Raw genomic sequence first — 114,332 nt, forward strand, 5'->3', positions numbered from 1 at the left:
TCCTATTGGGTAGGAGGTGGAGCTACATACAGTTCTAGGGAGAAATGACCAGGAGGGAAGAATTGGCGCGCAGTGCTGTAAAAGCGTTTTACTCCAGGCCACACCGCAGCCACTGAACTTCTGCTTCCCGGGCCGATTATGGGACAGCTTGCAAACAGATTATCTGCAAACGAACGAAGCCTATTTTTAAAGATCCCAGTGCCCCGAAGCTCTCGGCGATGATGTCAGAGAACCCTGAGTCCCACCCACGAGCCATGCCCCGCGTCCTCAAAAACTACGAATCCCAGAATGCTCCGCATCGCAGGGGCCCAGAGCTCCGCGCGCGACCCGCCCCGACGCGTCCGAAGCCGCCTTCCCTGGAACCAGGAAGACATCGGATACCCGGCCGCCACGCCGCCGGGGTCCGCGCGGCGGCTGCCGGGTCTTGTAGTCTCGCGGGCTGGGAGCGGTGCCCGCTCCGGAATCTCGGCGGCCGTCTGGGGGCAGAGGCGGCGCGGGCACGCGTGCGCAGTGCTCAGGCTAGCCGTCGTGGGCGCCGCTCCGCCAGTTGGGCGCCTGTGGTAGGCACGGTCGAGGCGGTGCGGTTGTTCCGGGCTGAGGGCCGTGGTGAAGTTCTGCGTGCGGAGCGAGGCCGCGCTGGGCGAGGTGGGCGGGGCTGGTTCTCGGGGAGCGCCGCGCCGGCTGAGGCGAGCTGGGAGGCGGCCGCGCGTCCGCCGAGGGGCCGGCGGGCGCAGGTGAGTGCGGGGCGGCGGGCGGCAGTTGGCGCGGGGTCCCGGGCTGCGCCCCCGAGGCCCCTCTCCCCACGTGTGCGCTCCGCGCGGCCGCACCTGGGCGAGGCCGCGGGCCGGCTCACCTGCGCGCGCGAGCTCGGGAACGGCGGGAGGGGGCGGTGTCCCCTTCCCGCGACTGCCTTATTGTTTTCCTGACCTCAGCCCGGCGTCCGGCCGAGAAGGGCGGGGAGGCCAGCGGCGGTGGCAGTCGCCGACGAGCCACTCAGTGGCTCTGCTAAAAAGTACAGTCGCGCCCTCCTCCTGGACGCCCCGCGCCGGCCAGCTGTCCGGGGATTCCCGGCGGGCGACGCCTGTCGGAGTGGCTCGCCTCCAGGGCTGTGCCCACGGGGGCTCCGCTGCCTTGGGCAGCGTTTGGTAATATTTTAACGCGCTTCGCCTGTAGAACCCGCCCTGCGTCGTAGAATCTCAGTGTTGAGGGTTGAGCCTCGCACCTGGATGGTGCAGACGACCCGTGCGGCAGTGGAAAGCGACTTGCCCAAGGTCACGCAGGTAGGACCGGGGAGGCGCCTAGAGCCCAGGTGGCACCGCTTTGGGGCCGTCCTGGGTTGTTTGTGGTTTAGTGCGTGTGCTTTCTATTGACCCTGCTGGACAGACCGTCAGGGGGAACGGGTTGTCATAACGAAAGCGGTCCCGGTGCCTGGAGCGTGTGCAGCCTTGGGTGGCGGTCGGGGTGAGCTGCGCCCCGGAGCAGAGCGGCCCCGTCGGCGGCGCGGATGAACGGGGAGCCTCGGCTGCGGAGTCCGGGGGCAGGTCCGCGCGGGTCCGAGGGGGAAGGGCGAGGCAGCGCGCGTCTCTTGCCTCTTCCCACCTCCCAGCCCTGCGATGCCGGTTTTCTTACTGTGCGATTGATCGTTGTCTGTTTTAATGAGATGTTCTGGGCTTTAATGAAGTCATTGCCCTTTGTGAATTAGTTTTCGAAGTAGAAAATCTTATTTCCTGTGTGTTTAACGACTGGAACAAGCGGCGCAGTATGAGGTTTAAACCATTGTCTTTTATCTTCGAACTACTGATCAGCCGGACCCCCCCCCCGCCCCCCACGCACTCAGCTCACACTTTGTGTGTGTGTTTCATGCCATTGAAACTTCACAGCCGCACTCGGATAAGCCTCATATAATTCAGAAGGAAAAGTTGAAAAAAATCACTTTGTAAAACTGGTTTTCTTCACCATCTAAAGAACGTGAACTGTTATTTCAAAATAATACGAGTCTGTGGGACGAAAATGCATGTTACATTGCATACTCAAATGTTCCTACGTACACACTTGTGGCAAAAGTATTTCCCCACGGAGAGAATAATTCTCCTTATCTTGGCCCGATCTTCCCGAGGGAAGTCGCGTTTTAGCGTGCTTGTGTATTTAAGCCCGTCTGTGCGAGCTGAGCCGAGTGCGAGTTAATGGTTACTGTCTTTGATAATGCTGTACACCCTCGCCGCCCGCGTCGAGGGAGGTGGCGGCGAGCTGGTCCTTTCGGGTGAGCAGCGGATGGCTTTGAGGTTACGCTGTGATACATGTGTTGAAACTGCTTCATACCTCATTTTCTCTTGTTAATTAGTGTTTTTATTGTTGCTCTGAGAGGGAAGTGGCAGGTTTGCATCTTTGTTTTCCAGCTTTCGCGGTGTAGCAGAGAGGAAAGGCAGTGAGCGAGCCTGCGTCGGTCGTGGACTGGGAGAGACGGTAAGACAGGATAAGTCCACAATTGTTAGGAAACGACCATGAGTTCATAGGCCGGAAGGACCTTTTTAGAAGCGTTTGAAGACATTAAGAATAGCAGGGGGGTATTTGGTTTGAAAAGTAAACCGTGGGCAGTGCTGTCCTGTTGTTCACGTGTAGGTATGATGATGGGGAAGGGCCCTGGAAAAATACTTGGGAAAGAGAGAAACATTTATATGTTTCTAGGGGCTTTTTCTCTAGAGATATTTGATGCAGCTTTTAAAAAGAAGACTTTGAAGGCCGCAAGTTCTTAGAGTCACGCTGCAAAACCCAGTTAGTTTGACTTCTTGGTAATTTGTAACCCAGAATGAAATCTATGGAGTGATTTATTAGAATAATTTAAATCAGACTTTGCCATTGAAATGTTGCTTGATGTTAAATAGTTGTTCTTGTTTAAATAACTCTGTCATTTAAGAATGGGGAAGATAGAGTTCTGAATAGATGTAGTAATTATTCAGATGTAACAATAGTTACACTCTGCTTTTATTAGAAAAATTCAAGTATTATACAGGAACTGCCTCAGCTGTGAGCTGAGGTAATACAAAAATGCTACTTTTTCCACATGTTTGAGCATTTTACTTTTGGCAATATTGGAATTTGATACTGCATTTCAAGGTGATTGTCAGTTCAGATCTGCAGCGATACAGTAAAATGAGTTCAGTAGGATGTAACTGTTAAAATTTAGTTTTAATTCCTTTGACCATTTGTAAGTACACAGCATTTGGAAGTTATTGAGGTGGTATCAAAAATGAGTTCTTCAGGTAGAAACTTTTGGTAGCTTTAGATGCTTGTCTGTAATGCGCAATTATTTTTAGAAACATAAAAATAGGGGGTGTTTTTCTTTAAAACTCAAAATTCCGGTTGACAGTTGTTACCCCAGTGAGTGATGTTAAACCATTTGATCTGTAAGTACTATTTTTTTTTCTTAGTAGCTCTGGTGTGTTAAGGAATATGTGAACTTATAATTCCTAGAAAGATATTCCAGCAAACATATTTGTTGTTTATGTTGGTAAACCTTTTCATTAATTGAATTGCTTTGATTCAGGAACGTAGTGTTTTGGGGATTTTAGAACATAAGCTTTTTTGAACTGGAATGTCTGTTGAAGGTAAAAGAAAATCAGTCATTTGGGATATTTTTAAATATATAAATAAGCCTGAGAATCCTAAATATTTTTAGACTTTTAAGTCTTAAATATCTTTTTCCTTCATGGAATCCTTATCAGACTTGTCATTCTGAAAGTTTTATTATCCAAAAGTTGTGGTTTTATCCCTTTATGTAGCTTAGACTTTTATGAGTTTAACCATTGAACTCTGGATTCTGTATTCAGTTCACCCCCTTCTGGAAGAAAGGACGCTCACAGGCACTTAGCATGGGAAGCGATCTCAGAGGACTTCTAATGTAGCATCTTATGCAGGACAGTAAATCCCCCGCCCCCCCCCCCCCGGGAATTCCCATGTCAGGTATTCTCTCTCATTAGGAAGGGCGGTAATGCTGTTCCATATGCCATCAGGTATTGAGCAGTTTGAGCTTGTTGGGAACAAACATAAAACAGTCTTTTTTTCAACATTCACTGCTTTTAAGTGTGATTTGTTGGATATTTCTCTTCCTTGTCTCTCTCTGCCTCATGACATCATGGGCAAATGATAGCTTTTCTGCATTTACAGCTATTAAAAGCTCCAGTCTAATCTATTTCAGTTTAAACCTTCAATCTCGTACTCAATTTAAAGCTCCTCTCCTCCCTCGCCCCAGTGTCAGGCCACTCACTGCACAAAGCACTTGGAGGGAGGAGGGATGGGGATGTGCCCCCAGGATACCTCTTTCTCTTCCCTCTTCTGGGATCTGCTTGGACAGGGACTAGTCAGAAGAAAAGGTGAAAGGACAAGTATTTCTTCTTACCTGGTAGTATTGACAGTGGCAAGTCACTAATGTCCACTGATAGGGGTCCAAACTGGAATTTTGGTGAGATTTTTGCAGGGAGAGCCCCCTGCGCAGAGCTCCTGAATACGAAATTTGCTACCGACACATCCACTTCCTTGTCCCTGTCCACCTTAATTTCCTGTGAGTGTGTGGGGGTGTGGTGGGTTGGGGATCTTTTCTTTAGCAGCCAGATTTTATGATTCCAGCAAGACCGCTCAAGTCCAGCTGCCTTCTGCAGCTTCCACCTAACCCACTGGAAACGCATTTCCTTGAGATGCCCAACATTGGCCTGCAGGCTGCTCAAGTCGGCCCCCTCTCTGTGCCCTGGCACTTCATCAGCAGACACTGCGCTGGAGAATGAGGTGCCAGGCTCTCTTTATAGGCACTTCTTGTCTTCGTGAATGATTCTCTCGGGTGTCCCCTGCCACTGTTTTTGAGAGACTGCCCTCTTCCTTTCCCTGTGCTTTCCCTGAAGACGTGGAAGACTTCTGATTTTTTTCTCTCTCCCTGTCAACTGCTTGTATAGTGCAGAATGATGGCAAGGCATTGGTTAGGGTGCCAGAGCCTTGGGGATGGGGGTCAATGCCGGACTCTTCAGATGTTTGAGCCTTGATGTCCGCATGTGCCCAGTCAGCGTTGTGTGTGTCAGCAACTTGGGACATTAAGGATGGTCTCAGTCAACATTTAACAAATAATAGTGAAGTCCTGTGGGCCTAGTAAGGTCTCACTGTGCAGAATTTAATTTTTCTTTTTTTCTGTCTCTTTCTGATTTTGATTTTGTTTTTATTTTTTGGTTTACGTCCTGGTTCCTGATTGATGAAGTATTAACTGTGAATTTGTTAACTGCTGATTGATTATATTATCTAACTATATATCTTAGAGCATAAGTAATACTGAGGATAAATATTGGGGAGGGTTTTTTTGCCTATTTTTAAAAAAGATATTATTTATTTATTTTTAGATAGTGGGTAAAGGAGGGAGAAGGAGAGGGAGAGAAACATCAATGTGCGATTGAGTCTTGTGTACCCCTAATGGGGACTTGGCTGGCAACCCAGGCATGTGCCCTGACCAGAAATTGAACCGGTGACCCTTTGGTTCTCAGGTCAGCACTCAATCCACTGAGCCACACCAGCCAGGGCAAATATTGGGGAGGTTTAAATAGTAAAATTTTATCTATTCTTGCCTCATACTGACTTTATTGAAAATACAAATCCAAATGCTAATAGAGTGTTTGAACCTTTTTCCTTCCATCATCTAAACAAACCAGTCAGATAAATCTGCTAAATGATCTCTTGTCTGATGAGGAAAAAGCAACTTTGTGTTTGGAAAATTAAACATTCAGATTGGTTGCAGTAATTATGGGTTTCTTAATACTTCATTCAACAAATACTAGTTACTGAGTGCCTTCCATGTGCCACCCACTGTTTTAGCCACTGGAGAAACAGTAGTAAATAGGAAGAAAAAAATCCCTGCTCTCATGGAGCCTACATTCCAGTATGAGGAAACAACAAACAGGTAAATAAGTAAAAGATATCGTTTGTTAGCAATAAATGCTAAGGAAATCTGCTAAGGAGAAGCAGGCAGGGGGTGGGAAGTGATGGGACAGTTGGGAGCATTTGCAGTTTTAGATAAGGTGTCAAGGGAAGGCTTCACTGAGAAGAGGACCTTTAGGTTAAAAGGCCTTGAGTGGGGAGCTTGTGTGATGTAGCAAGAGTCCACTGGCCAGGTGGTGAGCAAGGGGGCCGGGGGAGGGCTGGGGTAGGGGATAGGGGAGGCGTGTAGGTCTTTGGTTTTTACTGTGAGTGAGATGGATTGCATGAAATTGATGGTTTTAACCTCGGTTGAACATTGGAGTTACCTGGGGAGCTTTAAAAATGTGCTGATGCCTAGAGCTCATCTCCAGAGTTTCTGATTTAATTGCTCTGAGAGGTGGGGGCATCTAGCCTAGGCATCAGAGCTTTACAGAAACTCCCAGGTAATTGTAATAAGGAGCCAAAATTGAAGTTTTGAGTTGAGTGATAACTACATACTAGTATTGAAGACTCCCCTTGTTGGAATCTTGGGGCTGCCACTTCCTAACCACGTGACCTTGGACAAGTTATTTATAAAATCTTTTGTGTTTTTGTTTTCTCATCTGTCAAATTGTTGTTATGAGGATTAAATAAACCAGTATTTAGAATAGTGCTTGGCAAGTAGTAATATGTATGAGGATTAAATAAACATTTAAAATAGTGCTTGGCAAGTAGTAATATATATAAGTAACAGTTACAGCAGCAGTATGAATCACCACTTGAATGTATGTTTTAATGGGATTGTTCTGACTGCTGAGAATAGCGAAGTGCACGTGGGCAGAAGCAAGGAAGCCCTTGCAGTAATCCAGCCGAGAGCTGAGGTTGGCTTGAAGCAGAGTGGCAGCATTGAAGTGCTGAGAGGTGGTGGGATTCTGGATGTATCTTGAAGGAGGAGTCCACAGGATTTGCTGAAGGATTGGACATGGAATGAGAGAAAGTCTCAATAAAGGTGACTCCCAAGATATTTAGCCTGAACAACTGGAAGAAGGGAAGGGGTATTGACTGAGATGAGGAAGATGGGAATGAATTTCTGAGAGAGTGTCTGGAGCTCGATTTGTTCAGTTTGAGATGTCTGTTAGACCTGTAAGTAGATCTGTAGACTAGAGAGTTGTATACGTGACTCTAGAGTTCAGCAAAGCCTCCAGTCGGGGGGCAGGAGTTTGGAAGTTGTTAGTCCTTGGAGCTGTGGGAATGAGTGAGCTCACCAAGACGGCATATCCATAGATAGGAGAGGTCTGTGGGCCATTCCCTGGGATACTGCAACACTCAAAGCTCTGGGAGATGCAGTGTTTCTGAAGGGTTCCTACGTGCTCTAGAATGAAAGATGGCTGTACTTTTTTTTTTAAAAAAAAATTTTAACAGCTTTATTGGGATAAAATTCACCCATTTAAAGTGTACAATTCAGTGACTTTTAGTGTATTCACAGAGTTGTGCAACTGTTCCAACAGTCAATTTTAGAATATTTTTCTCACCCTAAAAAGAAACCCTCCCATCCCTAGGCTACTCCTCATTTCCTCAGCATGCTCCTAGGCAACTACTGATCTTTCTGTTTTTATGGATTTGCCCATTCTGGATATTTCATATCAATGGAATCATATAACATGTGATCTATTTAGAGGGTAGTGGTGTCCATTAGTACATACCTTCTAGATTTATTAGATACTGAATCATTTGGTAAAGGTGGGATCTATAGGAGTTCTCCATTATAAAGATACATTTTGCTCTTTGTAATTAATTTAAAAACTGTGCGGGGGTGATATGTGAGACGGAATATTTTGTCCTCTAACAACCTGTTATCCTGTGGTTTTTGTGTTCATTAAAGATCCTTGCCCTGGCTGGTGCGACTTAGTGCATTGAGAGCCAGCCTATGAACTGAAAGATCACTGGTTCAATTCCCGGTCAGAGCACAGGCCTGGGTTGCCAGCTGGGTCCTTGGTTGGGAGTGGCCAAGAGGCAACCGATCAATGTTTCTCACATTGATGTTTCTCTCCCTTTCTTTCACCCTCCCTCTCTCTCTAAAAAATAAATATAATATTTAATAAAAAAGATCCTTAAACCGGGGATTATATTGGGAATGCAAAGTGATGATCTATTTCTATTATATTTTCAAAGATCATGAGTTCATAGTATCTGTAATTCAGATGCACTGTATAGAATTTTTCTTTTGCATCTGTACACTTTTTCTGTTGCTGTGAAAATCATGGTTCCTAATCAATAGTTGTTTTATTACTTTTATTTTAAATATAATCATAACATCAATATGTTTACATTATCCTAAATGCACATAAAATACTATCATAGATAAACTCATTTTGGAATTACAAGTAGGATTGCTAGGTCGTGGGGTCAATGGTTATGTGATTGTGTTAAGTGGTGCCAGATCCACCTCTGGGGTTGTATTGGGTGGGCCAGAAAGCTCATTTGTGTTTTTCCATAAGACGGCTCTAGTAGTCTTTAACTTCATTCGAAACAATTTTGTTAGATTGTATTGTGACAGCTGTCATGTCAGCGTGCATTTAAAAAAAAAACAACTTCAAAATTGCTGATTTTCTGTGTAGCCATTTTAACATAGAAGATGGAAGAAAATGTGCAACATTTTCGGCATATTGTGCCTTATTATTTTAAGAAAGGTAAAAATGCAACTGAAATGCAAAAAAAAAAAAAAAGAGTAGTGATGTGTATGGAGAAGGTGCTGTGATTGATTGAACAAGTCAGAAGTGGTTTGCGAAGTTTCGTGCTGGAAATATCTCACTGGATGATGATCAGTGGTCCAGTAGGCTAGTTGAACTTGATAGCGATCAAATCAGGACGTTAATTGAGAGCAGTCAACATTATGCCACATGGGAGATAGCTGACATACTCAAAATACCCAAATCAGTGAAGTTCTTGGTGAAAATGAGAAATATGTCTTTTGTTTTATGGGAAAAACCATCTGGACTTTTTGGCCAACCCAGTACCATTTTGCTTTCTCAACAGAAATCTGAGTCCCTATTTTCTTAAAATTTCACTGGTACAGTCTGTTTTCACACTTTTGAGTTTTTGCCAATCTGAAAGGTGAGAAATACGATCTCTGTGTGGTATAGGATTTTTTAGCCTTTTCTACTATGAAGAATGGTGATCACCAACAACAGCAGACAGAATTCTGTAACTGCCGTGCCTTAGTCTCAACAGCCGTCAACCCAGCCCGTGCCTCCTCCATCCATTGTGTCCTTCCAGATTATTTGGATATTTTATTTTATCTCTGTATCAATAAATATGCCTAATTTTTTATTGCTACTGGATTTTTAAATCAACTTTTTGGAGTTTGTTACAGACAGTGTGCTATATCCACTTAAAGCTTACAGTTTGATGAATTTTGACCATATCGTTGCATGTAGCAGTAGTTCCTTTATGCTGTAGAGTGCTATTTCATTGTACAGACATACCACATTTTATTTATTTACCTATTGATGGACATTTGGGTTGTTTGTAGTTTGGGGCTATTATGAATAAAGCTGCTATAAATATTTGTGAACTAGTCTTAGCATGCATATATGTTTTCATTTCTCTTGAGTGAACACTAGAAATGGAATGACTACATCCTAGGGTAGTTGTATGTTCGCTTTTACTACCAGGACTTTTCCCATAGTGGTTGTACCACTTTACATTTCCAGCAGCAACACATAAATTTTGGATGCACCACATCTTTGGTAATGTCAGTCTGTTTAATTTTAGCCATTCTGGTGCGTGTGTATGGTATCTTTTGTTTTAAAAAAAAATCAGAATTATTGCCGTGGCTGGTGTGACTCAGTGGATTGGGTGCCAGCCTGCAAGCCATAAGGTTGCTGGTACAAGCCTGGGTTGTGGGCCAGGGCCCTGCTTCGTGGCGTGCAAGAGGCAACTGATTGTTTCTCTTGAACATTGATTTTTTTTCTTTCCCTCTCTTTCTCCTTTCCTTCCCCTCTTTCTAAAAATAAATAAAATTTTTTTAAAAAAATTCAGGATTATTGAGGTATAATTTACATATAGTACATTCACCTGTTTTGGCATACAGTTTTATAAGTTTTGACATATGCATATAATCTTGTAAGCTCCACCACAATCAAGATACACAACAGTGAATATTACAAAAAAAACTTTCCTCATGTTCCTTTTTTTGAAAAAAAATACTGTATTTATTTTTAGAGGAAGGGAAAGGGAGAGAGAGACAGAGAGAAACACCAGTGTGAGAGAGAAACGTGGTTGTTGCCTCTCGTATGCGCCCCGACACGGAGCCAAAGCCAAAACCTAGGCCTGTGCCCTGGACAAGAATCAAACCTGTGATCTTTCGCTTTGCGCAACGATGCCCACCCCAGCCACCATGTGCAGCGCCCTCATGTTCCTTTGTCCTCAGTCCTTCTCCCTAGTCTAAGCCCTAGCAACTCTAATCTGTTTTATCACTGAACTAAAAAAATAATTTGTATGCAGTACAGTTTACTCTTTTTTGCATATGGGCCTGTGAGTCTCGATAAATGCATAGTCACGTACCCCACCACAGCCAAGATACAGAACATGTACATCACTCCAGAAATTACCCCTTGAAGTCAGCCCCTTCCCCCACCTGCTGATCTTGTTACCTGTCCTGATAACGTTTATGGGCCTGGCGTCTTTAGCTTAGCAAAATACAATTGAGATTTACCTGTGTATCAGTAGCTTTTCCCCCTACATGGCTAAGTGGTATTCCATTGTTTTGGGTATACCACAGTATTCATTTACCACATAGAACGACATTTGGGTTGTTGCTGCTTTTTCCAGTTATGAACAGTGTTTCTGTAAACATTTCCATACAGGTTTTTTGTATGAACATAAGCTTTCAATTCATGTGGATAAACCCCTAGGAGTGGATTGCTGGGTCACATTGTAAGGATATTTAACTTTATAGGAATCTGCCAAATTGTATTCCTGTGTTGCAGTACTATTTTGCATTCCCACCAGCAATTGTATGCGAGTGTTCATTTGTTCCATATCCTTGTCAGCATTTGGTATTTTCAGGGTTTTGTTTCGTTTTGGTATTTCTTGTTTGTTTGTTTTAGCCATTATAGGAGGTATGCAGTGGTATCTCATGGTTTTTCTTTACGATACCTTCTTGAGTAATGATCATCTTTTTATGTGCTTATTTACTGTGTATATGTATTCTTCTTTGTGTGGGCTTGTCTTCATGTTTTTTGACCATTTTTCTATTTGGTTGATCATCTGGTTATTGAATTAGAATAATTTTTTGCCTGTTCTTAGACCTCAGTTATTTGATATATATGTACTGAATATTTTCTCATTCTATGGCTTGTCTTTTGATTTCTTAATGATTTCTTCCAAAGATCAGTTCTTTTAAATAAGTCCAACATATTAACTATTATAAGGTTCAGATTTTTTGTATATTATCTAAGAAATCCTGCCTACTCCCCAAGGTCACAAAGACCTCCTCTTGTATATATTTTTAGAAGCTTTATTATTGTAGCTTTTATATTAGGTCTCTGGTCCATCTTGAGTTAATTTATTTCCACATGGATAGCTAATTGTTCCAGCACCATTTGTTGAATGATTATCCTTCTGTGGAATTGCCTTGGCATCTTCGTTGAAAATCAATTGGCAGTGTGTGTATGGGTCTGTTTCTGGGTGCTGTTCTGTTTCATTGATTTATTATATCTATATTTTCACCAACGCTACACTGTTTTTATTGATGTAACTTTATTGTAATCTTTAATTCAAGTAATGCAGGTTGTTCTTTGGGAAATAGATTTGGCTTTATAAGGTAATTTTCATTTCTACGTATATAATAGAATCACCTTGTCATTCTTAAAATATCCTGCTAGAATTTTGATTGGTTAGATTGTAGATTTACTTTATTCCTTTCTGTGTCTGGAAAATACTTCATTGTATGGATATACCACATTTTTTTAACCCATTCACCTGTTGTTGGACATATAGATTGTTTCTACTTTTTTGGCTCTTGTGAATAGTGCTGCTGTAAACATTCATGTGTAAGTGTTTGAGTATCTGTTTTCAATTCTTTTGGGTATATACCTAGAAGTAGAAATGCTGAGTTGTATAGTAATTCTGTGTTTAACTTTTGAAGAACTGCTAAGCTGTTACACAGCTGTTGTACCAGTTTACATTCCCAGCAGCGATGTTAGGAGGGTCCAGTCTCTCTTCATGTTGTGGCTAAAACTTATTTTCTTCTCTTTTAACTATACCTGTCCTCGTGGGTATGGAGCAGTGTCTCATTGTGGTATTGATTTACATTTCCCTAATGACAAATAATACTGAGAATCTTTTTATGTTCTGGTTGACCATTTGTATATCTTCTTTGGGAGAAATGTCTGCCTATTTTTTAACTTTTATTGTTGTTTAGTTGTAAGAGTTAGTTCCATATTCAGATATGAGACCTTATCAGATATATAATTTGCAACATTTTCTCCTATTTTATAGATTGTTGTTTCATTTTTTTATCTCCTTTGATGCAAAATTTCAGATTTTTATGAAGTCCAGTTTATCTTATTTTTTTTGCTGGTGGTTTGTACTTTTGCTGTCATATTTAAGAATTCATCTCCACATCCGAGGCCATGAAGGTCATGAAGATAAATCCCTATACTTTCTTAAAGTTTTATTGTTTTAGCCCTTATATTGTTAATCCATTTTGAGTTATGTTTTGTGTATGGTGTGAGGTAGAGGCCCAGTTCCATTCTTTTTACCATGTGGAGAACCCACTGTCCCAGCACCAATTGTGGAAAAGGCTATTTTCTCATTGCATGATATTGGCACCTTATTGAAAATCAGTTGGCTCTCGATGTATATAAGTTTATCTCTGGGTTCTCAATTCTGTTCTTTTGGTCTATGTCTATCTTAAGGCAGTACCATGCAAGTTGGTTGTTTTTACCTGTAGATGTGTTGGTATGATATATTAATTTTTCTAGCTTTGATTACATTTTTGAGATTTTTTAAAACCTCAACCTTAGAGATTATTTTCTCTAAGTGCCAGATTTATAACTCAAACATAGGAATTTAGTGGACAGTTTGAAACTTTTTGGTATGTTTCACCATTTCTCTGACTGCATACAGAATGGTGATTGGTGATTTATATATGCAACATATCAGGGTGTATACTACCTGAATTTTCGCTGGGAGTTAAACTTTCCTTGATCCTTTACATAAAGAGCTATTATATAAATAAATTCAACCTGCTAAAAGATGTTGCCACTGGCTATACAAGTACAAGAAGAGGAGCAGTCTGAGCATTGGCGTCACATCAGGAAGGAGTCACATACCTATTTCTAGAGGAAAAAATGACTGTAAACAGTGCTTTTTTTACTCAGGTCATGGTTTTCAACTTTAATCGGCGCAATAAAATTTTCAGTACTTCAGAATCAGAATATGATATGCTTCTGAAGTCTCTTACTCTATAACCTCTCTCTTTTATTTTCCCTGTAGTAATTGATTTGCTGGAGAATCTGGGCTCTTTGTCCTATTTTTTCCCACAACTTGGCTTTTGCTTATTGAAACCCTCTTGTTTGGTTTAATATGTTCCTCTGTGTTCTTTATTTTCTGTAAATTGGTAGTTGGACATAGAGAGATGTAGATACTTGAGCAGATTCTGATAAAAACTTGGTTTTTTTGGTTATAGTGTGTTCATTTCATTGGTACTATTTGTATTTTCCATCAAGAAGCACATAGTACCTGCTTATCTTTTTTCATGGTGTTAGCTAACTTTGTTGTGATTCATTTTAGTTTTAAAATTGAAAAGGTTTTAGAGGAGCAAGATGGTATAGAGATTAAGACACAGCTTTAGCGTCCAAGAATCTGGTTCATGTTTTGATTCATTACCTACTAGTTTTCCAACTTTGGAAAGTCACTTCCCTTCCCAGGGTTAAGTTTCTGGTCTGTGAGGGGAAAGAGGGTGCCTACTCATAGGGTCGTTTCTGAGAAAGTGCATGGAAAAGAATCACCCAGAGCCTAGCATGTAGTAAGTAGCCAGTGAGTCAGCTACCGCTGTTGTTTTGTGAATTTACAAAACATTCTAAAACAGTCTGAAAAGTAGATTATCTCAATTTATAAGTGAGGAAATTAAAGTTTGGATGGCTAATTTTTTGGTTCACTTGGGTTTGTTTAGGGAAAAGTAAGTAAATGATTCAAGTGAGGTGACTTTTTGTTTTCATCAATGTGAACAATTTCATTTAGTAACCACTCCAAAGCTTAATTTTAAAAGTGATTTTTGCCAATGCTTTGTATGTGTTCATACTGAACAGCTCCCACCTAATGCTGAAAAGTAGGCTCCTTGTGGAACAATGCATACTATAGCACAGTTGTTCTCGAAGTCCACTGAGGAGTATTCACTGTTAATGTTGTTGTTTTACAGTGTAATGTTCAAGCCCAGAAATGCCTTATGTGGATCGTCAGAATCGCATTTGTGGTTTTCTGGACATTGAAGAAAATGAAAATAGTGGGAAATTTCTTCGAAGGTACTTCATACTGGATACCAGAGAAGATAGTTTTGTATGGTACATGGATAACCCACAGGTTTGTAAAATCCAGAAGGTTACCTTTCTTCAAAAGCATACAAGGGTTTTAATTGTTAAAGTATTTGACATACTACTGACGTTAGGATTTATCTTCCTAAACACCACATATTTAGGTTTATTTCTACTGGCAGCGCCCTCCCTGCCCTGCACCCCCAACTCCTAATGTCTTAATTTAAATTTCATAGGATGAAACTAAATTTGTTTGATAAAAATTTATGCATCATATGTACTTTTCCTCCCTTGGGAGAGAAGCACGATCTCTGGCAGAAAAATTTAACATCATTTAGGTTTAAGATAGTGTCTCTAAGACAGAGATGACTATTTTTTGGAAATAAGCTACTTAAACTAGTTGCCACCCTTCCATGTGTGTAGTCCTTTTCATCTTGTAGTGTGAAACTTGCCTGTCAGCCATTGTAATGCCATTCATGAGTTGAAATCCACTTTAATTGCTGCCTTGCAGATTATTAGGGGTAAATGTTGTAAACTAAAAATGAGAATCTTAGTTTTAAGATCTGTAAGAGACCTTGGCTTAGAGACCATCTGTTCTGCAGTTTTAAATTTACCTGTGATTTTTTTATTCAAATTGAGATGTATGTTGCACGGAAGCATGTGCAAAGCACAGATGAGTCCCTAGCAGACTTCTGAGCTGGCCTGGTCTAGTGGTCTGCTTGTGCAGGGGAGGGACCAGAAGGCCTGGCAAGGCAGGGACTGGTCGTAGGTTCCATCCCGTTGCACCAAATGGGAACTACATCCCCTGACAACTAGTCTAGTATTCTTTACTACCCTATACTGACTTTAGATTAGATAAAATACATATATACTGATGTATTTATATTTGTTCATCCAGAATTTGAGTTGTAAGAGACCTTGGTATTAGTTCACCCTCCTTAATGCAAGAAACCCACTTATCCCTGGTCTTTACCTTCACTCTTGTTTGAACTACACATTATTAAAAAGTACATATTATATTTGAGGCAGGTTTAATTATTATTAGTTCTGTGAGCCATATTCTAGTTACTTGTATCTTCTACCCATTAATCCTACTTTTGACCTTTGATTCTGTGTAAGTCTAGACCGTTATTCACATGGAGCCTTTAAATTTTGGAGGATAATCTGTATTTTAAGTTACTTTATATGATTTGAGTGCTGACTTTGTATGAGACTTTTTCTTTCCTTCCTTCCTTCCTTCCTTCCTTCCTTCCTTCCTCCCTCCCTCCCTCCCTCCCTCCCTCCCTCCCTCCCTCCCTCCCTCTGTTCTCTGTCCTTACTCTTAAGAGCTTTCTGACTCAGTTTTACTCCCTTATCTCTGGGTGTATCCAGCTTTCTTGGGAGGTAGTAACCTGGCTATGCACCCACATGATTAATATCTTTATTTACTTGACCAGAGTCAGTGAGAGAAGGAACAGGTCTCTGGGTGTATCCAGCTTTCTTGGGAGGTAGTAACCTGGCTATGCACCCACATGATTAATATCTTTATTTACTTGACCAGAGTCAGTGGGAGAAGGAACAGGTCAACAGAAATCAAAAGTTCATTTTTAACAACCCGCCCCCTCCTCCCTGCTTTTAAACATTAATCAGATTTCTCCCTTTTCTAACCCCATCTCTATCTGTGGCACAAGCCCCTCCCAAACTCTTTTCCCAAAGGTGGAAGGTACCTTAATACCCGTTGACTCCTTCTAATGATTGTTTACTAGATTCCATATCTGGTCCTCCTCACCCATGCAAACCATTATACTGTTCTGCCTGTTATATATCATCACTCCTGAATTTTGTTTACAAATCCTTTACTGGTTCTCTGTCTTCATATACAACAGGTTCTCCTTAGAATTTCTTCCTTTATCAGTACTTTCCATTTAAACGGAGCTAAAAGTTGATAAGTACAAAATAGAATATGTTTATTACATGGAAGGAAACAAGCTTGGAATGCAGAGGAAGGGTGTGATTATAGCTAGCAGGAGAAGTTCAAGTCTTCATGGAGGTGGTAACATTAGAAATTGACCTAGAACTATGGATATAATTATGGCCAGGAGGTGGAGAAGCGGGTATTCCAGTGCCCAGAGAACAGCATGGGCGAAGAAACCCAAGCCGGAAAGCCTGCGGCGTATTTGGAGCACTGTTTTGCTTTGGCTCTAGCAGGGAGGGCGCATGTTAAAGTTTGCGCTCCGCAAGGTCTTTTTCACATGAACTCTTTTGAAGCCAGATTTCTATGGTGTGATAAGCACGTTGGTTTTTTTAAAAATGTAGTGCAGAATTTTAAAACTATCCTTTTATTCAGTTAATTCTCAGTAATTATATCTCCTCTGTCCAACTGATGAGAATCTTTTACCATCTCAATTCTGCCAATCATTGTATTACCCCTCAATACCAGTTTGATGTCACTTTTATATGTATTAATAAAAACATATCTTTTATGAAAACTAGTAAAATATATTGCTGAGTGTTATATTAGATTGAACCTCATGAAATTGCCAGTGCACCAATATTTTCAGTTACTAAATATGGCAATTTCATATGATTCAGTCTAGTGGCTGTAACACATTATATCGGTCAGCGTAACCTTAATAATGGAAGTAAGTTAGTTTGGCTCACCTGTCCTTAGGGAACCATTCTTCCTCTGCTTTGTTTCTTTATCACTAACCATTGATTTAAAAAATCTGTACTAGTGTATTACTAGGGAGCAGGAAATACACATAGTCTTCACATTTCTTACAGTTGATTTATGTCTCTAAATATTTTTCCCATTGCTTTGAGGAGCAAAATCTGATCTCGTTAATGGCTTTTTAAGCTCATGAAAAAGAAAATAAGTTTAGCTACAATAATAAAAATAGCTTCTTAGTTATAAAATCTATTGAGATGGAACAGAGGAGACTTCAATTTTGCTAATAACCACGTTGTCAACTTGATTTCAGACCTAGTAAATACTTGAAATAGCTGATTTGTAAAATGTAGTGTTAAAAAAATCTAACTCATTGACTTTTTAAAGGTATGTAAAATTATCAAATAAATTCATAATGTTGGATATTAACTATATAATAATAACTTCTTTCTAGAACCTCCCTTCTGGATCATCTCGTGTTGGAGCCATTAAACTTACCTACATTTCAAAGGTAGTCTTTCTATATTGAATTACATTTATGCCTGAATTAAAATCTCTTAGAATGGGAGTGTGAATAAAAGGAGCATATTTCCTTTCTGTGTCATTTAATGATGATGTTCAGGTTCATGTCATGCTGGAAGTAGTACATGATTACCACGTGTAAGATGTTCTTGGTTAAAAATTAGGGAGAATATGGAATTAACTTAAGGATGTAACACACTGCAAAAGTTAACATTAACTTTTATGGTGAGGTATGTGAACATCAAAAGGGGAGAAATCCGTTAACTATTACGTTCTGTCTCTGGAAACGAAAAATATTTTTCTAAGCCTGTATTATATATTTTTAAACTGTTTACAATTTTTAAGTTCATTATCTTAACTTTTTATGTTTTATTTTGAGGAAAATATGAACCATCTTTATAATTAATTATTTTCCTCTCATTTCACTTTCGCTCTACTAATTTCTTTTGTTTGTTGATTTTTATGGCATTTTTGCAGCACTATTTTTCTTCTTAAAACTTTAGATTTGGCATTGTCAGGTAGTTTTTCTCCTGTGGGTTTTTTGTGTTTTACACCAAGTAATACGTTTGTTGATGGCATAGGATATGAGATGTGAACAGTAGCAACATAATATGATTAAGAAATACGCAAGTGCTCGCTATTATGCATATACTGGAATTTGTTAGCAGAGGTCTTCAACAGACCAGTTTACAAGTGTGTCTGTTTAAAAGATATTTTTATAAATAAAATACTTTGTTATCAATATAACAATAGAGCTATTCATTCTCATTGACCAAAAAAAAAAGTCCTTGAACAATAAAGATTAAAGAGAAACAGTTTATGTTAAAGCCATATAATGTAAATTGATGAAGACAAATACCGTTTAGGTTTTACCTTGAGTGTTCCTGTAAATTAAAACATTTAATAAATGCTTCAGGGTAGCTTGCACCTTAAATTCTGTAGAGACTAGGACGAGGAAACACTGAATTCCATGGTCACATCGTTCTAGAGCCTCCGTTTGGTTCGTTGTGTGCGGTGCACGAGCATGGGAGTGGAACCATGCTGCCGCATTTTTGACTCAGTGGAGTGATGTGGAAAGGCCTATTTTACTGAAATAGTCAGTTGATGGAGAGATGGCCCAACTGCTTGTGTCTTTTTGAAAATGGGAGCTCTTTCTATTTATTTTTTTCAAAGTGGTTTTTATTTTTTACCTCTATATTGGCACTTTATTTGTACTTGATTTTAATCAAAGCTTGCTTTCTGTTTTTTAATTTTTATTTTTTTTCAATTACAGTTAACATTCAATATTATTTTGTGTTGATTTCAGGTGAAAAAAATGGGAGCTCTTTTTAATAAAAACTATGAACTAAGCCAGCAGGCTGACTGGCCAGCTGCTTTCCTTTCCTCCATCGCTTCCCTTTTAAAATGTAACCTTCTCCGTGTAGTTCTGTTAACTTTCATCTCTGTCCACAGCTTACGGAAGTTTGAATGGTACAATTTGTACTCACTTTAGGCATGCCGCTTTTTTCCCCAGAATTTATTTCTGGAACAAATTTCAGTGTGACTCAGAGCTGTGAATTTATAGTTGGGATCAGTCAGGAACCTTAGAATTCTTTTTGAAAGTACAAACAGATGCTACAATTATAAGTTCTAACACTGGTCAGCAGCATGGCAATAGTCATGAATGAGCTTCCAAGACAGCTACTTTCCTTAAAGGGACAGCAGCAAGCAGGTACAGTTCGTTGCTTCACTCTCTAAGAGGAACTGTGTGCTCCATTTAGTAAAGAGACCCCTTTTTCTAATGTACAGCTTTGACTTCCTTGCTGTAGATTAATGCCTCCTGGATCACACGCACTCTCCTTTGCCCACCATCATTTTCTCTGAAATGCACAGCTAGTTTAGAAATATGTACTTGGGGAAGAATTCATAGTTTTGTAGACTATTCATTGAGGGCATTTTGAAAAGTGTGTTAAACTAAAAATATTTATGTGTGACATAAAACATAATAGTTTACTTTTAACTTTTTCATATTTCCTTTGGAAAAAAACAAGTTTGTTCAAAGAGAACATAGAAGTATCATTTGTTGTAAACAGCTTTCTATTGGGACCAATATCCGGTATTTAATTTGCGGTGCTTTTTCAGCTGTCTTTAAAGTTTACTTTTAGATCTCTGTGCTAGGTGTGTATGATTGTTGGGGCAGCATATGCATGGAAGTTTGCACAGTATTTAAGGCTGGTTGTTGTCTCATCTGAAGAAATGAGTGATTCATATCTCTTTCTTGTTAGGTTAGCGATGCAACTAAGCTAAGGCCAAAGGCTGAGTTCTGTTTTGGTAAGTAGCCATATTTTATATGTTAGTGATTTTAAGTTAGACTTACATAATTACATGTATTGTAAAAGAAAACAGTCGCCAAAAACCACACAACGCAAACCTAAGGGCTAATGAATTATCCTAAGGCAGATTCCCTTGAAACCTCCATCCAGGTGAAGAACTAAAACTACTGCTTACCCATGAAGCCTTTGTGTCTCACCCCAGTCAAAACCTCTGCTCTCTGCCAATGTGTAATCATTACCTAGGTCTTTATAGTGATCACATCCAGCGAGGCTTGAGGAAATGTTTTTACTTTCTACCTTGTATAGAGTAGTAGGAAGCAATTGCTGCCCTTCACACTGTCACAGGCTGGTTGTCTCACGGGCCCGTGCAGTACCAGGTAATTATTGCAAGTATCACAGTCAGCTAAAGGGGTGTACAGTCTATTCAAGATGCACGAAGGAAGAACTTCAAATCCTTACTGGGCGTCTTGGGAGCCAGGGGAGCCTCACTGAAGGAGGAAAGCCTTGAGTTGGTGGCTGGCTAACCATGATTATCCTTTACCATTGGTGAGAAAAAGGGGGAGGACCTCACTGACAGAGTTGTGCAGGGGACAGGAGCAGGGTGTGCGCGAGGAACTGAGAGCTCAGGGAAGCTGGAGGGAATGGTGCGTCGAAAACGTGGACGTGCAGGCAGAAGTCAGGGCATGCTATGCTGTTGACTGGGATTGGTTTTTTTTTTTTAAATAAGAGGTAAGACGTTAGCATCTAGAAAGTACTCATCAGGCAAAGGAAGGTTTTTATGTTTTTGTATGGATAAGAGAGTTTTGATGCAGGTAGATGAGTTAAGTGGCTTTCAAGCTGTGATCCTTATGTAGGGGTTGGAACTGGGGTGGTAGCAGTGGGGGAGAAAGGGAGGATGGAGAACTGTAGGAGGAGACGTGCAGGGACTTGTGACTGGCTGTATGGGCGTTGAGGGGACAAGAGGAATCAGGTAGATTTGCTTCAAGTAAAGAAGTGAGGGATCCAGCAGAGTGATTGATCAGTAGGGTAAAATGTTTGTTAAGGGGTTTGAAATGGTGGGAAAGAGCCAGATGGAAATGTTCTGGTGACAGTAGTTCAGGGACTGGATGGAGCTTGAGGATGAAGAATAGAGACATTTGGAATCTGTTTAAATCGTGGGTGAGAGTTGAAGCTCGGAGAATTGATGTGCTCTCCGAGAGTATGTTAGTGGATATTAGTGATGGAAGGGACAAAAATTAGGAATGGCCTGCTGGCATCAAAAGGGATTGTTTTACATTAAAGCGCAAATACTTTTTGGGATAGGATTGAGGTTAAAGTTCTCTGTTCTCTTTTGCTTGGGAAGAGCAGGTTTGTTCAGGAGACAGCATGTTAGGCAAAGCGTCTAATGGCAGTCGTATGTATCCGACAATGAAACGGGACATGAACAGGATGCAGTATAGCAGGGCAGAGGATGTTTTTATCACGACTAAGGAACTAAAAAATGGTACGTGTTTCTTACAGATGTATAATTCAGTTATTAAATAGGAAAATATGTCAGAGACTTGTGAATGAAAGGCCACTGGGAGCAAGTCAAGCAACAGAACTTTGTATTTTAGAATGTGTAATACACATACTTCTGAAGGGTCTTTTTAATGTGAAATCTCAAACCTACAGTTTGAAGGAATTGGAATATGCAGTAATAGATTTGACGTCAGTTATTGGGACATTTAAAATGGGTGATTTTAGTTGGGATCAAAGATTACTTATTTATGGGTCTGCTAGTAAAGATTCATGTATTGCTTGCCTTTGGAGAGGGAGGCCCTGGCTTCTAAAATGGAACCACAACTTCTATTAAAAATGGCAACATGAAGACTGTTCCACCACTATGTCTCTGTCCTCCCAAATTTCCCAGAATAGTCAGAACAAGAACCACTCAAACCATCTTCGATGAGACCAGCAGACATCTATAACCCGCAGTGTATGAAGATGGAGAGTGAGCGGTAAATACCTTGGCGGAGGAGAGACCAGTGAGAAGCTAGCTTTCTCAGTGTGCTGCGCACACGCCCACCTCTGGATGGCCTTGGGAAACAGCAGCAAGGAGGGGCCAGAAAAAGGATTTACAACCTCTAGTCCCCTACATCTATCTGGCTCAGTCTGGCAGCCACCCTTCCCCAACCCCAGCAAGAAATGGCGTTTGTATTATCTCCAGAAATAGGATCATTGAGGCTCAGTGCTTGAGGGTACTAGTCCCAGAGAAGGGGAGAGATGAGGTATGAAACTGAAAACAGGTTTACACAGAAGCCTGCCCACTACGTAGCTCCAGAGGGCTCGGCTGCCAGACGTGGGTGGGGTGCTCTAGAGAAGGGAGCCACGGGCACCGCCCTCTGCACGTTTCTGCTGGAAGAGCTTGTTGTCCAGCTAAGTCCACCAGCCAGCAACCCTGCGTGTATTTGGGAGAGCCTCCAGGGCCTGGTTTTGAAATATGGACAGACAGCCCAGGATTATGTGACTTTTGAGGAGGGAGAACCAACTGTCAAATAGAAAAAGGAATGCGAGACAATGCAAAACTCAGGGGAAAAGTCAGAAAAACCTGAAAGTAGAACAAAGACAAAAATAGATCATAGGAGGGAAATAAGAAAATTAGAAGTTCCATTAAGGAAGTTGACCATCTGACTAATAGGGAAAGAATGGAGGGAATAGAGAAAATTGACAACTAATACAATAAAGTGTCTCATAATTTATTTGACCCATATTTGAACCACAAGCAACTGATCCTAGATTGTGAGATGGTGGTTGTTTGCAGTCAAGCTGATATTTGTGCTTCATGTTTTATTCTTATGATATACTTACTCCCATGGCAAAGATTTGAAATGAAATAAAGAAGTGCTTGGTGAAAAGGTAGTAGAAACACAGGCCTCTGGGGTCATTATACACGATTAAACCCTTGCTTTGAAAGCCAAACAACTTAGAGGTCTCATGCAGTTGTTTTTGTTGTTGTTATTCAAAGTTTCATTTCTTCCTTTTCCTGTGCCCCTCCCCAGACATGGCTAATATGACACTTTTTGGTAATTTGCTTAAAGTGTTTCAAGATGCTTTCTTTTTTTAAAAGATTTTATTTCTTTTTAGAGAGAGGGGAAGGGAGGGAGAAAGAGAGGGAGGGAAACATCAAAGTGTGGTTGCCTCTCATGCACCCCCTGACTGGGGACCTGGTCCACAACCGAGTCTTGTGTCCTGACTGGGAATCAAACCTGCAACCCCCTGGGTCATAGGCTGGCACCCAGTCCATTGAGCCATACCAGCCAGGGCTCAAGATGCTTTCCTACTTGGAAATCTCTAGATGATGGTAATGACAAAGAAGAAGGTCTGTTTTGTCCCAAGCACTGTGCTGGCTTCTTTACATACGTCACCTCCATCCTTCAAGGAAGGGATGGGAGGTATTCCATTTCATAGAGGAGAAAAAAGGGGGTCAGAGAGATTAAATACTTTTATGAGATGATATTGCTAGTAGATGCGTGAGCTAGTCAGGTCTGACTGACTCCAAGCTCTGGTTTTCTAACCCCCCTCCTTTCACTGTGTTCCCTTCTGCCATGAAAATAATATTTAGGGCACAGAGATCTTTATTCAGACTGCAAGGTGTGCTAAGCATGTTTTTAGAGTACCATTTGCCTCTCTTCTCCCCTTAAAAGTTCTTACATAAAAGTTACTCATTCAAAAAGGTATGTATTAAGCACTTACTTTGTAGCAGGTATAGTGCTTAGAGTTTCAGGTTCTTTAGGTGTTCTGGGCAGATGCCTAAAACAGTATTTTTAAAATATATTTTAGAATATTCTATTTATTATTTTTTTAGAGAAAGGGGAAGGGAGGGAGAAAGAAAGGGAGAGAAACATCGATGTGTGAGAGAAACATCGATTGGTTGCCTCTTGCATGCTGGCCCACAACCCAGGCATGTGCCCTGACCCAGAATAGACCCAGCGCTCAATCCCCTGCGTCACACCATCCAGGATGCAAAACAGTTTTGAGAAGAAGAAACCATTATGAGGAGAGCTCAGCTTCAGCCTAAATTAGAAAAAGATCATGAAATGATGCTTTAATGATTGTTAGAAATTAAAAACATAAGTTAAATATTGACATTGTCCCCGTGAATTACTAATTTGTCATCATTTATATCTGTGGCATTTGTAATTTTTGCAGTCTCTGGTAAGACATAAAAGAACTGGTTTACAGTGTTGTAGATTTTTGTTTCCAGACCAGTTGTTTTATAGCACTTCACAAGAAATGATTTGATTTCCTAGGACCTTCCTCTCAATTCAAGAGAAAGCTCCCGCTTAGTGTCTGGACCTCAGTTAAGGTCGGCTTCGGTTTCAGAACCGTGTGCCCCTGAGAAGCGGCTTTCCCTGTGATGGCCTTCACTGTCCCCCTTCCTTGTCACAGTGAACTGAGTGCTGCAACACCATTTCACATTTTGAGGGGGACTTCTGGAAGTTAGGCTTATGTTTCAGAAATCGTAACAGTAGCTATTCAGATGCCTTAGCTCCTAGAATAATGCTTGGTTTTTAAAGATGCACATGATACCTACTTATTAAGCTTTAATATAAGAGTTGAGTATGGTAGTTCTTAGACAACTGTATAGGCAGAGGTGGTCTTTACTTTAGTCACTAAAGGGACATATATAAATTTAATTGCATAAAAGTTCCAAATGTATTAATTTTAATTATGAAGAAAATATACAAGCACTGGAAAGATAAAGATGTTTATTTTTATATAATCTTGGGGAGATTTTAAAAATATGATATGAAAGCTAGAGTCATTAAAGAAAAGATTGATAAAATATTTCTGTTTGATAAAAAATACCATGAACAATGAAAAGAAAAATGACACTCTGGATAAAGTACTTGAAATAAAACAGAAAAGGTTAATATAAAAGCTCTTATAAATCAATAAACAGTAAATGAACAACTCAGGGAAATACAAGTAAGGAAAATACACAAAGCTCACAAAACCAATACATATAGCCAATAAACATATAAAACTAACTTGTCTCAACTATCAGTGAAATTCGAATTTATTTTTAAATTTTCATTTTAATTGAATTTACTGGTGTTAGAATTCTATAATTCACCATCTGTATATTGTAGTGTGTGGTCACCACCCCAAATGGAGTCTCTTTCTGTCACCATTTATCCCCTCTTCACCATCTCCTGCCTTCCCGCCCCAACCCAAAATTCAAATTTAAGTAAGGTATAATTATTCGCCCATTGGGTAACCCGAGAGTGCGGAAGCAGGTAGGGTCCCAGCAGGAAAACCCGAGACACCAGGTATTTCAAACCCTGGCGATTTGTCATAGGGTGTTAGTTACTCAGCTGTAGGAAGGCTGAGAGAGCGTAGAAGGAATGCTGAAGTGACCCACAGCTTAGAAGTTGCTTGAAGCAGCTGCCACCCCCAGGGTTGCGTGGGAGAGAGGTAGCTTCCCCAGAACCTTTGGAGGAGTGGCCACTGCAGGCTCGTGATTGACATCTGCTGCTGGGACTGCGAGGCTGCAGTAAGGCGCACACCAGCTGGCTGTGCGCTGCTGCCCGGGCTGCTGCTCCTTCTTGAGGCGCTTGGCAGCAGCAGCCCCCCCTCCTCATTTCCTGCCCACCTGTCAGTCTCCCGTCAGTACTTCCCCTTAGCAGGACCTGACCTGAGGAAGCAGGAAAGTCTAGGAAATGCTGTTTGCAGACTCCAGCCCCAGGGTGGCAAAGCCTTGAAGCTGCATACAAAGAGGTACCTAAGTAATGCAGGTGTTGGTAAGCAGTGCTGGTAAAGATGAAAGAGATCTTTTAAATTTATTTGTATTTACTGGCTTTAGAGAGAGGGGAAGAGGAGAGGGAAAGAGAGGAACATGGATTTGTTGTTCCACTTACTGATGCATTCATTGGTTACATTTCGTATATGCCCTGACTGGGGTTTGAACTTGCAACCTTAGTATATCAGAATGATGTTCTAACCAGCTGAGCTACCCAGCCAGGGAAAAGAGGTCTTCGCATATCATACACTTGGTAGGAGTGTAAAATAATTTGCCAATATCTATAAAAAAATTTTAATGGGAATTCTTTTTGATACAAGTCTATATTCAGAAATTTATCCTATAGAAATGCTAACCTAAGTATGGAGAAATGTATATATACGATGTTTCATTGGGCTATTTTATATAATTTCAAAAATTGGAAGAAGCCTAAATGTCTATCATTAGGGGATGGGCTAAATATATTGTGGTATTTTTGTTTAATGAAAAACGTGGCCAATATAAAAGAGTTTTACCTATGTTGAGTGGTAATAGCAGTATTATACGTGGTTTAACAGTTTGTCAAATCTGACGGAGTCACAGTTTTGAACCTAGCATGGTTTTTTAACTCCTATAAACATAAACTTAGAGGTAACAAGTGCAAAATTTCGTGTGTTGTATATTTTTTCTCTTTCAACAGTTATGAATGCAGGGATGAGGAAGTATTTCCTACAAGCTAATGATCAGCAAGACCTAGTAGAATGGGTAAATGTGTTGAACAAAGCTATAAAAATCACAGTAAGTATTTGTATTTTAACAGTTTTAATGTCTGGATGTAATCTCTACATTTTGAAAATACACCTACTGAATAATAACTGAATTACTAATAGGTTGCATATTCACATTTTATTTGAGACAGGGGTTTATAATGTGAATAAATGCCTATTTAACCCATTCTGTGTTACTGTAGACTGTAGCCGCTGCTTGTAATGTGTCTAGGGGAAGTTGCATGGGAGAGTTCTACCTCGGGGACAAGTCTTTTTCTGTCCGAGTGAGAGGCTCCCTGCCACGCACCCGGGTAATGGCAGTAGGCTGTCCAGTCTTCTGCGTGACTGGGAGTGCTGTTAGGCAGGAGCTGGGGTTGGGGCTGAGGTGGGCTACAGGAGTGGGAGCTGACCTGAGGAGCTGCGGCAGCCAGAGGCTTCTGCCCTCGTGGCCCTTGCGTGGCTTGTGTTAGGCTCTAAACCTCTTCCCACACCCACCTTTTCCGCTCGCATTCCAGAGCTTGCTACTCTCGCACTCCTTGTCTGTGCTGTAGCATCTGCTTCCAACCTGGGCTTCTCTTTCTGGTTTTCTCGTGGACATTAGTGTGTATTGATTATTTACAGCGTGCCAGGCCTTGCACTGAAGGCTTACCTAAGTCATGTGGGGATGTGAGGCTTAGAAGGATTGAATCACTTTTGCAGGTGTCATAGCTGGTAAGCGGGGGAGCTGTGAGCCAAACCCAGTCTGCGTGACTGGAGCCTCACTCGGGAGCACGGGCGCCATACTGCTCTCTGAGAAGGCGCCCTTCCCTTCCTCTGTTCCTGAAGCAACAACAGACTTTTGAGAGAGCACTTACAACTGATGCTAAGCAAGGAAATAGGTTATACTAACCAGTATCTTTCCTCCCTGCACAATGGTAGAGGAGCACATAGTAGGCCCACATGGAAAGGGTGAGGGAGGAATTCCTGTGTGAACCTGTGTATTTTTACTGAACTACAGTTATTTTACTGACCCCAAACAACTTACTCTCAAAAAACATATGCCCTTAAAGTCAGCATATGTTAGATTCCATATTTACATCACAACACAATAAAGAGTTAATGTAACTAAAGCTGTTCTCAGAGTTAGGTTGAAATTTTTTGTCTTGCACGAGAACAGCTTGTTACCACATGACAGAAGACACCCACGCACTGCATCTGATCTGTACACGAAGCCGAAGTTATTTTAGGTTTGTGCACTTTCAAGAAAGCAAATTTTTAACTGATTCAGAGTACAAATTCTTAAAAAGTTGTCACTGACTTTTATAAAAATTTTTTAAAAATATTTATTTTTAGAGGGAGGGAGAAAGAGAGGGAGAGAAACATAGATTGGTTACTCTCACACGGGCCCCAACTAGGGACCAAACCAGCAACCCAGGCCTGTGCCCTGCCCCGGAATTCAACCCTCGAACTTTCTTTTTGTGGGATGACGCCCACCCAACAGGGGTTGTTTTTAACTCTTCTGATAAATCTTCCCTACTTGGGAAATTTCCTTAGAGAGACCATATCTAGTAACTTTACTGAATTCATTTTTTACAATTTGCAGTAATAAGCAGCACAGGTTTCCTAGTGCTTTAAGAGACAAAGTACTGAATAGTCTCAAGCTTTTCACCCTCTGAATTAGTAGCATAAGGCAGTGAAACCGGGCTTGCCTTTGATAACGTGCTGTCTGTCTAGTGAGTCACTTCTCGGGTTCTCATTAGTCAGCTGGCTTTCTTTTCCCTGTCCTAAAAATGTTTATTGTAATGGCTGAATTTAAACTGAATGTTTTAGAATCATTAAGAAAGTTACTATATCTGTAGGTATTTTGCTTGTGTTTTTATTTTTCTTAAGGGAGATGATTATAATTTAGTTGATTTTTAATTATAAAATGCAATTCTGAGTTAATTCTTGAATTCTAACCTTGGAATTATGCCATGTTTAGCAGTCTAAGGATACATTAGAGGCAGTAGGCTTAATGACATAGGTTAGGACTTAATATACTGTCATTTCTAAAAGGGAAATGGAGAAAACAATATAAATTTCGGTGTATTTTTAGGAGGATATTACAGGTTTTTCTTAGGAAATTCTTATGATGGCTAAGCTCTCAGCTTCTTGAAAGAGGGAGTAACTACTTCTATGGGTCGCCTCGAAGCAGCACATTTCAATGAGGTAGTTGAGGAAATTCTCTCTCTAGTTTCACATTCTCTTAATGCTATTTTCTGTTTTTAATGGGATAACTTAGCCACATTTTCTCAGTCAAAATAATTTAAATACATGGTGCTGTTCATTAGAAAACACTGTGGCCTTCCATAGTGAATTGCTTCTGGGAATCGAGTCCCGCAGACCTTTCACTCTTAAGGATTTATGTGAATCTTGTCCAGTGAAATTTGTCCTCGGTCGTACTGCCTTTAAAAAGCACTCCAAAAGGCGCAGCCCCATCCCCTCCAGCATGCGCTTCCTTCCTCCCCTTCCCTCGCTCTCCCGGTTTCTGCCAGCGACCGGCATTGTTCTGCAGATGCAGGGGAGAGGGGGGCAGCCGGGCTCGAGGTGGGAGGAGAAGGTGGAGAGAGGGAGTTTCAGAATCCCCCGAGACAGATTCCTTGTGTCCATAGATTACCTGTATGTGGATTGGGATCGGCTAGAGTGAACATACACCGGGTTTGCCCGATATTTTGCAGAAAGGTGCTTTGTAAAGCCTGGTCTGCAAACACCGTTGTGCACCTGGTCTTCCCCAGACCCGGTGGGAGTGGCGCCATGAAAGAGCACAGAGCTTAGAGCAGTGTTTCGGAGTGTGGTTTTTGAAACACCCACCTCAAAAATATCTGGTGTTTTTGCTTAAAGTGCATTTTTGTGGACTACACTGTAGATTTAGTGAATCAGAATTTCTGGGTATGGAGCTGGGAATCTGAGATTTTTCATAATGTTTCTGGGGGATACTTCACACACCATAAAACTTGAGAAACCACATTGCTTCGGAATCATAATAAATGGTTTGTTTGGGTCTTTGAATGCAGTGTGAATGGTGTCCCCTGTAGCTGTGCCAGCACCTTGTTAGCAGGATTAACTGTGTGGCAGACAAGCTATTTAATTTTAAATTACATGTTTTTACACCTTTACCCCTGTGCTTGTTGGTACTGGTTGTCATAATTTTTGTGATAGATTGCAGGGTCCTCAGGTGCCCTTTAAATCATTGGCGAGAGATTAAATATCATGTCAACATCATAATTGGTGCTGAGCACGTTACCCAAACCTTAAAAATTTATAATTCAAATACACACTACATGAAACAGTTCATTGACAGAAATAGTAATTAACCAAGTACCTTACTCCCTGATGAGGCCATGTAAGAGAAACTAAAATGTATGTTAAACATGTGTAATGCTTTTGATTCCACTAGTGAGGTGTTTGTATATGAAATTCACATGTTAACAGTCATTGTTTATTCTTGTGAGTGATTTATCATTGATACAGGTGTTGGAATTCTTTTTTAAAATTCCTAATAGATTTCAAGTTATTTTGAACATTTTGACTTTTTAAGTATTTTATTCTTTTTTCCCTGCTTTTAGATTCATCTGTTGAGTCAGTCTTCCAACATTTATTAATACTCAGTATGTGTTCACTGTCCTAAAGCTAGTGCTGCTGAATATACCACCATCCCTGACTTCAGGGACACGGCCAAGTCGTGGGTAGGAAGGAAGGGAAGGAAAAGATAATAGCACAGAGCTACAGTACAATGTTAAGTGCTCTAATAAACAGGTATAATATGGTGGTTGAGTGCGGACGGCAGTTACACAAACTTAGCTGGAATGTCAGGTGTTCCCTAATGCCTCTGAGCCTGTTGTTTTACTGCTACAATGAGATTTGCCCTATGCCTAGGGTTGGATAGGAGGATGAAATGAGAAAAATGTATGAAATAGTACCTACCCTACTAAGCACTCTGTAAATTATGGCTGTATTATAAACATTATTGTAACTGAAAATGTGTAGGATGAGAACCTAAAGTGTTACGTACACATACACTATCAATAACTTTTATATGTTAAGTTTATGTAAATAGACTACACTGAAACTTCTGTGATACAGGAGGGTATCATATGTAATATTGGTTGCAAAACCATCCATTTAACTTACTATATCAGGTACCAAAGCAGCCAGACTCACAGCCTCATTCTGAAAACCTGAGTCGCCAAGGCGAGTGTGGGAAGAAGCAGGTGTCTTACAGGACTGACATTGTTGGTGGTGTGCCCATCATTACTCCAACTCAGGTAATAGGTTAATTCTTCTATTATGTGTTGGTTTCGTTTCTGTATATTGGTTTCAATATTATCGAAACAAAAACAATGTCTTCTGAATTAATACAGTACAGTAGTCAGTTAACACGAAAAACTTACGTATTTGTTTCCTATTTCAAAAGAGTTTATTGTAAAAAAATTTAGAAATCACAGATAAACAACACTTCATGTTTCATGTTTTCTCTGAGCCTTTCTTCTGTGTACTTTTACCCCCAGAAATGGAGATACAGTCGAACCTTAAACAACACAGGTTTGAACTGCATGGGTCCACCTGTACACAGATTTTGTTTCAATAGATCCCTGTGCTGTTTTCCATCCACGGGTGGGAGTCCATGGACGCAGAGGGCTGCCTGCCTGCATTGATCTGCACCATTTCATGGAGGGGACTTGAGCATCCGTGGATTTTGGTATATGCAGGGGTTCGTGGAACCAACGCCTTGCAGATACTGAGGGACAACAACTAAATTTTTGTGTGTCTCTAGCCCCCATCTTATTCAAGGGTCAGCTGTATTTTGTAAACAGCTTTTTTCACTTAGATCTCAAACATTTTTCAAGTCATCAAAAATTATTCTTCACTTTTTTTTTTTTAAGAGAGCAGGGAAAGGAGGGAGAGAGGGAGAGAAACATCAGTGGGAGAGAGATACATCTATTGGGTGCCTCCCACACGCCCTCGACTGGGACCCAAACCTGCAGCCCACCTGACCTGAATCGAACTGGTGACCCTTCTCTTTGCAGAAGGGCGCTCAGCCGCCTGGGCCACACTGGTCAGGGCCCCGGTGTCCCTTTTGATAATGTGTTGTAGTTACGGCTTTCCTGTTTGGGGGCACCTGTTTGAAGGGGACTGAGGACTCTACATCTTAAAAAATAACTTTCTGTGTATCTATATAATTAAATCAAGACACAAAATTAAACCTTTACCTCTGCCCCTAGAGCACTGGTGGCAGGACTTCTGCAGAACAAGAGAAATAAAACCTGTGATGTAATCAGTGATGGGAAAGTTAGGATTAAGTATCTCAAATTAATACTTTCGAATCTGTGCTCCTAACTTAAATAAAGTTTAAGATTTCTACTAGGGTAACAACATGACCTACCTACCAGTGTGTCTTTTTTTTACTTTAAATTAAAAAAATTTTATCAATTCCAGTTTGCATTCAGCACTACTTTGTATCAGCCTCAGGTGTACAGTGCAGCGGTTAGCTGTGCACTTTATCAGGTATTCCCCGATACTTCCCAGCGCCCACCGGGCACCACGCGTGGTTATTACGGTATCATGACTGCATCCCCCATGCTGTACTACAAGTGTGCTTTGAAGCTAAACACACAAGAAAAGAATTTATTTATTTTTTGCTTCGTTTCAGAAAGAAGAAGTAAATGACTGTGCTGAAAGTATAGACAGGAACAATTTGAAGCGGTCACAGAGCCATCTTCCTTACTTTGCTCCCAAACCGCCTTCAGACGGTGCGATTATCAAAGCGGGATACTGTGTGAAACAAGGAGCAGTGGTGCGTAGCTTACGGAAACGTGCGCCTAAGGAAGAATGGGTGCTCATTAGCAGCCTCAGCGTGCGAATTGCTCATTTTGTGAAAGACCCAAAGCGAGAGATGCACATGCTGAGGAGCCAGGGGGTGGGATAAGGGCTATTCTGTGTTCATAACTCAGTGCTGTTATGTTCTCGGTCTGTGAACAGCTGGGTAAATTAATGCTTATTACCACTGACCTTCAGTTTTAAATGAGCTTCCTAACAGTTTTATTTATTTCACAACGTTTTTCTATTGATCTCCTCACCCCCCTTGGGAGTGGGTCAAGGAAAGAGCAGGAAGCCGACGGGGGTGGGGCGTGGGGCGTGGGGTGTGGAAGTCAGCCCAGGGCTCGATTTGATGTTGGGCTGACTTCAGTTGAAAGCTCTGTGACCTTGGGCTACTAACCTCTCAGCCTCTCAGTTTCTTTGAAGGAGAGCCATATTATAAAACATGCCAAAAAGGGTTTTTGAAAGGTGTAAACAAGAGAGCACTTAGCAAAGCACCTGGTCCTTAGTAAGTGCTATTACGGGTCAGCCCAGGTATTCTTACACAACCAGGTCTGTGATGGCGAACTGTAGGAAAAGCAAGTAAATCTACCAGTATTTCTAAGGTTCCAAAGTACCTTTCTAAAATGGAAGTCATCCTTTCTGTGTGAACTAAATCTTTAGAAATTTGTGAGAAAATAAACCTAAAGTTTTCAAATACAAGAAAGGAATCCTGTAAGTAAATAAATACTGAAAGCTTATCAGCAATTTCATTTTTCTTTCTTTTCTTAAAAAAAGACTTTATCTATTTATTTTTAGAGAGAGGGGAATGGAGGGAGGAAGAGTGGAAGAGAAACATCGATCAGGTTGCCTCTGGTGTGCCCCCAGCTGGGGACCTGGCCTGCAACCCAGGCACGTGTCCCGGCTGGAGTCAAACCGAGTCACACCCGGGACCTTTTGTCCACGGGACCACTCCCAGCCCACTGAGCCGCCCCAGCCAGGGCTACTGCCGGTTTCTTTGACTTCTCATGTCTTCTCATCAGCTTAGGTCAGCCAAGGGAAGGTTCTTTGGGTCCTAATTGCTTGACCTTCTTTAGGTTAGGGGAAATGAAGTCGAGGGCTGGAGGTTTCTCCCTCCACCACGCCTGCAGATCAAGTCAGAATTCTTCCAGGTGTGACTCGCTTGTATGTTAGGACTTTTAAGGAGATGTTCCTTTCTTTCTGTCATGTTTTTAAAAATTGATTTTAGAGAGAAAGAAACATGGATTTGTTGTTCCAGTTATTTACGCACTCATTGCCCTGACTGGGGATGGAACCTGCAGCCTTGGCACATTGGGAAGATGCTCCAACCACCTGAGCTGCCCGGCCAGGAGATGTTCCTCCCTTTGTGCTTTACCCTTAAGTCCAAAATACCACCCCTTAGAGATACTGAAGTGCTTTCAGAATGATATTTCATTGACAAAAAATGTTTGTACAGAGTAGGTTCACTTTTAAATATATTTATTGTTTTACTACTAAGTACAAGGTATTTATAGAAAGACTTGTGCATTTTATGAGTATAGATGGGGAAACTTGATGTGGTTTAATAACATTTCCTGTTCTTGCTCTTGAACTCTTGAGAGCATTTATTTTATGGGGGTTTGGGGTGAAGAAGATGGGGAGGTGCTTTCTTTTTTTAAACTTTTAGAGTATTAAAAATATGAAAGTAGATTATAAAATCATACGATAAAAGCTGAAAGTCAGCCACCAAGTTTGATTTAGGAGTTCAAGACCTAAGCAGCGAAAAAAAGGAAGTTTCATGTGTCTCATCATGGGAGGGTAGTGTTTTGAGTTTTTTCAGTGCTTGACATTTCCAATTGTGGGTTCATTTCAGAATAATTAAATGGTTATTAACATTTGACATTCTTAGAAACAGAAGTCTTATGTCTGTGTTCATCTCTGGTAGATGAAAAACTGGAAGAGAAGATATTTTCAGTTGGATGAAAACACAATAGGCTACTTCAAATCCGAACTGGTAGGTTGCTGTCATCAATGTTGCTTTTAAATGCTTAAGCAGTATTTCCCTGTGGTGATTTTTATATACGTATACATGTGATTTCTGCTCCTAGTTTCTATTTTTAAAATAATTAAAATTTGCTTTTGAGAGGTACATGCAATTCATTTTTTGTTGTGATGCTTTTGTCAATGGTATTTTTGTTAAGTATACCTTAAATGAAAAGATCATATCTCCCAAAAACATTCCATCTTGGAAGAATTAAAAATATCTACAAATTTCCTTAAAGGGACACTGAAGGAGGTGGTGGGAAGAATTAGGTCTCTAAAAGTTAACATTTAACCCTCTTTATTTCTGCCTTTCTTCCGTACCCTCTCTTCACATTTTGTTTTCCTATCAGATTCACTTTTAAGTTTCTTCATATAAGATAGGTTGTTCTGTCTCAAGGTAGAATCAAAGATTGACATTCCTCTTTCATTGGTTTGAGTAACATCCTTATTTAAAATATTCTTGTCACATGACCTGAGCTCTGCAATATAGCGTCAGATTCATTGCATGCAGCTCTCTACTTTATACATCTGGCCTACCTCACATTGTTTTATGGGACCTTTGTGGGAGAACCATAACCTTTATTTGAATGAGGGCCCAAGAACAGTGCTATGTGGTAGAGCTTTCTGCATGGATGGGAATGTTCTGTGTGAGCATTGGCCAGGTATACTGGCTACGTATGGTTGTTGGGCACTGGAAATATGGCTAGTGTGACTGAGGAATCTGGCTTTTATTTAATTTTAAAATTAAACCGGTTGTATTTAATACCTACAAATTTAAGTGTGTGCCTAGTGGTGCTGAATTGGGCAACAGAGCACTAGAGAATAGGAAGAGACTATTTTAAGATTCATTGCAGGCGTCTGTTCTTCTGGGAAGCTTCTAACTTGCATTAAGTGCTTCTCTTCACCCATTATGGTACCTGATTACCGTGTCTATCATAATACCTCTCATTCAGTTTTGTAATTGTGTGCATACTTGTCACGTAGGTAACTACAGGAGCTTCTTTAGAGCAGATTTTCTTTGCACCCGTCTATGAACACAGCTGCTAGTGCTTGGTAGATGATCATTAGGTATTTTTGAATGGATGAAAAACGACATAGCATTACAAGAATAGCCAGTTTAGCACGGGGGCCTTTCTCAGACTTCAAATTCTGAGGGTCTCAACTGGAAGTACCAGTCACTTGGTTCGAAAAGCACCAGCCTTGGTGTCTCTGGAGGCTACTCGTGTGCTTGGTTGGCAGGTTGATTCATTGCTTTTTTTAAAAAGAAAGATTTTATTTATTTATTTTTAGAGAGATGGGAAGGGAGGGAGAAAGAGAGGGGGAGAAACATTGATGTGTGAGAGATACATCAACTGGGTGCCTCTCACACGCCCCCAGCCGGGGACCTGGCCCACAACCCGGCGCGCGCTCTGACTGTGAGTCAAACCATCAACCCTTTGGTTCGCAGCGTCTTGCTCAGTCCACTGAGCCACATTGGCCGGGGCTGATGGATTGCTTTTCATTGATGCCAGTACTCTCGGGAAGGGTCATTCACACAGCACCCGTTCATGGAGCTCTCCACGGCCCTGGTGCACTGTTCAGGGAACTGGGAATCAAAGCCAGTCAGCAATATTCTGGCCTTCGGGACTTCAGTTTTGCTGGAGAAATTGACATGAACCCCTGTCACGGTAATTATAATGAAGCAAGAGCTATTAAAGAAATACATATTAAATTTTGAAAACCTGCATATGGACATTATGCTATAAAATCTGAGACAATACTGAACTATCACTGGATTTAGGGAAATGTATAATTTAGGAATGTGTTAACTAGAAAACACAGATAAAACTGAAAACACTGTGTATATTTATAATTATTGATCTTTATCAGTTACTAAGATGCACATTTCAACTTTTCTGAAATCTTAGGTGTCTTAGAGTTGCAAGTGAGGAGCAGTCAGGAAGCAGCTGTGCTCCAGTTGTCACTGTTTGCCTGTGCACAGCATCCTGGGTAAGACCCAGAAGACAGCATCTAAACCTCCAGAAAGGGGGCTGGCAGCTTGGAAGAAAATCTCAGGGGCCCAATGAAATATTCTTAAGAGAGGCTGCATCATCAGCTCTCCTTTAGGCCCAGAGAATGGCATGGAGTGAAAACCGGCGAGGTTGATGGCCCCTACTCAGAGAGGTGGTCCAGGAGAGCGAGAATCTGGGTGTGAGGTCTTCAAGAGCCTTCGCCGATGTATAGTGCTTGCCTGTTTTTATGTATGCACAAGGATGATATATGATAAAAAGGGATGTTTTAAAGTATGAAAGGGCTTTTGGGAAAACCTTTTGATGTGGAAAAGTTTAAATATTAAGTAGATTGGACCCATCACTCAGATGTCGTAATTATCAACACATGGCTAGTTTTGTTTTTCTGTACCACCACCCATTTCTCCCTTCATGCTTTAAAGCAAGTCCTAGACACTATCATTTTACCTGTAAATATTTTAACATGTATCTCTAAAAGATAAGGATTTAAAAGTTTTTGTTTTTGTTTTAGTAAGTTTAAAAGATGTAAGTATACAACTGAAAACTGGAGAAAATATTTGTAGTATGTGTCAGAGATAAAACATTAATATCCCTAATATACAAGGACTGTCCGGGAAAAAGTCCAGCCATTGTTCATAGAATGGTTTGTGCGACAGTGATGTAACCTGGCAGCCAAGGAGAGGGGACTGGAATGTGCATGCGTGAACAATGACGACTTCACTGTGATAGTCAGTGGGGCGGTAGACGCCACTGAGTGAGCATGTGTGCTGTGCGGCCGTCACATTCAAAATGACTGAGTGAGTAGAGCAAAGAATCTGCATCAGATTTTGCGTTAAGCTTGCTCATTTTTCCGCGGAAACTATTCAGATAATTCAGAAGGTTTTCGGGGACGATGCAGTGAGTGCAGCACAAATAAAAGTGTGGCACAGATGCTTCAGAGATGATTGAGAATCTTTTAAAAGTGATCCATGTTCTGGAAGGCCTGTAACAAGCAGAACACCTGAGAATGTTGATGTGTATGGGTTCTAGGCTTCCTGAAGAAATGGCAAGATTTCCGAGCTGGGATGGGAGAAATAAGAATAAAATAATACTGGCATTTCTTACGTCAGAAAACAAGGAAATGCTTGCAGAATGATAGAGACATGTAATATGACCCAAAATCCAACTCGAAAACTTCCCCCCTCACCAAATTTGGGGCAATTTCAGCATTAAAATTAGTAACGACAGTAATAGATTATGGCCCAGTGAATAAAATAGGAATCCATGCATGCAGGCGGCATAAATGAGTGAGTGACTGTATGTATGTGTCTGATGATGATGGGGAGATGGCATAGCTTCAAAGTGCCGAAGTACAAAGTGGGGAAAGTAACGTTTCAGTGAGGAAGCCTGTCTGATACCACCCCGGTCAGGTGATCAAACGAATAAAGCGACCTTCATCAGTGATGAGATGAATTGAATTATTTTACCACCCGACAGGATAGCTTGAGAAGAATGCAGTGTCACTTTTGTGATAGTCCTGAATCTAATCAGGAGGAAACATCAGGCACAACCCCGAAGGGCCCTTCTTTAAAAGGACTGCCCTGTCATAGGCCAGTAGAATCTAGGCTCTGGGAGTCAAGGACAGAAGGGCTGACGGGAAGAAGGCCTGAGACAAGTAACTGCAGGGTGTGGTTCTGAATTCTTTAGCTTTCCTGAGAGACATTTGGGTGACACTTCTTGATTTTGGTGGTTGTATTGTGATATAAGGGGATTTCTTTGTAGGAAATACACACTAAAATATTAGGGTAGTAGGGGCCAGGCCAGCAACTCACTCAGAAATAGTTTAGGAAAGTCTGTTCTTTGTGCTGAGTTTTCAACTTTGTCTAAGTTAAGCTGTGGTTGATTCAAAATTTAAAAGAAACTTGGGGGAAAAATACCTGGTAGAATAATGAGCAAAAGACAGGAATAGACAGTTTATTTACAAAGAAGTGAAAATGGTCCTTAAACATATAAAAAGGTATTTCAACATCACTTGTAATTAGAGGAGCACAAATTTAAACAAACAAACAGCTACACCACTTCTCCTCTCAGGAGAATACCATTGCTGAGTGAGCAGATGGCACATCCTCTCCCCATTTTCACCGGGGGCCCTGGGGCTGCGGCTGGTTTCAGGGCTGGGGCTGGGAAGGGGCTGAACACGTTCAGAGCGTCTTATTCTGACAGACAATAAGGAAGTGGCTCAGAGAAGTGTTGGGGACTGTCAAAAGGACACCGAAGTTTCAGCTTGAAACTCAACTGGAGCCAGAAAATAAATGATAATGCTGGATTACAACTCATGGAGTCCAGCAAGTCATTAATAAATACATGGAGAAGGAAAAGCATTTTCTTAGGGTAAAATTCCAGCTAATGTATGTAGAAGAATTCATGGTGTTAAAAAGTCACTATTTGGTAGCCACTGTAGTAGTAGTGGTTTTAGTCAAGAATCCTCAATAGTCAATAAATCTAGAGGGCAAAATTATGATGGGAAACTGGGTATTACAGAGGTTTCAAGTACTTGCGCGCAAGGTATTTAATAATGACAAGGGGAAAGAGTCATTTCACAGCTGCTGGCAAGCATGACCTTAGCAAGAAGTCAGGGTTAACACCCTAGTGATGGGACAGGCCTCTGTCGTTCACCCTGAGAACGGTGCACTGAGAAGAACGCAGCCTCACATGGTGGTTTCCTGAGCAAACCGTACCGCCTGAATCTGAGCACCATGAACGTCAGAACCAAATGAAGGACGTTCTACAGAATCACTGGCCTGGCTTTTTAAAACTGTGAACATCAAGGAAGACTGAAAAACTATTCCACAGTAAAGGAAACTAAGACATGACAACTGTTAGAAAATGGAAGGTATGATGCCAGTCTGAATCCCAGATCAGAAAATGGCACAGTACATAGTTCTTTTCTTGTAAAGGATCCTGGTGTGTGGCAGTGAATGAAATCTGAACATGGTGTGTATTAGGTAACGGTATGGCATCAAAGTGGAGTTTCTGTTTTCCCCAGATGTCCTGTGGTTGTATAAGAGGACATCTTTTTTCAGAAACTACACACTAAGGTCTTCTAGTGGTAAAGATGTATCATATCTACAATGTGCCTTCCTACATTCAGAGGAAATACATACGCAGCACATTCACATATGTACACAATGATTTAGTGAGTATAAAGTATTAACATCTTGGTAAACGGTGCAAGGTATACAGAAATTTTTATGGTTTGAAATTATTTTAAAATGAACTATCTGTGAAACTTTAAAGAAGGATTTGTGATTTTAAAGAAGTGTTCAGCTGTGGTTTACTATTTTTCATAGTGCTTATAAAATAATGGCATGTCAATCTCATGTGATATTCAGTGAGATACAGTATATAGTATTTTATGGAGTGTATAGTATAAATATTATACTGTTAGGAACTAGATATGTCTTACATTTGTATCTTATATCTAGTTTTATAACTTTGGGTCAAGTACTTAACATGTCTCATCCTCAGTTTCCTCAGGTGCATGTATTGTAGAGTTTGGAAAGTTTAAGTGAGATAACATTTAAAATCTAGCAGATGTTCTGGCACTTAGTAAATGATCAGTAAATTGTGCTTGCTAAAATAATGTATTCATATAAAAATGTCATTCTTAAAATGATGCATTTAACTCAAAGTATTTGGGTATTCAGTACTCTGGTGCCTTCTGTATCAAAATAATATTCCAAAGAGGAAGTAGTCCACTTTACTAGGTTCATAGGGGCTGATCGGGATCTGATGGTTAATGGCTTATAATAGGCTACATTGTCATAGGGCCAGAAATCATGTGAACATGTGTTATATGCCAGCTTCCTTATTTCAAACCACAGTGTATGTAAATAAGGTTGTAGTATTTGAGCTCTTCTGATGCTGGATAGTTCACGAAGGTAGATTTATGTCTTAGATATGCTTTAAGAAAGAAGCATAATTTTCATGTAGCTCTCCAAATAAGACAACTAACTCCAAGGAATATAATGCACGTATCTGTTTGCCTTTTTCCCTCCAGGAAAAGGAACCTCTCCGCGTAATACCGCTTAAAGAGGTTCATAAAGTTCAGGAATGTAAGCAAAGGTAAGCACCGACACCGACGTGCGTGTTCTTCGTGTGTAACTACTGCACAGTAGTGCCTTAGTGTGACGGATGTGCTTTCCAACGCTATCTTCTGCATCCTAGTGTTATTTTTACCTTCTTACATGTAGCTGGGATATGCTAGAACTTTTAAAACACTCAAATTGAAGTATTGATTTTTTTTTTTTTGTTTGAAAACTAAAAATTAGGAAGCAACCCTTATGCTCATAATGGAAAGGAAAAGGCTATCAAATTTGACAGATCTCGATGTATTTGTGTTTTAGTATTTTCAGGTTGGTGCAGAATAGAGCTTTGTAAAAAAAATGGCAACTTCGTAGTGTTTGAGCAAACTGATTTCTTTGTGTGGAAAAACTTTGAATTTTAAAGTATTTCTATGACCCTTTTCTAACATCTATCTGTAACTATATAAAATAAGTAAAATTTAATGCAAAAATAAGTTGAAAAAGTTCATAATTTGGTTTTCTCAAATCAGTATTTTGTCTCTAATATTTACTTTCTATTTGTACATACTTGGTGTTGGGTAAATAAGTGAAAGAAAAACTATCAAACAACTGCTACTGCAGTACACTTGGAAATTTTTTCTTGTTAACAGTGACATAATGATGAGGGACAACCTCTTTGAAATTGTAACATCATCTCGAACTTTCTATGTGCAGGTAAGATACTTCTTTGAAGATTATAGATCCCCTTAACAAGAAATGAATAATTTTAGAGGTGAAGTAAAATTGTAGCGTATGAGAATAAGCAAAAAACATGACAGCTGTAATTCACCCAAAGATGTTATATAAGATTAGTGGTAGGTCATATGTTCAACAAATAAGGGTATTCTTTGCTATAAGTTAGTTGAATAGAATTAAGTAGTGTTTAGAGAAAGGGAAATGCTACTTTAACCTAGATGCTAAGTGTGTACTTTAAACTGGGATTATTTTTGCATGTATTTTGGAATTTTGATTGTATCGTTTTTGGTAATTTTATAAAAGGTGGGGGGCTTAAATAACCATAATAAAAGTAGACCGTAGATAGTAGAGTTTCACTAATGGTAGATAGACATCCTGTACGTACTTTTTACTTACCACATTAATTAGTTTGGAAATTTTTTTAAAAAATACATTTTTTTTTGTTCTTATAAAACTTAACATATGCTTGCTGCAGAAAATTTAGAAAATAAAAATATGATGAAAAGGGTAGTGTATAAAACACACAGAATCCCACATTCAGGCAACCATTCTTAATTTTTTATTGCCTTTCTTAAGGCATAAATTTTTATAACAAGTGGAGCCATATGAAACACCGTGTTATACCCTACTTATTTAATATGAGTTTTTTCTCTTCATCCTTAAAAATTCTTTGAAAACCTTTTAGAATTGTACTATATAATTGTGTGACTGTTCCACAATTAAACTGTCTACTTACTACTTTGTTACTGATTACTCACACAGTTTTCATACATTAACTGTGATAAATAATGCAGTGGTGAACACTTTTGCACCTAAATCTGCCTGAATTTCTTACTTCTGTAGGATGAGTTTGTAGAGCAAGAGTAACTATTACAGCATGAACTTTTTTAAACCTCTTTATTTTGCCAATTGATTTCTAGACATGTGCTCCTATTTGCAGTGAATGAAGGTGTATGCTTTACCTTTGCCTACTATTTTTCCTTTTAAAAAGTATTTCTAATACCATTGGTTCAAAAACACTGTCTTGTATTGTAAAATTTTTTGAACTAGATTCCATAATCTAGACATTAAGAGCAGCAGCATCTCTACTCCCCTCTTAGGGCCTAATTGGATTAAAGTCATTGTAAGGTTTTTAATTCACGTTGCCAGCCAAGGTCTTATCAAGGAATACACTTTAGACTATGACTGCCAATGCTTATTTAAGGATTATGGTACTCTAAGAAATGATTAGTATATTAATAATTAGTACTAATTATGGTACTACTAAGAAATTATTTCTAGAAAAATATGTAAAATGTCATAATCCTTTCTAACTATCCAATTATATAAGTAGTCTTGTGGCAAATTTAGACAATATAGCAGCAAATATAGATAGAGCAAAAATGATTTCTAAAATTTTTTTGAAACCATTGCCTTAGAATGATTTTTGTTGTTGACACTGTTACCAAAATGCATGCATTGGCGTTGTAGATACAGGAGCTGACTGCAAGGAAAAACTGACTGAGCCCTTTCTTTCCGCAGGCTGATAGTCCTGAAGAGATGCACAGTTGGATCAAAGCCGTCTCTGGTGCCATTGTCGCGCAGCGGGGACCCGGCCGATCAGCATCTTCTGTGCGTTGCCTGTTCCCTGGGGTGGTGCTCCCTTGGGCCTCCCCATCCTGTCAAGTTATTTTCCTTCCTCTCCCCTTAAGCCTCCTGGTTTCTTTCTGTATTGAGATTTATTTGCATGGTGACTTTCATACCAATTGGACTTGCAAGAAAAAATAATGCATTTCTAATTTAATGCTTCCTTGTAGTGTTATGTATACATAACTTTCTGTGCATTGTATTGTCTTAAATGCACAAGCAGGGCAACTAAAGAATGAACGTTTCCTTGCTTTGTTTCAGGAGTGCTTAGTTTGTCAGGAGGTCCAGATTTGGTATAAGGGGACCAATCCTTTGTGTAGTGTGTGGCCCGTTTGTATAAGGCACCTTCAGGTGTAGCGTTGCACTTTTGTGAACATCCCAGTTTCCTCTGCGTCCTGTCATTTCAGCTAAGGAGTTTTTTTGTTTTTGGCTTAATAGTGCCATAAGACATTGAGCAGCTGGAGCCTTAAATACAGCTGACTGCTCTCGGTCAATAAATATTTTCCATTTCACGTTTAATCCTCATTTCCTAGTCGATTAATTTAAAAGACTGCTTTTGTCTTAATTATCTTTGTGGTAGTATGGCATAAAATTGAAACAGCTAAACATTCTCAGAAATAGTAAGAAAAATGTTTTTAATTTTTAGTTTACTATGTTCAAGTACATTATAGGAATAAGATTTGCTTTTAGAATACTTTGGTCACTGGTCTCTGATGTGCAAATGTAAGTTCTACTAAGGAATGAAAAATGTTTAAGTGTCTTGAAATGCAGCACTTTGGACCACAGAATGGGGTCTGATATGTAGCATGATGACTTTTATTATCCAGATTCCTTGTGAATGCTCGATAATCTGTACTTTCAGTGTTTTCCTGGTAGTAATGTTGTCTTTTAATAGTTTCCTACTGTCAGTAACTACAGATCAGTAAATACAAATCCATCTTTCTCATTTTGAATTAAGTCATTCTCCTTATATTCTTTTTGAAATATCAGAAGTTCCTCTCCTGGGTGTTACTTCAGTAACTGCCTGCATTTTATATGACTTTTCAGCAGTCAAGTATGAGACTCTCTGCAAAAACAATGTCTGTTGGGAAGAGGACAAGTTGGAGAAGGGCGTTTGTGTTTTGTGCTTGTGGTGGGGGCAAAGTGGACTATCTAGCTGTGACTCTCAGCACTCCTTTCTCTTTCCTCCCTCTCCCCGGGACAGGTTAACTCTAATCTTAGCTTTGCACTGTGTTCCAGATGCGGCAGGCCAGAAGGCTGTCGAACCCTTGTATACAGAGGTATACATCAAGAACTGGTGAATGCGGCACGTATGTGGGCTCTTACGCAAACGTGCCTTCTTACTAGAGGGCCCGGACTCACTCACTACTTACCACTCATCCTAGAAAGTTGAGTTAATAAAACTGCCTTTTGCAGTTACCGTAACCGCGTCAACACTAACGCAAACTGTTTCACCATAGTCATCAGGTTGGAGATGTACTTAGAAAAAATAAGTAAAGAGTGAAAAAACAGAACTTTACTAACTGAAAAAGTCCTCTTAAACTGTCTTCTAAAAGTTAATTCACTGAATTGCCACAAGAGTTTCAATTTCTGCATTTTATGTATTTTGGAATTTTTTAATACTACACCACTTGAAATGCATCCTTGTTCTAATCTGTGCAAACTCATGCATGTAAGTGCATTGGGTAAACTCTACTGCAGTTTGTATGGCACTTTAAATCTCCGGTGAAGTTTAGCCATCTAAATTTGTCACATTGGTAAATTGTAGCACTTGTTTTCAAAACAACTGGTATCATAAATGAACACACTATACTGGGAACTACATAGCGATGCATTTGGAATGGTCATATTTAAAGTTATCTTCAGATTTGATACAGTTAGAAGCATACTGAAGTTAACATTCACAACTGATAATTATTTCACCATAGTTATAATAGGTGATTAAATTTGCGCCCTATGTTCCCTTTATAGTCTTAAGCCAAATGCATGTACGACATACTCAAGACTAAACAAGTGCAATTAAATAAAAAGCAAAGAGACTGTACTAGTGACTGCAGTGAAATTCAGGGAATGTATGACATCTAAAATATGTGGGACAATTCCTAGTGTTGATTTAAATAAACTTTTAAATAAAACAATAGCTGTAGGCCCCTTTTAAGCTCAGTTCAGTTGCAGTTGGACCACTGTATTCCATTTTAGGCTGACTGAGTCTCCAGAATGTCAGAGCTCCCAAACTCGGCTTTGGTGACAGAACTGGTTTCTTAGTGGAAACGGTTGTTGGCCGTCATCGCTTTAAACTCACTCCTAAAAGTGCTTTGCTTTGGGAAAGAACTTGCACATGTTTGCTGCATGGCTCGTGCTTCTGCTCTGTGTGTGTGTGTTTCGTTTCGTTTGTTTTTCAGAGAATAAAGTCTCACACTGAGTCACTAGCCCTGTCGTTTGTGATTGACCGTGCCTGACCACCGCCCCTCTTTGCAGGAGCATTCCGCCTGTCCCGAGCCCAAGCCCGCCCCCCGCCCTGCCGGGGCCGCCGCCGCCGCCTCGCACCCCGCAGCCTCTCGCAGCAGCTCTCTGGTCTCAAGCTTTACCGTGGAGAAGCGAGGATTTTACGAATCTCTTGCCAAGGTCAAGCCAGGGAACTTCAAGGTCCAGACTGTCTCTCCAAGAGAACCAGCTTCCAAAGTGACTGAACAAGCTCTGCTAAAACCTCAAAGTGAAAATGGCCCTCAGGAAAAAGATTGTGACCCAGTGGACTTGGACGACGCAAGCCTTCCAGTCAGCGACGTGTGAGGCGGAAGCACGTGGAGCCGACCCGCCGCCTCAGCCCCGCAGTGTCCTTTCATGAGGCTTCCTGCCAAAGATGATGGGGAGAGTGGCTTTTAATGCATACGTTATACTGCCTCGTAGATGTGCTCTTCATAAGCTGGTAAACCAAGGATCTCTGGAGTGGCCAAACGGAAAGTAATCTCTTTGTGAAAGAAAGAAAAGAAAGGAAGGAAAGAAATCCAAGTGTCTTAGTGTCAGTTGTCTCAAGTGTTGTGTGTTCTCATTTGGGCGATAAAAATGTGTGTGTGATGTTTTTTCCTAATCAATTTGACAATTTAAATGTTTATCAATTTAAAACATTAAAAATGCTTATTGCCATTTTTAAAATGCTACTATGACTTCCTATTAGATGGTTGACATTTACACATTCTTACTGGTTAATATTATTGAATGAATTATTACCAGACTGAAGTACCTAAACTCATGGTGTCTGTGGTGCTGTAGAATTTATACCACGATGTGGACTCTTTTGACACAATAACCATTTTTGATGCCCTAGATCTCAAGGAGAAGGGTACGTTTTGCATAGAGGATCTTACTGGACTGTTAGTGAGGGTTGTGTGTTTTACTGAGGTAGAGAAAAAGGGGAAATTAAGTTTTAAACAACTGTATCTTGGACATTTGTTTGAAAAAGGTTAAATAAGACTTGCAGTTATTAACGCTTTATTCAGTGAAAATTACTTGGTGTGAAATTTCTGGAGGATCTGATTTTCTTATGAAAGTTTTGTACATAGTTCTTATTTCTATATTTGGATCACTGCGAGACCTCAAGTTGTATGTAAAGGCATACTTCCCGTAGTCATGCGATTGTGGCCTCTACTTTTTGTCACTAACAACCTGTATTCAAGTGCCTGTGTTTTTCATTTTGTTAATGTGCTCAGATGTCCTCCATGATTGGTTTGAAACATTGGGATAAAATTAATTTGCAGTAGGATAGTTTAATATGTTAAATAAGGTCTCATTTTATGTTAGAGATACCAGAACTCTGGTACTTCACTGCCTGTGCACACTTAATGTTTTAAAACACAAATTTGAGTACACATTTAATCACAGGGAATCATAAATATAAGCACCTCTCTAAAAAATCCTTAGTTGGAGATGTTGAATAATAGACCAGTTTGAGCAAGTACCGTTTTTGCGGTGCAGTCTTAAACATTTGCTTTAAGAGAATAGTCTTGAATTTCACATGCTGCTATTTTTATATTATACCATTTTACAATTTTGTTTTGTTTTGAATTCATACATGTCGTGTTTTTCCTCTTTATTTTCTGAGCTGCGTTCTGGTCTGAGAGAAGAGACCCCCCCAATGCAGCTGGGGGGCCGGGGGTTCCATCTGTTACACGGGGGTCGCCCGAGCGCCAGTTAAAGCCCAAGTGCGCAAGGGGCGCACCGCTCGACTCTTTTATTCATAAGCTAATGTTTCTAAAAGTTATATTTAGAGTTTTCTTTTCTGCAGCTACGTTTGAAAATGGTAGGATGAAAAGGTTTTAGGTAGTTCATCACTTTTTATTCATTATAACGGCTCTTTTGAAAGCTCCTTTTTCATGAGTACACCTAAGAAATCTTGTGTAGACAGTTCGCAATATTCAGGGGCCTCATGCTGTTTCCTTTGGCACAGCTTCCACGTTGCATGTTTGTGTTAGCGTATTTTGGTATTGGTAATTTGATATATTTCATAGTGGCAAAATACTGTCTCTGTTTTGGGACCTTTTATGAACTACCCTTGTATTCAATAGCATAGAAAAATATTCTTGTGATTTTGGGGGTCTTCTGATATTTATCTCAATACTTTTGTAATTCTATGAAAATTATTTAATTATTTTAAAACTTATACTTTTCTTGTAAATATGTCACATTTGAATTGTCAAAAATTACTTTGAATACTTTAATGTTTGCTGCATCTTTTTCCCTGTACATATAACATGTTTTCATTCAGAATGGAAATACATGTGTGCTTCCCAAAGTCTACTTCTACGTCTGTCATCTTTATATGTCCAACTGGTTGAACACTGTAATGACTTGAGAATAAATTGGTCAAAATTAATTCTGACTTCTCATTTGCTTTGGTTTTGCTCTCGTGTGAACAGGTAAATAGAACTAGTACAAATGTGTTTGGTTAATCGACTTGAATTTATGTACTTAAGGACAGATTATTTGGCTACCTTTGAAGGACATAGCTTGACATGAAACTGCACATGAAGAAAACAAATCTTTTTGGGAAAAAAGCTTGCTTATTTTACTTAATTAAAACATGTTCTCAAAAGCAAAATTAAATATGTTGCTCCAGAGCTAGTTTGAGTCATCAGGCTGCTTGCAGGGCCTGGTCGTGGGTTAGACGGGACGGGACGTGGGTAGGCCAGGGGAGAGGGCAGCGCGTGCGGCCCGGGCGGGCGGGCTGTCGACGCGCGCTCAGAAGCCCTGCTGCTGGGGCCGGAGCTGCTGCTTGCACGGCCACTCCTAGTGACGGGTAGTTCACGTCTGCCGTATATGCAACATTCAGTGCCGGACGGCTCTCTTGGTCATTGCTACTAACTGGTGCAACTTAATCTTCTTTCCCTGAAAAATATTTCAAATGTTCTTCTGTAAAAGAAGAGAACATTGTAAACATTGTTGCTTTTACGAGGAAGAGAACCTTTGCTCAAATTTTCTTTTACTTAGAGTTGCTTTTCAGGAATCTTCCTTAAGTGGTGCTCAGACCTTTGTCAGAGTTCTGTCAACAGTCGGCGAGGCAGGAACTGTTTGAGCAGTGCCATGATATCACAGCTTGATTCTGGATTTGGTACGGCTCTTCCTTGCCTTTGGAAGGGTTTGCTGGTTCCCACAGGACACGATAGAAGGGCTTGTATTGCCTAGTTTTAACTTGCTATGGTATACAGATCCAGAATTGTATGTTATTTTTTAATGATTTTTGAAATTTTTATTTTTTCCCAAGCCTCACATAAGATATGTATTGGAAATATTGCTGAATTGGGGTTAGCATTTAACTTGGACTGATAAAATCATAGTATTCCATTATGAGGACATCTAAAGTGAAGCGTGCCCTTGCTATTGCTATGGTGGGCATGTGGTAGTGGCGCCACCTTCTGGTTATGTCAGTGCTGAATTTAAAATAAAGCAATTTGGAGTCCCGTCTATTTCACTTCGTTTTACTCAGAATATTAGAGGAGATATGCAAATGACTTCTTTAATTTTGGGGGAGATAATTGCAGATTCAATTCAATAGCTGTAAGAAACACAGAGCTCTTGCATACCTTTTAGTCAGTTTTTCCTCATGATAACATTGAAAACCTGTAAATATAATCAGGATGTTGACACTGATACAGTCAAGATACAGACTCATTCCATCCTCACAAGGGTCCCTCACTGTTGTCTTTGTATAGTCCCATCCACTTCCCATTCTGCAGGTGTGAAAATAAACTTAGTCACTTGCCCAAAATCTCATTAGGTTTAAAACCCAATTGTTCTGTTGCCAAAGTTTGGGCTCTTAACCATTATGCTATTACTGCCTCGGGAGAAACCTTCAGAACTACTTGTTTATATTGTACTACCTCCAGATTATTAAAGGAGTTGAATTTTCACTCTATTTTCATCATTTTCCAGAACATTTCAAAATGAATCTATCCAGAATCTATCAAATTTCAAATGATAGATTTCTTTATACATACATTTAAATTTAATATCTGAAAATCAGTAATAGAGAAATATTGTGATCATAACCTCGCTGAGAGATTTTAAGCTCTGACATTTGAGGTTCTATAAATTAACAAGCTTACCAAAATAAGGATTGTAAAATAAAATAGGATGCCCAATTCTTACAATGGAAACAGTTGTAGAGACTAATTATAATCCAGTGGGTGTAGGTTAAGCATGAGGAGTTTTTCCCTGTAAGGAAGCTTTTGGCCGCCTCAGGAAGTCTTAGGTCGAATCGGCACGTTCAGTGTGCAGTAGGCAACGCACAGGAAACCTAAGCAGATGAGAAAGACGCCAAAAAGGAACTTGCGAAAGGAAACACAAAGTACGATGTATGATCAAGTGGAAAAGTACCCATTCAGAGACCGAGATGGTCAGTGAATGATGGACTGGCTCGAGGAGCACTGTGGAGGGGCCTTCACAAGGTTCCAGAAGCCACAAGGGTATTTACAAGTCAAAACCATGACATGCCAGTAAATTTGTACAATGCTGATCTCGAATTTGAAGGGTCCAAATTGTCACATAGCAATTTAAATTGTTCCCTTAAAGGTCCATTGCTTCTTTCTCTCTTCCAAGCTGGGACTTACACCAGTCGTACCAGTTTTCTTTAGCCGCATGTTTTTTTGGGCGGGGGTGGGGGGGGATAGTTCCGTGATTTAGGATCTTACCACACCAAAGCTGGTGTTTGCCTGGCTTGGGCACCTTCATATGTGAACGTAGTCTACCCCTGTGGAACCTTATTTACTATTATTTCCAAATAGGGGCATTGGGTTCCAGTGACACCTGTTCCTTTGTGGCTTTTCATATACATCACGGTCATTGCCTGGGTCCGTGTTATCCCTCACGCCATCCTTTCTTGCTCTCCTTTTACCCATCAGTATTTTGGAGGTGGAAGATTTCCCAATGGATTAGGTACGGCAAGCGGGGCAGCAAGAACAGCCGCAAGCTCCTGGCCTGGACGACCAGGGCAACGGAGGCACGAACCAAGGCGGCAAAGGCTGCGGGGAGCTGGGGGGCAGGGAGGAGGCAGCAGGCAGGGGGCAGGGCGAAGACTGATGGCAGCATGGAACGGACCGGTAGTGTTCGAGATGATGGACGTCTCGGTAGAAATGTCAGGAGCCGAGAGGAATCTCAGCTGGAGAGTGGTCAACACATTAGATGCTGCTTAAAGCCAGGAGGCTGGATTGGAGAGATGAAGGAAGAAGGAGAGGGGAGCAAGGAGTAGGCTGGGGGCGCTCCTGCCTTGAGGGCTCTGGAGAGGGACTGGCGATGAGAACGAGAGGCTGTGACCCAGGAGGTCACAGGTGGCACGAGTGTGCGGTGTCTTGGGAGCCCAGCGAGGAGCGCGCAGGGAGGAGGAGGGGTGGTCAGGTGTGCCACGTGCTGCTCACCAGTCAAGTGGCAAGTGGGGGGCGGACTGGGAAATGGCTGTGGTCGACAATGTGGCAGCCGTTGGTGCCCTTACTAGGAGCAGCGTGGGCGGACTGGTGCGGGCCCAAGGTGCGGGGATTTTCGCTGCAGCGGGCCTGGGGAGATGGGGTGGTGGCTGGTAGCAAGAGCGAAAGCTGAGATTTTGTTAAGACAGAAGTAGTGGCGTTTTGGTGAAGGAGTGACCAAATAGCAAAAGGACTGGCGATGCAGGAGGTGGGGAGAATGGTGGGAACCGAGTGCTGGAGGAGGGAGGGGAGCCGGGACCGCGGCCGCAGCAGAGGGCCCGGCCCTAGACAAGGGCGCCGGCCTTCCTCTGCGGTGAGTGCGCTGGGCGTCGGGCGCTGCTGCCCACATGGGTCCATGTGGAGGGAGTCAGTCTCAGCAAATTAGGAGGCAGAATCCTCGACGGTGAGTGGAGTGGGGAAGGAGGTATTTGAGGTGTGTCGAGAGGAGCCGAAGGTGTGAAATTGTCTAGGATGGCGGAGCGGGAACGAAGCGGGGAAATGCATCCTGGGCCTTGAGTTCCGTGGGCAGGAATGACGGTGTTAAGTAACGCGGGCGTCATTGGTGTCACACGCCTGCCTTCAGTGGCAAGGCCTCTAGTCGTTCTCCATCAGGATGATTCTGGCTTTGTGGCTGAGAGAGAAGTATTTTAACAGCTCAAACAACTATTCAACTACTCGTATTTTACTGAGTGGTTTTTTTTTTCCTTAATGAGAAATGGTGGCTGAATTTTGTCAAATGCCTGCAGTAGCTGTGAGGTAGCCCTTTCCCCTCCGTAGGTTAGTTAACTTGGTGAATATGAATCCGTTTTCTAAGATTCAACTATCATTACATTTCCAGAGCAAATACCATTTGCTCAGGTTTTCTTGTTTTTTAAATATGCTACTTGATTCTATTATTATATTATTTTTTCATAAAGGTGATACCGACCTGTATTTTTCTTTTATGTGGTTTCTAGTCTTTGTATATTTTGTGGCATTCTATTATACTAGCTTCACTGAGAGAGCTTGGAAGGGTTTTTTTTTCTTCTGAGCTCTCCTGGAAAAACGGGAGGAGAATTGGAGTTACTACTCGGAAGAGCTGGCGGGGCCTCCCTGTGAAACCACCTGGACACCTTCTGAGGGGTGCGCCTGACCGGTTCCTCCTTTCCTCTTGGAAAAGCCATGTGCTTAGGTTTTCTATCTTTTCTGGAATCAGTTCTGATAAATAACATTCCTAGAAAATTATATATTCTGAGTTTTCAAATGTATTTGCCTGGAACTGGGCAGAACAGGGCAAGAACTCCCGTTGTCTTTAACCCAAAATGTACGAACAGACGTGAAGACTTTGCTTCTGCACTGGGTTGCGATAACATTGCGTTTTCCCTGTGGTTCCAGACACAAATGTGGACACCAGGGTAACGTGGTGGGATTCAGGCCCAGGGAGGCCGTCCAAAGCGAAACTGTTTTACAATTGGCAATTTGAACGGGCAGGATGTCGTTTCTCACAAAGAGCCCAGGACCCCTGGAGAACACGTCTGGGCTCCCATTCGAGACGCAGTCCGTGTGAGCGGCGTTCAAAGTTCGCGGCTAGTCCTCAGGGCCCTTGCGTTTCCAGCTTCTCACCCACTGCCGCCCCGTGTCCTGCGCGCCAGGTCAGATGAGCCGCCCCTGTTTCCTCGTGCTCCCACCTCCCTGTGTCCTTGCTGTTGCCGCTTGCCTGCTCCCCTCCGCCTTTTATTTCCACCCATCCTCCAGGTCTCACCTAGGTGAAATTTTCTCCCTGGGTGTTGGAATTCCGTTCTCTCTCTCTTTCTCTCAGAACATTGTTGATGTGGATTTTAAAGAGAGAAACATCAATTTTGTTGTTCCACTTACTTGTGCATTCAGTGGTTGATCCTTGTATGTGCCCTGACTAGGGATCAAACCCGCAGCCTTGGTGTATTGAGACGATGCTCCAACCAGCTGAGCTACCTGGCCAGGGCTGGAATTGCTTCCTCAGCTTCCCCACAACACAAGCCATGGTGACCCCACAAATACCTGATTTCCTCTCCCTCTTGTGCCAACTTTCAATTCAGTTCATTGGAACTGGAGTTTAATTTAAGCTTTTGCTTTTAAACTCTGGGATGACGAAATAGCTTTTCTCTCTCCACTGCAGTCCCTTTAAAAGCCAACAACTTCGAAATTTGGAAAATGTCAGCAATGGAAACAGCCCAACCTAGCTCTTCGTTGATTAGATGGGCCCAAGAGAGAAATAAACAAGACGGAAGCAAAACTCAAACATCCTGGTGGAAACGGCCACTCTGTGAGGGTGGAACACAGCACAGTGGGCTTCTCAGTTGCTCACAGCTGCCAGCTGGTTGTGGGCCCCTTTCGTACTCGCGGGCGGGCCATGTGTGGACGAAATGGGGTCACCTACCAACCCGGACAAGCTCAGGGGTGGCCTGTGGGGCGGCTTCACAGACTCAGAGACCAAGACCACGGAGGACGAACATAGAAATTCTAACTAAAAGCCAGGCGTGGCAGCCCCGGGTCTGTCTCCTCCTTCACAAAGGTCAGGCTTTTCCTTACCTGAGCCTGCTTGCTTTGTGCATCTCAGATAACATACCTTTGACGCGTCAGAGCCAGCTTTTCCAGACCTCTCAGGGGACCGCCTCGGGCCAGAGCCTTATCTTGTTCCCGAATGCCATCTCTGTGTGCTGCAAATGTCCTTAACGACCCCTCACCCACCCCTGTCGAGGAGCCGTGTCTCCTGGCTTTACTTTTGATCCAGCCCCAGAGACTCCAGCCCTCTGCTTGCTTTCTTCTGCCCCCTCCTCTACCACCGGCGGGTTTCACGCAACCCCCCTTTCAGCGCCGCCTCCAATTCTAACGTACAAGACACACTGCCAAACAGCCATTCTCCAGAGCTGCTTCCTGGCAATCATCGGTTAGGCTCAGAAAAACTCAAACTCGCCTTATTTTCGTACAGTACAATCAAAAGAGGAGGAATGAGTCAGTTACATGCAACCCATCGGCGAGAGATTAGGGAGATGGGAGGAGACACAGTGGAGGTGGTAGGGGGGCCTCTGGGATTGGATACAAAGGTAGATGATAGACACGTACTTCTTTTCCGTGGGTGGGTGCAGGATAGTGACAGTCAACAATTAGCATGGTGACAGCAGTGAGGGGACCAGGGGGCTCCCGTGGGTGCGTGTGCTTTGAGGGGTCGGGAAAAAGGAAATCTAACATTCCAAAGGATTGTTATCCAGATGCCAGGTGACAACAAGACAGGCTCAGTGAAGGTAAAAATTGATTTTGTCAGGGAAAAACACCAGCCTGGGACAGGACTTCCCGCCAGAGCCTGCTGGGAGGAAGAGAGTTTTTAATTTCAGGCCATGAGTGTGTCAGGTGTAGTACATGGCCCCGTTCACCCAACCTTGTCACCTTTTTTGAGCAAGAGAACCTTCTTGGTATGAAATGTTCAGCAGCTTTTGTCGTGTGGATTGGGCCACAAGGGACACTGGAGAACCACGGGACCAATGCCCTTGACAGTTTTTGTAGAAAGTGGAAAATTCTTTAAAAAAACAAAAAAGATTTTATTTATTTATTTTGAGACAGAGGGGAAGGGAGGGAGAAAGGGAGGGAGAGAGAAACATCAGTTGGGTGCTTCTCTGACATGCCCTGACCAGGGCCAAACCTGAACGCCCGGCCTGTGCCCAGACCGGTAATTGAACTGGGGACCTTTCACTTTACAGAGCGACGCCCAAGCCACTGAGCCACACTGGTCAGGGTCGAAAATGAAGAATTCTTTAAGCGGCTTTCTGTGTTCACCTGTAGAACCAAGAACAGTCCACTCAGGGTACTTCGGTGCAAGGGAGTGGTTCGGACGCCCTTTGCCTCCCTCTCCGTCCATTCTGGAAGCCCCTTCCTGTCTCCCGTGACTCCGTGGGTCCCGCTGCGTCCTCCCGGAAGCTCCCCTGACTTCCCCCTGCCAGTGATTTGGTCTCTACGCTCCTGGGAAAGTTTTTTTTTTCTTTTGTTAACATCGGTCATTTATACTTTCTAAGGAAATTTCTATGCCACCCCTGTTTCTCCTATCTCTTTACAATCTCTCTTCACATTTAAAACACCCGACTGCGACTCCCCTGAGCGGCCACCTCTGACAGTTTCCCATTGTCCTTAGAACAAGGGCTGTCCCCTGTGGCCTCCAAAGGCCCTCTGCAGTCTAGTCCTGGCCTCCTGCAACTCCGCCCTCCCGGGGTTTGGGTCCCTGCCAGGGGAGACAACTTAACTTCGGGTGACAGAAGAGCCCCCAACAAGAGGAGCTAGCACGCGCTGAAGGCCGGCTTCTGATCCTTGAACCAGTTCCATCCCCGCTGGAAAGGAGCCTTTGTTGTTCAGGGATTTGGGCTGACATATTCCAGAGCTCGGCTTATGATTGATTCTTGTCCTTTGGCGTAAAGGTAGAACAGGCATCAATAAATGCCACAGAATGTGTGTGGTTGTGTTCAGCCAGTTTTTTTTTTTCCCCTCCCAGCAGAAGATGTACTGTGCTTCACTAAATCCAATCAAGAGTTTTCAAGGGCTTCCTATGGACAAGCGATTTTGCTGGACTTGGAACTGCGTAGAAACTTCATTTCTTTAGTCTGACCTTTCCCTCTTTCTTTTGGTTCAAACTGGCTTCACCCGGCACCCTGCCTCACCCATCTCCCTCTCCCTTGCACGTCCACCTCCTTGTTCATGAAGCCCTCAGGACAATGAGGTTCTGAGGAGCATCAAACAGTCTTTGGAACAAAGCCTCGGGGTCTGTTGGCTCCAGAGACAGTTTCCTCCTCAAACAAGAGATAACATCCAGGCCTCACTGGGTTTCAGCTCCCGGCCCAGAAAAGCTACAAAACCAGATGCAGTGACCGGTGACCCCCTACCCTGGCTCCAAGCTCTCCGTAGAGACCTCAACGCTGACTCCCTTAGTCATCATGATGGATGACTTTTCCCCTGTGTAACCCCTGCCCCAGAAGCCAGGTCTTCAGCATTAGCTCACCTGCGTCTCTGGGCGTGGGCCACTTCCTAAAAAATAAACCCTTTCTTGGCTGCTAACCCCTGTTCGTGTTGTGCTGGGCTTTGGTGCGCGCGGGCAGACGGACCCCTTTGGTCCGGTAACAGACTCTGGAGTGTGAGACAGGAGTGAGGCAGAAGCACAAAAGTCACCTCTATTACAGGCAGACAAAGCCTGTCTGAAGGGACGTGCCTGGCTATGGTGCAATAACAAAAGCTCAGCGGTTTACAGCCCAGAGGCGGCTGGTCAGTCAGGCGCTGCGTCCGCGTGAGCTCGCCCAGCTGTGCCCTCCACCCTGGGTTACGCAGCCTCTGTCTGATAATGGCGGATACACCCCATGCAACCACTTCTCCAACTTAAGTGACACACGCCACAGACGCTCAGCAAATATCTCTAGCATAAAAGATTTTCTTAGAAATTCAGATGAGGAGACAGAACATTTTGATTCACAAATCCTACACTGCACTGGAGATAGACAGGTACGACCAACACCTCCTTCCATGTCTTACTCCTGTAAAAGGTGCAGAGTTCTCGCAGTGCGCCGGGCTCTGGGCCAGGGCCGGGGCACAGTGGCAGGGCAGGCGCCTGTCCTCAGGGGCGGGCCTTCCCGGGGCATGAGGATGTGTAGGTAGGAGGGGATGAGGTGGGGGAGGTTCGGGGAGCTGGGCTCCTCTTCTGCGCTCCTGTGTTGCTAACACTCAGGCTGTGCTCTGTCCGGGTCAGAGTCTGATGGTCACTTTCCTGCGCAATCAGCGGCAGGCAGCACCCAGTTTTATGTCCTGCATTTCTTGCTTAGTGTTTAAGCACCCCGCCTGCCCCCGCCCCCCGCCCGGTCGTTCTTGTGCTGCCTCTCCAATCTCAAACCAGGGAGGCTGGGCCATTAGTGACGGTTTCCCCAACTCCCTTTGAAGACAGCGGTTGGGCTCCATCCTCCTGAGGCTGAGAGCTCCGGTCCTTCCTCTCTCCCCTCCTATCAAGCTGCAGGTCTTGGTGGCAGGAAGGCTGGTACAAATGCAAGAGCTTGGCTTTCAGGTTCATTTGTAAAAGTGACGGTTATTCTTTTTTTAAAGGACTAGCGGGTTCCTTTGATTCCTGGGTGCCGGGCACTGGAGTAGGCTTGGGCACCCAGGAACTGCACCCGAGAAGCGTGGCGAGGGCAGGGCGGGGGTGAGATGCTGTCCGCAGCGTGAGCTGGCAGGACTGCGACCATGGCTGGAGGCAGCTGTGGCTGAGGGCCCGGTGGAAAAGTACCTGGGCCGTGATTCATGGGGGATGGAGCTCAGCTGGTGCCTCGTCACCATAGTCCCGGAGAGCCGGCCGCTGGAAGTCACATCCAGCGTGGAACCGATGTGAGGGAGAAACTGAATGAAAATCAAGATGACCGTGTGTTCACGTCACGGCTGCACCTGGCTTCCGAGGCCTAACCCAGCCAGCAGGGGACCGCGCCCGCCGGCCACACGGCCCAGCCCGTGGCGTCAGGCTCTGGCCTGCAGGCAACGCCCAGCCCCGGAGGCCGGCGGTGGGGGTGCCGGCGGTGGGGGGGCCGGCGGTGGGGAGGGCCGTCTGAGCACAGGTGGGCTGGCTCTGTGAGGGCTGAGAGTTTGACAGACGGGATTCCCGGCGCCACCAAACACCGGGCCCCTCAGGGGCTACCCCGGCCGTGGGACAGCGCGGCGTGGTTTGAACATGGACTCACACAGCACTGGCAATACCTAGCGATGGCCCGGCTGCAGGGCTCCGCCCTGCTGCCCCTCGGGGTTCCTGGGCTCCCTGACCCCAGGGATGCTCAGTCATACCTCCGAGAGGGTTTTGTTTTGTTTTCCCAAGCAGCTTTATTGAGCTCTAATTCAAGTACCATGCAATTCACCCCGTAAAAGTGTACGATTCGGTGGTTTTTAGCATACTCACAGAGGGGGCAACTCTCACCACACTGCATTTTAAGACCTTTTCATCGCCTCGAACAGAGCGCCTACCCTTTAGGGGTCGCCTCTCTGTTCCCTCCTCTCTCCGTAAAACTCCCTGTGCCGATGGGCCACGTGAATGGGGTCACGTAATACGGATGCGGCCTTTTGTGCCTGGCTTCTCTCACTGAGGGCGACGTTTTCCAGGTTCGCCCGATGCTGTGACCCAGACCAGTACTCACTCTCTTTATGGCTGAATGAGATTCCATGGTGTAGACATGGCACATCGGCTGGACGTTTGGGTTATTTCTGCCTTCTGGCTGTGATGAATAATGCTCCTTGGAACATTTGAACAAGTTTCTGTGTGGCTATATGTTTTTGTTTCTCTCGGGTGTGTACCTAGGAGGGGAATTGCTGGGTCACATGGTCACTGTTTAATTATTTGAGAAATGGCCAGTCTGTTTTTCAAAGCAGCCGCACCCCTTTTCATCCCCTTTAGCAATGCAGGAGGGTCCCCCTTTCTCGGCACTGTGTCATCTCTCCTTATCACCCAATCTTCTGACGCTAGCCAGCCTGATGGGTGTGAAGTGGTATCTCACTGTGGTTTTGAGTTATTGATGACTAAGGAAGTTGAGCATCTTTTCATGTGCTTACTGGCTCCTCTAAGTTTTTGCTTCAATTGATGGGGTATTTATTTTTTCCTTTTAAAAAAGTTTTTTTTTAAATTTCAAAATCATTTTAAGTTTAGAGAAGAGTTGCAAAACTAGTACAAAACGCTCATTCACCCTAACCCCAGATTCCCCAAATGCTAGCCATACTTGCTTAATCAGTCTCCATCTCTGAAGCATTTAATAGTAAGTTGAAACACGGAGGTCTTTTACCTCTAAATACTTGGTGTATTTTCTTTGAAAAAAAAAAAAAAGACGCCACCTTTCTCTTAGGCAACCCCAGAACATGATCAAAATAAAAAATCAACACTGACTCAATATTATAATTTACTGAATTTATTCAAGTGTTGCTGAAGTTTCTGGGTATAGGCACTTTTAAAAAGCTCACAGGTTATTGTCTGCAGGCAAACTAGAAACAGACTCCCAGCCAGAGAGCAGGCTGATAGCTCCGGGGGAAGGGACTGGGCGGGGAAAGACAGACAGACAGACAGACAGAAAGGACTCCTGGGCCTGGACAGCAGTGTGGTGATTCGGGAGGTGGGAAGGGGGTGGGGGGAGGAGGAAGGGGGAGGAAGCTCGCAGGTGACTCTAATGGACATTCGGGATCTCCGTCACTTCTTCGGGCACAGGAGGACAGTGACACAGAGAGAAGGGAGCGCTCCCTGGGGTCATCAGCAATTAGAGCAGAGTTTTCAGGGTGCCCCGACCCCGGGGCACCTTGGTGGGTGGGGCTTTAGAAAAGACTCCTCTCCTGAGCCTGGATCAGGTGGCAATCGGCTTGGCGAGGGCACAGCACCTTTGTCGTTGCCCCCTGCCCCTTGCACCTTAGCACATGGCATAGTGTCCGTCCAGGAATGACTGCGGCTGAGGAGGAGGAGGGGAAAGGCAAGGCTTCTGGTCTCCTGGGACCGCCAGAGTTTCTTCTGCTTAATGGACACGTGCCCTTCCTTTCTGCAACCCAGAGCCTGTGCTTGACCCTGGAGTGGGGGGGAGAGGGAGCAGGTTCCAGGCAGAGGGACAAACTGTTTCTTTGTTGCGCTCCATGCTGGCAGCTGCCAAAATCCCAGCTGAACTCCATTTAGCATGCAAGCCCTCTCCCTCCTGCTGGCAAACACCTGCCTCTAGACCCCGCCCCCTTCTGCAGGGCCGGCCCTCCGACCAGCTTCCCCTGCATCCTGGTGGTCTTTCCAACACACAAGTCTAGTGCGCCCCTTTCCTGATGAAAACCCTAGTGGAGCGCGTGTTCCTCCCTGTTCAGTAAACCCCACCGGTGGTGTCTCTACCCTTCCTGGCTGCTGGCCCCCGACTGCCACTCACTCCTGGGACTCGCGCTGCGGTGCCCACAGAAGCCCCTCTGAGCCTTCCCTTTGCCCCTCCCCCCCTTCCACGATGCCTCCCAGGGCTTGTGGGACAAGACAGGGGACACACATCAACTTCGTGCCTTGTTACGCAAAGTGGGGTCTCCCGACCAGCATCCACAGCAGCGGAGGCACCTGAAACTAGACAGAACTGAGTGCTGAGGACCTGCCTCCGGCCTATTGAATCGGAACCCAGAGGGTGGAGCTGAGCCAGCCCCGCAGATGCTTGGATTCAACGCTCGGTTCGAGACATACCAGTCTTGGATCTTGGACCACAGGGAGGTCCAGGCAGGACCAGGGGGTACTCAGCCCTCCTCTGTTTCAAGTAATTCAAGGTAGATATTCTCTACAGCTGGTGAGTCAAGAGTGTCAGCATGTATCTCCAACATACCCATTCTGTGCCAGACAAAGGAACCAGGAAGGTGTGCTGGGTGGAGGAATGGGACTGGGCGAGGGGACCCCAAAGCCTGTAGAAGGCCCCCAGGGCAGTCCCTGGAGCTCTGGGCTGGGTCTGGGGTTACACCGATGGAGGCAGACACCCCAGCCATTGGTGACTCTGGGGCCAGGCCTTCAGAGCTGTCTGGAGGAAAATTGTATCTTTCAGTTGTATCAAGATGTTCTCACAAATTTGCATTTCACATTGTTCCCGTTCGTTTAGGGATTAAACAAACCAAACACTTGGCAGTATATGTAAGAAAATAACAGTGCCAGTGTGTAGAGGAAGGATCTGGACCTTCTAGGTCAAGTTGGTGTCAAACTTTAATATCCAAGCGCCTTAGAGATCCTGTGGCCAATAAACTTAGTGAATTCCTTTTACCGCTTGCAGAACTTGGGTCCCTGGTGCCTGCTTTAGCGTCTGTGCAATTAGACAATGGAATGACTCCACAGTTGAAACCCTTCTTGTCTTTTATAAAAAGTCTCTTTTATAAGCATATTTAAAATCCCGGCTCATCACTTCGAAGTCCAACAACCCTGCCCACCAGGCCGCATGTTCTGTCTGTGACCTTGTTCAGCGTCCTTGCTGCCCCGTGACTCACAGGACACTGACAGGCTGTCATTCAGTCCATGGTGGCGGCTGCCTGGGGTTTCGTGCGAGCTGTGTCTACTATCTGGTCTTTGAGAGTGCAAGTTTGGTCACGTGGCATGCAATTTTAATTTTCTAAAGCAAGTATATTGGAGGGAGCCAATTAATGCAGACTGTTGGTCTTCTGCAGTTGATTTGAAAGGAAGGTTAATCTAAATTAATGGAAGATCTGATTTACAGCTCTTGAGAGATTGAAAGGAAACGCAGAACAGCAGCCAGGCCTGGGACTGGTTTTTAGGGGTCTTTAATTAGTAGACACGAACATTTTGTGATTTTCACACGAGAAATGTTATATTTCTAAAGTGCTTCAGAAGATTTCAAAAATATTTAAACACCCTTGCCATGTGTGCTATTTTTAAAGGAGGGGTTTGCATGGAAGACATCATGCTGAAATGAATGGATTGTTACAAAGCTGATGGAATTTTTTTTGTTTTTACTTCCTATCCCACTGGGTTACATTAACTGCATCTTCAGTTAATTCAAAGTGCTCCTTACGCTAAAATCTAGTAACGCACCTCTAACAATGTATGTTACTGAATCCATTTTTATTTTTTCCCAACTACCATCCCTCCTGCAGCAAGATGATTCTGTCAACCCCCCTCCCCCACCCCGCCCCACCGCCTCAGAAACCTGCTGGGGTTTCCAATCGGCACCACAGCCCAAAGCCCTTGGGAAGGCACCAGGGCCCCCTTCCCCACCTGGCCCTCCCCTCCAGCTGCCTCTCCTGCCACAGGGACCCTGCTCCCACCCGCGGCCCTGAAGGACGGCTTAAACGCCCCCAGTGGGGTGGGCACCGGGTGCCAGGTTAAGAAGTTCGGATTTCATTTTGTTGGAATTGAGAGGTCCTGAAAACTACGGGGTGGGGGAGGGGTCAGTCTGCAGAGAGAGTTCATTTAGATCACAGCTGTGGCTCCCCAGGGTTTGGTCCTGTGGATTAGGGAAGACAATGCGTGTCCCCAACCATTCTGTGTCCTTCATGCATTTGGGGGGGGAAAAAGGACCCAAGTGGGAGACCTTTCTCCTCCTGGGCTGCACAGACAGGGTCGCTCTGCTCTAGTTCAGGAGTCTCTTTTCTTAATCACGACTTTGGCAGCCATAGGGTGTCATTGTTCATTATTCGGGAATAGACTTGACTTTGTTCAAAATTAGAGCCTCAGGGCTGGACGTTGGGGCTGCAGAGAGAACGGCGGGGAACTTGCCTGTGTGGCTTCCGAACTGCCCTGTTTTCTCTGGAAAAATCCTCTCCAGGAATCTGTGCCAAGACTTGGTGAGTAGAAAATGAGTTTTCACAATGTATCAGAAAAAGACATCTTTTAAGAAACTGTCTTTACAAATGGCATCAGAGGAGGAAGACATGAAAGAGCGAGAGAACAACCCTTTCTGATCAAAAGCACTACTTGTGGATGTGGAGACGTTAGGGCTAGAAGACCAGCAACAGGCTGTGACACCAGGTTCCGGCGGTGCGTTCTGTGCGTTCTGTGTGTTCTGCGCATTGTGCGTGTGCGCTCCCACGGACACACGCGGGCTCCCACACAACGCCCTCCTGTGCGGACAGGTCAGGGCCCTTTCCAGTGGGAGCTGAATTTCTCTGACTCGCAGTCAAAGGACTTGCTGGGGCCCCTCTGTCGAGCTCCTTGTCTTGGTGGCCCGTGTCACTGTCAGGGCGGTGGCGGAGTGGCACCTGTGCTTGGGAGAGGATCAGGGACGCGATCCTGGTCTTTCTGAAACCTCGGCATTGAGAATGCTGCTTCTCAGGTGCTGCGGGGCCTTCATTGCGCCCTCCGCTGACTCCTGCCGATGACGCTGCCGCCGCCGCCGCCGCTGCCAGTGGCACGGCCCCAGCGGCTGAATGCGCCATCCGCCCGCCCTGGCGAAGAGCCGCGTGGCCTCTGTGGTGTGGGTTTACTGGCCATGCCGATTCCGCCCGTCTCTCCTGGGCCATGAAAGAGTGTCGTGGGAGTCGCCCCGGTGCCACAGACGCCCTCACAGTCGTCACTCCAGGCTGACGTGCTGTCGCTGCCCTTTTCCTGGGGAGGTCCCTGAGGTTCTTAAACAGTGTGCCCAAGGCCACAGAATTAATGGCCAGAAGTGAGGTTTGGAATCCAAGCCCATCAGACCACAGGGCTCCTGCCTGCTTCACGAGGTCATATGGCCCACCCTGGAGGGAGGAGGGAAGAGCATGCGCCACGGCGCAGGGACTTTACACTGGGTGGTTTGTTTCAGAAAATGCAGGTAATTCTGCATTGGTGGAGTCAAGTGTGTGAGACGAGAGGATGGGGTGAGGGGGCGATGGGAGCTCAGCGGGACCCTCAGGGACTTACTCTGTCACGGGGAAAGAGGTTGGACACCGTCCCATCCCCGCCGCCCCCCGCCCCAGCAACCAGTGGGGAAGCTGGGGCCACATTTTGCTTTAACCAGCTAGTTTACTCTGCCACGTGGTGGGGGTGGAGGATGGGGACTCTCAGGCAGAGACTGTTTGGAAGGTGCCCTGGCCCCATCGCCCTTAACTAGTGTGTGAGACCTGGGAGGTCACTAGTCCTTTCTGCCCTGTTTCCTCATCTGTAAAAGAAGACTGCTGGACAAAAAGAATTTTTCACCGATTTATTCACTGCCACCCTTCTGCTTATTGTCCCTGCCTACGGGACTGCAGGGGGAGCTTTGTTACCTGCTGATTGTCCCTCTCACCCTGCCCCGCTCTGCCCCCCCCCCCCCCCCCCCCCCGTTGCACCGTCACGCACCTGAGGCCCGCTGCTCAGCAGGCGTGTCGAGCCCCCTCTGCAGTGTCCAACCCCAGATGACTTCCAGGTCAAGGCCTCCCTTCACACCAGGTTGAGGTCTGGTTTTAGGAAACGCTACCCTGGGGATTGGGGACCCCAACGTCTTTCTCCTGCCCCAGGTTGCCAGACCTCCAGGAGCCTTCCGGCTATGGGTCCCAGGGTGCTCACGTGGATCACATTTGGGAGGTGCTTTGAGGGGGGTTATAAATACTTGAATTTTAAATGACTTTGTTGGGAAAGTATTGCGTGCACAAGGGAAAGACTGGGGAAGAATAGTGCAGAATCCTTAGGCCTCCCTCGCCCCTCCCATGCCTGCTGTGCCCCAAGGTCCACTCTGCAGGCCCATGGGCCCTCGCATATCTGTGCTATGGGGTGGGCAGGGCAGCATATGTGTGACCCGCCCCCTCTGGGGTCCTTGGGCCCAAGTTTGTCCCATCTGTTCCATGTGGCCTGGAGGCTGCAGCCTGAGGGCCTGGCCAAGTATGGGGACCCACCTCCAGGGTCCCCGTCCCTTCCCCTCCCTGTGACTCACCTCTGTTCCAAAGGATGCACCAAATACTCAAGTGGAAGTGCCAAGGGGAGCCATTTTATTTAAAAGCAATAATGTTTAGAGATAATCACGCATGTGGTGAGGAATTTCCAGTACAAGCCCCCCTCCCACCAAAGTCTCCCTCTTCCCTCAGCTGCTCCAAGCTTCTCCCGTCTCCTTCCGTGGTGATTCTGTGTGTGTGTAACCACGCATCCCACCCACAGCTTTAAAAGGAATCAGACACAAATTACTATATTCTGATCACTTCTCTTTGCTTTTTGTCACCTAACCGTGGGTCGGGACACAGGCTTTCTGCCAGCCACATGGTCGCCGGCTTCTTTGTATGGCTGCCCAGGGCCCACGGTCACGGTCGCGAGTGCTGGGCCAGCGGGTGAATTCCAGCGAGGTGCTCGCCAGCGGCGCCACCGCCGCGCAAGGCCACCTGCCCCCCGGCCCCCACGGCTGGGGCGAGTCCGCAGCTCGCCCGGCTCAGCCACCTTTGGGGGCTTCCAGGTCACTCAAGGGCCCCCGCAGGTTGCCCTTTGCGGCGTTTCCTTTTAGTTTTAAGGTGGTTAGTCGTGCTGAGCAACCCCACAAAAGGCGAATAGGTGGGACCCGTAGACCGGGAGACGGAGCCCGCGGAAGCGGCCCGCGCCCGCCCCGCCCCGGCCGGCGAGCCCAGGCGTGCCTGCCTTGCCCCCGCCGCAGGCAGTCCCAGGTCCAGCCGCCCGCCCTCCCGCCCGCCCTCCGGCCGGCCCCCCTCCCGGGCGCCGTGCCCGTCCCCAAGGCAGCTCGTCACCGCCGCGAGGCCAATGGGCTGGGCCGGGCGGCTGCGCGCACTCGCACCGAGTCCCTAGTCCCTCCCGCGCTCTCTTGGAGCGGCTCTGCAGCTCTCCAGCTCTCCGGCTCTCCAGCTCTCCGGCTCTCCAGCTCTCAGGCTCTCCAGCTCTCCAGCCCGCGCCCAGCCCACTGCCGCCGCCGTCCGAGCCGCCATGCAGCCCGCGCACCCCTCGTTCCCCCCGCGGTGGCTGCTGCTGCCGCTGCTGCTGCTCACGGCGCAGGTCTCGGCGCAGCTTCCCAGGGCTGGCCGCGCCCCGCTGGTCCCCGCCGGCTGCCCGGAGCGCTGTGAGGCAGCGCGCTGCTCCGCGCCGCCAGCGCACTGCGAGGGTGGCCGCGTCCGCGACGCGTGCGGCTGCTGCGAAGTGTGCGGCGCGCCCGAGGGTGCCGAGTGCGGCCTGCAGGAGGGCCCCTGTGGAGAGGGGCTGCTGTGCGTGGTGCCCTTCGGGGTTCCCGCCTCGGCCACTGTGCGGCGGCGCGCGCAGGCCGGCGTCTGCGTGTGCGCCAGCAGCGAGCCGGTGTGTGGCAGCGACTCCAAAACTTACGCCAACCTGTGCCAGCTGCGCGCCGCCAGCCGCCGCTCCGAGAGTCTGCGCCAGCCGCCGGTCATCGTCCTGCAGCGAGGGGCCTGCGGCCAAGGTACCTGCGCGCAGCGTCCCCCACCCCGCGCCGTCCGAGCCTAGCTCCGGGGGGCTTCCACGTCTTCCTATCCCGGCCCTAACCCGCTCCCCGCGGGACAGACAGGCAAACTGAGGGGCAGGAAAGCGTAGTAGCGGGATGTTCAGGGCACCCGCTCGCCGGGAGAGAAGGGCACCGACTGCGGGCAGTGTGCCGCGGGCTCCCTGAGCCCAGCTTTGCGCCTAGACTGGGGCCCATTCCTCCCCCGGTGGGTGCCCAGCATGCTGGCCTGCAGTGCTGGTGGCTGGCTGCTGGGTGCGCTGCGGGGAACCACACAACACGGGGACCGGGGGCAAAGATAGGAACGTGAGCATAAGGGAGGAGAGAAGGTCAGGACTGGGAAAGGTAAGTGCCTTGTTCCCGGCACGCTGGAGTCGTTGCGACCACAAGGACTCATTTCTGTCGCTTTCCGTTCTGCAGTACTCTTTCTGCATCCGAGTCCTTCCCTTTTAAAATGAGCCAGACGTTCATTTTATTGGGGATCCTGCCTGTGACAACTTTGTTTAACTTTTTATGTGAAAGGAGCCGCGCTGCCGTCCCGTGCCAGGCGCTCTCCCTGGAGAGCGGCGGGCTTCTTGCTTGCCGACGCAGACGCCGCAGCGGCGTCACTGCTTGCCTTGCTGCTCAGTGTGTCGAGCCAATACTACAGAAAAATGAAAGTGGTTCTTTCTGAGTAAGCTGAACGGGGTTTTGGGTCACAAAATCTGAAGAGGTGGAGGTGGGGGGAGGGTTGGGGACGAGGAAGAATTGCGCCCTTTCTGTGTCAACAAGCCAGGTCCCTGGTGGCGCTGGGGCGGGGGGTGGCGCGAGTGTGGAGAAACCCTTGCGGACCTTCCAGAAGGACGCGTCTCCTCTCCGGGCAGAGACCATGTGGGTAAACAATGTGGAGTTCAGCTGCGGCCAGTCCAGCCTTGTAGGGATGGGCCAGCTGGGCTTGGCAGTGTCGCTGGCTGCAGCCACACTCTGCCTCCCTGCCGCGGGCCGTGCCTGGAGAGGGGGCGAGGGGACCCCAGCGGAGGGGCTGGTCTGGATTTTCTCTGTGGGAATGTGACTAGGACCTGGCACAGTTTGGCTCACATGGAGGGGAGGTTGCCGGAGCGTGTAGGTGTAGGAGAGCGCAGAGGGCATTGCGGTCCTCCAGCACAGGGGAGGGGGGCCTGGTGCCCACCCTCAGGACACAGCCTCGTCGGGCGTGGAGGAGAGCTGTCCCCAGAGGACTGAGCGACCCACAGAGCCTGGGTCCCGGCATGAAAATGCACGCCTGTCAGTACCCACGCTGTGCGTCAGCTCTCGTGCCGGAGGTGCCGCACACGCGTGTGGGGTCTCACGGGTCTTCACAGCCTCACGAGGCGGAAGCGGCTGCCGTCGTTCCTGTTTTGCAGGTAGAGGAACCGAGGTTGCAGGATGTGCCCCGGGCCACTCAGCCAGAGTTTGAGCCCCGACAGCCTGCTCAGAGCCAGCACAGCCCTCAACTCCAGAGCTGAGGAGGAGAGGGCAGGCAGGATGAAGGACAATTCTAGAAGGCTGTGGCATACATCCCAGCTGGAGCAGGGTGCAGCCTGAGCGAAGCCTTGTTTGGAAGGTGGTGCACTGACTGTTACATTTGGGGACATTTGGGGAGGACAGCAGTGGGGACGCTGCTCCTGCTGTAGTCTTGCTGCCCGGGGTCCTGTGCAACTGGCACCTGATTTATTGCCAGCGAGGTGGAGTCCCTTAGCAGCTTCGAGGCTGGCAGCCACTCCCAGTCTCTGTGAGGAGGGAAGCAGGTCCTCTTCCGTGGGTCAGGCCCTCCGCAGGCTCCCTGGAGAGCCGGCGAGTGGGCAGCCTCAGAGGGAGGTGTGTGGTGGCCTCGGAAGGACAGGGAGACCAAGAGGGTGCAGCGCTGTGCTCATCCTTCCCTCTTTTTTTTCTGCAAATATTTGTTGAGCTCTGCAGCGTGTCTGGCGCTCTTTGTCTGTGTGTCTGCCTGCCTGCCTGGAGGAGGCGCCTGACGGGCATGCGGGCGGATGACGCATGGATGAACGGATGAAGACACGGGAGGCGCTTGAGCCACGCAGCCATCCAGCCTTCCTTTAATGGGAGGCTTTGCTTTTTCCACCCCGCTCTCCCCTGCCCTAACCCTGTGCTCTTGACTTTCCGGAGGTGCCCCTGAGGATAGGGGCCTGGGAGCCAAGACTTCATTCAGCTGCAGCCCTGCCCACCCGCAGGTCACTTGATGTCATTGTTAAATGAGGTGACTTGGCCGTCTGCTCTGGCTGAGAGTGTTGGCAGGAGTGCTGTTTGGGGGGGGTCAGGGGGAGGCGGGGCATAGGAGGCCTTCCAAAGGAGGTGCCTGTTGGACTGGAGGCTTGAGGTTGGGAGAGCCAGAGCCGTGCGAGGGTGTGAGGAAGGAGCTTCCGAGGCAGGAGGCAGGACCGTGGTTTCCAAGGTGCTCAGGGGGGTCGGCCTGGCGCAAAGAGGAAGGACAAGGGAGGAAGGCAGTGCCCGAGGGCCAGAGGCCTCGGGCGTTTTGGAGGCAGGGTGGGTCTTTGGAGGTGGAATGTGGCGTCCTTCAAAAAAAGAGCATGTTTATCTGTGAGCTGTTTAACAAAGACTCCAGGGGACGTCTCTAGTCACGGTTCTGGAACTAAAGGCAAATCGCCCATTTCAGAAATCCGTGCTGCTCTGCGGGCTTGGACAGGGACGTGTCCGGTTACGCTAGGGAACACAGGTCTGTCAGCTTCCCCTGTTAGCCGTTTGGCTTAGTTTAAAGCAAGAGCTCTGTACTGGTCAGGAGATTCCAGAAACGGAAGGCATCGTAATTAACAGCAGCGCAGTTAACAACTGAGGTGGGTTCAGTGCCCATCCTGTGCCAGGCCTCCGTGAGTCCCTGTGGCCCCCCTCGCTGAAAATGGACAGGAAGCCAGGAAGGAGGCCTGAAAGAGACTCCCGCACATCAGAAGCCATTTGTCCTCGTTGTACACACTCCAGGAAAGCCCATCTGACCCCAACCGGCAGCCCAGAGGAGCCCAGGGGTCTCCATGCCCAGGGACGCCCCGTGCTGGCCTCGCCCGGTGCGACGAGGGAAGGCCTCTGAAGGGGCGGGCTGGCTGGGCGCGCCAGGTGAGGGACCACGGGCCTAGGTGTCTTAGGAACAGTTTATAAGGCATTGCTTGCCTGGGTTGGTTGTCTTTTTTTTTTTAATCCTCAGCTGAGGATATGTTTATTATTGATTTTGGAGAGAGGGGAAGGGGAGAGAGAGAGAAACATTGATCGTTTGCCTCCTCTATGCACCCCGACGGGGGACTGAACCCGCAAACGTTTGGTGTCCGGGCTCCAACCAACTGGGCCACTGAGCCAGGACAACTGGCTTTCTTCTTTTATTCTATGTTGGTTTTGCTAAAGAGTTAAGATATTAAGGTATTATAACATTAGCAAGTTAACAGCGAAAGCCAAGCATTTGAGTAACTTCGTTCCATCCAGAGAGCTGTAAATAGGTTGCATTAGAATGTAAAATAAGTGCTGTCAGTAAGCAGGGGTGCTGGGGGCCATGAGCTGACCGTGGTCGGGTGCCCGGCAGGCTCAGGGCTGCGGGGCTGGATCTCGAGTCCACGTGGGGCTGTGTGATCCTGGATGCAGTGCCGTGCCTTGGAGCAAGCGCTCAGACTTTCCATGAGCTGATATTTTAAGTGAATAAATAGCTCTGGTCAGGCTTAATGTGAAGAAGAAATCAAGCTTGGCAGGGGCTGAGGGTTCCTTGGAAGGCTAGCTTAGGGTGGGGGGGGGACCGGCAGCTGGTCCCCCGGCTGTTCCTTCCTCGGCTGTTACCTGACCAGGTGACCGGCCCCTGACCTCTCACGGCCTCAGCCATAATGGCATCGGACCAGAGGATCTCTGAGGTCCCTTCTGGCTGGACTGGCCTATGACTCTTGTAAGAAAACCAGTCTCTGGAGGATTGTGGTCACCTCATCCCTGTTTTAAAGGCTGGACTGGCTTCTTTAGGAGTTCATTTCCTTTTTTAAAATTATTGATGGTTAAAGCCAAGGTTGTCATTGAATGCGCGTGGCCCACCTTGGGCCTGGTGGCCTTGTGCTTTGTTCAGCTTGGTGCCGGCCGCCGTGAGTCCCTGGAGGGTCACAGCGGTGACAAACCTATGCCCAGGAGAGGAGCTCCAGGGAGCCCAATGCCCCGAGCCTGGCTGCGGGGGTCTGTGGGGTGGGAGCCTTCCTGACCTCCTACATGTCTCCGTCCCTGCCCTCCGTCCCAGTAAGAAAGAAAGAAAGAAAACCAAAGAGAAACGGAGACGTGTAGCCATCCCAATTGCTTTCCCAAAAGCCTCCCTGAGGTGGCAGGAGAACTGGGGCTGCTGGGTGTCGCGTGTCTGACGGACACGAGCCAGAACAACATGCAGCAGGACAGACAACATGAGTGACAGCAAAGAGGCCCATCTACTGCTGCCCAAGGGTGCAGAGCTCAGCTTCTGGGATCAGTGACGTGAGGTCCCAAGGTTCATTTCTAGGTTCATTTGGAGCATTTATTGAACACCTACTCTGTACTCAGAAATATCATATCTGGATATTTCATATCGGCATATGATAGATGACTCCACAGGGAGTCAGGGGTGAGTGAGGCTCGGTGGCCCATTATCTTGCGTTCGCAGCAGGTCACAGAACACCGGGCAAGGACCGGGCTTACGGAGTCAGCAGCCCTTCCTGGCTGAGTGACTTAATCGCCCTAAGTCTCAGTTTCCTCATCAGTACAATAGTAACAAAAGCAATAGACCATCACCCCTGCGTCCAGAGGGTTGTTGGAGGAACGAAGCACCTAATCACGTGGCGAGTGAGGAACTGCGCTGCTACTCAATCAGCAGAGCTGGCCGGGTGTCCTCACCCTCCTCGCCGTCCCACAAGGAGGCGGCTCGGTGGAGGAAGAGCTGTGATGGCCTCGTCTCCCTGGGGATACAGGTTACAGGAGGAGGAGAGGGGTGCAGGGGGCGTGTCCTGGAGCCTGGCTTGGATTTGTCACTAAATAAGTTAGAGGAGGTTCTTCGGGCAGAGGCATGCAGACACCACCTTGCTGGTCACCTTCTGAACCCCGCCTGTTTCAGGTGGGACATACGTGACTTCTCTTGAATGAAGACCTGAGTGTCTGGAATGCCTAGGATGTTACAAATGTCATGTCATTAACCTTCCCTGGAGTGGGCGATGCTCAGGAGATAGCAGTTGTATGGGAGCCCCAAGACCTGCCGGAACGGTGCTGGGTTTGGTTTCCGTGCTTTGGAAATTCCTCACAAGGAAAGATGGGTCATATCTCTGGGAAACAAAAAATAGTGTGGGGGTACATGGATGCTCTATTAATTTTTTCCTAGGGAAAATCGTCAAATAAGGCTGTTTCATAACAATACTTTTCATCGTGTGACAGCGGCTGGTCCCTCACCGGGAGACAGTCCTGCCTCCCGAGGCGTGGGATGGTCTCGGGGGGCATACTCTTGTGGCTGGCGTTCTGATCATTTTCAAATTTGACTAAGCTCATCTCCATGAGTCAGAGCCTTGAGCAATATTTTCAGGCCTCGGGAAACTTTTTAAAATTTGTTGTGCAATCAGATCTTGAGAAGATGGTAGGCCTGCCTGTGCAGTGAGCTGGGGTTTTTTTTTTTTGGTTTTTTTTTTCCTCCTCTCTGGACAGATTTCGGTGCGTCACCCAGCAGTCAAGTCAGCGTGCACCCTGTGCCCAGGGGAGCCCTCTCTGTGGTGCCAGCCTTCCAAGTGGCAGGCACCGCTCGGCGGGGACGGGTAGACATGGGGAGTTCTATTAGTTGAGGTTGCCCAGGCAGATGGCTGCCAACTGGGTACGGAGGAGGGAGGACTCAGCGTTTAGCAAGCACAGCTGTCTCTCTCTGGCACAGGCTGAGCTAGCCGGGGAGGGCGGGGGACAGCATTCTCCAGGACAGCCTTAGACGGAACAATGCCTGAAGAGCCGCCACCGCTGGGTGCTGACCGTGTGGTGGGCCCACCTTGTCCCTTCCTCACCGTGACTCCTGGAGGCGTGGCGTTACCCTGGTTTCCCAGCGGAGGAAATGGATGGCGGCCCAGGAAGTGAACGAGCTGTCCAAGGCTACCCCGCAGCAGGAGGCAGAGCCAGGGCACAACCCCAGTCTGTCTCCTCCTCCTACTGCTCCGGGGGCTTCTGTGACTCCAGCATTACTTAGAAGCGTGCTGTTTAATCTCCAAGCATTTGGGGGCCTTCCAGCTGTTCTCTCTGTGACTGATTGCGAGTTCAGCCCCTTTGTGGTCTGAGAACATACTTTGTATGGTGTCTGTTCTTCGATGTTACAGCGTGTTTTGTGGTCCAGCATGTGGTCTTCCTTGGTTTAACAGTCCACGTGAACAGCAGAACGTTCTGCTGTTGTTGGGCGGAGTGTTCTGTTGACGTCACTTAGGTCCGGTGGACTCGCAGTGCTATTCGGGTCCGCTGTAGCCTCGCTGGTTTTCTGCCTGCGTGCCCGTCAGTTCCGGGGAAGGGGGTGCTGAGGTCTCCCGGGTCAACAAGGAACCCCCGACCTGCTGGCTCCGTTAAGGTCCGTGGTGTTAGGAAACCCGGGTCTTGCCCCGCTTGGACCTTTTGGATGAGTAACTATCTCCCTCCAGCCTCTGCTTCCTCATCTGCAACAGGGGGGTGATATGGCTGCCCAGGAGGCTTCAGAAGGACACTGTGAGGGTCAGATGGGTGTGAAAGTGCTTTGTCAACCAGGAGCATTGCAGTCGTAAGGAGTGAGTGTCTGCGATTGGCAATTCCATACTCACAGGACTCCTGGTGGAACCAGCACCGAACAGTGAGGACGGAGGATGGGAAAGCAGGATGTCTCCTGGTACCAGGACATGGGTCTCCTCTAGGCGCGTTCCCCTGTCCCACTGAGACATCGTATCTCTTGGCCAAGTGACGGAATTGTCCTCAAGCACTGACCCTCTGTTGTAGGAGCGCCAAAGGCCAAGTCCACCACCATCCCCTCCCAGGGCAGACGCTGTGGTTCAGAACAGCAGGGCCCCAGCCGCTACACAGCCCGCACCCCTGCGTCTGCGCCCGTGTCGCAGGGGGCGCCTGCTGCTCACCGGGGGCCTGCGGGCTGTGTTCCGTGTTTCTCTGCAGTTTCGATCGAATATTTGCTGGTCAAGAAATGGCCTGAGTTGAGGTTGCTTAGATACTAGCTTGACCTTTCTGTCAGGTGGACATGGTTGACTTTGAGAAGTGCAGCCCGCTGTGGTTCAGCTTCCCTGGGAACGATCCAGGAGAAGTCTGACAGCAGCACAGAAGTCCGGTGTAGGCGGAACGGCAGACTTAGAGACCATCCAGACAGCACCCTCTCTGGGTTGCGGGATACTCTCGTTTGTAGTCCGCCCCCGTGGGATCCTTTCACTGGCCAGGGGTATAGCCCTCCAGCCTCTGAACACTCTCACTGTGCTCTCGCCTTCCACAGCCCATCTCTGGCCACGTCGACTCCCTGTTTTCATGTCTCCTGGCATCTTCTGGACAAGGACACCCCCTTCCCTGCGGAGGCACGGCTGGCTGGCCCCAAGGCCACCAACTGGCTTGTACAAAGGACAGAATCCTATCTGAGTGTGGATGGTCCTTGGAGCTGCTATGGCCTAACCCGTCACTTTACAGATGGGGAAACTGAGGCACTCAAAGGCAGAGGCCAGGGTTTACCTGCATGATTTTCCCCTGAGGCTGAGAAACAGTGGGCACTTTTACTTGTCCCCCATTAAGAAATGGCGGAAAGAAAACTCTTCCCCTCCCCCAGTGATCTCCGTGGGTTGGAGAAAGACCTGTAAACTGTCCGTGCAGTGCCTGCTTCCTCCTCTAGAATTCTAAGCACATGTTAATGCCCTTGAGCCATAATTACGGGGATGTTGCTGAAGGGAAAAAAAAGTCATTGTAAGTCAGGGCTCAGATGCTTCGGTGCCTTTCAGGCGGTGGTTAGAGTTCTCTGGGTGGAGTGCTCCGTTTTCCCTCTTGGCATGCCGGCCCTTTCGGGTCATTTCTGTTACCATTGTTTAGACATCCAGGGAAATGCATCAGCACATTTGATCACGTATCATCCTGTATCAGGATTTTCAAGTTCTACATAGAGTCTAATTATGACATCAAAAATAAGGAGAAGCCCTGGCTGGTGTGGCTCGGTGGATTGAGTGCCGGCCTGCAAACCGAAAAGGTCGCCGGCTCAATCCCCCATCACGGCACGTTGCAGGCCAGGTCCCCGGTTTGGGGCATGCGAGAGAGAACCAATTTATGTATCTCTCCCACATCAATGTTTCTCTCCCTCTTTTTCTCCCTCCCTTCTCTCTCTAAAAGTGGATAAATAAAACCTTTAAAAAAATAAAGAGAAGAAGAAAGGCCTGTGATCCCACCATCCTCCGGGCAGCTGCATCCTTTTTGTCCCGAGCGTCACAGCAGCGTCTGGCAAACTCTCACCCTTTTCCTGTCTGCCTGCGCCATGGCCGCTGTTGCAGACAATGCTGAACATGTTCATGTCCGTGGTTATTTCTGTATCTAGGCTTATTCCCTTGGGATAGATACAGGTGCAATGACTGATGGAAGGATCTGGATTTCTGGGAGTTTTGTACCCATGTTCATTGCCATCAGCTATGGAATTATCACCCTCTCGGGTCACTGAAAGCTAGGGAGGCCAAAGAGAAATCCCCCCCGCCTCCCCGAAGAAATCCTTCAGGATAAACAGAGCGGTATGGGGACGGCAGTGACCCGTCCCTCTGCTGGGTCAGTAAATTGCCTGGTCTGTCTGTAGGTTACTCTCCGTCTCACGTTGATCGCTGTTAGGGGAAAGGCAACGTCAGGGGTGGAATGAGCACTTTAAAATGTTGGGTTTACCTGGGGATGGAGTCGTTGTCACAGGCTGCCTGACCTAGGAGGGGTCCTGTGGCTGGCCAGGAGCTGGGACGAGGTGGGGGCATGAGGTGAGGGCCCGGGGTCACACGCACGGCCTGGACAGAGAAGCAGGCTCCCTGGCCGCCCAGCCCCCGGGGCTCGCGGCCTCCCGGACGCCAGCTCTGCCGGGGATGCCCTGGGGCCTGACTGTTGCTGTTTGTTGGGAAACATGAAGAATACGTTTATCCAAATGTTTTGTACACACGGACAGAAAGATAGCACAAGCCACGCACATCAAATCCAGTTTTCTAGTAACCACGTTAACAAGGTGAAGAGAAACAAGGGATGTGAAATTTTTCTTTTGTTGGTTCAGTTTTATTGCGATATAATTCACATACCGTAAAACGTACCCTTTTACAATGTACAATTCAGAGTTTGTACATATTTGCAGAATTACAATGGCTATCACTCTCTAATTCTAGAATATTTTCATCCCTCCAAAAAGAAACCCGCTACCCATTAGCAGTGGCTCCCTACCGCCTCCCCCCACCCCTGCCCAGCCCTAGGCAACCACTAATCTGCTGTCTGTCTCAGCTGGATTTCCCTGTGTCCAGACATCCCACAGAAATGGTATCAAACAGTACATGGCTCTTTGTCACTGGCTTCGTTCTCCGAGCACAGAGTCTTTAAGACTCGTCTGTGTCGTGTATCACGTGTCAGTCCTTCAGCCCCCTTTGTGACCGAGTAACATTCTGCCGTGTGATACCGGAAGGCTGCACTTGTGTGTGATCTCCTCTCCTGGGTGGGGAATGCTGACCCCAACCCGAAAGTCACTTTGAAACGCCACCAATGAGGCAGGCCGCACCAACCTGCTCTGCGGGGCGACATCGGAGCACGTGACACAGGAAGCCCGCATTGAAAATGGAATATTCTATCCTGATGGGAAGGGCACGCTGTGAGGGAAAGATCAGGAAATGCAGTTCTCAGGTTTATGAGATCATACAGCCTTTTGGGGGGCTGGAAAGGATGTCGGAAATGGTCTAGCTTGCCCTCGTCTTACTGATGAGGTAACCGAGGCCCGCAGAGGGGACGTGGCTTGTCTTGGGCCACAAGGCTCTCTTCTTACTTCTTCCTGGAGCCAGATTCTTTCTGGCTTGTCTCACTTTACAAGTTTCCCTCCTTCTCCTCCTCCTATCTCAAGCCTAGTGCTTATCAGCGAATGGGCTCAGGGTGCTTCTTGGATGGAGCTGCTGTCATATCATGTCCCTCTACCGTTTTGTCCCTTTGCCCCAAACCCCAGGCTGTCCCTCCTCCGCCAGGGGGTTGGGGGAGGGTGTGACTGATGCCAGCTGAGGAGTGTGTCCCAGACCCCTTAATAAACCGACCCTTCGCTTCCCAGCCTGCTGCCTGTGGCTGGAACGTTTGGGAGCTGGGACTGCCGTGGTCTCTCCAGACATAACAACCAAGAGCAGTCGCAGCAGGAAGAGAACCCAGCTGAGAAATCTGGGAAGGTCAAGACCGGAGCCAGATGCTTATCAAGAGGAAAGTTAATAGTGTTTTTGTGAACTGAGCAGTCAGCCGTTCCCCTGAAGATAATAATAGACACATGCCGGGCATTCAGGAGACTTCTGGGGGGAAAAAAATCGTGTAGTATAATTGATTGGAAACTTTTTTTCCTAATACATAAAATAGGTCAGCAAAGACTGTCAACTGGAACAATACTGACCAAACCCAAGCATTCAATGCTGGCCAATGAGACTGAGACGTGATAACCGGTGACGGGCACCTTTAAACACGGTCACGTGGTTCTGGGAAGAGCTCCTCGGCCAGCGGAGCTGAGCTGCAGAACTGGGCCGTGCGCGTGACTGACAGCGCATCTAGGGCTTTGCGGCCAGCTGGCCGGGCGCCCCCAAACGCTTGTTGCTAATCGGGTGAGACAGTCTTAGGCTTGTGTGGGTCAGTCTTTCTGCCTCTTCACTTCACCTGCTCAGTCTTTTTCAGCGCCATCTGCCGCAGCCTTGGCCCAGCCCCTGCAAACCGTGCCTCGCTTGGGATCCAGGGACACAGGGACTGTGCTGCAGGCTGAGGTCTGGCGTCGGGAGAGCTTTTCCCACTCTGAGCGTCTGGGAGGCTGCACCGGAAAGAGAGGGGCTGCCAGCTCGGGGAAGTGCCAGTGTGGGCTGGAAATCCAGGCCAGGCTCCGGCTCCGCCTCCTCTTCCTCCTCTATTCATGAAGAGGAAAGAAATAGGCCACATGTAACTCCCCTGAATTTTATTTCTTTATTTCTGTGCAAAAGACAGAGAGTAAACCTGTCCCATTCAATTTGGAGCCTTTAAAAAATACAGTTGCTTCTTGTGAATTCAGCTTATTTGAGCAAGAATGGGTCCCAGAGCCTTTGGTCGTGGGAAGTTTGACACCAAAGCTGGGTCTGTTCTGTCCCCTTCTTCCTTAGAAGTGCAGTGGATCTTCAGCTTTATTTTAGACCTTGCCTGCTGCTTGGGCCACGGCCAGGTGGTGCCCCTCTCCTCCCTGCACCTTCCCTCGGCAGGGCTCAGAGAAGCCTCGTGGCACAGACTCCTCTGTGACCAGGCCCCTGAGAGCCTAGAATCTGCAGCCGCATTGCCTATTAGCATGAGGGTTTTCTGGAATGTGCGGAGTCTTGCTTCTGTGTCTGCTGCCTCCACGCCCCAGAGCCGCTCTGGGGCGTGGAGGCAGCAGACACAGAAGCAAGCCTCCGGTTGGAGCCGTGGCTGACAAGCTTCCTTGGAATTTGATGGAGTGGGACAGACAGAACGCAGTCACTCACACTGAGAACACGGAGAAAGTGAGTCTTGCAGGATGACTTTACCGTGGTCCTGGGCTGCGCCCCCCACCCCTGCAGCCTCTCGTGCCAATGGGAGGCCGTCTCCTTCGTACTTCAGGCCTCACTACCCATTAGGGACTGTGTAGATCGATGGCTCTCCTGATGCTCAGGAAGGCAGTTGTCCAGGTTCGCCGGCCGAGGGGGGAGCCGTGGTTCTCTGCCATCCTGGCTCCTGTCCATGCAGCCTGCCTTCCTCTCTCCTCCCCGCTCGGCTGCTCCAGCCCTCTCCTCCTGCACCTCTCACGGTAATGTCAAACTCATCCTTCAGCCTCACAAAGGGAGCTTTTCTTCATGAAAAATCATCCCCCTTGCCCTCCCTGAAGGTGGACCAGCACGTCTCCAGCTGCGCGGTGTCAGGTTAGTTAACTGCCTGCCTCCTGGTCCTCTCTCAACGTCCCTACATACCTGGGACAGCTGTCCTCTCGGGCCTTGGGTACCGGTGCTTTGGCCAGAGTTACGGAGCCCAAATTCCAGTCTTGACATCAAAAGCCCTGATGTGGCAAGCAGCGCGGCGGGCCTCGATCATTCACCTGAAGCTCGGTATTCCAGGTGCTCCCTTCGCGCCCCCCAGCTGCTGGCCAGGGCGGGCTCGCCATGCTGTTGGCCTTGGCCTGAAGTGTCTTCTGCTCTGTGCTCTGCTTTGTCTCCCTGTTGCTGCGCCCCCACCCCATCAGAAGTGTGGGGACCTTTGGGTCAGGGCATTAAGGTGCTGGAAGTGGGGGGCGCTGGAAGGGTGCGCCCTGGATCCAGCCCTGATGGCGTTCACTTGTCCTGGCCTCTCTGTAAAGGTGCCACACTGTGAGTGGCACAGATGGGTGAGGCCAGGCCCCCAGGTGCGTGCAGGCGATGTGCCTAGAGGGTGATTTCCTCCTGCGGTCCCCTCCGAATTTGGGCCTGGATCCCTTTACCCAGCAAGTAGACTCTTTGTAGTTACTTTAGACATTCCAGGGACAAAGAAATGATCAGACATGACCCTCAGGCCATCTTAAGGTGAAGCAGAGGACCGCCTCCAGCATGCACCGCCATGGGGCTGGGATGTCACAGGTTTGGGGTCTGAGTCTAGACCGGTACTTGGAGGCTGAGGCTACTAAGACTGGACCTCACGCGGCAGACTTCTGCTTGGGGTGCTGGGGCTGTGGGGGGTGGCTGATGACAGTCAAGGAGTAGGTCCCAGACCCCTTAAACAGCTGGACCATTCCCAAAGACTACTTAAAGTTTTCATGAGAGCCCGCTGGGGTCCGCGGTGGTTGCTCGCTTATTTGTAGCGTCTGGGCCAGTGGGAGCCTGGCTGGCTGTGTGGATGCTGGTGGCCGGGGGGAGTGTCCCAGGGCTGTGGAGCGGGGCTTTGAGCCTAGAACAGGGGTGGGCGCCTCTCTGGGTCATTCACGGTCAGGAGGGCTCCCCTGAAAGGGAAACGGGCCTTCGTCCCCAACCTCGGTGCATTGGGTGCCTGATGTGCCTGAGCCTTTGAAAGAACTTTATTTCTCTTGCCACTTGTGCCCAGGCCGTGCCACAGCAGGAAGAGAAGGGCTGGACTGGAAGCATCGGGGAGACTAAGGAAAGTGCGTGACGGTGAGCTGTCCTTTTTGGAACTGCCACCGTCCCTTGGAAGGCAGACTCTGGCCGCATCCAGTGGTCTTTTTGGCTAAGTTTCTTCACATTTCGTCCTTTCCCTTGAATACTTCCAGTTATTGGAACCGGGTTGCTGCCTGATTTATAATTTTTAATGCACCAATACCTTTGCTAGCATTGAAAGTGGAAGAAATAAGGCCAAAAGTCTCAGGTGACTTTTCCCTTTCTCCGTGACAGCAGGGAGGAGCAGTGGAAGCCACATGGTTGAGCCTCCTTCTTGCAAAGTTGAGGAATCTCCAGCACAAGGGACTGGCCTCCCCGAGTGAGCCTTGCCCCCTGCCACATAAGATGGGCGCCTGCCTCCCTGCACACAGGGGGCGCTGTCAGCCCCTGGGGGCTGCCCTTGGGCTCCTGGGCTCGGCCAGCTCCCGGCAGCGTTGCCATCAGCTCCCGGCCAGGTGTGATGCTTCTCTGTACTTCACCTGCACGTTGGGTTTTAGATCAAACGCATGGGAACACAGGCAGGGCTGGTGTTGTGGGTGGGCCACCTGTGTGCAGATGGTCATGCTTGAGCCTCTGCTGTGACCATCTTGGAAAATTCTTAATAATTTTGAAACAAGGGACCCCCACATTTTCATTTTGCATTGGGCTCTGCAAATTTTCTAGTCAGCCCCGAATGTAGGACAGTGCATTAAAATGCCACTGATTTGATCAGCCTGCTGTGGAAGCTGATTTGAATTTTGGGAACATGCTGTTCCTTCTGAATAAAGGAGGATTCATTTCTTTTCCCTCGAATACACTGCGTTCTGTCTTCTAAATTAGCTCTACTTATCAACTCCGCTGAGAAACTGGATTGTGCTATTGTTGTTGCTGGAAGCGAAGGTTGTGTTGTTAGTCCTGGGTCCTGGCCCTGCGTTCTCAGGCCCGGAAGTGGGAAGCTGTTCGCAACCGCAGGGGCTGTGGGGGGCCGGAGGCTGGGGGGAAAGGACTGGGACCTGGAAGCAAGGTCACAGATGCAGAGCAGAGAATCCAGCTGGGCAGCCGGCTAGCCTCCCGCCGCTGCCGCTTGCTGGCCCCGAGGCTGTGAGCAGCGTGCCTGCTTCTCTGCTCCTCCGTTTGTCTGTAGACTGAGGACTGCGGCACTGTGCAGGCTTGCAGGGGTCATGAGAGATAACGTTTACTCAGTGCCTCGCGTTGTGCTGGACACACAGCAGACGCTCAGTAAATGAGAACTCTTACTCTTCTTGTTGGTGTGATAACAGGCAGGCGGGGAGTGGGCATGCGCTGCAAGGCGCAGCTGGCACACGGCGTTCGGGAGGCCTGGGGAGAGCTTGGCAGGAGCGGAGAGTGCGCGCTGAGTCCTGGGAGCGAGGAGGGGTGCGGTGGGAATCAGAGCCATGAGGTTCTCTAGTCCCAGAGAAATACTTCACAGTTCCATTTATCAAGTAATTAGGTCCCCACAACTTAGCAAGTATTTGTGTCCTTACAACGTAGGTCATAGTGATCATTTGAAAAAAACCATTTTTTAAGGTATTTTAATTTCATCATGCGATAACTGCAATGAGGAGCGGATAGGGTGTGTGCACCTGCTGGCGCCATACAGCCTCGCAGGTCTTGGAATCACATTGGACACTGTCACCCCCATTTCCGCCTCAACATCGATTTTGGACTTGCTTTTTTTCGCATTGACCACCAGAAATCCAGACTCCCAAGATACAGAATCATCGAGAGGACTGTAGTGAGATCTGATCTTGAAACGGAATGACCTCTTTAGAGCTACTTCTCAAGGTGTCCAAGATATCGAGTATCACTGGATTTCCCCAGGAAACTTGAAATACCTGGGAGCTTGCTGTGGTGCCCCGGGGTGCCTCAGGGCAGAGTTTGAGAACCAAGGCACTGGGACCGCAAAGACATGCTTCTCTCTTCGTCCCGCCTCTCACCTGATCCTTCCCTGACCTTTTTGCCTCAGAGATGAGAGATGCACACAGTTTGATGCGTATTTCAAGCACATGTCCAATTTTGTGCTAAATCTTTGATTCACGTCCCCTCATTGTGATGTTCGTTTTCACTGCAGCGGCTTTCCTGCGACGTGACCGCGGGTATCACGTGCTTAACGCAGGGCCTGTTTCTTCTCAGTAAACACTTGAGAATGGAAGGGCCTGTGATCCTAATTTTGATAATAATTGTGGAAATTTATCAACACAGTGTGGGTGTCTCTCTTTCCTCCGTTAAGGAAACTGTCGAAAGTCGTTAAGAAGTGTCGCCTGTGAAACTCCAGGGACGCGGGGCTCCAAGGCAGCCTGTGGCGTTGTGTGTGGGGCTGGTAGTTGGTTAAGAGGAAAACTGAATCATTTATTATCTTTGGATGGAATTCTGCCAGTTTAAAAACTCATAAAATTATAGGAAATGTTGGCTACTCTTAATGGGTCATTTGTTGTGTTTAAAGCCAGTAATGATAAATATTTATTAGGTAAATGGAAAGCGCTGTCTAAATACTGTGACTCATTATTTTATTAATCCTAGTTATTCAGACGTTCTCTGTTTAAAATAAAATCACATAGTATGTTATTCAGTTTTCTCTTTCTGAGAATTGTTTTGGAAATCCTAGGTTCTTTGCTTTCTGCGTACATTTTAGAAATAACTAATCAATTTCTATAAAAAGTCCTGCTGGAATTTCCATTGGGAGCATATTGAACCTATAACCAATTTTGGAAGACTCGATAGCTTCACTCTAGAGGAACTTCTGACCCATGAGTATGGTATCTCTTTTTATTTATTTAGATCTTCTTTAGTTTATTTTACCAGTGTTTTGTAGCTTTCAGTGTTTTAGGTCTTGTACATATTTTGATAACTATTTCCCTACGTATTTAATATTTTTGATGCTATTATAACTGATATTTTTAAAATTTCAGTTTTCAATTATTTTTATAGCTTATACATAGAAATACAATGGACTGTGTATATTGACCTGTTTTTCTGTGACATTGATAAAGTAATTTATTCTAGGTAGTATATTTATGTATTCCTAAGCTTTTCCTATATGGACCCTTGTGTTATTGGCAAATAAAGACAGTTTTGTAGTCTCCTTTCCACTTTCTATGCCTTTAATCTCTCTTTGCAGCCTAATTGTGCTGTCTAGGACTTGTAAAAGTGTTGAACAGAAGTGGTAAGGTTGGGTGCTTGCCTTGTTCCTGTTTTAGGGAGGAAGCATTCAGCCTTTCACACGGAAGTACCACATTAGTTTTTTATTGATCCCTTTTATCTGGCTGAGAAAATTCTCTTCTGTTTATAGTTTGCTGACTGTGTTTTTAATCATGAGTTGGTGTCCAATTTTGTCTGATTTTTTTTTTTTTTGCATTTATTGAGATGATTATTTGGATTTTCCTTTTAGTATAGGGTGGGGCAAAAGTAGGTTTACAGTTGTTCATATGGAAAATAAGAAAATAATAAATAATAATATGAGAATAAACTGTGTTTCGTGTACTCATAACTGTAAACCTACGTTTGCCATAGACGGTATGTTAATATTGTGAATTCCATTGCTCGGTTTTCATATGTTAAACCAACCTTATTTAACTTTTTCTGAGATAAACCCCACCTGGTCATGATCTTTTATTCTTTTTATTATATTACTGAATTCTGTTTGCTAAAAAACTTAAGGATATTTGGTCTCTGTGCTGGATGTTAGTGTGTAGTTTTCTTATGTCTTTTGCCTGGTTTTTGTCTTAGGGTAATGCCGAGTCCCTCTAAGCTGGGCTGTGTTTCCCCCGTCCTGTTTTTGGGAAAAGTTTGTGAACTGTTAGTATTGCTTTTTCCTTAAATGTTTGGTAGAATTCACCAATGAAGCCATATGGGCCTGAAGTTTTCTTTGTGAGAAGGTTTTTAACTACAAATACAATTTCTTTGATAGATACAGGATTATTTAGGATAAATGTATCTCCTTGAGCAAGCTGTGGTAAATTACATCTTTTAAAGAAATCTGTCCATTTTAGCTGTGGAATTTACGTGCATAAATTTATTTATGGCATTCCCTCATCAAACCCTCTCCATCTATAGGAACCGTAGTGATGCTCCCACTTAGAGTCCCAACGTTGGTCATTTTTTCCTTTTCTCTTTTTTTCATGAACCAGGAGTGTACAAAATACCATACTTTTACTTTTCTGAACCCTGAATTGCCAGCTTTCTGTAAACAGCAGGCCATTACTGAATGCTCGCCACCTCTCGCTTTTTGCACAATCACAGAGCTGTTGGAAGGACCTGCCCCAGGTTCCCCGTCCTCATCACCTCTGCCACCTCAGTTCTGGCCTGAGTAAACAAGGCCCTCACTTCTTAGAGGGAGTTCCAGTTGTCTTCTTCGGCAGGTTGGCTGCCCCCTGGGAGTCTGGAAGTGCACCTGGGCTTCAGTTCAGACTGCGCTGCTGACCCGGCTCCGTGTCCTCCTTCGGCATGGGCTGCGGGGTGCTCTCTGTAAGCTGGGGCACAGAGGTACCTGTCAAACCCGGGAGACTGCTCCCAAGGGCTCCCCCTTGGTCTCTGCCTCTGCGTGGCTGGCTGCGATGGCCCTGTTCGGAGGAGCCTCCAGGGTCTGCACGCGTTTGCTGAGGTGAGGGAGGGGTTCTCCGGACATCTTTACCTCTCCCCTCAGTGGTATGTGGCGCTCACACCTGTCCAGAGCTGCCTGCTGAGCGGCACGTTGACCCACTCTTTTATAAAGAAACGTTTTTCAACTGCATGGCATGAGTTGGTCAAACCCTTCACGTACAGTAGCTCGTAAAATCAGCCTCCAAAACACACTGAGGGAGGTTTTATGATCCCATGTTATGTGAAGCACTTAGGTGACCTATCTAAGGTCACAGAGCAGGTAAGGACTGTGCCTGGAGACCAGAGCCTGTGCGCTGACCCACTCTCCCCGGGCTGAGTGACCCACAGGCCATCCGTCTGCGTCACGCAGAGAGCGGGTGTGGCAGGACCAGCCTGGGCCCGTCTCTGGGATTCACCTCAGCTGACCCTGCTGGAAGGGGGACGGTTGACTGGCAGGAGAGACCCGAGCCGTGGGGTCAGCCAGGGTTTCCAAGGGCCACGAGGCAGCACAGCTTCTGCTCTGGTCTGATGGACAAGCGTTCAAGGGTCTGGAGCAGGATGCGCCCCCGAGCCAGGCTGCTCTTCAAGATGCTTTTCTTCCTCATTCTGAAATCGCATTTGGAGAAGACAAGCACTTCCCCTTCAGTTTGACAGTTTGCCCATCTGGGAACAATTAGCCGATGCTCCTTATGTTCAGTCGTTTCTGCTCAGCTCGACTTTCCCGTTGACGCGGGCCCGTCGCGTGATGGGAATGGAGGTCACGGGCGGGTTTTCCGTCTAAGCTGCGCCGCGGAGGCTTGGCAGTCGGGCTTCCCAGTGTGGCCTGGGCTCCCGCTGCTGCCCCTTTTTGTTTGTTCATCTGCAGAACCTGGAGGGTCCCGTGCCCAATGTCAAGTCCCACAAGCTCTTGTCTTGCTGTGGCATTTTGGGGCAACGGGGGAGAGAGGGACTGGATCGCAGTATGCGGGAGCTGCAGTAGATTGCGCAGCTCCCTCTGGAGGCACTTGGCCCCATTGTACAGACGGGGAAATGGAGACCACCCGACAGATGGAGGACGGAACCCAGCCTCCGAGGGTGCAGGCCGCTGCCCCCGCCAGTGGGGCAGGCCCTCGAGCCGCCTTCTCTTATCTGTGAGAACGCAGCTAGTTCTCACGTTAGCTGGAAAAACCCATGTTTACGGTCACTGCTGATGTGGGCAAATTCTCCCATGCTTAGTTGGAGATCAGAAAGAGGAAATGACTCAATGGTCCTGAGTGGCAAGACTCTAATAATTGTCCTTCTCACAAGGGTCTCAGACCCACGCTTCCCTGGGGGCCGCTGGTCTGGTTGGAGTCAAACCTGCCTTGGCCTGTCCTAGGAAGCCCAGAGGGTGTGTTTATAGGTGTGTCTGGAATGTTCCCCAGGTCCTGGGGTGGGAAGGAATGTTTCTCTCCCCTCATTTGTGTCTCCCATTGGAGCAGTCGGGGAGATGCACCGATGAACGACAACTACCTGGAAACCGAGGAAGACAACAGATCCTCAGGGGACTGGTATTAAATTTTAAAAATCGTGGATTTGCTCAGATCTTCCCATTATTTATACCCTCTATTAAGAACATTTAGTGTCTCTGGGGAAGTCACTTAAAGTCTGTGAGCCTTGGTTTCCCTAAATATAATAATATGGGAGCAATGTCTGATTTTCCAATTCCACAGGATGACAGGAAAAATAAAGATAAGGTAGCGTGTCCAAGGACTGTACACAACACTAATAAAGCGATGCTACCATGACGTCACTGAATTAGTTTATCTTGCCTAGAAGTCGCAGAGACTTTCTGCGCCTTGGGAAACCACGCCCTGCGGAGAGGGCCGGCGCCGGCCCCGAAACGAGGCGGCCGGAGCCTGGGGGCCAGGGCTGAGCGGGCCCCTGTTCATCCAGGTCTCACCCGCTCAGGTGGAAGCTTGGGAGAGGTGGGCCGGTCCCCACGGGTTCCCGGCGCCGGGGCTGTTGGGTCGCGTCACGGAGGTCCCTGGTCGGGACGCGCAGCCGTGGCGGGGACCGAGGAAACAGCCTCTGCGGGCGGGCAGCGTGTGGCTGTGCGATGCCGAGGACCACAGAGGACACTGGCGGCCTGGGCGGAGGCGGGGGGCGGGGGGGCTGTGCCCCGGCAGGGAGGGAGGCATGCGTGCCTGTGAGTATACGAGCGTGCGTATATGAGTGTAGGTGTGGGAACGTATGCGTTTACTAGCATATGTGTGTGAGTATAGGTCTGCGTGGATGAGCATGTGAGCCTGAGTATGTATATGTAGGAGCGTGTGTGTCTGTGTGTTTGAGTATGTAGGTACATGTGTGGATGTGTTTCTATGTGTACATGTAAGGGTATGTATGTGTGTGCATGCTTATGAGTGGGAGTGTGTGAGTGGGTGCGGGCGCGTGTGAGCGAGCGTGTGTGTGCGTGTGTTGGGGACTCGCAGGCCCTTTGGTAAGGGACGGCTGGTTTTGTGGCCCGGGGTGTGCTGCTAACCTTCAGGCTCGTGTTGCGAATCCTGCTGGGTGAGCGGTAAGGATGCATGCGGGTGGCGAGGGGCAGAAGCCAGAGCTTCTGGGACCATCTGCGGCGAAGGGACAGGCCTCTTTTCTTCCCTTTTATCTCCTATCCATTATGAGTCAAGGAACAATGTGCTAAAAGTGAGTTACTACCAAAGAGCAATAAAAGACAAAATACAAGTCCCAGTGTAAAGTTCTCCGCTACAACAAGCCTCACATTCCTCTGTGAAATTGCTATAAAGGTTTCTGAAAGCTTCCTGCCAGGTTCCGTGCAGGGCCAAGCGGTCGCAGGTTCCTGGAGCGAGCTTCGTGCAGCGCTGGGCTGGGCCGGCGGGCCAGGTGGGGGTGAGGAGAGAGGAAGGGAAGCGTGTGGCTCTCGGCTGCACACCAGCCTCGAGCCCCTCCATCCTCTTTGAGCAGAGAGAGAGAGACTAGTGGAGGAATATCAGCCGGGGGCCAGGACTGGGGGCCAGAGGAATGGGCCAGGCCACGCTGCCTCTGCCACCACCTGAGCCAGCAAAATGAGTGTCCTGGGACCCCGAGTCCCCAGGAGCTCACTTCTAATCAGGCATGTGCACCTTTTGGGTGGAAACTAACCTTTGGCCTTGCTGGGAGCCCCACATTGAGATGTGTAACAGCTTTGTCTGGAAGTAGCTTCAAAAGTGCCTACCATGTAGAGGTTCACTAATTATAGTGTACGTGTGTATATTTTTAATAAATTAAAGATTTTATTTCTTTTTCAAGAGGGGAAGGGAGGGAGAAAGAGAAGGAGGGAAACATCAATGTGTGGTTGCCTCCCATGCACCCCCCCACTGGCGACCTGGCCTGCAACCCAGACATGCGCCCTGACTGGGAATCGAACTGGCCTCCCCTTGGTTCGCAGGCTGGCGCTCAATCCACTGAGCCACGCCAGCCAGGGCTATGGTGTATATTTTTATATAGAGAAGTGTGGTCCCTTGGTTTCCCTCCCTCTCCTTTCCCAAGCGGTATCGAGGTGCCCCCTGTGCCTTCCGGCCTGGGAAGCCCGGGGTTGGAATGAATGGTTAAGACGCGGTGGAAAACTGTTCTGGGGACACACGGTGGCCTCCCTCGGCCTCGTGGTAGCGGTGGGAGCTGTGCCTTTTAGCGCTTTCTCATAGTATCTTTAAAACCCATGACACCTGATGGGCATCCTGTCGGAAAGGGCCTCCGGCCTCCGCGGGACGGTGGCGGTGTGCTGAGGAGGGCCGCTGCTTTGTGGTGCTGGGGGAGCGGGGCACGGGGCCCTGGGCGGGGGCGGTGCCACGTCAAGGTGACCCTGGGGTGACCAGTTTGGAATAACAGGGAGAAGGTCCAGGTATTTGCTGGTGCCTCCAAGTTCAACATTTTCCTGGTGAAACTACCGAAGAAAGCAAGCCAGGTGACGAGGTCGCCTTTGACAGACGTTGCTGTCTTATCCGAGTGGGTATTTCCTCAAGAGCCAGAGGACCTTTGCCACTGAGCCCAGGTCTGGGGTCTTGTCCTCACCCCGCTTCAGGTTTTGCCCCCTAACCCACGCCTTTCTGCAGGTGGCCACAGTACAGAGAATGGTGTGATTAAGTGTCTTCTCTTTGCTTTTGTTCTCAGGGCAGGAAGACCCCAACAGCTTGCGCCATAAATACAACTTCATTGCCGACGTGGTGGAGAAGATCGCTCCTGCCGTCGTTCACATCGAATTGTTTCGCAAGTAAAGAGGGGCTTCCTTTTTCTGCAGCCTCTGAAGCTTCTGCCAATATGTGCTGCCCGTAGCGAACCGTCGAAGCTATTTTTGAGCCCCTTTAAAGTGTTAGAGCACTGAATTTATTCCCAGGGGGAGATGAGGTTTCTCCCTTAAGATGCTTTCTCGTTTGACTATTTAAATCTACATTCTTGACCCTTCCAGATGTTTGAAGAACCTCTGGCTCTGAAGAGATTCCCGTAGAACATTTTCTAAGTGGAATTTTTTTGATGCATGTGAAAGTCAGCCCAATGTTCCTTTTTTGAATGTTGACCAAACCCCAGATGCACAGTAACAGTGGCTAGATGCGTATTGCCAGGGGCGAACCCATTCATCAGTGTGGTGAAGAGTGGATTTCCAGGTGTTTCAGGTTTAACTGGTTGCTCTTCTGGGTTCTAGGCTTCCTTTTTCCAAGAGGGAGGTGCCGGTGGCCAGTGGGTCTGGGTTTATCGTGTCTGAAGATGGACTGATTGTGACAAACGCCCACGTGGTGACCAACAAGCACCGCGTCAAAGTTGAGCTGAAGAATGGCACCACCTACGAAGCCAAAATCAAAGATGTGGATGAGAAGGCGGACATCGCCCTCATCAAAATTGACTACGAGGTAAGCGTGTCCCCTGCCTGCAGAACCGAGGTCTCAGGTGCGCTGGCGGACGCTTGCTAAACCTGGAGAGGCCTCTCCTCTGGTGACAGCAGTGACACTGAGCTGACCCAGTCAAACCCGGGCCAAAGGGCGGCATTAGGAGGTGCCTAGCATGGCCCGGGGAGGGGGCCGGGCTCGTGGGGCTCCTGCAGTAAGAAGGCTGTAAGACCAGAGAGTTTTAAGAGTAGTGCTGTACGTTTTTATAAAGGAAAACCACAGGTTTATAAAGAAATTGTTAGATAAGCAGTGAAAATTGAGTCTCCCTTCCACTCTGAGGCAACCACCGTTACAAATTCATGCGCTCTAGGTTTGAAGACAAACCGGGCCTCCCAAATCGGGTTTTTGCAGGGTTACTACATATGTTTTTAAAACAATGCTCTATCCTTAGAAAAGTTTAGGAGACCTCGAATTAAAACAAAGCAAGTGGGTTTCTTCCTTACAGGACTTCCCAAAGCTTTTAATAGGCTAATGTGCATATAGTCTTCTGTGAAAAGTGTACACCCCAAACTATGAGTATCTGAGTACGGAACCTTTTATTTTCCTTTCTTTTCCACAGCCGAAACTGTGAAGTCCATTTGGGAAATGCTGTGTTCAAAAGTGGTTTGCTTTTTACGTAAATATTTTCCCTGCAGGCGTTTTTGCTCTGTTGATTTGTTCAGCAAAACCTTCATACCTGAAATTAAACACGGTTCTTTCTAGATCCCAGCGATTCCCGCTTGTTGGTAGGTTGACTGTGGAGGTGTGCGGGCTGTGTGGCACGTGCTCAGCGAGGTGCACTTTCTGGTTTCTTCACGCCCTCAGCCTTTTCCTGGCTGGGTCAGGAAGGAGGATGCAGGGAGGGCTGGAATCTCTCTGCTGGCTGGGACAAGATCCCAGATGCAGCGCCGGGAGCATCTCCTTTTCCAGCTCTCCACGTAACTACCCGGCCAGTGTGGTCTTGCACAGGCTGTTTTTGACTGAGCATCAGGGCAGAAGCAGGCGCTGTGCCTGGCGTCGTTAACTGGCCTGTAGCTAGGTTGCGATTGTCTATTATTTCTGTTCGGTTACTGGGGACTTGCTAGGAACAACTCATCTTTCAAAATGTGTTTATTGGTCACCGTATAAACACAATAACTTCTATTGGATAAGCTGTAATGCCTTTATTTTGTTACTTTCACCTAATCTGTAAGGCAGTCGTATTAGTCCCATTTGGTAGAGGAAGAAACAGAGACTCAGAAAGCTTAAGTAACCTGCCTGAGGCCACGCTGCTCTGCGGCGGTGGAGTTAGAGCCTTCTAGGTCAGCCAGGCTGCAGCACCCCAGTTGCCCAAGCCCATGGCCATTCGTGCGACGGGACGGTCAGATTTTAAATAGCCCACAAGAAGGCTGGCTCATCCCCATTTAGGAACGCTGTAGGAAGGTGTCCAGGATGTGGTAGCCTCACCGGATGGAGGCGGGCCAGAATAGCACACATCCTGGGGCCCCACACCAGGACTGTTGGGCTCTGCGGAGCCCTTGGGAGGCAGCCAGCAGTCGGGGCAGGGAGGGCGCCGGCCTGGGTGCCCTGTGAGCTGTCCTCGCTGAGCAGTTCGGCGTTTGGAATGTGTGGGTGCGGCCCGCGTGACTGCTCTGGCGGGGGGTGGGGGGTATTCTGTTCGGATTTGGAGTGAGCTGGGGTGGCGTGCGCCTGTGTTGTCCCCGGCAGGTCCCGGCGGGACAGGAGCGATCTCAGCAGTCCGCTTTGCATGGCGACTCCGACCTGGCTCCTGCCGCCCCGGCAGCCTCGCCCTCCTGCCGGCAGCACGCCGTTGGAGATGTGTTTCTAGCCCGAGACAAAAGGGCTTGACAATTGAAAGGTGAACGACTGTGGCTTTTTGAAATGGAAGCGGAAATGAAAGGATAGTAAATTGCAGACACCCACACAGGAGACTGGTTTCCACAGACTAAGGTGCTCTTTTTCTTTTTTGCTGATAGTAGTTGGAAGTGGGGAGAATGCAAACACCTCTTCCAGCTCTGTCCCCCGCCTTCTGCGGGCTGATGTGGGTGATTTATTGCGGGACGGACGGGTGCAGAGACTGGCTTGGGATGAGGCCTCCCTCGCCTTGGCGAGCACACGATTTAATAAGGTGCGGGCAGTGGACGGGGCGGGAACTTGTCTCCCGTGTGCCGCTCCCGGTAGCGACAGGAAAGAAGAAAGAGGGCAGGGAAATCCAGAGGAGGCAGAACAGAACCAACAAAAGTGGGGCTTGAGGGCTGAACATGGTTCCAACCGGAGCGTACCAGCTGAGGCCATGGCCCAGCCTGCCAGGGCCACTCCTAATGACCCAGTGAACCCGCGTGACAGCCCTGCCACCCACCGGGCCTCGTGGCTGCCTTGCCGGCTCCTCCCCTGGGCCCGTTTCTTCCCTCCTGCATTGTGATTCCACTCGAAGGGTTCCCCTTTCCTTGAAGGGGTGTTCCCCCCACTTTCAGGGATGGAAATGACCACGGGCATCTGTTGTCATTGTGTCTCGCCACCAGCCGCCCTTCTGGGAGCAGCGGCCAGCATTTCCTTTGGGGTCTGCTCCTCCCTCCTTGGCGGGATCGTCAGCCATGGTGCCCATGACCCAGGAGACCAAGCAGACCCTCCCTGGGAGTAGCAGCTGGCTGTCACCCACACAAACACCACGTGGTTGCAGCTGGCGCAGCCCCTGCGACCGAGACCCTCGGCACCGTCCAAGTTCCGGCCCTTTCTGAGCTTGATTTGCCTGCCTTTTCTTCCATTCTTGGAGTTCCCCTCACATCCCCAGTAAACCCCTGTGGGCTTGAGGTTGCCAGAGACATTCTGGGCTTGCGACCAAATAACTATATATATATATATATATATATATATATATATATTAATATATATATATATATTTTTTTTTTTTGGCTTCTCCTTGCTGAGGAGACACATGTGCACCCGCTCTCCCTGCTGAGCTGTGAGTGGGGAGAACTTTTGGAAGGAGGCTCACGGAGCCAGCAGGCCCCTCTTGCCAGGTCTGCTACCCTGCGGAGCCAGGGGAGGAGGTGTCCCCCGCAGGCTTCCCCTCCGTCCTGCGGTTTGGAGCCCCCTTTCCCTGAGGTGGGGTGAGTGGGGCGGCGCTTGGGGGAAGCCGGCTGCAGGAGGGGAGAGCATGCACACAAACATTTTAATAGGAAGCAGCTTTGAGGGCAAGCTAGTTCAGCGTCAGATACAAACTGCTTCCAAATGTGTTTAACATGACACTGGCCGTGTTTGCAGAACGTTTTAAATTTTTATCCAAAAGCAGCATTTTGTCTGTGTGGGTCTTTTTTTCCCCCTCGTTGTAGTGTTGAGAGAGAGAGAAAGGGAAGGAGCGGGGAAGGAGGTAAAAGAGAGCTATTTGCTTGCTTTAGGCCAGAGTATGAAGCTGAAACACTGGGAATGTATTGAAGAAGGTAAGGGGGGAGAGTGGCTTGTGCTACAGCTGGTTTTCCAGCCGTGTTGATTAGCAAACACACAGGAGAAGAGCATCCCCCCCGCTTGGTGGTTGCAACATCCGGGTCCTGTCCTGTCTGCCAGTGCACAACCCTTCCGACGTTTCCTCTGCTCTCACGAGGAGAGCTTACCTCCCGCAGGTCCGGCCTCGCCCGCCCTGCGCAGCCCCTCGATTCGCTGTGGGGACACAGACCCCGGAGACAGTCACCTTTCACTGTTTACTTATCCCTCCTCGTCTCCTTGCCATAACTCACCGTCGACGTATTTCCTTGCCGATTTAAGTCCATCTTCGCTGCTGCAGTGAGGGACACACTTGCCAGGCGGTCCGAGCAGGCAGCGTCCCAAGTGTGAAGGTCAGCACCCTCTGCTCAGAAGGAAGCAAGGCCTCCCTCCCCCCATCCCACCCCGCGCCCCCCTCGGTGGGTGAGTGCGAGGGTGGGTGCGAGGGTGGGTGCGGGGTGGGAAGGCACCCGGGCCCCTGTGAGCGAGCGGGAGCTGCTCTCCGATGGATTTTCAGACGAGATGATGGGGCACCAGGCGGGGTGCAGAAGCCCCCTGCCCCTGCGACTGCCCTCCCCCACCACACGGCCCTCCCGGCCGCCGACAGTGCCCCTCAGCTCCCCAGGGCTGCCTGGGCTTTGGGCGACAGCCGCTCCGCAGGGGCTGCAGCCGCTCGCGGCCTGCGCTGACCCCAGTTGCCGGCGAGGTGGCGAGGCTTCCTGTGGGCACTCTTCCCTGACGCCAGCCGCTGGGGAAGTGTTTGGAAGGAGCCTTGTGGAGGCTTCTGAGGTGGGTTTTTTTCCCCTCACACCTCAGGCCTGTGTCTGTCCCTGGCCACCTTCTGGGCCAGGTGCCACCTACAGACCTGTCTGAAGTGGCTGAAAAGTGAGACCTGTGGGCAGGGGTGGCTTTGTTTTCAGAGGGTCCTTTTACTGCTGAGCTGGCTGCCGGGGCTGATCGTTGTGGGTTCAGAGCCGGGGTCCAGGGGGTGGGGTGGGGGCCGGGTGACTTTCACCCGCAGGCCCAGGGGCAGGGGAGCAGCCCCTCTGACCCTCTCTTGCCTTCTCTGACCTCTCCCTCTGAATGTGGCTCTGTGTGTGGGGTGGGGTTGGGGGGCGGGAACCTGCCTTGCGCTGTCTGAGGGAGGAGGGTCCAGGTCCCCCAGGCCTTCCGGGGGGACGATGCTGAGACAGAGTGGCGTGACTCACCAGCCCTCCAGCCGGCTCTCCTCAGGCAACCTGATTGTGAGAAGGCGCTGACTAAGCCCCAACTCATCCAAAAGCGCATCAGATAACAGAGAGCCTGCTCTGGAATGGCTTCCCGTGTTCCAGCCTGGCTCCACCTCGGAAAGCGCCCGCAGCCCGGAGCCCCCAGCCCGCAGCCCGCAGCCCGCAGCCCAGAGCCCATGGCCTGGAGCCTGCAGCCTGCAGCCCGCAGCCCGGAGCCCCCAGCCCCCAGCCCGCAGCCCGCAGCCCGGAGCCTGGAGCAAGCCTCTCATTGTGTTTTTCCACATTGCATTCCTTCCCCCTCCCTCTGCGCTGGTCTCAGATTGTCATCTCCCTTTTTTCTCTCCGCGAACTTAGAGCTGCCAATTATATTTGCTATAGATGCCACAGACCCTGTAGATGTTCCCGGGTTTCCATTACCGTATTGATTTTTACCATTTTTAGGGGGCCGGGAGTCAACGATTCATTAGGCAGCGCCAACCCAGCCGGCGGAGGGGAGGCTGCCCCATTCCTCTGTCCGGCCTCTGTCTAGGGGCAGAGGAGGACGCGCTCCGGCTCCCTGCTGTTCCAATGGCATTCCCTCTGGAATGTGAAAATGCTTCAGTTCCCCAAACCATCCACACCAGGGCCCTTCTGTGTGTTCTCTGGCCCCGGTTCAAGAACTTAGTTGATTGAAGGAAATTCTTTGGCTCTGTTTTTCTCTTAATATGGTAATGCCTTTTTTCACTCTGGCACTCTCTATTCAGGAATTGGATTAACGCTATTATTTATGGTTCTGGTAAAGCGGTTGCGATGTTGGTGGCTCTGAATTTACAGGTGGTCGACTGGGAATGTCTCTTGCCCTCCTCACCAAGGGGGGACATGCATTGGTGCCATTTGACAGTTTAGTGAGTGTGTAACTGTGTTAGAGTCCAGGGTCGGCCATCTGGGGCTCGCAGCCCAAATCCAGCTCTCCATCTGTTCATGTAAATAAAGTTTTATTGAAACACAAGCACGCCCATTCCTTGAGGTAGGGTCTATGGCTGCTGTCGCCCTGGAAAAGCAGAGGTGAGGAGTTAGGATGGAGACCATAGGGCCTGTGAAGCCAGAAGTATTTCTTTTTTGGCCTTTCACAGAAAAAATTTGCCAGCCCTGCTGAGGCAAAGCCCTAGGTGACCAAAGAAGCCGATGTCATTTGCCCTTTCTCTTGGGGGGGGGGACCGTGCATCTTTGCTGTGTCTGCTGCGTCAGTTTTGCTAGATTAAGCAGGGAGAGGCCTTCATTTTATGCGTGTCTATGTAATAACATGAATTCAAAGACGCTTTGCAAATTATTATCCAATTTTATTTTATTAAATTTTATTCTTGTTTGTTCTGTTACAGTTGTCCCAATGTTTCCCCCTTCCCCCTGCTCTGTCCCGCCCCAGCCCTGGCTCCCACAGTCCATCCCCACACCGCTGTCCATGAACACGGGTCATTCATACATGCTCTTTGACTAATCCCTTCCCCTTCTTTCCACCCTTCGCCCCCATCCCCTTCCCTGTGGCAGCCGCCAGCCTGTCCCCTGTTTCCATGTCTCTGGTTCTGTTTCGCTCATTAGCTTATTCTGGTCATTAGATTCCTCCAATTTTAAACCCTATTGACCTTTTAAGCTCTGGTCTGTTCGTTCTTTCACTTATCCTTTACTCATTCACAGATTCTATCAGTATTAATTGAGCCTCCGTTTTGGCCAAACACTGTGTGACGCGTCAGCAATGGGGAAAAGCAGTAAGATTACAGTCTAGGGTGGGAAACAGGTAAATTGGAGTAAATATGGTGAGTACAAAGAGGGAACAAACAGAATGAGAGGCAGAAGGCCCTGGGGGCTGGGAAGGGACCTCCCTAGCCAGTGGAGGCAGGAAAGCTTCTCTGAGGAGGGGGCGATGCGCTGAGATGGAAGGAGGAGGGAGAGCCAGACGAGGGGAGGAGCGGGGGCACTCGTGTCCTTAGCTGGCCTTTTCTGTCCTGCCTGGAAGACCTGGGCCTTGACCCAGGGCACACCTATCCCGCAGAGAGTCCGTGAGAGCCCTCCAGCACACAAGCCAATGTTCCTGCTTAGCTGGCTCCTCTGTGTGTCACCTACATTTCTGACTGGCCTTCGGTCTTTGGGATTCCTGGTCACCCTCTGGAAAGCCCCTGTGTTACACAGCCGGTCTCCTGAGAGTCTGAAAGTGCAAAGGGTTCCTGATGGCCTGCTCGCCTTCCGTTCAAGGCCGGGCAGGTTCAGTTCCCCAGAGCTGAGGCAAGGAAGAAATAAGGCTTTCTGGTGAATGGGGGACTGGTTGTTCTACTAAAAGTGTCCATTAACAAGTTACTTTGTTAATTAAGGCACCAGAATCTGATAATGAGAACACATGACTCAGGGTATTTTCCTCTTTGCTTTGGCTACCAGGCAGCTCAAAGAAACCATTAGCCTCATGGTGAGAATATTCTATGTCCCCACTTTATGTCATGAATATATATTAAGTAACTTCTTCTACTATGCCTCGTGTCATTGACCATTTAAATTATTTTTATCTTGTGGAGGTTTTATATATATACACATACACATACATATATACATGTATATATATTTAAGATTTTTAAAAATAAATTTGAAAAAAACTATATATATCCTGGGCAACTTCTTGGCATATGGCACAAGCTCTAAGTGGTCACAGGTGAGGGGCTGGTGTTCCTTCAGTTCAGCAGACATGGGGCAGCTGCTATGTGCTGGGTGCCGAGCCGAGCAGAAGGAGACCACAGCCCTTTTCCTGCGGGGATCTGGTTGGTGTAAACCATCCCTTTGCTTCCCCAGACTCTGCGCCTACAACCTTACGGACGGCTGGAAGCCAGGCTGCGTCCAGAGTGAGTTGCCTAGACTGAACCCCAGGCTTGGCTAACCCCAATTATTGGGCTAACCCCACTTTTGAGATCCTAATGGATCTTTTAAGACCTGGTTTGTTCACGCTTTCATTATTCACTTTCACCTTCACTGATTCTTACAAATGTTTATTGGCCAAACGCTGTGGTAGCAGCAATAGCCAAGATGACATCAGTGGATGGAAGTGGGGATCAAAGGGGCTGACGGAGGGAGGAGACAAGCATTACACTTGATGGAGACAATGTTTTTTCTCCTTTGGATGCCACAGAACATAAACACTCCCTGGCCATCGGGCTCTGACGTTCAACTGTTGACATTTGGTGGTTTAAACAACAAGACGTAGGGAGCATTAGCGACGTCAACATGTCTTGCTATAGCTTCATGGAGACTAAATGTTATGGTGGTGTCCGTATGTGGGAGGGGGAAGGTTGTTTCACTTTTTCATTTGCTCTTTCTCTCCTTTTCTATTTTTGCATAACTCTCCTCTGTCCTTTTTCTCTCTCCCTCCAGCTCTCCCAGTTCTCTGATTTCTTCCCCCCTTACCCTTCCCTCCCCTTTCGCTGTCCACTTCTCCTCTCTCTGTTCAGCCACAATAACATGTCAGCTGGGGAAACGGATGATGGCAATATGATTCCACCATCCGTCTGAACTCTGTGTGCGTTGGTGATCTCAGCCCATAGAGCAGATCCTTCCTGTCCTGGCCTTGCCTCCTTGGCCCGACCTCCTGCTCACCTGCTCTGTGGCGCCACCCTGCCTTAATCATCGTCATAACCTTGACCTTGTTATCACTGATGACCTCCACCCTTTCTCATCTGAATCCCAAGCAACTCACTCTTGGCCCACGACCTCCTCCCCTGCCAAGGAGGCTTTCTGGGTAGGTGACCTGGATACCCACAGGGCCCCCGGCTTGGTGGTTTAATGTTCTGGGGTCACTGTCTTTAATTTGTGTTTTGTCAGTGAAATCTCACGAGACAATGGAGTGTGTGCTGGGGGACCGAAGCCTTGGCTCATCACATACTTCCTCCCCCTGCCGCCTTTCCCCCTCCCCAGGACAAGTCCTCAGCCTCCAGCCCCCTGCCCCCCGGGGACCCCTGGCCCCAACAACAGTCACCGCTAGTGCGTCCTGGTGAGGAAGGAAGTTGCAATGCCCTTGAGGGTGCCTGTCCTCTGTGGGTCGGGGCGGTGGGCCCTTGGGCTGGGAGATGTCTGGCTCGGCCTCCCCGCCCCCGGCCAGGCACCGTGCATGGGGCTGTGCTGTAGCTGTCGGGCGGAGCCCTGAGTCCTGGGGCCCCGGGGTCTGCACCCACCCTGTGAGTACCTGTGCACCAGGGAGCACGACGCTAAATAGCAAATAAAAAAAGAAATCAGGACAGCCTGAGAGAGAGAAACATGAGAGGAAAGAAAAACTTCATATTTTAGTTCCTGTATTGGCACTTTGCCTGTGACTTATGAACCGGGCGTCCATGTTTTTATTTTGCCCTGAGCCCTGCAAAATAAAATATGCAGCTCTCAGGCTCGTCCTAGACGCCAACATCCGCCCGCACGCCTCTGCGGCCTAGGGGGCTTTTCCTTAGCAGACTTGCAAGTTCTGTGGCAGTGCCTTTTGCTGGGCATGGGGGATGTGCTCTTTTCCCCATTGCATATTTTTTCAAGAAAATGAAAGGTTAGCCTAACTGTTTCCAGAAGGCACATTGAATCACTCAGCTGAGTCACAGCCAGTTGCTGCACCATTAGCCTTTGAAGCAGACCCTCAATACACAGGACCAGCCTGGAAGTGAGTTTGCTGGGCAGCTGGCAGAGGCTGTGGCTTCTGCAGATTCAGCAACAAAAATATTTTTGTAATGGGAGCACTTTCTATTTTTCAAAGAGGAGAAAGAGGCAGTTGACTTGCCTCATTAGGTTAAAAAGAAAGTTGCCAATTTTTCCTTTAGCTTCAGCGGTTTGTTTTATTGCTCTTGTCTCCAAGCTTCAGGGGATGAGGTTGCAATGAAATGAGCACCCGGGAGCTGTTAGGCAAAACGCAGCATGGCCAGAAGCCGAAATATGGACGGGCCATTGCTGAGCCAGCATCTGGAGTGTTCCAGGAAGCTGTAGGAGTTCTCGGGGTCATGTGACCCTATTGGAAAGTTGGGGAAAGATTTTTACTAAGGACTCTGGTGCCTGTTTTGATCTTACCAATTAAACTGTTGTTCGCTAATAGACTTTTTTGGAAATCAGCCAGGTCTTCTGGGAAGAACCCTAATTGTCAGAGCTGGGGTGACCTTGGACATTCCCAGGCTCAACTTGCTTATTTTAGAAGGGGGAAAACAGACCCACAGAAATCCAAGTGGCCCAAGGTCATGGGGTGAGTGAATGTAGGACCGAGATCACATCCGGATGCCCCGCTGCCTGGGACAGTGTGCTCCCGGGTTACGCAGAGCCCGGGGTGCCACTGTGTGTGTGTCTGGGTGTGGGCCTCTGTGTGCGGGCACCCATTTTGTCTGTCTTCATTCTGCACCACCCTTGGGGGCTCTGAAGAGGAAGCCGGGCGCGAGCCATTGGCCTGGGGGCTGTGACTCAGCTCAGCCCAGCTTTCCTCCGGCGGGGTTCCCGCCACTGTTATTCGCAGCAGCAGGGCCCAGGCCCCACGTAGAGCCCTGAAGGCAGGGGGCGCTGCCCCGGCGTGCCGCCGCGCCCTGGCCTGGGCTTGTCTGAGGACACCGCGGGCGGGAGCCCGCGGAAGAGCGGCATGCCCCTGGGGCGCAGGAACTCGGCTCCCTCCGGGAGGCCTCTGCGCTGCTTGTGCTCACGCCCCCCGTCGCCCTACCTTACGACATCTCTGCTCCCGTCACCGCCCCTGTGGCCCGGTCCTGGCACACAGCAGCTCTCTCTTGCTGGCCAGCGGTGCTTTGAGCCTCTGGGCAGGTGGACTGGTGGTAAGTACACCTGGAACAGAAGCGCAGAGGATTCTAGTCCCGGCAATGCCACTGCCTAGCTGTGGGGCCCTCGGTCCCTGGGGACGGGAGTGGGCGCAGGGCTTGTCCCAGCCGTCCGGTCATGAAGGCCGAGGGGAAGACAGAACCCGGAGCACGTGGAGCGCGCACGCGCAGCCTGGGTTTGCCTATGGCTCTGCTCGGACCACTTGTGTCCTGCTGACCGCCACTGAAATGTTGAGGCCAGTGCTTTCCTTTGAAGCCGACTTCGCCTCTTGCTCCCACACCCAGCACCATCCCCCAAACCTGCGTGAAAGCATACTTACGAGAGTCTTTTCTAAAACATCATAGGTATTAGTATCACCACTCTACAGCAAACCATTTCTCCCAAGTTTGTTTTAGGTTTGCTCCTGTCCCACCCATTCCCAATGCAGGCAAACCCTGAGCCAGCTAAGGCTGTCACGGGGCCGCATCCTCTCGCCAGTGGGGGGTTGAGGACAACCTCATGCCCCGTTGCTGGCCAGTGACCTACAAGGAAGAATGTGCTGGGCCCTCTGGATCCTCTGCTCTTAGGAAGGGACACCCAAGAGTGAAAAGACCTTTCCTCCCATTGGGCATTGTCATGTCTTCACGTGACGCCTGGCATGGCGATGGCTGTCTCACGACCATGAGAACAGGCCAATCAGGCAGAAGGAAGGAAGGAGCCTCCTCTTCTGCTGTCCTTGAGCCTTTGGAGTGACCGGCCCTGCCACTGCCCTGAACCAGTGGCGACCTATTCCATTTCTACTTGGGTTTTACTGTTACTTGCAGCTGTTAAAACACCCTCATGGCTACACCCAAATCATTTTGGGTGTTGATCTTAGGGAAGATTCTGGGCTGAGCTGACCTTGGAAATGGAGACTTGGACTTTGCCTCTTTTTCCTGCCGTGCGCCCCGTGGCGTGTGCGACTCTCCGCCCATCAGACAATAAGCCTGGAGGGCACGGGCAGACTTCACTGGGCTTTGTGTTCACGGGGCCAGGCACTTCGGAGGCGCGGGGTGAGTGCCGGTTGGGAAAGTTCCCTTTGGGTTGGCAGTGTTCCCTGGGAATGGTGCCTCCAGGCCTGCTGCCCGTTGTTTGTTGTAATCTAAGCGAACGCTCAGAGCCTCCTTTAATCATACTCGGCACCAACCTCTTCCAAGTTTTAGCATTAAATCGACCACACAATTAACATCCTGCCTGCAGCTAGTGTTTAGTAATGTAATGTAGACCCGGTAAGTCTGGAGTCCACACCCTGGACTTCTGGCACCTTCCATGGGCTCTTTCTCCATCGACTTGGGTGGCAGTCAGCTGAAAACTCAGGTGTTAGGGGGACTCATGTTTTCTTAAAGTCACTCTCATTGGCTTTGTCGTGAGGATGTTGTTTGACATCAGTGAGTGCTCACAGATGTGAGTGGGCGTGTTCTTCGACCTAGATGACCCTTCCGTCGGCTGGCCTCCCAGGCTCCCTGCTTTCATGAGCGTGAGAGTGGGCTGGAGGACTGGCATGTCCCTTGTCCTCGAAGGCCTTGGGCCAGTCGTGAGCTGCGGGCTTTCTGGGTGGGACCTGAGGGCTCCAAGTCGGTGCTGACGCAGAGCCTGGAAGCTTGGCGTTGGCCACGTAGGAGCTTCCCAGCTCCCTGCTTTGATGGACTTGAACTTGCATTTTCATCCCCCAAGGGGCTGGAGCAGCTGACGGGAGACACAGAGCCATGGGCCTCCTCCTTCCCCTCGCCCCCTGCTCTCCTCATCTGCCAGGTGGAGGGGGTCTGCCTGCCTTCCATGTTGGAGGCGTGTAAGGCTTCGGCGAGATGGCGGGGCGTGGGAAGTGGCTGTTAGGAGAGGGCCTGGCATCTCCAAGATGGCTTGTGGCTGGGGCTGCTTCCGAGGAGTGCAGGTGGCACCCGCAGCCAGGAGCCTGGGATGCTTTGATGTGGGCAGCGCAGGCACTAGCCTGCGGACAGCAGGGCAGGGTTTGACCAGGAACGAGCGGCCGGTGTTTCACATGGGCAGGTCAAAGCCAGGCGTGGCTTTGTGCTTCTGGCTGTATCTGCATTTCATCTCCCTGAGTTCCCCCGTGGAGTGTATGTCTAGACAGCTACGGAATAAAATGCTCAATTGCCGCGCAGGAATTTGGCCAGCAAACGTATAGCTGCATCGAGCAGACAGGCCCGAGGTGAGGGTGGGGGCCGAGAAGGAGCCCTGCTTGGCTCTGGAACAGACTGGGGAGCCTGAAGCTTGTGGAGCCAGCCAGCTCCCCAAAACTGGCCCCCAAGAGGCATTTTGATTTCATGGAGAGCCGTAAACCTGGTTAGGCCTCATCTCTGTCTCCTGTCGCTCCCTCGCGAAGACTCCTGCCTGCACTTAGAGTTCCAGGCCAGCATGTCCTAGCAGTGCAGGTCTCAAAGCCGGAGGGCCTGCTTTCGTGTTCAGCCAAGCTGCTCCGCAGTGGCGAGAAGTCGCTGCTCTGAGCCTCAGTTATCACACCTGTAAAATGGGAAGAAGTATGCTGAGCCCCCATGTGGCCATGGACGTGCTTTGTCATCTGGAAGGTAAACGGCTCATTCCCTTCATATTGGTTCAGGCTTCCTAACATGCCCCCGTCCCTTGTCACATGTCTGCTTGCTTTTTCTAACGATTGTCCTTTGTGATCTGTGAAATGTTCAGGTGAATAAAAAATTGCACGAGGTGAGGACTGGTGCTGCCCACCAGCACAGCTCTGACTGGCCCTTGAGACCTGTATTTCCTCCTCTGTATTCACTGAAGGTTGGTTTTCAGGAGTCTCTGGGCTTGATTGCTGATGTCCACTTGTCCAGCCCCACGTGGTCACCCGAGTGTGGATGACTTCACTGCACCGGGGCCAGGCTTGTCCATGGGGCTCCCTGGGCAGCCCCTGAAGGCCTGGCCCTACCCAGCCAGCGTGGCTGAGCAGCACGCAGACCCTTGATGTGCTCCCCTCGCGGGGGGCTTTCCCTGTGTCCTCGCCCCTTCTGCACATGCCCCCACCTCGAGCGTTTGCGTCCCTTCCTCGTCTCAGACTTGGAGAAGGTGGGTTCCAGAGAGCCCTGCCTCTGAGCTGCTCTGCCTTCTAAATGCCCCGAGGCCTGGGCGCCCAGGCCTGGCTCCTTGCCCAGAGTGCAGGGGTGGGGGGTCGGCGTGGAGATGGAGTGGCAAGCGACTTTCTGATGTGGTTCCCAGCTTGCGGCTGAGCTGACCCGGGCCAAGCCCACCTTTCCGTATTTGAACTTGATCACGTGCACTGGAGTTGGTGAAAAGCAGCTGCTATCCTGGGCAGCCAGGCGCCTCCGCCGCTGTGGCCCCTTGCTCACCCCTCCGGCCCAGTGCCGAGGCTGTTCCCAGGCCCTGAAGGAGTGGTCGTGTCCCGGGTGGGCCGCCCCGTCACCGACGCCGACTCCTTCCCGCCCGCCCTCTGCGCTGCGACTGCTGGATGAGGTCATTCCTGGCAGGGGCGGCTGGCGCGGGCCCAGGGTAAACAGGCTGCGCCGAGCTTGCTGCTGTGCCCGGACGCCGATGGGCTGGGGGAGCGCGGGAGCGCAGGCCTGCCCCCTCCAGAGCAGCACCGCGCACTCTGACCTCAGGTGACCCCAAGGTCAAAGAGCCACTGTCAGGGCGGACCTGTGCCACCAGCCTTCCCCTGGGTGGAGGGCTGGGTGACCTGGACGAGCTGGTGGGAACTGAGCTGGTGAGGCTTCCCCCGCCGGGTCTGTGCAGGCCCTGGCACTAATAACGATAACCGACACTTACATGATGCTTGCATGACCACTTACGTGATGCTCCAAGTGAACCAGGCACCATTCAGAGAGCTGTTCAGATCTTAATCACTGGGTTCTCACAACTAACCAATGAGATGGATGTGTGGTGCGATCCCCATTTTCCACATGGGGACACTGAGGACCCAGGGTCAGAAGCTCAGGCGGGGAGCTGATGGGGCAGCCTGGCCAGGGGTCTGTGCTCTCGACCACAGCGCTCGAGGGGGCCTCTCAGGATGTGCTGTTGGAGGGGCACCCCTTCTCCCGCGTCCCTCTTAAAATCACTTTTATGTCTTAGATCCTTCAACGTTCCTTTTTCCTCCATGATTTTGCTGGCCCCGCAGCTTCCTGAGCAGCCCCTCCGTTATTGGGGTGGGGAGGGGAGTGGGATGGGGGGCTGGGGTCTTGGTGGTGAGGTGCTGTTGTGTGTGTGGTGGGTGAGGGTCTGGGACCACGGTCACAGCCCCGGGTGTAAGTCCCTTCAGTGTCTCAAGTCATCCAGTTGTGCAAAGCCTTTGTTTCTTCATCTGATAAATGGGCCCCCGATCTCCCCACCTCATCAGCTGGCAGAGGATACGCTGAAGCCTCCACTGGTTCCCACCCAACCCACCCTCTGTACCCCCTTGTTCTTTCTTTTTTGAGGTGGACAAATAGGAGGACTCTCGTGTTGCAATTAGCATGAGGCCTGGGCTGGATCTTTGCTTTCTGGGCCTGGTCCATGGTGTTTGGGGCAGCTGCTTGTTTTGACGCAGAACGAAGGCAAAAAGAACTCCTTGGCCCTGGGGAGGAGCGGAGGTAGGGGCGCCTCAGACCGCCCCTGATGGAAGCCCTGCTCTTTTCAGCCGGGCGACGGGAGCTGGCGTTATTTTGTCCTCTTTGGGTTTGGACTCACTCTTGCACTTGTTCGGGGCTTCGGCTCTGCCCAGCCTCCACGGGGCATCCAGGGTCAGGCTCGCTGCTTGTCAGGGCCAGGAGCAGAGGTGGTCATGGAGGAACTTTTCAGACAAGGAGAGAGCCCACCTCGTGGGTCTTGGCGTCTGGGGTCCTGCACACCCTGCCGCCCCGGCCCCACCCTCGCCTGTCACCGGAACGGCCACGTCCTTGGCACAGGACACACCGATCTGAGTCGGGGCAGCCCCGGCCTCAGCGCTCCCCACTGCCCAGAACTCGGGAGGGCGCGCCTGTGACGGGGGCGCAGCCGCAGCCTGCCCCTTCCATCGTCCTGTGTCCTGCATCGCTCAGGGGCCTCCCGGGGCTTTGAGCTCTAAGGTGACCGAAGGTAGTCTTGCCCTAAATCTGAAACATGTCCCCTCGTCCCTGGTCTTAAGGTTTCAGTCAGTCTGTGCTGATGGCTTCAAGAACCGCCGAGCCGCCGAGGTGGCCTCCGGCAACCGTCCCACGTTTTCCTTGGCTTGCGGCCTCGGTGCTCAGCCCACCCACAGCTACGTGCTGGCTGTTGCCGGTGCACTGGGCCGCGAGGCCCCGGGCCCGGAAGGGTCGCAGGACTGACCTGGGCTCCCGCCAGGCCCGGCATGTGGGAGTGCCCGCCGTGGCTCGGCGTCCACGCCTTCTGTGCACATATCCTTTCTGCTGACCAAATGCAGCAACGCCAACCTTGTGGTTCCAGGGGAAGCTGCCCGTGCTGCGGCTTGGCCGCTCCTCAGAGCTGCGGCCGGGGGAGTTCGTGGTTGCCATCGGAAGCCCGTTTTCCCTTCAAAACACGGTCACCACCGGGATCGTCAGCACCACCCAGCGCGGCGGCAAGGAGCTGGGGCTCCGGAACTCGGACATGGACTACATCCAGACAGACGCCATCATCAACGTGAGTCCGGCGCTGCCGCCGGCGGGGGTCGGCGGGCTCTGGAAAGTCGGGCTCAGGAACTGGGGGTGGGGTCCGAGCCTCAGGGTGTGTGTGGGGAGTTCCCTTGGACGCCCTAGAGCAGACAAGGCTGCGGGCTGGTCCTCAGCCCCTTAGCTGTCTCCAGGGACAGCTGAGAAGAGGACTTCAGGTTTGCCCAGGTCTGCAGCCTGGACGAACTGCCCTCCACCCAGAGGCAGCAGACCCTCAGGGGAGCTGTGCTGGCAGCTGGGTGGCTGGAGGGACGTTCACCCTGGCCCAGCACAGGCCCTGCACTGCCAGGAGGGGCCTGCTGTCCCCTCGGGACGCCACCGGAGCGTTGCCCCTCCGCTGCCTGATGTCTGATCAGGCCAGGGGTTGCTCCACACACAATCTCAGCAGTGGAATCTTTTTAAAATCACTCTTTTCCACTTCAATTGTCTCCCAATAGGATTGACGTTTGTAAAAAGTAATGCTTCCCCTCCCCCCGCCCCCCATCCGTCTAATACATAAGAAACACGGGGTTTTGTGCACTCGCGGCCTCAGATAGGCTTTATTCCCAAACTCCCCGGTGGTCTGCGTGAATGGGAAGAGAACGGGCTACGCGGATTTCCAGCCTCAGCAGCAGAGTGGGGTTCACGCGGATGGGGGCTCTGCAGGCAGAAGTGCGGGAACACAGCAGCGGCGGGCCACTCCCCAGAGGGAGTTGTGTTGGGAGTCTCAGGGAGCTCATGCTTGGCCTCTGAGCTTTGGAGGGAAAAAAAAAATCATTTTGGCACATCTAAGACTTTCTGAAAATGGTTAAGGTCCCTTTTTTCCCACCAAAAGATTAGGGTGACAGGAACTAATCGCAGGAAAGGACCTGCCCTCAGGGACCGGCAAGGTAGGGGAGTCGATTGGCGCATGGGAGGATGCAAACGCTAACCTTTTAATTTTTGTTTAATTTCAGTACGGAAACTCAGGAGGCCCCTTAGTAAACCTGGTAAGGCCCTTTTTAAAAATCTGTGTACATGCTTTTTATTTTTTCGCTTTCTTTTCAGACATGAGCTTGCCCAGCATATTAATTCTTTTAAAGTGAGATCTGTGAATGTACTGTGTCCTTACAAATCACCCTTCTTATCTTTCTGGACAGAGTAGGGTGTGCTGGGGTCGAGGGTTGGTAACTGTGCCAGTGGACACGCTTGTGTTTCCAAGTCATGAGTAAACGCAGTGGAATTCGGGTCCCCGGCCGGAGTAGCTGAAGGGGCAGGCCTTTATTTTGAAGGTGTCAGCAGTTCTGACCTGTCCCAGAAAGACACCTCCTTCAGATGAAGTCTCCAGGCTGCTGGAGGAGCTGTCTTGGCTTGTCCACGGTCTTTGTCTTGGCCGGAAGCCCTCCCCGAAGGCCTGGCTGGAATGAGGAGTTACCCCACTGTCACAGATGACACCTAAGCCTCAGAATCAGACTGTCCGAGCCAGGGCGCAGCTCAAAGCCACCCAGCTCAACTCTCATCTATAAGCGACGCGGCCGAGGCCTTCTTTAGGAAGGCCTGGGGCGGCAGTGCCTCCTGCGGGGTCCCTCGGGGCTGGGGACGGAATTCTCAGTGCTATGGGAAGGGCGCAGGGAGTCATTTATACTCTTGGCCGGTTTCCCTTTCAAGCCTGAGTTGAATAAACCATTTCACAGGAGTATTCAGAGTAATGGTCACATGGCATGAGGTGAGCTGAGCCTGTTATTCCCAGATCATTTCCCATTGAGTAGCGTTGACTAGACTGGATTTATCTGGAATCGACGCACACCCCGTAAACTGGCTTCTTCCATGACTTCAAGCCGGTCCAAGATAAGCCGAGGAAATGACGCCATTGTGCGCTGCGCCCCCACCCGGCCTGTGCCCTGAGGCTGCTGTCTGGACGGCATTTTCTGGGAGTGGAGCGAACCGCCCTGATCCTCCCAAGGGGGGTCCGGAGGTCTCCGGAAATGGGAGAAGCAGGGCGGTGGACGGCCACCTGAAGGACCGGAGGTTTTGGGACCATTCCCTGAGGAAAATCAAATGAGTGTTCAAGTGATGCCTACCCCCTGGGACCCAGAACCCCCTCCCGCCAGCCCCCCCCACCCCACGCCACTCAGAGACTTATGCCTGACAAACCCTCCGTTCTCTCGGCGCCCATCTTTCGGAAAACCTTTGTGTGTTCAGTAAGCCTTCTCTGCCTTGCTTTTCAGGACGGCGAAGTGATTGGCATTAACACTCTGAAAGTGACAGCCGGGATCTCCTTTGCCATTCCGTCTGATAAGATTAAAAAGTTCCTAACAGAGTCACACGACCGACAGGCCAAAGGTAAAGAGAGACCCCGCAGCCAGTGGGAGGGGCAGGCCTAAGGCTTGGCCGCGCCTCCGGGACCTGGGGCCGGAGAATGGCACACCCGAGGACCCCCCAAGACTCTTCATCAGGAAGGGGGAGGACTGTGCGTGATGAAGCCCCCAATAGTAGGTCACAGAGAGTTGCCATTTTTGACCTGAGACGGCGGACATTTCCTACGGGTTAATGTGTGACAGGCACACCCTTGTATGATTTCTAAATATCAGTTCAATTCATCATTCGCTTGTGTCATTTTATTCCTGGGCTCTGGCAGGGGGTATTCTGAGTCCTGTTTTACTGAGGAGGAAGCTGAGATGCGGGGAGATCATTCCACAGATGTTCACGGACCATCTGCCTGGGGCCAGGCTGGGGGTCCCTTGCAGATGTGATGCTCACCTTCTCCCTGGGGGACGAGGGAGGCTGACCGCAAACAAACGAATAGGAGGATTTCAGATCACAACAAGCGCTGCCCAGAACATGAGCAGGGTAGTGGGCTAGGGGGCGAGGCAGGAGGGACAGCCAGCGGAGATAGTGTGGCTGGAACACCTCTGAGCGCAGACCTGAAGGAGAGGGAGCCAGCAGGTAGGACGAGGGTCGGGGGAGGCGTTCTCACAGAGGACCAGCGGGTCCCAGGCCTCCACCCTGGGCACAGCGTAGCGAGCACAGGACCCGAGAGCAGGCCTCCCAGCTGGATGCAGTGAACGTGCAGGTGTGGAGCGAAGCCAGCCAGGGTCACCGCTGGCCTGGGTGAGGGGCTAGGGTTGCCCGTTAGCCACGGCGGGTGGGAGGGAGGTGGCATTCATGATTTGGTTGATGTCTTTGAAAGGTCCCTCTCAAGCCTGGGAGGCGACTGTGCTGGAGGGGCGGGTGGCCGTTGGGAGACCAGGCCAGAGGCTCTCTAGTCACCCAGACCAGGGCGGAGGGACGGGGCCGCGTCTGGGTTTACGTGCAGGCCAGAGCCCCTGCCAGGCGTCAGGATGGCGCCAAGAGGAACCGAGGACCACGCCTAGGTTTTCAGCCATTAAGTGAAGCGACAGGACTTTCCAAGGTCCCAGGGCAGAATTGGAACCACAGTCTCAGTCTGTGCCCACATGACGCTGACCTTCTCCACTGCAAACTGGGGGTTGGACCCCAGGGCTCCTGGTGTCCCCGGCACAGCCACCAACTGGGCTGCCCTCTGTTGTCCCACCAGGCAAAGCCGTCACTAAGAAGAAGTATATCGGCATCCGAATGATGTCGCTCACATCCAGGTGGGTAACAAGATGTGCGTGTGTCTGAGTCGGAAATGTAAATGGACCTGAACTTCAGAAGGTGCTCGCTGGCACCCCTGGTAGAGAAACTGGACACTGCTTTAAGCCCGCCCAGCTCCTGGGGAAAATTGTGTAACATTACGGAAAAGAGGAGAGGTCGTTATCCTTGACCTCTCGTTCTCCCTTTCCCTTTGTTTATATGTTCTGAAAAGGTACTTCCTTCTAGAAGACTCTGCCCTCCTCTCTGAAGGCAGGTCTGAACAGCAGGGGTGCTGGTCACTCTCCCTCAGGCCTCGATCGATGGCACCACTCGTTCTGTCGCAGCCCACAGTCCCGGGGGGCCTGGGCCCCGCCCTCTGCCCCCACGTGCCCTGCGGCCGTTGCCCCGCTGCCGGTGGCCCGGGCTCCCGCAATGCCCGGCCAGCTGCCGGACTGACAGGCTTGTTTTCCTGAGCAGTGGAAGTTGGGGCATGTGGCTGCCAGGTCCATAAAATGCTGGTGTTTTTCACCCTTGATGAAGAAATCTGATGTAATCGCACGAGTCCTGGTAACCAAGGGTGTGGTTGAAATTGTAGGTAAGCTCAGCAAAGGCAGAACATGTTAATATAGATATTACTATATTGTTGTTATAATTCATTACCTACGATTACTTGTGAGCCCATGTGATAGGCTAGATGCGTATTATAAACGCTGGTGCCTTTCTTAGCCAAGGCTAAAAATGCACAGCAGTTCTTGCCTGGAACCATGGGAGACAGGGGTGTCCTCCCGGGGTCCGGTCTCCTGGGTTCTGCTACTGCCTGGTTTGTGACTTTCAGACCGATGTGGCCGTTTCCTGCTTTCCAGGATGAGGACAACAGTGCAGCATTTGGGTGTGTGGCGAGGACAAAGTGATTTGATGTGTGTCCAGACTTGGAGCAGTGGGAGGTGACAATGAGCACAGCCACAGTGAGGCTACCCACCACTTACCACCGACGTGCTCTGTGCCAGGCCCAGGGCCTGCTCCTGTGCCTGGAGGGCTCCAGCCAGTCCTCACAACAACCCCTGTCACAGAGCAGAGCCGTGATCCCTCTTTTGAGCTGGAGAAAACTAAAGCACAGAGAGGCTAAACACCTGCTCGAGGTCACACAGTCAGAAAGTGGCAGAGCCGAGGCCCCAGACCATCCAGCTGCTATCGGACACTGACTCCTTGAGTGGTAGCCACTATGAATTAATGAATAACATTAATAATAATGATGCAACACTTCTCTGGCTGTTCCCCAGTGAGTCTCTGAGTCTCGTAGACAGGCAGACCCGGAATCAGGACTCCGGGAGGCATTTTACGTTAGACTTGGGGACAGGAGGAGAGGCTGGTGGGAGCCAGGTCTCCACAGTGGAAGGCCCGTTGGTGCTTAGCGTTAACTCAGGTGCCTTTTCTCCTGAACAGCAAAGCCAAAGAGCTGAAGGACCGCTACCGAGACTTCCCGGATGTGCTCTCGGGAGCCTATATCATTGAAGTGATCCCCGACACCCCAGCGGAAGCGTGAGTTGGAATTCCTTTCCCTTTTCCATATATCCTGTGGCCCCTGGGGGTTGTGGGAGGGGCTGTGCTCTTTTCACGTCAGCTCAGGTGATTGTGGGGATCGGGGACAGGATGGTTTGATGTCCTTGGTCAGTCCTGCCGGGCAGGCCTTCCGACCTGGTTCAGTTTAGGACTCATGAGCAAAGGGAGTGTCCTGCCTGCCAGAGTCCTTGCTTCATGAGGGGTCGTCCAGATGGAAAGAGCTCTCGACTCACTCTGAGTCTCCTTGGCAGGCCTGGCTGGGGAAGCGGGTTTAAAGGAAGAGGGTCCCTGAGACCCCAGCCAGTGGCCTTGCTCTGGGCATCAGGACGCACATCCTCCTCCTCCTCCTCCTCCTTTAATCACGTCTGTCAGAGGTCAGGCCCTGCCTGTCTATAGCTCAAGAAAAATGACCAAGTAACAGCAGCGAAGTAAGATGAAAAGAAGCAGCTTGGCCAACAGTCAGGGCTTGTTACCTGTACCGACTTAATGTCTAGAGGAAAGTGGTCAACCAGTCCCTGCAAACCTCCCTGGGGCCAGCTTGGGGGGCACCTGCTTTCATACCACTCATTGGCTTAAAATAGATTTTGCATTTTAAAGTTTTGAAAAAACTTTAAATAAGAATAGTAGTCTAAGACACATGAATATTATGTGAAATTCAGACTCCGGTGTCTCTAGGTGAAGATTCACTGACACGCAGCCATGCCCAGTAGATGGAATGTTGTCTGTGGCGGCTTTGGGGTGTAACAGCAGAGGCGAGTAGCTGTGACAGGAGACAGTAAGGCCTACAGAGACTAAGATATTTCCTATCTGGCCCTTGCCAGGAAACGTTAGCTGGCCCCTGGGCTTGACCAGTAAGGACCGCGACAGCGTATTTGATGCTATCATACATAAGAGCTAAAGTTACAGCAACAATAACATGACAGAAGTGTCCCATGATAGAACCATTCCAGCCCTCCTGGGAGGAACAGTTCTCTGGGTTGTGGGACCCATTACAAGAAAGCTGGCCTTGGTCGTGGTACCTGGTAGGTGGGATGTGGTGCAACTTTGCCTCCTTCGTGGTCAGTCTGTCATGGATCATGTGAGTGCTGGTAGGCATTTCTGCAATGAACATATCTGACAATTTGTCCTAAAAGCCTCAAAAAGAAGTAATGCAATCCTTTAGTGGTGTAAGTTATATAAGTTCACCCCCACCCACCCTGTCTGCACGGGGCTTCTAGGTCCCTAACTGTACCTCTGCTGATGTCAAGTGAGAGCAGTTAGACGGGAGGAATGGAAACATTAGTTGTTTTCCCCTTGTGTTGCAGTGGTGGCCTCAAGGAAAACGATGTCATAATTAGCATCAATGGACAGTCGGTGGTCTCCGCCAATGACGTCAGCGATGTCATTAAAAAGGAAAGCACCCTGAACATGGTGGTCCGCCGGGGCAATGAAGACGTTATGCTTACGGTGATTCCTGAAGAAATCGACCCATAGGCAGAGGCATGAGCTGGACTTCATGTTTCCTTCAAAGACTCTTCAGTGGACGATGCATGGTGACTCTGGGCTGGTGGCATGGGACACCCAAGACCCTGACGGCCATGTTGCTTGTTCAGCAGAAGCACCCTGGCCAACAGACCTCTCCTTGATAGTTTGCAGGCAAAACCAATGTATCTTGTAGGTCCACAGGCAGAGACTTGCCCTCCTGTACCATATGTATGCAGTGTGCTTTTTCTTGCCAGCTTGGACTGTTCCTGCTTAGACAGCCAACATCTGTCTCCTTTAACTGAGTCATCATCCCAGTGGGGAGGGGGGCAGTTGATGTAACGCATAGATAAGAGGAAAGCCCCACGGGGGCCACAGTGGCCCTGGGCATGTGCATGCTTTCCTCTGAGTCAGCACCCAGAGGAGGCAGATGCTGAGACCGTAGGAGGACATACGCTGGCTTCCACCACAGCCAAAGTCGCCTCCCTGGGCCATCTCCTCAGCACTGGGAGCCCAATGACTTTGAGTTTGAGCTATTAAACTACTCCTTCATACTTAGCTTTCTGGCGTGCTTCTTTCCCTTTCCTCTGAACAGCTGGTTGCAGTTTCTCGGAAGTGATTATAGTGTCAACGGGCTCCTCATGAAACCGCGTCGTCCATGTAAGGTTAAACTTGAAGTCTCAGCAGTTATTTCAGAATCACCCTGCGGGGCTTAGAGGTGTTATGAATATCGGTGCCTGGCTGCCCTGGCTTCATGAGACTGGATTTGAAGGCAGTTGCACTTGCATTTGGAGCTTTTCAAACTAGAAAGAGTCTGACAACCTCTCACATGATGCAATCAGTCAACACAGATTTTCCCGGCCCCTGGCCCTGCACCAGGCTCGAGGCTCGGGGCTCAGGGTACAGGCGTGGACGTGGTGCAGGACAGACCACGTTGCTCTCTCCCCAGAGTTCAGCCGAGGAACAGGCCTCTCTGTTGAAATGGGGACACTTCAAGGAGACTAGGAGGCGACCTGAAACTGCCCTATGTCCCCGGAAAGCACAGGCTGAAGCTGATCCCCCTGGTCCTGGGCTCTGAGATGAAGTAGACCGTAAGCCTCGCGGGGTGGAGAGCAGGGCGCCGCTCGAAGTGGCCTTGGGCAGACACAGTCTCAGGCAGCGTGAGGCATCTCTGTCTCCGTGGAGGCTTCCAGGGGCTGGGAAGCTGGACCCAGGAAGCCTATTACAAAACTTGAGCTTGAAAGTCTGCGCTGCCCAGGCATGCGCCCTGTGGGAGCACACACCAGAGAGAGGGCCGTGTACGCCAAGCGCAGAGGGTGAACAGCCCTCTGAGGGCCCGCAGGCAAAATGGGGGCCCGGACTGGATGGAGGTCAGTTCTCCAGGCGGAGAGCTTAGCCCATCCTGGAACAAGGTAACAGGAGGCTCTCTGAGGTCAATTCAGAGCAGGAGAGGCTGTGGAAGGCCCAAGGCCCCCGTGAAATGTAGGAACAATCCAATTCAGCAAAGGCCTCGTCCACGTGGATGCGAGGCAGCTGAGCAGCTGTGTCCAGGTAACCCCGGCGCATCCCCCGCCAACCGCTCAGCTGACCTCGTGCCTCGTGGTGTCTGAAGGAGCCGGTAAGTCCTGGCGCTGCTGGCAGGGGGTTTGCGTTCCCTGCCTGCCCGTCGAGGGGATGACTCAGCGGGGCCTGTGGCTCCAGGCCTTCCTGCTCAGCTCCTAGGCCTGTGGGCCTCTCCCCTGGGGGCTCCCCAGGGCGGAGGTGCAGCCACAGGTGGGGAGGCTGCACTGGGCGGCGCTGGGGTCAGAGCCAGCCCCGGCCCACGCCCGTCTCTCTTCAGCCTGTCACGCTCGGGAGGTTACAGATGGTCCCTCTGGAAGGAATTAGCCCAGCGACCGACCGGCCTGGGTCCTCTGTCAACACTCGGCAGCACGTCCCCGAGCTCCGAGGATTCTGGGTGGGGTCAGAGAATTGCCTGCGCGTGCAGTGACATACAAGGCCACAGACGTGGCAGCTGGGCACGCTTGCTGGGGCGTCCTGTGTTTGGTTCCAGGGCTGCACTGACCGGTGGGGCTGCTCACCCCATACTCATCCTTGCGGCTTTCACAGGACGTCCCAGGACATCTCTTCCTCTTCCTTTCCTTTATTTTTCAAAGATTTTAGAGAGAGGAGCAGGGAAAGAAACAAAATGGGAGGGAAACATCAATGGGAGGGATATGCGAGAGAGAAACATTGGTCAGTTGCCTCTCATATGCACTCTGACCAGGGACAGAATCCGCAACCCAGGCACGTGCCCTGATGGGGAATCAAACCAGCGATCTTGCGCTTCATGGAATGACCCCCAACCAACTGAGCCACACCAGTCAGATCCGTTACTTCTTGCTTTGGGCTGTGATGGAGGTTTGTGTAACATCAACAAGCCTTGAACTGGGGGGTGGAGCGGGGCAGAGCTGACTTGAAGGAGCATGGCTTTTGGAGCCAGGTGGACTGGTTTTAACACTCCTATCTGCATAGGACTGGCTCAGTGACCTTTGAGCCAGTTACTTAACCTCTCTTTGCCTTTTCCCATCTGTAAAATGAGGATAGTCATAGCTCCTACTTCCTATGGCAGTTGAGAGGATTAAATGAAACAACACATGGCACCTGGTAAGCGCTCAAGTAACTGGCAACACATATGTTGTCAAGCAGTGCCTTTGAGCCTCCGTTTCCCATTGCATAAGACGGGGAATACTAACAGCGCCCCCTTGCACTGGAGTTGTGAGGCTAACCGTGATGGCACAGGGCCACGAGGTCACTGCAGCGGCTCCTGCTTTTGTGGTTAGCCTGCTCTTGCTCTGGTCTTCAATGACAGTCACAGTAGCCGACGTGCGTTGGGTGCGTGCTGTGTGAGAGACAGCCGGCTGAGCGACACACAGCAGGCTCAGCGAGTTGCCTTTGTTAGCGAGTTCAGGCTTCAGCTCCGCCCTCAGCTGGATGTTCTATTGATCCTCTTTGACAGGTGAAGAAACCGATGCTCAGAAATGCAGCGTCTTGCTCAGTCAGGAGCTGGTCGTGGGGAGCTGCACCTTAAGCCCAGGAGGTCTGAGCCCTTGGCCTCTGTGCGGTGCCACTGCTCACCTTCACCTTCTTGGGACCAAGACCCCTGGTCCTTCTATCTCGGCACTAGTCTGGGGCCACCTCTGTTTCCAGAAGGCGGCCAGGAGGCCCCTGCTCACCGTGTGGCTTTCAGGCCCCTTCACTGCCCCCTGGCTGGTGACTCGGCTACTGCCCCTCTTCCCTGGCTCCTTGCCGCTCACCCTTGCCTCTTCCAATCTCAGCTC

At 48.5% G+C, this 114,332-nt stretch overlaps 2 protein-coding genes across 4 annotated transcripts; both read left to right on the top strand.

Moving 5' to 3' along the window:
* The first annotated feature begins 675 nt into the window (after positions 1-675).
* Positions 676-47,603, top strand: PLEKHA1 (pleckstrin homology domain containing A1). 3 transcript variants are annotated; one of them, XM_054581647.1, is made up of 12 exons: positions 676-734; positions 14,357-14,517; positions 17,570-17,626; positions 19,902-19,947; positions 26,393-26,490; positions 30,617-30,742; positions 32,128-32,271; positions 34,219-34,287; positions 40,365-40,429; positions 41,040-41,103; positions 42,646-42,735; positions 45,229-47,603. In XM_054581647.1, exons 2-12 carry the CDS (start codon positions 14,377-14,379, stop codon positions 45,538-45,540), a joined length of 1,212 nt encoding a protein of 403 aa, XP_054437622.1. In that variant the 5' UTR covers positions 676-734; positions 14,357-14,376; the 3' UTR covers positions 45,541-47,603. The 3 variants fall into 3 exon arrangements, with proteins under 3 accessions (XP_054437622.1, XP_054437621.1, XP_054437623.1); XM_054581646.1 differs by lacking the exon at positions 676-734 and adding an exon at positions 2,272-2,463; XM_054581648.1 differs by lacking the exon at positions 676-734 and having other exon boundaries at positions 14,432-14,517; positions 19,907-19,947.
* Positions 47,604-64,901: 17,298 nt separating this feature from the next.
* Positions 64,902-111,544, top strand: HTRA1 (HtrA serine peptidase 1). The gene is made up of 9 exons (XM_054581645.1): positions 64,902-65,509; positions 87,553-87,652; positions 88,082-88,286; positions 104,216-104,410; positions 105,375-105,407; positions 106,626-106,740; positions 107,954-108,011; positions 109,435-109,530; positions 110,856-111,544. The coding sequence occupies exons 1-9, from the start codon at positions 65,026-65,028 to the stop codon at positions 111,022-111,024; spliced, it is 1,455 nt and encodes a 484-aa protein (XP_054437620.1). The 5' UTR covers positions 64,902-65,025; the 3' UTR covers positions 111,025-111,544.
* Positions 111,545-114,332: the final 2,788 nt, after the last annotated feature.

Source organism: Pteronotus mesoamericanus, unplaced genomic scaffold (genome assembly GCF_021234165.1).
Source record: "Pteronotus mesoamericanus isolate MK-2021 breed Mesoamerican mustached bat unplaced genomic scaffold, CSHL_Meso_final contig_657, whole genome shotgun sequence".
In the NCBI taxonomy this organism is placed as follows: domain Eukaryota; kingdom Metazoa; phylum Chordata; class Mammalia; order Chiroptera; family Mormoopidae; genus Pteronotus; species Pteronotus mesoamericanus.

Coding starts and splice junctions, on each gene's coding strand:
- PLEKHA1 (XM_054581647.1), top strand. CDS start 14,377: ATGCCTTATGTGGATCGTCAGAATCGCATTTGTGGTTTTCTGGACATT. Junction 26,491..30,616: donor ACAAAGCTATAAAAATCACA/GTAAGTATTTGT, acceptor TTACTATATCAG/GTACCAAAGCAGCCAGACTC. Junction 32,272..34,218: donor GTGTGAAACAAGGAGCAGTG/GTGCGTAGCTTA, acceptor CATCTCTGGTAG/ATGAAAAACTGGAAGAGAAG.
- HTRA1 (XM_054581645.1), top strand. CDS start 65,026: ATGCAGCCCGCGCACCCCTCGTTCCCCCCGCGGTGGCTGCTGCTGCCG. Junction 104,411..105,374: donor AGACAGACGCCATCATCAAC/GTGAGTCCGGCG, acceptor GTTTAATTTCAG/TACGGAAACTCAGGAGGCCC. Junction 106,741..107,953: donor ACACGACCGACAGGCCAAAG/GTAAAGAGAGAC, acceptor TTGTCCCACCAG/GCAAAGCCGTCACTAAGAAG.